We start from the raw sequence: 144,179 nt of genomic DNA, 5'->3' as shown, positions 1-144,179 counted from the left end.
TGATCCAATATTAATAACATACAGCAATTACAGTCCTCAGTATGAAAGGAACAGATAAGTTTTAAGTTTGGATTTGGATACATGTATATAATGTATTCATGTATATATTATATCCATCAACATTTTGAGAGTTATACTTATGAGATGTTGTTGTTAGGTCAGTGACCTATCCCAGTTGAAATTCAATAGTTAAGAAATATAATAAGTTGGTGACCATCTTCGTAGTGCAAATCCAAGACCCACTCAAAGTTTGAAAACGACTCACTGGTTCGTAAGATGATAATAGACTCGTTGGTCTCATTGCCACTGACGGTGGTTACAGTCACGTTGTATTCAGATCCAGCTACGGGCAGATCGCTGCATGACGCCGTGTAATGCCAATAATAGGGCCCCACGCTATCGGGAGACGCGACACCGTCGTGGCTGCAGTTAATAATAAATCTCTCGAAGATGCCTTCCGGCTCGTACCATTCGACTCTTACAGTGTCGTTGGAAGAATAACGTGCCATCAGTTCCACGGCGTTTGGTCCTGTAACAAGTTTACATCAGTGGCATGTGCTTTAGTTCATGTGGAATAAGACAGCATCTTAACTATAGTTATGTCGGGGGAAAAAGTGTTTCTTAGAATCACAGAGGGGGACTAACACTATGAAGCGCGGCTGTGTTTTAGACCGGTTCTACAACACAGCTCGAAAAATGATTTGCAGTTGTTGGCGTCCATCTGTCTCGTGAGACAATGGTATACACCCTGCATAAAAACACCAGTTTATTTCTTGCTGGAACAGTTTCTGCTACGACTATCAAAAACAGGCCAACTCTTGAGTGGCAGTCATTGCAGTAGTAAATATTCATTTACAGGTATAGATATAATTAGATCTGAAATCATGTGTAAAAATGTCAATTTACAAATGTGTCTCCACATAATAATGCATAAAAATATAAGATACATGTATTTGCGTGTTATAATGAGAGCAAGAGAAAGAAAGAAAGAGAGGGAGGGAGGCAGAGAGGGGGAATAAAGAGAGATCCTTTATGTCTTGTACATCATAACGGCGAATTATCTTGAAAAAATTATAGGGTATACAATACACGGAATTATTTTGCATGATTATTTGCCCAAAGGCAGTTTTATTTCGCTAGTCTAGTTTGAGTCTTAATGGTCTTAATGATCCATTATGGAGTATGTATCGTTTGTTACTGTACAAGCGTGTACTCTATAATTGTAGAGATAGTACTGTTTCCCAGTATACAAAATGGTACTCTCGTATGTATACATGCATACATCTTTTATGTCATAAGTTTATCTGGGGCCATCTCTGCTTATGAAGATGGTCCCTCGCATTTCCAAATTCGTATAGTATTATATATATATACATATATATATATGTATATATATGTGTGTATATATACATATATATACATATATACATATATATATATATATATATATATGTAACGGAGTATAGTATTACATATATATATATATACATATATATACATGTATGTATACATATATGTATATATATATATATATATATCTTCTGTAAAAGAAATTCGAAGTGTTCCTTTATATTGACCAGTTTACCTTCAATTTGACACTGTTCTTAATTTTTCTCCCCATACGTTTTCTTTACATACGATCGTTCCCAACAACGTGTTATTAATGCGTCATGAACAATAATTCATGACATATTGTCAAATATTGTTGTATATTGCATTGAAAATGAAATGCAGAAATAAACTGAACTGAACTGAACGGATGAAAACATTGTTTACTATGAAAACACGCGATTTTTTTTTTTTTTTGGCTAAGAACTTTGCTCAGTTGTTTCTTCTTTTCTAAATTTCACATGAAACCTCTGCCATTCTGATTGTTTGAATAACTCTGTTGTTCAGAGCGAATTCCAACCATGTTGTTGTACCGTAAATTGAACTCACGTTTAGTATTAAGAAAATACCCAGTTATGCGTACCAGATGAACGCTTTGAATATTGGAAAGATGTAACATTTACAATGTACCTGAGGTAACGATTGGGGAAAAATACATGAAACTAACTAGTGTACTATTGATTCTAAGTTACGTTCTTTTTAGTTTAACATTTTTTTTTAAATAAAACTTGATGGCTTTTTGCATGAAATAAAAAGGAGAGACACATCTAATTGGACTTTTTGTGATAAATTTGATGAATAATGGTTCATCTTTTTTTGTGATTGTGAGAGAGTTTTGCCCATCTTGCAAAAGCTCGTACATATTATAATCCATGAAATAAGATGATAAGGGCTTTCATTTATCCAATTTTAAAAACATTTTGGGATACCTGGTGACAAATTTTTAACCTTTTTACTTTTATTATATTATATTTATACATGTAAATTTAGAAATATTTCTCAAAACGTCATAGCTAAAAATAGAAGCGTTCTGTTCATTTTAAAAAAATGGAAATTTGACCTGTAACCCTTTTTGTTTTCTAGTGTATGTACTCTGTACCCGGTATTATCCCAGCTATTACATATTCTCTGCACGTGTAATGTTTTTAATGTTGTGAAACATTATCATCTCAAAACTGTTTTTTATCATGACCTTGTTGGTTATATTGCTTATGATATTGTCCCGAAGGACCACGATATTACTTGTGCCCAGCCCCCTTTTTTATTTTTAACATTGTACCCCTTTTTTTTCTTTTCTTTTTCTCTCCTTTTTTTACAGTATTATTGTGGGAATACTGTGATTTCTGATCGTATTTATTTTTGTTATGAAAATGTTATGAAAATCAATAAAGACATTAAACAAAAATAAACTCACGTGCCCACAGAGTAATGACCGTTTCACAGTAGCTAGCTTGACTACCGTGACTAACGCTCGCGACAGTCATGGTATATCTAGCACCAGCTGTTGGGCCGGTACAATTTGCCATGTACACCGTTTCAACGTCGTCAATATAGTCAATAATCTCTGGGTACGGATAGACATCACCATCCCAAGTATCATCGCTGTTGCAGCTGATCTCGAAGCTCTCCACCAGCCCATCGGGTTTACTCCAGGTAACACTCACGCCATCAACTGAAGAAGGCCCGGGTGCGAGAACAACTGTCACGTGCAGAGTTTTCAGAGAGAGAAAAAATACATAAAGAAGACATTTTGAGGGTACCATAGTCTTATACATTTTGCTGCGTTTGTGTATGTGGAAAAATGTGTGTCATTATCAACCAGACATTGCCTTCACAGACTTTATATTAATTGTACCACAAATTTTGTATACGGTGAAATCTAACATCACGACCCTCTATTTTTCGTACGTTTGACGTCCAACGTAAATAGCGAAGGAGTCAGTATTATTTTCATGAATCTTAACTCTTTTCAGCGGGCTTCGAATTCGCATATATGATATTTGTACAGTGATGATTACAATAGCAATGATAATAGGAGTCATGGGATAAAAACGCGTCGTGGATTCAACTGAACATGAACAGTACATGAAAACTGTAAATTCGATGTAGGGGAAACGACTGAAATAAAAGGACTATCGTCAGGTTGACGGTCCAAGAGACGTTGGGTCTGACCATGCTCTTTAATGATAATGATGATAATAATGATTATGATAGTAATAACAATATAATAGCATAAAAATTTACAATTTAGGCTCCGATTAGAACCGCAGGGGCACCCATGGGTCCCAAGGGGGTACCCCTGATTCTGCCATGAACGAACTTGTATCTACAGTCTACAATGTACTTAATCATGGTATTAACTTGGCTCTATCACCTCTGGTTCTAGAAGAAGAAGATTGTTAAAGATTCCTTCTTTTTTTTTTAGGGGGAATCGCCCCCCCCCCCCCCTTGAGGCATAATGCCCGTTTGAAGGAATCAAAATCCTATCTCCCTATAAGGATGCTAACCTGCCAATTAAGTTTGGTGAAAATCGGTCATGGGGTTTTCAAGAAGAAGATGAAAATGTAAAATTTAGGCTCCCAATAGGATCCCTCTCATCCCCCTCCCCAGGGTCCCAAGGGATGGGGGCACCCCTGATTCCGCCATGAACAAATTTGAAACTGCAGTCATCGATGTATATAAATCATAATCACAACTTTACTTTATCACTTCTGGTTCTAGAGAATAAACTTTTGTTAAGATGCCTTAATTTGGGGGATTTGCCCCCCCCCCCCCCCCGAGGTTCGGTATAATAATGGCAGAGGTAAAAATGGCAGAGGTAAAAAATGGCAGAGGTAAAAATGGCAGAGGTAAAAATGGTAGAGGTAAAAATGGCAGAGGTAAAAATGGCAGAGGTAAAAATGGCAGAGGTAAAAATGGCAGAGGTAAATAATTATGTCAGTGGTAAAAATGTCAGAGGTAAAGTTGTCAGTGGTCAAAATGCCAGAGATAAAAATGTCATTGATAAAAATTTAGTCGTAGAAATGCAAGAGGACGAGGTTAAAGTGACAAAGATATTTTTTTTTTCTTCATGTTTCTGACACCTTTCTCGCAACACGCGCTTTTCGTGCCTTCTCCTGAAATAAAGCACGGGGAAGACCGGGGAGAAATGGGACACGGGGAGAAATATGGGACACTCATGTAACTTGAAAAATGCTCGGCCAGTCAACAATCGAATTATATCAGTAAAAAGATGAGCCTCGGTACACCTGAAATGGACATATTAACCACTACACAGCTCTACAGGTATCTTGTCAGTAAAATATCAAACTTACTATAGATCTGGTAGGTTCTATACTATGTTAATAGGTATTTTGATAAGTGTGCAAACTTCTGAAAATAAAATTGCTTGATAACAGACATGCAGGTATGAAAAATTGGCAGGGATCTTTTACTGTTTCTGTTACCACTGGGAGAAATTTAACAGGGCAGTGTTACATTTCTCCCCGCGGCACTGATGTAAATCCTACTGTGGTCATGATGGTTATCCAATTTCTCTCCAGGTTGTCTCATTTCTCCCCGCTTTATGTCCCTTTTCCCCAAAAATTAGGGGTTGAACAAATAATTAATTACACGAAAATGTTTTATATAAGGGGTATCACTAAATACTCTACTATAAACTTCAGAACCTATACTACATAAGTATGATTATGACCTAGTTTGAAAAAAATATTTTAAAAGTTACAAGGAATCTTTCATGATGATGCTTAAATGTCCCATTTCTTCCCGGTCTCCCCCACACTTTCCTGCATTTTTTTTTTTCTCACGGATACCCTCTGTGCGTTTTAATGGAGAGGACCAAACCTCCCACCAAGCCCCCAACGTCTCTAAACTATTGCAAATGGAGCATGTACAAAAATTGTCCAGGGTGAAAACTGTATTCCTTCACGACCAGTAGGGCTTACGTACAAAATATTTCCCTCGTTTTCCTCACTTACACGTAGAATGCATATCGCCTCACCTGTCCTCTTTCTGGTTTATCCGAAACATTTTCATCGGGTTATGAGATAAGAGTGCATAATCCGTGACGTAAATGATGTACGTTATTATAAACATTAAAACGGAAAAAAAAAGTATAAAAAAGTAGGCCTATATTACCTCTCACATTTTTACCTCTGACATTATTACCTCTGACATTTTTACCTCTGACGTTCTTACCTCTGCCATTTTTACCTCTGCCATTTTTACCTCTGCCATTTTTACCTGGCACCCCCCCCCCCCCCCCCGCCCCGATAGGGCATGATGCCCATTTGAAGGAATATAATTCGAGGTATATACTTTGGATAAGCTTAATAAAAGAAAGAATAATGATACGCAGTATTGATTACTTATTTCCAGTGTAGAACGCAAAATTATCACATTGATAAACCGTTACTATATACTATTACTAATTTGTCGTGCAACATGCATTCCTGGCTCAGAATCTCCTCATCTCTTGTTTCTGAGAATCACATGCGTATTCACTGTTATTTTCCTGATAAGTTTAGAATACAAAAAAAAAAGTTATATCTGTGCTCTATCTATTAATTTTACCGGAACTTACACTTAACAGCTGGCATGTCTGTTGATACTTTCGTTTTTCCAATGCATTTTGACTAGAGTTCATTACTTCGAAGGTCCATTATTCCGACGGATCGTTCGATCAGAAAATGCTATAAGGTTCATTATCAAGGAAGTTCGTTATTCTGAAGTTCGGTGATCCAATCCGGAAAAAAAAAATCCGTTATTCCGGAGGTTCATTAATCAGGAAACGAAAAAAAAAGAAAGAAAAGAAAGGTTCGTAATTCCGAAAATTAGTAAGTACGTACTCGTTTTTCCCCATTTTCGGATAAAAGAACTTTAGGCTATTTCATCTTTAGATGAACAAATCTCCAGAATTACGAATCTTGTTTGATCTTCGGACTAACGAAATTTCGAAATAACGTTACAAAATATTCGCGGAGTTATGACCGCTATTTTATTTTCGGATTAACGAACATTATGATATACGGAATCTGTGTGTTTCGAGTGTTCCGGAATAACGAACCTTACAGTTCATTTTTGGATGAACAAAGTTCGGAACAACGAACACCACCGACATTTTCTACCGATCAATCGAAAGGGCTTGATAAATGACAGGTATTGTTTGATTTAGTTTCTGTTTTTAGTTGTATATTTCGTACTCATAAAATCACATTCCATTACATTTTGTTACATTTATGTTATCTTCATTCAGGAAATACAAAAATAACTGACCTGGCTTGAACTTTTAAACAAAAAATCATAATTGAGTATGAATTCCTTAAGTCCATAATCGTACAGAATGTAACTATGGAAATTGAATATGATATTATGCAGACGGTGAGCGAAAATGCGGTTTTCCCCACGTTTAATGATATCAAAAACATCTCTTTCCGATTGAACGACCGTCTTTATGTCTTTTTCAATGATTTTCTTTGTTCATGGATAGAGATGTGAGTAGTATGAGAAAAGATTTAAAAAAGGTCCAAAGTCCACATTCATTCGCTTTATGAGGGAACTATTTGTTATGCGTCTTTCTCATCTCTGGCGATAGCAGACGCAAGCATCAAACAAGGGCACAGGTTCCTTTTAGATGTAACATAATGGTGCAGAAAACCCACAGTCTAACTCAATTCAATTCAATTCAATTCAATCTGGTTTATTCAGAATACTGCCATGGCAGCCAAGTGGCTGAATTGCGGAGTGACATACAGCTGTGTATTGGAGGAAAAATAACATGCCAAATATGCAACAACATTGAAGCGAAAATTATGTAAGAGCAACGAAGATAAAAAGAGGGAGAAAACCATAATTCACTTGTATAAGTAGTCTACGTGTATTATTCCTTCGTCCAGAAATCCAAGGTCGAAGAACTAGAGGAGCACTCCCAGAGAGCTGAATGACCTTTGCCAATAAACCATATCGCCATTTATAGGCAGAATCTTCAATACGAATGTATCAAAGACGTCTACACAATACTTTCTTTTCCGAAATCTGATCATCCACTGTTGAGTTATTGGAAGATTAAGCATGGTTATGTTCTTTTTCACGCTTATTACCTATCACCTTTGACCTACTGACCCTAACTTGAATTGCTTCTGGTTTACTTCATCGTTAACACACCGCGAATCTGGTGAAATTGAAATAATCCGTTCTTCAGTTATTGAGACATTAAGATCATTTTATGGATTTATGATCTTATAAACTTTGACCTTTGACCTCATGACCCAAAATTAAATTGTTTTTCCTTACATCATCACCAACGACAGTCTTGCAAGTTTGGTGAAAATCCAGTCATTCGTTCTTGAGCTAGTAGAATATTACACTTATTTTGTGGTCTCTATGATCCCTATGATATTTGACCTCATGACCGCTAACAGTTTCATCTTTACTTCATTATGAACACAGTGTGCAAGTTTGGTTGAAATCTGTTATTCTTACTTAAGTTATTGGAAGATTAAGCTTATTTCTTGTCCTTTTTGACCCCTATAACCTTTCACCTTCGCCCTCATGACCTCTATATCTAATGTTCTTACTTATTTTATTATGCAGACACCATGCAAATTTGGGGAAAATCCCATCATCCGTTCTTGAATTATTGGTATAAGAAGTCGTATGTCCGTTATGATTCCTATGACCTTTGAACTTTGGTCTCGTGACATCGGAATTTATCGTTTCTTTCCAATCTTATCGTGAATACACCCAACAAAGTTTATGAAAATTCATTTGCCTGCTCTCGATTTATCTTGAACAAAGACAGACAAATATACGGAACCGAAAACATAACTTCCGACGGCCGAAGGTTTCACCTATACTGGCGGAGGTATCCCCAAACATGCAACGTGGATTCACCGAAGTGACGTACAACAATATAAAGAAATTATTCAGATAGTTAGAAAATAATAATTTTCCATATAGAATACAGTAAATGGAGCTATTATCTTACCTCCTTCAGTTTGGTAGGGAAAAAGATATTACCCCTCACATAACTATGTCGGCCAGAATTCGAGACAATGCTTACTTTCTCTTAAAAATTAAAATCATGTGATATTGTTATATTCTCTATTCATCATTTTCTAGATACATTTTGCTGTACTATGACATTATGCATTTTCACCTTCTCAGTTAATGATGGGTTTAAACATACAACTTTACAAATTCATAATTTTTGAACGGCTTGTCCAAAGTTACACTCAAGTTTCATTAAGATGCTCTATACCGATTTTTTTTTTTCTGCAATCAGTGGATACACATGATAACACGTTTGGGTTGAATTCCCTTCTAGTCATGTATATCTGTATCAACTACGTCAGCTCAACAGTATCCACGGATACATGCAAAAGGGCTCTGTAGCACAATCGGAACCGTTTAGCGTGCAAGAAGGTATGTTTATTTGCTACATTGTTGTGTTTCTTTGCTACATTATGTGGACACCGCACATGCATTTGAAAGGCAAATACCCTTTGGTTATCTTTCGTAATAGTAGACTATGGGGGTACCGAATTCATTCATTCATTCAATCATTCATTCATTCATTCATTCATTCATTCATTCATTTATTTAAGCACGGCAATATACTTCAGTCCGAAGACTGTTCTTTCGCAGGTCCGTGCCGATAAAATACAACATAGATATACAAGAAACAAAACTCATATATAAAAACAAAAACAAAAGCATAGAAAACAGAAAAACATGGTGATGAAACTACGGCACACATTTCGACAGAAACAAACATGATCAATCAGAGATAACCATGTACAATTACTATGCAAGTACATCGCCGAAGTTTAAAATGAAAGAAACGGAAACAAAGGAGAGTTCAGGAGAGAGAGAGAGACAGAGAGACAGACAGAGAGAGAGACAGAAAGAGAGAGGGAGAGAGGAGGAGATAACGAGAGAGAAGCTCATGCAAAGGGAAAAAAACTGAGAAAAGTTGTCTGTTAACATTTTCGGTCAAGTGCATTTTTAAAGCTTACAAACGTTGGTTTTTGTTTCAATTCCAATGATAACTTATTCCAATATATTGATTCAGAATATGTCAAACTTTTACGTTTGAAACAAGTCTTAATCAAAGGTAACCCAAAATTTAACGATGAATTCCTGACGTTATAGCTGAAGACTTTGAATTGAAACATATCTAACAAATATCTCGGACAAAGCTTGTGTGCTATTTTATATACAATATTTAAACTATCCTTCTTAAATAATTTCTAACAATATTCCATAACCAAATATTTCGTAAGAAAAAACATATCTCAAATAATTGATACAAAAATACAGAACTTCAGTTAAACATTAAGACAACACAAACACCTGAGCAAAGTGAGTGTTTTCAAATTAGCAATTATAGGAATTTATTTTTTTTAAAGGCATGAGTCGAAAGTAAGAGATTTGAATTTCAAATTTTGACATGTTTTCAGGTGATAAAGCATTTCATTAGTCACAACCACATACACTAATTTGAAGAGTCAATGACTTCATGAACCAATCAACTTTCCGTTTAAATAATTGAAGGTTATTCGAATAGATTTAGAGTCATTAAGAAAGAGGATTTGTGTACAATCTAATAGGATCTTTTGAGAGGAGAATCGTCACCTCTGCCAATATTTGCCTAAAACATAGACACTTTAGGTGTGCCATCATCCATTTTACACTGTATAGTGAAGTGCCACATCTTGGAGGTCATAAACCGGTGAATGAACGCAGGACTCTTACCTCGTGAATCGCACCCATGTGTCACGGTAAGATACTGTATCTGCAAGTCAATGCAAATGTCAAAATTCGAATTGAGTAATGAAAGTGACATGACTCTGACCACATAATATCTTGGGATTCTCTGTGAATGATAAAACGACACTGATAGCCATTATAAGATTCATCATGATTACATTTCATTTCATATATTTATTAAGTTTCCACTCAAATCATACTGTGTTGTGTTCACAACATCCACCCATTTCAATGTAAAAGAAACACATAGATTATAAGTCATAAGTTCAGTATGTACAAATAGCATTTACATGGTACAAAATCAATTGAATTCATTCTCAAGTACATTACATTCATGACGGATAAATAAAATTGCGTGTGGTGGGAACCTACATAGAAGCAGATGCTTGTGAGAGTAGGTTCCTCGAAAGAAAGTCAAACACAGGCTCTCACACTCACACACACACACACACACACACACACACACAAGAAGAAGAGAATGAGAAAGAAGAAGAAAAAAAAAAAACCACCAGCATATCCAAATAGACCATTATGGAAAATTATTATTTGTAAAAGCAGGTGGAAAGGCTTCTTAAGATGATACGATAGAATTAATACGAATATGATGTACATGAAATTCACGTCAAATATTAATAACCAAATATTCATAAGCATATATTGTATACAAGGTACTCATCTTGCAAACACACACACACATACTGTAAAACGAGGAATGTTCGCGTGCATTTTAATTTCGCGAATTTCGCGAGTGCCAAGATTCGCGAAATTAAAATGCACACAAAAGTTCTTGTCTACACTACATGCATTGAATGCTGGTGGCAGTTCGCGAAAATTTCATGCCGCAAAAAGGCCATCGGCACCAATTCGCGAAAAATTCATGCCGCGAATATATCATGTTTTACGGTAACGTGTACAAAATATTTAATCTGCAGGGAATCAAGGCGAATTGAAGTTTTAATGATTCGAATGATAATGATATTGATGATAACAATTATCATTAAAAATATATCGCTTGAATAATGCATTGGAAACTTTTCTTCTTCTTCTTTTTTCCGATTGCTTGAATTAACATCATGTGTATGACAACCACGGCTACTATTCATAAAATATTTATTCTTGCATGTCATAAGTACACGTTTTTCCCTGCATCAACACATATTATGTGCTTGCTCTATCATGCACGATCCTATATGGATTATACGATTCTCATGCAATTCTGTTCAAACTGCACTCGGACTTATTATATACATTTTTTTTTTCGTTTATGTACCCAATCTCATGATACATGTAGTACAATGAACCTCAGGTTGGTTTGGTTTGATCTGCCTCAATCTTTCAGGAAGGATTTTATTTCTCCATTTCCCCGAAATAAAACGCGATATTTTAAAAAAGATATTGACTTAAAAGTTTACCAACAGCACGAGGAAACACGACTATTACTCTAACTACGTGATGTGAATTCAAGCAATCAATAAAAAAAAAACACAATTCATTATTCACGATGTAATTTTAATGATCATTTGTAATGAATTCGGTTCTTATTCTTCAGAAACGTATTCTGTGATTGATAACTTTATTCCCCTTATTTAATCCCTCCGATCCATTATTTTAGCACTAGAAAATAATGAAATTCAATGATTTACATACTTTTCAATAATACATATATAATCGTCTTCCTATAATTCTTTTATTTTTTCTTTCACTGCAAACTCTGCAGTGCATTCCTATCCAACGTGTCAATCATCTGCTTATTGTCTTGAAAACCCTATAGAAACATTAAAATCCCAAAATCATTAAAACATCATGGAGCCGATATTCCATATCGTACACTTTATAATTCACTTTCACATTGTTGCTTGTTTTCCCTATACGTTTTCTTTATACAATCGTACCCCATAATCTGTACATAGGTAATGCGTTGGAACAATTCATATGATTCATAACATATCGTCAAAGTTTGTTACATAATGAAAACGGAATGCAGAAATAAATTGAATTTAACTGAACTGAACTATAAGAAAGTACTGAAATGACAAACAATAACTCCAAACAAAAAATGTATAAATATAGACTTCAGTTGACCTTGCGTTATCATGCAGGGAGCAATATAGCAGGGAACATAACAACTCAAAAGTGCAAATGGCTGCCATATTAAGCATGATGTTTTAGATGACTATTGTCTAACCTTAGATGTCTGATCGCCAACAATGTGACGTCTTACAAGATTTTAGGCAGTTTCTATTTACAGCCAATCTGACAAACTATAGTTTAGTATGCCATCATTAGAATAAACAACCCCCCCCCCAAAAAAAAAAAATACCCACAAAAATACAATATTCAAATGTTTATTTGCGATTACTTTTTTGTTGGAAATGAAATGGAAAAAGATTAAACAAAATAAGGTTCGTTATCCCTAAACACACAAATTCCATATACTATTATGTTCATTAATCCGAAAATAAAAAAACAAACAAACATTTGTGACGTTATTCAGACGGTTCGTTAATCCGAAAATGAAATAAGGTTCGTTATTCCGAAGGTTCATTAATTCGAAGTAAAATAAAACATTTCGTTATTTCGAAAGTCAGTTAATCCTAAAATGAAAAGAAGATGCGGACCTATCAGTCCTCGAAATTAGGAACCTTATTTCATTTTCGGATGAATGAACCTTCGAAATAACGAACTTTTTATTTTTATTTTCGGATTAACGAACCTTCGAAATAACGAACCTTCTGAATAACGAACTGTAACTTCTCTTTCAGAGAGGCGAAACTAACAGCAAGTGTATTGTGTCAATGTCAATCATGTCAATCGTTCATCTGTTAACAATTCTATTGCAGGCAGTATATAGGCTTCATGATGTAAATTTCTGCGATTGGTTCCATCCAGACCTTGATCCCCAAGCGACATGCATTGATTATTTAGCATGCAGGCTTATTTTCTTACTTTAGCATGAACTTAATTCTTCATTGCCCGTAACCTCGATTCTCCCAACAGCCCCTCCACTGCATGCATCGATTCGATTCGGATGTTTTTTGTGCAACCCGAGCGATTTTCGCTTCACGTAAAGCACACAGTCAGTAATTACTGTACCAAGTCAATAACCAGTATATATACAGCGGAAGATAACTACGTCGTTGTTCTTAGTTATTTCACTTACCAGGACAGTACTAACAATGATCGCTACTAGTCGCATTTTGTCCATGTCTGTAGCCCAAACTTGAAACTCTGGAGAAAACGCAGATTCCACCTGTACCATATACAGTTCTATCAACTTTGATGGAGTTTTATCCCCATTTCCCTTGTCTCGCCTGATGTAGGCCAAAAATGAAGTTCGGGGCGAGGTGTGCTCTCGAAGCAACAATGACGGGGTGTACTTACAGACAGGTACAACAATAGAGTTTCACACCTGAATAAGCAGACACTCTATAGCAACCCATAATTCATAGAAGTTAATGCAAGTCTGTCGGGGATTCCCAGGCACAACAAGCAACCGTGGTGCGTTTGTTCACAGAGGACCCTCTCTATGCCGTATCATGATTTTAAAAATCATTCATACGTGTATATTTTATCCTTTTTATTGTCGTCTGTCGTGATTGTGTGAGCGTTTTGAACCTATAGTGAATAGGCCATATATATATATATATATATATATATATATATATATATATATATATACTTGGTATTGGTTGTTATGTTATGTTATGTTATGTTATGTTATGTTATGTTATGTTATGTTATGGTATGTTATGTTATGTTATATGGTATTCAATGCGATAATACTTTCATTTTCAATAATGAAAGAAAAAAAAACAGTTTACGAAGTAAAACATTATCACTTCAGTTAAACCATTTGAAAGAAAGACAACAAGTATAACACGAACGTACGAATAATAATGCAACAAAAAAGAACAATGAATAGTCTACAATTGTGACCAAAAAATGATTTTATACTATGTTGTTACGTTGTGTTATGTTATGTTGTGTAATATGCTACAGATATGTTATGTTATGTTATGTTATGTTATGTTATGTTATGTTACTATGTTATGATATGCTTTGTTATGTTATGTTATATTATATTATGTCATGTTATGTTATGTAATGTTATGTCATGTTATGTTTGTTATGTTATTCTTTGTTTCGCTACTTTACATTATGTGATGTTGTGTATTATGTTATACTATGTTATGTTATGTTATGTTATGTTATGTTATGTTATGTTACGTTACGTTCCGTTACGTTATATTATGTTTACGTTGTTTGTCGTTTGTACATTGTATTATATTTTTGAAAACAAAGTTGCAGAAATAAATATTGAAATCAAAAAAAATAGGACAAGTTAGGTCTGTAGGGCGTTGACATCATATCGTGTGATTTACAAAAGGTACTTGTATCTATTTAATTTCTCAACGCTAGTGACAAAAGGTGGCATATCACTGTGCGACATATTGACTGCTAGAATTCGACAGGTTGCATTTCGGCTACTGAAGTCATCGATCATCGTGACACTGAGGGATACATTGAGAACAGTTGTGGCAAGTTACACTAGACCGCTGGGGGCGCTTCGCTCTCTGAGTGTTGGAGACCAGTACCGACTGAGACTGCAGTGCCGACGGCACTTAGGGACTGCATACCGTGCTGCAAAATTTTGAGGTATACAGTAGTGGCAGTTGGCAGGCATATTGCATGCAAACGCCACGAAATGTGTTTGAAATGTAAGCGATCCAAGATGCCGAAAGAGTGAATGAAATACAAAATTATTGGTTGTGTACTGTAACACGTCCCATACCGTCATTATCTCTCGTTTCGATTTCAGCAGCACGCTAATGACGATTCCGTTTTGAGAAAACAGTTTCCACAATATTGTGAAACGGAAAATTTTAAACTGAAGTAATGAATTTAGATGATTACAACGAAATTTTACATCTCTGCATTTGAAATAATGTAAAAGAGAAAATCTGTCAAATTGTTTGTAAATAACCATTCCGTATTAACTATGTAACAATATTTGGAAAGATTAGTCAGTTATAGGTCGGGGGTTTTAGCACCGAACAATAAATTAATGTCAGGACGATTCTGCTTTAAAAATAGTTCACGCGACAACACGGTCCCTAATGAAACAAGCCTTGCATAAAACAAACAAACAAATTAAATAACATACAAAGAATATGCTGAATGTTCGAAAAGGGTACTTAGAGACCTCTGCTTAGCAAATACTTCCCTCGTGTATTGAATTTGACTTCTTTATCCATGAAATTATTTTGAAACTCAATTCGCATTTCTCATTGTTTTGAAATTTTCACACATCGAGATCGTTCAAGTGCCTGGCGTCCGTCTGTTCGTAGTACATGCCCTTTAAGGGGAAGTCCAGACGATTTCCAAATTTCACAAATTGTAATGCATAGACTTGTGGGATTAATGTGGTCCTTGTGCAGAGAAAACAATAGGCCTACTCTGAAAAGCCACAACATATTACATTGAACAGGGATGATGGCACAGGAGATTCACATAAATTATTATTTCAGACACGATGTAGCAATATAAGTCCATTACAATGCGGCTTGCTTGATACCCTCGTTCCACAGAGATTTTTTTCTCTCACTCTGTCATCAGCCACTCGTGGGAAGCTGAAGTTTTGCTTCCGGCCACCCACCGAAGTGTATTGGATAACGTGTCATGAATCCTGCTTGTGTTCGTCGACTATAACAGGTCGGTATCAAACATGTTGGGCGTGTTCTGATGAGGCGAGATTGTCCGATGAAGGAACTAAGCTTAGAGCTTTAGTAACTTCAATATCGGACGTGCAAGTTAACTTGAGTCTTGGTTCTGGGATGGCCACCAATGGTCAGTGGAATGGGGCCTGAATTCAAGTTCGCCCGTGTAGAATTTATGCATGCTTTCTACTTTTATTCTGTTTCCTTGAGCCCCATCACTCATTCATTCTTAAGTTGAATCTGCCATGTCATCATCCTTGTTCATTCTGATGTGTTACAAATTTCGAAAATATTGCTATTCCTCATTGCAATCATAAATTCTAAAACGCAGTACCCATCAGCACAACCATCTTATTAATATAGGTTGTTCAAATTCATCTAAAAGTCTGAAAATCATCCGTTCTCCTACAAGCGATTTCTCGTAGTCCGCCCTCTATAGATTGTCGATCGTTACCATAATGATTGATTTGCAAAGAGCACGCACGGCAGTAATCTGGCAGTACTAACTGCGTATTCCCTTTTTTTCCATTACGTGAGAAATCGACTATTAACATTTTAGACATGACACACTTTTCTTTTTAAGCAGGATATAATGAGCTGATTTTTGTTTTGTTTTGTGGGACATCATTGGTGTAAGGAATTAATTCATAATTCATCAATATATATATATATATATATATATATATATATATATATATATATATGTATATATATGTATATATATACATGTATATATATATATATATATATATATATATATATTTATGTTTATCTTCGAATTTTCCGCGTGTTGGACTTCGAATGTTGTAATTATTAGAACAAAGAGTCTCAAGTACACCATGGATCCAACGAGAAGTTTTTTATTACAAAATTTTCGGTCTGTCTCAGACCTCCGTCTGTTATATAGTTTGGTTTTCCAAGTTCTAACCAACTATACAGCCTACCAAAGAGTTCTGCAGTTCTTGCAGATTATATACCATGCAGTAGAGCAAAGACTATCATGGTTGCATCTCGTTCCTAAACATCACCTGCAACAAACTATCAGAAGTGCAAGGTTTCTTCCATTGCATTATAAAGCAACGGATAAAACATTGCTCATATCCGTAATGATGAACGATGCCCGGTATACACGCAAGTGCATCTGGGAGGTGGAAATGAAAGTCTATAGTTTTCGAGAGAAGGTGGAAAAAGCAGCCTCCAAAACAGATATAGGCAGTATATCATTGAGTACGTATAGGCAGAATCGCAATTATTATTGTTTCCATAGTAACATGATAAGGGTGATGATTGTTGCCCTGACAAGGCTCAATATTTCAGGTTCTCATTCTCTTAAAAAGAAAATCTTTCCTCCGACTTCATATTTTGATTGATATTAGTTCACCAAAACAAAGTAAATGGGTGCTCATAAAATATTTCTTGAGATCCTCAACCACTTCCTGGTTATAGGGATGGTACAGTATTGGTGGAGATGAGAATTGGGCTTTTAACTTTTTTGCGAGATACCGAGAAAACACTTATGATATAGTACAGAGCATACCATTTTAAGAGGAATTAAAAGTTTATTTGATTAAAATTGGGTTTGGAATGACTGAAACATCCAAAAACAAAGTAAAACAAAGCGATCGTAATAAAGTGTGGGTCCCACACTTAATTAGAATCGCTCTTTTTTGTATATCTCAGCCATTTCAAAACCAATTTTCATCAAATAAACGTTAAATTCCTCATTGGATTACATGCTCTTTCATATTTCATAAGAGGTTTCTCATTATTTCACACACACACACACAAAAAATGTTAGAAACCTGAAATTAGGTTTCAACCAAAACAGTACGATCCCTTTAATGACCTTAAAAAGTGAAGGGATACATAAATATATATGATTTTATATATATATATATATATATATATATATATATATATATATAACATAGTACGATGAAGGACATGTACTATGTACAGACGCATGCTGCTGAAATCTAGCTACGCCTAATCATGAAATCATAGGTCCTATATATATAAATATAATTGTGCTATTGACATGAATAGGGAGCACGATTGGGGTGTTAAATTATATAGGCCTATATACGCCCATACAAACCAACGCGAGCACTGGGAGATGATGACGTCATCACCTTATTTTAGGCTTAGCAAGCGTGTTTGGTATTCGACTAAAAAAAACAAAAAACCGTATAGCTAGGCCTATATAAATTCCGTAACTTTCGTACTCCTTTTCCGACTCTTTTCCCATTTTGAATGTAACAGTTTACAGTTGAAATCAACATTAAACTGCAGTTTCCCCGGCGCATTATAAGTACTCTGTATTATTATTCAATTTTGTTATCATTATTATTATACGCATGTATAGAAAGGACTTCCAAGGAGTCACGCACAAAACAAGGAAATAGAAGGATGTGAAAAAAACCCAACAATTTGGAAAGGGATTCCTGCGTTCGTAAATTTCACTTACGAAGAACGACACATTTTATGAAAATATCATGATCTGGGATTCAAATTCAAACAGATGCTGACTGCCTTGCAAGTTTGGAGAAAAAGAACGTCCCTTTGAGATAATTATCGTATGAAAAAAAAAAAACAACAACAACTTTCCAGGAGTGAATCATTCTTTACGAATAAAATCATCACAAAAAGACGAAGATGACAAAATCTTGGTGTCATCTTTCATGCATGATTTCTATTAACCATACGTGGAACAGTTTGACGAGGTGTTCCAACGCAGAGTTTACCAAAGGTATGTGAAATATGCAAAGGGGATGGCACCATACTGCTTGCGTTTGTAAACGTCCACCGTGGCGGATACTCTGCGTTCCCATATCGTCCGCCGTGTCGTTCCGTGGCGGATACGGACGGGTCCAACCATTTTTGGGTCCAACCCACAACCGAACCAATGCAACTGTAGCTTACCACCACCGTTTACATTCTGTGCCTACCATCCGCAATCCGGATAGAGAGGGCAGTGGTGTTTTACATGTGCACAACATCAGTGATCCGTACACCCCCGTGGCAAGATTAGCACAACAGTCTAATAACTCTACATTCATCGCGCGGTGAAGCCGCTTCTTGTGTTTGTCACCCGAGACCTAGGATTAGATCCGACTAATGATCACATTCTATGCTCTATGATAATTTTGTCAGCAAAATCCAGTGTCACTTCTTATATAAACATTGGTGTAACTTATTTTGGCATACGATCGTTCAATCGTTTTGACAAAGCCAAGCAGGGCGTTGCTCATCTTGCTCGCCGCACACCAGCTTCACTCGCGCCTGTGGTTCCGGCGTAGATGCTTTTTCATCACCGCGTGTAAATGCGCAACAGGTGGGGCTGCCGGCTCTGATGTGGGTGTCCTTTTTTTTCGTTCTTGCCAAAAAGCGCTCACCGGTATTGTTTCTTGTTTTCTGTAACATCTCTGTAATATGAGGAATTGCTGCTTGATTTCTAGCTGAAGCTACAGTTTTATGTGATCAACTAGAAGTGTCTACATACAAAAATGGATGCTGTTGGATACAGACGGAGTACCGGTACTTTGTGTGTGTTGCTCATTGTCAGTTTGGTGAGTAGAGAGTCTAGTAAACGCCGCTAGTACTTTTCATCAATGTTTGTGTTTTGTTTCGTTATTCCAGAGGTAGAAGAAGGTTCGAAAACAGGGGCAACACTGCAATGTATGACCATGATGACAGTTCAGGTAACACTTGAAAAATAAAGCCTTTTATCAACTAAGTGGGCATGAGCTACGTTTTGAGAATTTCTGAGCAATTCTCAGCTTTGCTGACTGCTCTGGAAAGTGTCGTGTTCTTGTCATTAAAAAATGTAATATGCCTTTATCATACATATTATCAGTTTATGTAATGTGGTACAGACTCTATGTGTGTTTACCAATGCCAGTGACCCTTGCTCTTGTTCATACATCATATTTCCACTTCATGTTTTTATACAACAGTATGGCACTGTACTAGCCTGACCATAGCCCCGGAGACCCGCCGCTCTGCGGCGGGGTCCTGGCGGCTACCCCGCAGTTTCGTTCAAGTGAGAATCACGAACAACTCCCTATTGCCACATATACGGCAACTTCACAAATAAACCATGGCTAAATGTCCATCATAAACACAGTGACAATATAAAATGAAATATACACTACCCCATTGCCTTGGTCCTTCTCACCAATTTACCTGGAAACTGAATAATTTTCCACATTTTTTAGGAGTAGGTGGTCTGCCCTAGTGGAGAGCTTTGCTGCTATTTTGAACGTGTATATCCATCAGTACGCATCTACGCATGCGTAAACAATGACGTCAACGTTACGGACGCAAAAGGATATGAATAATGCATCATCGCACGGTGAATATGCATCATGTAGCGAGTAATACATCTGTCAATGCACTGCACTGAATGCATTGTGTGCGCATGTGCAAGTGATTGTGAGTTTTAGTGAGCATCGGTGAGCTGAAGATATTTGCCTTATAAGACAGCATTTTCTGCATCATAAGCAATGAAATGCATCAAACAGTCGCCGATGTGAATCATTTAGGTTTAGTCCACCCATGTAAGTATTCCCAGTAGTTTTTGTTGAAAAATTAAGGAAATACAGCGCCGGAACGGCACCCGATTGGTACAACATTAAAATATCGAGGCCAAAACGGCGCAGCCCCAACACTGTACGTTGTACGTTGGGGCTGCTGGTCGCAGTTAGCCTGACCAGACACTGTGCTCGCGACAGCGGCTGCGTGTAGTTAGGCACTGTACATGAGTACATCACATGCCAGAAACGCCAAACAGTGCGAAAATACACCAGATGGTGGGCTGCACTTACTCGGAGGAAGACGAGAAGATGTTCAAATTGTCTTTCATGAGTATAAAAAAAGAGAAAAAGAAAATTACGTGTACATTGTATGTATAGATTTTATGGAATTTTGTGTGAAATGCTTCTTTTCCCAAAGCAGTTGTGACATACAGTAGGTCTCAATCACAGATTTTCAAAACTGAAAAAAATGACACCGCTATGCCAGGGAGCAAAACGAATGAATGAGGCTACCGTCACTCACAGAGAGGAGCCATCTTTCTCTACTAGTGTACGATGTATGAATCATCTGTCTATACCTATCAGTGGAATAGTCAGCTCATATGGATTTTTGGATTGTGATGCATGTTTCACAATTTAACTTAAAAAGAAGTTAAACAGATACACACGAGTATAGAGAGTTGGCTACTGTAAAACATGATATATTCGCGGCATGAAATTTTTGCGAATTGGAGCCGATGGCCTTTTTTGCGGCATGAACTTTTCGCGAACTGCCAATGGCATTCAATGCATATAATATAGACAAGAACTTTCGCGTGCATTTTAATTTCGCGAATCTTGTTGCTCGCGAAATTCGCGAAATTAAAATGCACGCGAACGTTCCTCGTTTTACAGTATGTGATGCATTAAGCTGCAACAGCCCATTCATCTCTGCTCTGAAGCTCACTCCAACTAAATAAACCTGCCAAAGCTCGATGATCTCACTTACCGATTCATGCCGAACCCCCAATGGAAACATCTCATTTGATAGGAACACCATCACAACAGCAACACAAAAGGACCTCACAGAAAGGGTCAATTTCAAGCCCTCACTGGCATTCTGGATACCGGTACACTGGACCCACAGCAACCTAAAGATATTCTACCCCTCGGACCCTCCATCGTTTGTCAGGCCTTAATAGCACGAGCCCAACTCCTGACATCCACATACCTGCTACAAGCAAGACTCCACAAGATAAAAAAGGATGTGGACCCCACATACCTACTATGCAAAGAGGGAGACTGTTACATTTTGTTGCCACCTGCAGGTACACTTGTACACCACTGGAATCCTACATGAGTTCATCAAGTGGAACAGAAAGTGCCTACTGGACTACTGCTCTTATTCGAATGACTACATGCATTGTATTTCACCCAGACTGCATTTTAGCTTAAATTTATGCCTCACTTTTACCATATGACCCTATCCTCCCTCGGTGAATTAATGATTATATCCTGATGTACTCCCCCCTATTTTTGTCCCCGCCGAACGAGTTCGAGCAGGGGACTATGAAACGGGCTCCGTACGTGTGTGTGTCTGTGTGTCCGTGTGTCCGTGTGTCCGTGTGTCCGTCTGTCCGTCTGTCCGTCTGTCCGTGCGTCCGTGTGTGATCAAAATGTTCAAAATGCTACTCCTTCGCCATTTCTAACCCGATTTTGATTCTGTTTGCTTTGTATGATAGCACTACATGGGAGCTTTGAAACTTCTATACAGAATTTCAGTTGTGACCTTTGACCTTGACCTTTGACCTATATTGTACATTTTGCTTCAAAATGCTACTCCTTCGCCATTTCTAACCCGATTTTGATTCCGTTTGCTTTATATGATGGCACTAGGTGAGGGCTTCAAAACTTCTACACAGAATTTTGACCTTTGACTTCTTTGACCTTTGACCTTGATTTTTGACCTACATGTATATTGTACATTGCCTACAAAATGCTACTCCTTCGCCATTTCTAACCCGATTTCGATTCCGTTTGCTTTATGTGATGGCACTAGGTGAGGGCTTCAAAACTTCTACACAGAATTTTGACCTTTGACTTCTTTGACCTTTGACCTTGATTTTTGACCTATATTGTACATTGCCTACAAAATGCTACTCCTTCGCCATTTCTAACCCGATTTCGATTCCGTTTGCTTTATGTGATGGCACTAGGTGAGGGCTTCAAAACTTCTACACAGAATTTTGACCTTTGACTTCTTTGACCTTTGACCTTGATTTTTGACCTATATTGTACATTTTGCTACCAAATGCTACTCCTTCGCCATTTCTAACCCGATTTCGATTCCGTTTGCTTTATGTGATGGCACTAGGTGAGGGCTTCAAAACTTCTACACAGAATTTTGACCTTTGACCTTTGACCTTGATTTTTGACCTATATTGTACATTGGCTACAAAATGCTACCCCTTCGCCATTTCTAACCCGATTTCGATTCCGTTTGCTTTATGTGATGGCACTAGGTGAGGGCTTCAAAACTTCTACATAGAATTTTGACCCTTGACTTCTTTTACCTTTGACCTTGATCTTTTTACCTATATTGTACATTTTGCTACTTAATGCTACTTCCGGCGGGGACATATTTTACGCACCGCGTAATTTCTACTTTTCCTTGTATCTTTAAACCCAGCATTAATAACCAATTGTACTTCAATCTCTCCAAATCTGCTCCTTGAATTGATATATCACTTATCTTTAGTTAGGAAGGTTTCCAATCTTGATTGAAGACCTACAACGTATAGCTGCAACCCATGCTTGTCAATCTCTGACATAAATGGAGAGAGGAAAAGAAGAAGATCACTACAGTTTCCATTTTTGTCGAGCCCACTGGAGGTGAGGGGAGACTAAGGGATCGCCTGCGGCGTCCGTCCGTCCGTCGTCCGTCCGTCGTCCGTCCGTCCGACCGTGTGTCCGTCCGTTGTCTGTCCGTAACGCTACAAAAACTTCAATAACTCTTTACTCTGGGCTTCAACGGCAATCAAACATCGAGGGACGAGGGGTCATACAAAGTTTCACATTTTACCATATATGAAGGTCACCTCAAGGTCAAAGCTCACAGGCAGGGGTCAATGAACTTTAAGAGCCCAATGTTAAGTTTTTATGGCGCGTTTCTATTATGGGTCATAACTTTTGATCCATAACTCCGTTTGTGACTAAACTTGGATGGTAGATGTCCCTTGGGGAGTGGATGGACACCACAAGGTCAAAGGTCACAGGCAAGGGTCAACGAACTTTTAGAGCCCAATGTTAAGTTTTTTATGGCGCGTTTCTATTATGGGTCATAACTTTTGATCCATAAATCCATTTGTGACTAAACTTGGATGGTAGATGTCCCTTGGGGGGTGGATGGTCACCACAAGGTCAAAGGTCACAGGCAGGGGTCAACAAACTTTAAGGGCCCAATGTTAAATCTTTATGGCACATTTCTTTTTTGCCATAAATTTTTACCCTTTTATATCTCTCTTTATCTGTTATATCTCTTTTTTTTAATGTTATATCTCTTTTTTTAATCTATTATATCCCATTCGCGTACAAGAAATTGTACGCGAATGGGCGAGACACATTATGGCACATGCCTTGTTAATAGCAAATAATTTTTTGGTATCAAAGAGAATAACATTCCAATAGTGGCAGAGTGATCTGGGAAGACCAGAGAAAAGCAGGGTTGATGGGAAAGTACAGTAGAAGGCTGTTAATAATAATAATAGAGGAAGTGTATCATCAAGTGATGACAAATTATACTATAAATGTCAATTACTGTGGTTTGATGGTAATTCAACTGTGGTAACAGACCTTGCAATAAATCATATTGTACCAACGATCGCTCCATGCATACAGGTGTATTTGGGAAGATTCCATGTCTGAAAGTTGTAGAATAAGGCAGTCATTGCTGCAGTAGTTCACAGAATGTGTATTAAACATCACATCATTCGATGGAGCTTATCTCAGATCTACGTGTACAGGGGGTTTTGTGCCGCAAGTTTGTTGTACAAATCAAAATATGCCCAGCTACAGTGTACTTCCCAAAACCTCTCAATCATGCAACTCTGTTCCACTGTTCAAGAAAATTGCTACATCACACTGTATGTTAAGATCACACATCTGTCTAAAATGTGTGTTTCCCATACAATAATGCAATTGAAATCTTGTAATTAGACTGCCTCTGTAATATACATGTATTAAGATTTTATGCATGCTTTGTTCACAATTTTAAGTTTCCGTGAACAACCACAAAGCTTGCCTGAGCCTTGCCCTACCTAGCAACAACTATACATACTGTACATGTACAGTGTAAGCAATTCTTGCCTATGGAACGTAATGGGAGGGAGAGGTGAATGAAATGCTTCCTTTGATACTACAATGTAGGTTATTGGAAAAGAAACATCCCTAAATTGTAATAAATTATGACCGGAATGATCTTTTTTAATTTGCCTTGTATGAGAACTGTGTCATACATGTACATTGTACAGTACCTGGTCAGAAACTGTACAATGCAATCAGGTGCTGAAAGGCTTACCTTCCCACTGGACTTCGTATTTGAATTGAATTGTCAGCTGGTACATGTACATTGTAGGTGGGACAATTGCTGGGTATGTTTTACTATAGTGTGGTTTACGTTATAGATTGAATAGTTGTCTTTACAACTGTACATGGAAATCAATTGTGCTATGTCCTTTCACAGCAACAACTGCACATGAAATAATTGGATCTTAAATGCAAGTCTACTATTCATAGATATTTTTGTATACAAGTGGATTGACATTCAGCAGGTGAAAAGCAACATACTGTAAAACCAGGCATACTTTCAAATTTTTTGTACGAGAAATTGAATAGAATTCAAGCTACAGGTGTCATTAAGCATGGAGCATACAAAATATATGGGAGCACAAATGAAGGGATATATAGATGTTTGGACATTGGTGCACTGGGGATGGTCAAGGCAGGATGCTGGTCAAATTTCTGAAATTTCTGAAATCAGACTGAAATATGGGACATTCAGGGCAACATTTCATAAAGCCCTGTTAAAGGGGAATGAAACCCAAGTTCAATACTAGTAGAGCACATCAACGAAAGTCTGAGGGAATTCAGACAATTCATAGAAAAGTTATGAATTTTTAAAGTTTTGGTGCCGCCATCACTGATTAAAAAGACTGCCACAGATTGTGGCATCACATGAGGAAAACAATGTATATATGTAGAAAGGAAATATAAAAAAAATTCCACAAAATTCCATCAGTTATGAGATGTACTTCCCTTTTGACTTGTTATTGACATTATGGTATGAGAAGTTTACACCTACTTCCAGGGCTGCCTTCTGAAAGCTATTTTCCATTGTGACATCATAAACTGTAGTACTGTAAAAGTGGATATTATCTAGTGAGTAATTTTTCACGCTTGGCCAGGTAAGATGAATTTTGTGTGTTTTTAATTCCGCGGAATCAGGAGATTAACTACTGGAACAATTGGCATGCAAGAATATATGATGCATGCTTTTATCAAATGCGTTAGCTTCCGGTTGCGTGACATGCGCAAAAATTTCCTCGCTGTGAAAATTTCTTCTATTACAGTGGTCTAATCATTCAGTGATGGATGCACCAAAACTTAAAGGTGCATATAGTCCCGGTTGTGTAGAGGGCGCTGTTGATGATACTGCCGATCACCGTTAGCATTGATACAAAGATTACCGAAGTTGAGCTGTCAGAGTAAAGTGCGTAGGTGTTGCTACAATCTAAGTAACGTTGCCTTCGTTGTCTTCTCTGCGCGCCGCGCAGTCTGTAGTAATGCCAGGGTGCGTGCATATATGTGCTTGTTATTATGACATCACAAAAGAAGTTTGCTAAAGCGGTCATCCCCCTCAGCTGAATCATGAGCCGAACTGTGATCTGACCACTGACTACAGTGAATCGGACTTCTTCGAACTCGGGGAAGTGGGCCACAGCGTAAGCGCTAAAGAGGAGTCGATAGCGTACAAATGTAGGTCTCTATAGGAAACTTGCGCCGTGCACCCGCGTATGCATTTGACTAAAACACCGGGACCATGCATCTTTAAAAGATTCATTAACTTTTGAACAGATTGTCCAATTTTCCTCAAACTATTACTGATGTGTTCTACTAATACATTGTATTCCTGCATTCATGCAATATGTATCTTTGGATTTCATCCAACATGTCTAAATGATAAACAGGTTGTAGGTTGCAATGACTGCACAGTTTCTATGGCAGCAGCTATGTCGGCCTACATAAAGATAGTCCAAACAGGATATTTATACAGTGTATGTGTGTACAGTGTACAAATGTACATGTATGTGCGTGTGTGTGTGTGTGTTGTAATGGATGCCATTAAGGATGTAATCTGAACCTCAATTAATTATCAAGAAATAGTTGCCAATACTTTCAGATGTCACTTGAGACCATTAGATTCAAAAGATTCTTTTTTTTTTCTTTGCCTGTAATCATAAACTTGATGAGCACTATGTCCTTGTGTGAGAATCACATCTAGTTTCTTTCCTCTTGTTACAATGTCTTCCATTGATACATATTTGTGTGCCAGTTGTGTAAACTTAGGTATTATACAGAACAGTCATGTGATACACACAAGGTGATAGGTTCATAAGAACAGGGAGTAAAACATTGCAATAAAGATGTGTTTTTAGCTCACTTGAGCCGAAGACTCAAGTGAGCTTTTGCAATCGCTCTTCATCCGTCGTGAGTCGTACGTAAAACTTTTTACATTTCCATCTTCTTCTTAAGAACACCATGACTAATTTTCACCAAACTTGGCAGGTAGAATCCCTAGGGAAATAGGATCTCAATTTGTTCAAATGGGCACCATGCCCTACCTTGGGGGCCCAAACCCCCCAAAATTAAGGAATATTATAAAAATTTTCTTCTCTAGAACCAGAAATGATAGAGCTAATTTAATACTAAGAGTTGGTACATTGATGACTGTAGTTTCAAGTTTCTTCATGGCAGAATCAGGGGTCCCCCCCCCCCCTTGGGACCCAGGGGAGGGGGTGGGAGTGATCCTAATGAGGCCCAAATTGTACATTTTCATCTTTTTCTTGAAAATTTCAGGATGAATTTTCACCAAACTTGGCAGGTAGCATCCCTAGGGGCATATACAATCCCATGTAATCTCATCCCCATCAGTGGGGACCATGCCCCACCTTGGGGCCCCAGGGGGCCTAAATTGGGGCCAAAATTGTAAATTTTCATCTTTTTCTTGAAAATCCCATGTGATGAATTTTCACCAAACTTGGCAGGTAGAATCCCTAGGGAAATAGGATCTCAATTTGTTCAAATGGGCACCATGCCCTACCTTGGGGGCCCCCAGAGGGGCCCAAACCCCCCAAAATTAAGGAATATTATAAAAATTTTCTTCTCTAGAACCAGAAATGATAGAGCTAATTTAATACTAAGAGTTGGTACATTGATGACTGTAGTTTCAAGTTTCTTCATGGCAGAATCAGGGGTCCCCCCCCCCCCCCTTGGGACCAGGGGAGGGTGTGGGAGTGATCCTAATGAGGCCCAAATTGTACATTTTCATCTTTTTCTTGAAAATTTCAGGATGAATTTTCACCAAACTTGGCAGGTAGCATCCCTAGGGGCATATACAATCCCATGTAATCTCATCCCCATCAGTGGGGACCATGCCCCACCTTGGGGCCCCAGGGGGCCTAAATTGGGGCCAAAATTGTAAATTTTCATCTTTTTCTTGAAAATCCCATGTGATGAATTTTAACCAAACTTGGCAGGTAGCATCCCTAGGGGAATAGAATCTCAATTCCATCAAAGGGGCACCATGCCCCACCGGGGGGTCAATAAGGGGAAGAGGGTGGTTGAACCCACCCCCCCCCCCCCCCCCCAAAGATTTTCTCTAGAACCAGTTCAAGTTATTGAGCTAAGTTACATGTAATACCGGTACAACTTGTACAATGAGTCAGTGTATCGATGACTGTTGTTTCAAGTTTGTTCATGGCAGAATCAGGATTACCCCCCCCCCGCAGGGTGGGATGGGTCCAAAAGATGATGTAAATTATACATTGTACAATGTTCATAAATCGTTGAAAACCTCTTGATGAATATTAGCCAAACTATATTCTTCTCCAGAATCAAAAGTGATGTAGGCTTTAAGTAATTTTTTTTTTGCCAAACTGCATAGTCCAACTTTCTACAAAGTACAGTGTACTTGGCAGGTATTTTTACTAGTGTGATGGCATCATACAAATTGACACCATGTCCCCAGCTCTCAAAGCTACCCCCACCACAAGTTTCTAGTGTTCTCAGGTAAAAGTGTTAGAATGCATGGAAGGTGAACTTGCGACACTCAGGTGAGCGTGAGACCCCCCGGGTCTCTTGTATACTAACAGGATTATACATTGTACAGTATGTAGCTTCAAGAATAGAGTTTTTTAAAGTATAATACAAAATGTAGTTAGCCTATCATTGATAGATGAGTTGGAAAGCCAAAAACCTGAAACTAAAAAAATGGGATAACGTGAGGTGCATTGTACACACCTGTGCTATGTGACATGATAGATTACAGTGCATGTACCTCAGAAGGCTTTTTCTGTTCACGTTGCTGTGTGAGAAGCCAAACTATACTTTGTATGACGTGAAGTGGGAATATTCATTTTGCATCCCTAGTAGAGTGGGCATGAGTTGTGAAAGGTGTGGGGTTTGAGTTGCATTTTGCCTCTTTGAATGTTGAAAATTCCCAGGAGGTCTTGCAATTCAAAGCATGGTCCTGCTACTTAACTACGGTAAACCCGAGAAATGTTGCTAAGTTCACAGGTCTCCCGTGTTGTACTTACAATGTTATGTAGCTTGATGAAACTTGTATAGGAGAGACTGTGTGTGTTTTTTTGTCGGGTAGCCAGATCAACATGTAGTTTGCTTCAAGCAAACACATCATATCGAGACGACCCCAACCATCCCTGTGTATGTTTCACCCACTTGATATGGCACATCATTAGTCACTGCTGCTCAAAGAACAAATTCTGTCCTCTCCTCGTCCTAGCATATTGTTTTTTTCCCCCATTTTGTTTTTCTTGACTGATTTTAACCCTGTTCTTATTTTCAATTTTCAGACTTTCACCATCTGTCAGTCAGCTACGCTAGATGATCCAGGTAAGAACCTTTGTATACATTCATTTTGACTTTTATGGAATTTTTCAGATTTTGGCATCTCAAGTGGTAGCAAATTCTGAATGAACAAAACAGAAAATTAAACAGATGTTTATACTGTGATGTCATGCAAATATATGTATGTTCAGTAGAGTGTTAAACATCTTGTTACAGTAACTTTGAAACAGACCACAAACCATGGTAAAACTAACATGTTTTAGTGATAGATTTGATGTGGAAGTTTTGGACAACAAATCTGATAGTAGGACCTTTGAATATAAAAAAGTATTTTGTAACACTAAATGAAAAGGTATCAAAAAGAAGACAAGCTATGTGAAGTACACGTACAATGTAGATGTCATACTTGAAAAAAAAAAAGATAAAATTTGGATATAAATTACTGAACACCCCCAACCCCCCCCCCCCCGCAACAACATGAAAAGTACCCACAGAAAAACATAGAATCTTATACAACAACTAAAAAGAATGTGTAGCTATCTGATTGGTCGAGTGCTCATCACGTGACATTTAATTAACAGTTCCATCGCACGCTGTGGCTGTCAGCCATGCAACTTATTAAGCAAAAATGGATAGCGCATGGCTGACGTCACCCATTTCCTTTGACTCCCGTGTTAAACTCATGATTGACTTGAAGTTTTTATTCCATCAAACAGCTCTGATGTCACAATAAACAAACATTTGCCATGTGCACTCAACAATTACAAGCGCGTACTTTTGTCACTAATTTTTGTAAACAAATTCAACCGATCAACTTCACATACACTATCGTACGTGCGTAATGGTGACTGTGACCGTGCGGCTACTCATTCGTCTTTCACAGAAAATGGTTGCCATTTCTGTGCTAAATTCAAGAATCTGTGTGGAGCACATCTACTGACGTTTGAGGTGTTGTATTTAAAACAAATAGTGGCTGGTCTTTACCCATGCAATGGAACAAGATTTCGCACTCGGTGAAAGATGAGGCGCCCTATTCAACTCGGCTTCACCCCGTTGAACAGAGCGCCTCTATCTTTCACCTTGTGCAAAATCTTGTACCATTGCACTTGTGACCATTCACTGTTTGTATACTTGTGCTCCATGCTCTTAGATAAATAACCTTGTTTACAATAGCTAATGAAGGATATTAATTAACTAAACTTGAAGAAAAAATGCTGTCATAGCAGTTTCTGATTTCTGTTTCATAGATACTAAGTATCACTGTGTAGTACAGTCATAATAAAAACATTGCAATTGGACCTTATTTAAAGGCAGTCTTCACTCTATAGATGCAGGCTCTGGCCAGCATTATCTAATGATGTCAGTTTGCATGATTACATTTCAGGTATAGAAGAGGACTTATGGCTCATTTAATTTGATTGTTTGCAGTTATTCTCACTGATTAGTTGCCATAAGTAAAACCTGGAATATTTGCAGATAAATGATGGGTTGCCCAGCTCATTCTACAGACGGACATTGCCATTGTATTGCTTTATCACATACTTTAAAACCAGAAATTTTCTTGTCCGTGAAACTATCACAAATTTGGCAAGGAGCCAAGATTCGCAAAAGTAAAATGTGTGCTAAAGTTTTTGTGTACACAATGCACCGAATGCCAGTGCCAACTGGCGATGTTTCATGCCGCTAAAAAAAGGCTGTCGGCTCCAATTCGCAAAAGTTTCATGCTGCGAATGTTTCTGGTTTTTCAATAGTAAAACTGGTTGTTGTGTATCACCTATCATAAAGTGACATCGAGTCCAATTTTTTGGTTAGTCATAACGTATCCTTAGATGAAATGATGCTTGATGGGTACGATGTTTGATATTATGGCTCTTGGTCTTTAGCTCACCTGATCCAAAGGCTCAAGAGAACTAAACTACCATTTTGGGATCATTCATCATATGGCATCAGTCGTACGTCATGTGTCATCTGTCCTGTGAAAACTTGTTTACATTTTTAGCTTTTTTCTTGAGGAAACCCATGAGGAATGTCGCCAAATTTGGCGGGGTTACATAGAGTCTACTCTGTACAGTCTTGGGGTAAAATTTACCTTCAGGTCCTCTAGAGGTGGGAAAGGTCCACTGTGATGCATCTTAACAGACATGAGGTATAAAAACATTCACTGGGTGTTCTCTAGAGACTATCCTAAGAATATGTCCTGGTACAATGGGGTAATACTTTAGGAGAGTGATACAGAAAAAAAAAATCTTTGACAAACAATTCATCATGGGGGTTTGTATCATCTACAATGAGCACCCTCTTCCAGTGAATCACATCAATGTGCTGGGTCTCCACACACTGCAGTGTTTGTTTTTAATACTCCCAAACAAACTGTCTGCTGTGTGAAGGCACTGAGTTTGATTCCTGATAATGGTATTTAGTGGTTCATCCGGTCATATCTCGACATAGTTCCAACAGGGAATCCTAAACAAGGAAGGAAATGATGTGCTTCAGGGCTTGATATTTCATATGATCTGTTTTGACAGTGTATTCTGTCAGTGTTGTGCAGAGATTAAAGCCCATTTCTGGCATACTGAAAGTTGGATGATTCAGGAAACCCCCTTCTGTGTCACTTAATATCCATGTTCCAAACATAAACAGTGAGTTGTTCACACTTAAACCTTCAAGTTCTTCTGTACTATTAAAATGCCGGCACTTGAGCTTACTCATTTATGACTATACTGTCAAAACAGCAGAGCAGATGCCTGAATCAGTCTACAAAAATTTTGACAATAACATGACTTGCCGTATGCGACCACTCAACAACCCTGTCTATAGCGGCCTCCTATCTACAACATCCACTTTTTTTTTGTTTCTCATGGGGTGGTCACCATAGACAGGTTTGACTGTGCATGAAATTGTGATAATGCAGCAATATTAATGTAACGCATATCAGTAAAAGTTTGTGGAAAATCAGACGATTTGTTCAGAAGTTATAGATTCTTTTAAATTTCGGTGTCGCCATGCAAAGGCTGGAAGAGAAGACTACATTGTACATGTACTACAGCTTGTGATGTTACCCTGTTTGTACATGCATAGAACGATATAAAGAACACAAAATACAGACAATTCAACATATTTTCACTTTTGTGCACAATAAAAGAGCACTTGACTTGCCTCTTTCAGAAGGCAGGGGAATATATTATTTTTAACATACACAGTTTTTGTCAGTGACAAGTTGAGGGAATGTGTACTTTGAAAAAAAAAAAAAGATTTTTTTTTTTTTGAAATTCTATTTATTAGATCCCTTAAAATGTTGTTCTATGCAAGTGATGTCATAAACTGGAGTAGTCTTCTCATCCAGCAGTGACTGCAGAAATGAAAAAAAAAAACAACAACATAGAGCTCTTGAACGGATTGTCTGATTTTCCTCAAACATTCACTGATATGTTCTACTGATATTGCTGCATTTGCTCAATCCACATACGTATACATATGAAGGTACCTGTCCTTTAAAGAAAAAGTAAATCATAACGTATCTTCAAGAAACGATCAAAGGTACATGTATGCATGTATTGTATTGAAGTTGTTTTGATAGTGACAGCTGCTTCTGTGTTTGAAGTAAACATGATGTACAATATATGTCAAGTGATGTTTTGCCCCCCCCCCCTAATTGTTGACAACTCTGCATCTTCCCTCTGAAAAGAACAGAAATATCATATCCTTGTATCAACAAAGTTATCTCACTCTTAATCACTAATTCAAGTATGATTGTAGTTGCTTATCACTAGACATCAGTATCAAAAAACTTATTGTTCTCTATGAATTGTCTGTTAGATCCAATGGAGCTCACATTTATGTAGTAAATGTAAAGAGTGTGCAGAGTTTGTTTACAAACAGTTAAGGGCCATGTGAATGGCTGTTTGATACTAAATTCCAATGTTCAATGCTGGTATGTTTTGTGTAAATATTGTAAAGGGGTATTGACTTTGTGTGTTTGTAAACTTGGCCAAATTTTACAGTTTTGTGTACATCAATACACTACAGTACGTTGGTTCTATGCAAGTCCAGAAGACTACATGTACATGAAGCAATGAAATGGACATTTTGAGAGAGCCCTACCACATTACAATAGTAATAACCATTTATTAAAGCCATGTTATACATGTATGTACTCACTTTCAGACTGTCCTACTTAAAGGCATAGTTTACCATTTGCAGATAAAACAAAAACCCAGCATTATGTACTTTTTAAAATGTGAGTTAGGGATAGAAACAACCAAGCTGTAAAAATTTGAATCTGTAAAATCGATGTCAAGTATCGTTAAATATATAGTGGACAATGAAAATGTTTCCAGTCTAAACAATCTACAGTTACGGTTTATTGAGAAAAGTGCAGATACAGTGTACCTCCTTTATATTTCAGGTTTTATCGCGAAAATTTTATGATAGGATTTTTGTGGTACAACAGTGACTACACATATGCATTAAATGTCATATCTTGAAAATTTTTCAAATTACTGTTCCCTAAGGTAAACAGGACCTTTAAAGTGATATTTTTATCTCAATAAGCTTTACACAGGGGTCATTCCATGGGGTTGGGCCTGCTCTAGATTTTCATGTTGTGCAGGGAATAAAAGTCATATTCTGAAAATTTTATCAAATAATTGCTTGTGGTTTGTGGTTATTCTTGGAGAGAGATGTGTGAAGAATTATTTGATGAATAAAAAACAAGCCTGTGTACAAATTTATTTTGTCTGTGACTGTTTCATTGTTGATGTCTCATGGTTTTTTTGTGGTACCAGTTGTGACAAAAATATATGCCATTTTCATGGCAATGTAATACAGAAATACACAACCTTTCAGCATTATGCCTATCATAATTAAGAGAGGCAAGGTGACTTCTACAAAGACTATAAGGCACATAAACATGTGTCACAAAATAAGAACACCAGAGCATCTTGAAGCAACCTCATACCGATGTTACAAACGAAGTCCGCGGCGATTTTTGTTGTAACATCGGTATTGCATGGTTTTACATACACTTATAATCATAATATGATCAGAAACTTGATTTCTATAATTAGACTCATATTTTAGGAGTATTATTGTCCAAAAATTAGCATCAAAAAGCTCCAAATAAAAGAGAAAACACAGAACATATTACCGTACTTCCGTCCGAAGTCCGGCCTCTTCGTGTAACATCGGATAAGAAAGTCGCGCTCGCGACAAAAAGAAGAGCTACTAACTTCAGCAATCGTATTTACGTCACTGGCAGTACTTCCCCAACGGCGGGAAGACCACTTACAGCCCGTTCACACCTACCTGGACGGCGCAAGACCCGTTTTTCTGCTGTAGTCCGTGTTACATCGGTACGTGAATTTCGATGTTTCCGATCGGGAATTTCAATGTTTCCGATGTCAATCAGTAAGCTTGTACGCTATTTTACGAAGTAAATAACTTTTGTCACATTTTGTAAACTGTATTGGAGGAAAAAAACGATATTAAAACCACTAAACTGGCCAAATATACGGTGGACGATGATGCCGTTAACACGCTGTAGTCCCACATACTGAGATATTTGTTACTTGTTCATGTTCGTAATTGTGATCGCCAAATTTCCCCTTTTATGCCCGTCTCTGCAAAAGGAGCATGTGTTCCTCTCTTAGAAAACCGTACAAAAGTATGTCCAGTGTATCTTCACGGCAATATAACATTATTTTACCTCCCGATTCTTGTGAATTTTGGACCTTACTTATGTCATTCGTATCTACCAAGTAGATGTGCTGAACGTTGTACGGTACTATGAAGTTGGAATACGTAGACGTCCAGACTGCGTCTGAGCTAAAGAAAGAGTTTGCCCAATTTTGTTGTTGATATTTTGGGAATTAAGAGCTGTCAGATTCTTTCTCTTGAACAGATTTACAATGACAGTGTTTTCCTTTCAAGATTTCACTGACCTGTTAATAGTGTTAGATGGCTTTACGGTGCTCTGATGAAGCAGTACATGGGTTCACTGTTTCCATTCCACGTTCACCCACTGTAAAGTCTCTAAGCTAAAATGCCAGTTTCGTATTCATTTTGGGTAGGTAATTGGTAGGAAATAGTTCCATATGTACCGCAATCAAAATTGGCATAATATTGGTCTATCCTATCCTAAAAAGAGGGCAAAAATTTTGAATTTGATGGGGATTGAGTACCGTAAAAAAAAAGGGGGGGCCTAGTATTTTGTTTGAGGTCTATTTGGAATAGGACCGTAACCGTAAACCTAACCCTATCCCTAACCCTAGCCATGACACTGGGGGCAGCGCCCTGCCCTTGGCCTTGCTAGCTTACATAGATGTGAAAAAAAAAAATTAGCGTAGAATATGAAAATGATTTTTTACATGCTATATTATTATTAATATCATTAACATTAGTGCTGTACATCATTTTAAGCGTAACCCATATTTTTTTTTTTTTTTTTTGGTGGATGGTACACATGGAACTGTAGCCAACTGGTATGACAAGAGGTAGAAAGGTAAGCAAAATTGTCCAAATTATTTAATTCCATTCATATACACAGATACATCAACAGGAATATAAAGAGTACACAGACACAAATTTTCTGTTAATTCTTTCATTTTATTTCTCTTCACACCTTTTGTCCAGTTTGTCGATGAATCTGCCATGGATCCTCCTCTGCCGCCGCTACGTGATTAAACTACGTGAAAGAGTGAAAAGGGCACAGCCACAGCACTCCACAAACAGAGAGAGGAAGCTGATAAAGCAACACCAAAGAAGAGCGAACATAACAAACTAGACAAAAAGAAAACTGTACGGAGGGAAAATGGACATTGTAGAAAAGAGCAGAAATTAACTTCAAACGTAGAACATGGAGAAGACAAGAAAACTTGTATGGTTTCTCTTTATTAGTTTTCATAGTTGAGTTGACAGTTGATGAAGTTGTTAGTCAGAGTATATAAGGTCAAATTGTGTAAGGCTCGACATCATTCTTCTTATTATTATTAAGTCTACCTTCTTTCATACCAGAGTTACAAAGAATTGAAGTCTGTGTAACATAGGTATTGTTCCAAAGGTATACAGCAGGTATAATTCCAAAGAACTGTTACATTAGTGTTATTCATGGGAACATACATAAAGTCTATGTGTATAGGTTTTAACATCTGACACCACAACAAAGGAAATCAGTTGATATGTCGTAATGTACCTATGTTACAAAGACATACTGTCCGTGTAACATAGGTAGTATACTGTGGACAAGGTTGTAGTACGAAAACCCCTGATGATAACAATAAAATCATGTTTTCACTTGAATGTCCATACAACTCACTTGCTTCGACTGTAGTTTTTTAAAGAATATTGTTTTTGTGTCACTCTTGAGGAAAAAGTTAAACCTTTGTTTAAAATTGTAAATGGTTCGTAGAAAAAACATGTTAATAAAAGTGTCTTGCAGTTGATATCAGAATGGACGATCTTACTAATAATGATCTCATGTGCCTGTCAGATAACATGTTGATGTGTTATGGTGGAAAAAAACTGGGATATGTTCATTGTTATCATTTCAGAACACAAAATTATTGAGGATGTCACAAAATGAAGTCCATGTAACGTAGGTATTTGTCATACCTGTTTACCCATGCTGACTGAAAGTGTGCGAAGTAATAAACAGATTTCTAGTGGAATAAGTTGAAGAATGGGAGTAACAAATCAGGGGGAAAAAGAAAATTTCAATTTACCCAACTTGAATTTTCAACTTGTATGTCACAATTTCAGTCCCAACCCCATGGAATTACCCACAGAGCCTCTTCAAAGACATATTTGGCTAATGTGACCACAGCAATATCAGTTTTTATCAACTTACATGGACTAAAAAAATGGAGATGGTGGAAGATGTCCAAGGTGTGTCTTCAGTCAACTTTCACCTCATTATTGTAGCATCATAGGTTGATTGAGTTAGGTAATTTTTTTTTAGATGCTATAAAAAAAACCCCAGGAACTAAAGGGCTTTTCACACTTACAAATTTTTGCTTAGTCCCGTACCAACGGTGGGGCTAAGGGGGGGGGGGGGTGCCCTTAGCCCGACTGTTAGTACTGGACTATCCTTAGCCCACTTTCTGTTTACACTCGTTTTTGCCAAGTGGGCTAGCCCCACCGATAATCCCGTACTATCTGGCCCTGCAAAAAAGCAGGGTTAGCACTGTAATTGTGGTGCCAAGCAAGCAAGTGTAAACAGAATGAAAAAATAATCCGGGGCTAAGCGACGGAGACAAAGTCCGACCCCCCACTGACCAATCAGAAACGAGGTAATCAAGTGCTGCCCGGTGCGTGCATGTACTTATACAGTGCACAGCATAATCATGAATATTCGTGTGGTTTGGAAAGGACGGGACTACGAAATACAAGTGTAAAAAGGTCATTTTCTCCTTAGCCCAGGACAAGAGCTTAGTACGGGATTTATTGGCGAGTGTAAAAAGCTGAAAAAATTGGTACGGGACTAACGATAGTCCTGGGTCAGAGAAAGTACGGGGTTAAGAAACACAAGTGTAAAAAGGGCTTAATATTGTTCATGTTCTCCTACAAATTTCAGCGGATGTACTGTAATTTTAGAATACATTGTATGAAAACATTGTTTGTCAAAGTACCTACAGGTGAGGACTAGACAGAATTGCTTGAAACATGTTATACATGTATGTACATGTACATGTATTTGCCAAATGCACATGGAATCTTTTCAATGGAAATTTGATGAATATAGGTGAGTGTTGCCCTGTGTGCCTGTATCAAAATGTGGAACTTTAATGCATACAGAGAAGTAGCTTCAAGATCCTAATAGCTCTCAGCAATTTTCCAGTGTGCATTATCTTTATAGGCTTTGAGTGCCCGTGACAATATGTTTGCATACAAAGTCAATAAAAATTTTGGCTGGTGTCATGGAGGTACCCCTTGGTGTTACCAAGAAGGTTAGCCTAGGTCTCTTATCCTTATTTGGATGTACACTGTACATTTCATGTTTACAGTGAATGATACACCACAAAAGTAGGAAATTTTTTTTGAGCGTTTTCTCAAAACATTGTCTTCCAGAAAGCAGAGGCAGGGTCATGACATGACAATGACGAATGCCAACCAAATTTGAGCTCAGCCTTTGTTCCAGTGTTCACCAGTAAATGAACCCCACAACATACATGTGTTGCCATAGCAACAAGCACATTCTGTCTGATTTATACAGAGAGATGCCAAAGGTCGATGCAGATAAATGTTGAAAGTCTTGAACTGCCTGTGTCTTGGGTTATGGCATTACACAGCATTCTTCTTCTCCTTCCTGTGAATGTGATCTGCAATATTTGGTGCACTCTTTTTGCCCGGCTACTGCCCTTCCGTTTCCGTCATTTTGCACTTTGATATTTCCTGTGAGGTTTGGTTTTAGCCATTGTTGTTGTTGTAAATCTATACAATTTCCAGGATGACTTACAGTAATCAAATACCCTGGTAGAAAACCAGCAGATGTCACTACAATGTGATGGTGGGCTACTAGTAGAGAATTCACACACCTGATGTAAAAATGAAGGTGAACTACATTGCACTACCTTTTGAATATTTTCGTTGATATCGTATCCATGTTATTTTTTCCTCATTTGAAAAATACAGCCTTTGATAGATCTACAAATGTCAGCTGCAGTTTTATTTATTTTATTTTTAGTGTGTCTCACAAAGAAAATCACCATTTGAAATGCTGAGATTACAAAGGCATACCGCTTCGGATTTTCTTTTATACGATTACAAATTCTCAGAAGTAGTGCTTACAGTTGACACTCATGTCTACATCTATTTTTTAAAAAGTACACAGATAACCTGTCGCTTTAGTAGAGGCAGTGTTAAATAGATGTTTCCAGTATTTAAAAAACAGGGGGAAAAATGAGTTGCATGGTCCTACAGGACACCTGATTTGTTTATGAGAAGTACATTTGAAGCCATGGAGAAATTTGGGTCAAATCTGTGACTGATTGGGTTTACCATACTCATTATTTCCTGTATAGACAGCATTGTTAGAATAAACTAGTCAGTGAATGATGTTGTAATGTGATGATATTTGCTCAGAGATCTCTTGGTTATGGCTAATTTTTGAAAACTTTCAGAAGTGCTTTTCATGCTTCTTGGAAAACACCCATACTGTAGTGCACTTTGTTCACCATTTGGTAGGCATGCAGGATTGTTTTATTTGCCAGTTGGTACAGATGTCTCATAGCTAATTGTACAGTAGAGATGTTGTGATCCCTGTGATCCCAATTGTGTCACCACGGCCTACTTGCTGGACAGAAACACATTGCTACACCTGAGTGTTCTCGCTTTAATACTTTGCATAAAGGTCAAGTATGGATGGATTATGAAATACTCATGAAAAAGTCTGGCTAGTCACAAGAGATGTTTCCAGAAACATGTACAGGTTGTATGGACCGAGTATTAAATGCAGCAATCTTAATAGCAGAACACATCAGTGAAGCATGAGGAAAATTGGACAATCCATTAAAAGAGAACTTTTAAAGTTGTTGTTGTGTACCATCACTGAATGAGAAGACCACAAGAGTTTGTGATGTCTCAGCAGGGGAACAGTGGTTGGCCTATAAAGAATATAGAGAGAGAATTCTACAAAATATATATATATTTTTTAAATGAAAAGGACTTAATCTTTTGATTTGTTACTGATGTATGTGAAGGATAATCAGTATTCATTCCTTCTGCTTAATACTGAATTAAGTTAGTCAACTCATCTTTCATTTTACTAGAAAAAATGAAAATAGTCTTGTATAGGCCTATATGTATCTTGAATTCTGTTCATATTTTCTTTAATGTCATTGATCTGCAGTGATGTCACTACTATACAAATTGTTTATCGTAGTCTCCTCTTTCAGTGGCGGCGGTGCCAAAACTTTTAAGTTTCATAGCTTTTGAATGGATTGTCCAAATTTTCCTCATGTACACATGTTCTTCATGACGTGTTCTACTAATATTACTGCATTTTAACATTATCTTTGTGGGTTGTCATTTTTTGCCCTCATCTTCCTCCTACCTATTGCTATTTGTTCAGTGTTGAGCTGTTCAAGTGAGAACAATTATGACATTCATCTTTCGCTTCTCAGACGCTGAACACATGAAATGAAGATGTTTACTTGCTCTTTAACCTCAAGAGTGTGCAGACTATATCATCACATATGGAAATGTTACCGAAAGGCGCTCTGTGTCTTTGGCAGTGTTCATGTGGAAATGAAGATAGCGGTACTATAGTATCTTGTTAGTTCCTCTTGCATCTCAATTGATCTTGTAAAGAAAACACTAGCAAAAAAAGAAAACACAATCAACTTGATATAGTTTGTTGTTTGCACTCTGTCAAGATTTAGAGTTTGGGCACTCCAAGTTGCCCAGTGAACTTCTTGGTATCATGTGGTGGAGATAGATAAACCATATCTCTTTGATATTTTGAATTATGGTATCATTCCTCCACATGATGTTGTTCAATGACTTTTTAGATTGCTGGTGTTAAAGGGATGGTAAAGTTTTGGTTGAGATGAGGATCCAGGTTTTAACTTAGGTCCCACCTTTTATCAAGACCACTTTGTTTGACTTTGTTTTTGGATATGTCAGCCATTTCAAAACTGATCATCATCAAAAATTAGTTTAAATTCCTCTTAGAATTGTGCGCTCTTGAATATTTCATATACAAGATGTGTATCAAAGTGGTTTCTTATCATCTTACGAAAAGTTGAAACCTGAATCCCCATCTTAAACAGAGTTATACCATCCCTTTAAGACAATGTGGATGCGAGCAGGCGTTGATACAATGTACCTGCTGTACACCATTTCTGTAGGTCCATTATCATCGCAAAGTATTGCAAAATGCAAAGTTATTCATCATATGACTTACTTTTCCTTTTGCATTGCAGCAAGAAATTTTGAAGTGACAGCACTTTAAGAAAAGGGGCAAGTTCTTACCACTACAGTGCGCATGCACGAATTGGTCTTGAAGTTTTGCTGCATGCAGCTATGGCTATGGTGTATCAATTATAACCTCGGCAGCTATTATGTAGCTGCATGATTTGAGGAATTCGAAGCAATTGGAGCTCCTTGATGGAAGTCACATGACAGAGGCCACTCCGGCATGTGTTTATACACCATGCTCTCTGTTAGGGATTGACCCTGTCAGTACGTGTAATAGAAATTTATAAAATGTTTGCACAGAATGTTTGATAATATTATGAAACGCTGGTCCTAAGAGGGCTGAAAGGAGATGCATACACTCCAGCAGGGGTCACGACATGATATCTTAAAGGCAAAGTCTGAACCAGTTAAAAATTATTATGAGAAAAAAAGTAAGATTTTGCAAGCACAACAGAAAAACTTTGATCAGAATTGAATAAAACTTAAGGGAAGTTAGGAAATTTGAAACTTTGCTCATTTTCATCAAAGAGTTTAGGTGCTTTTTTTGTCGAGCCCACCGGAGGTGAGGGGAGACTAAGGGATCGCCTGCGGCGTCCGTCCGTTGTCTGTCCGTAACGCTACAAAAACTTTGATAACTCTTTACTCTGGGCTTCAATTGCAATCAAACTTCAAGGGAAGAGGGGTCATACAAAGTTTCACATTTTACCATATATATGAAGGTCACCTCAAGGTCAAAGCTCACAGGCAGGGGTCAATAAACTTCAGGGCCCAATGTTAAAGGACAAGTTCACCTTCATAGACATGTGGGTTGAGTGAATGCAGCAATATTAGTAGAACACATCAGTGAGAGTTTGAGGAAAATCGGACAATCCGTTCAAAAGTTATAAATTTTTGAAGTTTCTGCTCAGTCACGGCTGGATGAAAAGACTAGGTAAGCTTGTGATGTCACATGAGTACAACGATATAAAGAAAGAATAAAGAAAATTCAACATATTTCCATTTTTCTCGCATAACAAAAGAACACTCGACTTCTCTCTTTCAGAAGGTAGGGGAAATAATATTACCCTTAACATACGTCAGTAGCAAGACGAAGAAATGTGCACTTTATTCAAAAAGTAAAGTTTTGTGAAATTCTCTTTTTATTTTCCTTATATAGTTGTACGCATGTGACATCATACACTGTAGTAGTCTTCTCATCCAGCAGTGACTGCGCAGATACTTAAAATATTCATAACTTTTGAACGGATTGTCCGATTTTCCTCAAACTTTCACTGATGTTTCTACTGATATTGCTGCATTCTCTCAATCCTAATGTATATATATGAAGGTAGACTTGTCCTTTAAGTTTGTTGGGTGTGTTTCTATTATGGGTCATAACTTTTGATCCATAACCCCATTTGTAACCAAACTTGGATGGTAGATGTCCCTTGGGGAGTGGATGATCACCACAAGGTCAAAGGTCACAAGCAGGGGTCAACGAACTTTTAGAGCCCAATGTTAAGTTTTTATGGCGCGTTTCTATTATGGGTCATAACTTTTGATCCATAGGTCCGTTTGTGACTAAACTTGGATGGTAGATTTCCCTTGGGGAGTGGATGGTCACCACAAGGTCAATGGTCATAAGCAGGGGTCAACGAACTTACAAGTAGAGCCCAATGTTAAGTTTTTAGGGCGCATTTCTATTATGGGTCATAACTTTTGATCCATAGGTCTGTTTGTGACCAAACTTGGATGGTAGATGTCCCTTGGGGAGTTGAAGGTCACCACAAGTTCAAAAATCACAGACAGGGGTCAACAAACTTTTAGGGCCCAATGTTAAGTTTTTATAGCGCATTTCGATTATGGCTCTTAACTTTTTATCCCTTTGTCCATTTAGGACCAAACTTGGATGGTAAATGTCCCTTGGGGAGTTGAAGGTCACCACCAGGTCAATGGTCATAGGCAGGTCAATGAATTTCCGCGAATTAGATTAACATTAATTTCTTCTACGCGAATGGGCGAGACACAATTTGGCACTTGCCTTGTTTTTGTTTCTAATAGTCCACATGAAAATGCAAATAGTGGGTTGATGATGACATTGCTTCACCACAACTTGCCGTATATTTAGATATATACAATGTAAGATCGCAAAATGTGAAGTTTTTTTCTTTTTATTCAAATGCAAGTATTTCCCAGTCTCGAATTGTGATGTAGATGTTTGACTAATCATAACTGTTGAGGTATTCAGCTTGAAATGGCATTGTATTTTGCACCAGTTTATGAAGTAAAAGAATTGAATTTTTGTCATTTTTTTTTCTCCACGGGATTAATGGAAAATTGTAAGGTGATGACATTAGCAGCTAACTTAGTTGTATCTACATATTGATGTCAAGTGTGTGGGAACTGTTTTGCAAAAATTTGCAAATATTTAAAATTTCATAACTTTATTTTGATATAGTTTTTAATCCAATGTAGATAAAATTTGACATTGGAATTTTGAACTTTTACTCTTTCTTTTCCAATAAAGTTTAAACTCCAGGGTCTGGAAGAAAGAAGACTTTTGTTTAGTCTGTTTTTGCTCTCAAAACATATGACAATTTTTATATAGCATGAGTATGATCTCTGTGAACACATGTAGGCAGAAAATGGTCTCAGAATTGCAGAAATTAGGAAATACAATGTATTTGTTTATGCACAATCTTTGTCTGCGTATCATGTGTGTGTTTCAATGATCTAGATACGTATTGCTTCTATTTATTATTAATTGTTCCACTAGATTGAAAGTGGGATTGCATTGGCTCCATGCATGCATATTTCATTGTAAGTACAATGGGTGTCACACATTCATGCGCCATGGTTGCAAGTGGATGCATGCAGGGGCCGGTGAGGACATTACATCAATCGCATATTGAGTGATGCATTGTTTCAGAGTGTCAACCCAGCAGAAGATTGCAAAAAATGTTTTCTATTTGTGGAGTCAATGGGAACTGTTCAGATGAAAATAGTCATTGTATAATGCTCACTGCGGTGAGCACCTGGTGTATCTGTCATAAAGCAAAAACAAAGTCCAGTCCTTTCCCTAGTCACACCCTTTATGGACGTGTGTTTAGGGGAAAAGGCCAATGAGTTTCACAAAACACACAGGCTGTTCAAGGTGTTTTGTGTATTTTTTTTCATATCGAACCATTAAGTTTCAGTTTTAGTTGTACACAGTATTTGTGAAGGGTATCTTTTTCTTGCAAACTGCGAGTGGTAGTTCCTCACGCTGTACAATAAATGTATTACGGTACATGAGTAACCTACAATAGAATAGCCCAACATGTGGTGGATTGCCAAAGAAGATTCAAGTAAAGTCACCATGTTGCTTTATTTGAAGAGAAGGACTAATATTCTAGTTTTCACGTAGGACTACAGTTTGTGGAGAAATTCTTCCTCATTCACCACAGCTACTTGTGCACACAGCAAACTCAAGATTGTACAACTGTAGTATCTTTACACTGTACATGTATTTGTGGTGGTGAGATCAGGGAATGGTCTCTTTTATTTACACTTGTACAAGGCATGAGACCCGGAAGCACGGTATTTTTGTTTGAGTAGGACCTCCATTTTGTGTACCACGTGACTGAGGGAGTGTTAATCTCCTTTAACGAATGGGTTGTACAATGAAATGTACACCGTGAGTTCCTTCTTCATCAATATAACCTCCCATGTTCTGCACAAACATTCTGTATGAAAGCCACTGCTGTCATTCTAGTGATGAATTGCTAGTGCGATTAATGACAAAGGTGTGGTTGTTATGGTATCATTACCTTCAGTGATTTTTTTTTTCTTTTCATTATGTAAATCTAAAAAATTCTCCAAAGACCACAGCAATGCTGCCTTCAACCTTGAATAGATCCCTAAGGTTACCACATTGCAGGCCCAGTATATGGATGGAAAGAAAACAAACACTATACAACATTGCTACACTCCCTCTCTGTTGGTCATTGATATTCTGTTTTGAATAAAATAAAGGTACAAACAGAACTGTTTTTACTACACACGACTCACAATAGACAATGCCTCGTATGTTCCCACTATCAATATAGTATCATGACCATTTTTGACCATTAGTAGCTGATCCCACTAGAATTTGTGTGTATGTCTATCACAGTTTACAGCACTTTTGTAATCATGGTCTTAATCCTGGAGTAGACTTGGTTGCAAGTATAAGATCTTGAAGTCAGTAGTGGCAATCACGTTGATCGTAGAGAATTTTTGAACTGTCCAAAACTTGTCTACAATCAATGCGATTACCACAAAGGCCCTCAAGATCTCTTATCGACAACCACAACTACTACATGATTGAGATGCCAATGATTTCAAAAGTGCTGCAGATTGTGATAGACATTTGAAAAAAAAAAATTCTACAACCACCTACATTTGTACTAATGGTCAGTCGTGGCGTTCATAAGGGATCACACAATAGCGGGAAACTGGTAGCATTATAATTCATCAGTATATGCAGTGGTTCGTGTATGCTTTGGTCTTGAAATCGTAACTTCCTTAATACAGAATACATTGTATGTGCAATGAAATGTGAGGCCAATTGCCTCCTATTCTATTCATCCCTAGTTTCAAGTAGCCCTTGACGTGAATAATACTGTTACAGTATCAGTCATGTGATATTCCAGTTTTCGTTCATTATATTGTGTTGATCAAGGGCCAGTGAAACCAACCCCCTGAAAACGAGACGAAGAAAAAGGGGCCATTTTTCTTGTACAATGTTATAGAGCAGAAACTCAGTGCCACATTCAAATTAAGTTCGATTATTAGAAAATGAACTCAACAGGCAGAATAGTGAAGGCTTCTTTGACCCGTTGAAGATGAGCTGATTCTGCTATAACACATGTATTTCCCATAGACACCTGCCCGAGTATTCTCGGGAGAAGTCTTCTTCTGGCTATTAAAGATCATGGAAGTCATGGGATATTAGATTTCACATGTTTTCATTAAAAAAAATAGTGATACTGGTTACATTTATTGGGTAATGATGCCTCTGCCTTGAACACAAGTGGCCCAGTGCGATGCATGCCAGTCTTGGCTGTATTTAATTTTTGGAAAGAAATTTAGAAAAGAGAATGAACAATATTTTGCATGGAATTAATACAGAGCATTTGTAATGACCTTTTAAACAGAGTTCCATTTCCTTTGCAGAAAAAAAAAATCTATAAAAATGACTTTACCTTTTGTGTACATCTTGTAAGATTCTGACATCATCAAGTCATCTTATTTACAGGCATGATTCTGACCAGAATCAACTGATTGTGAAAAATTGTGGGAAAATCTAAAAGTCTATTATTCCAATATAAATTTTCTTAATCGTCAAGCTGTATCTATGACTATTTTTTTTTTTTTTGGGGGGGGGGGGGTGGGGGGTGGGATAGGGGATCCAGTTCAATTGAACATTCCCATTCTGTGAGCTTAAGTTTACTCCACCTTTTAAAGGGAACGCAAACCCAAAGAGCAATGTGGATTGAGTGAAAGCAGCAACATTGGTAGAACACATGAAAGTTTGAGGAAATCGGACAATCGATGCAAAAGTTATGAATTTTTAAAGTTTTGGTGTTGAAACCACTGGATGAAGAGACTACTAGAGGTTATGATGTATGAGTGGACAACAATACAAAGAAAATATAAAGGAAATTCAACAAAAATGCACTTTTCTAGCATTATAAAAGAGCACTTGACTAACCGCTTTGAGAAAGCAGGGGTAATAATTGCTACCCTTAACATATGTCAGTATCAAGTTGATGGAATTTGCAATTTTCATGAAAAATGAATTTTTGTGGAATTTCTTTATATTTTCTTTGTATTGTTAGTCCAGTCATATGTCCTTACCTCTAGTAGTCTCCTCGTCCAGCGGTTCCAGCACCAAAACTTTACAAATTCATAACTTTTGCATTGATTGTCCGATTTTCTTCAAACTTTCACTGATGTGTTCTACTAATGTTGCTGCTTTCACTCAATCCACATTGCTCTTTGGGTTTGTGTTCCCTTTAAAGGGATGGTAGAGTTTTTGGTTTAGGTGGGGCTTAAGGTTTGTAACTTTTTTGTGTGTAAATTAATGAGAATCCCCTTATGAAATATGAAAAAAAAAATAACATTCTAAGAGGAATTCACAGTTTATTTGATGTACACTGTCATTCGGTTTGAAATGGCAGAGATATCCAAAAAAAAAAAAAGTGGTTCTAATAAAAGAAGGCTCCCACCTCTTATTAGGACCACATGGTTTAACTTTATTTGTTTGTTTGTTTGTTTGTTTTTTAACATCTCAGTCATTTCAAACCTGATTTTCATCAAATAAACCATTCTTTCCTTTTAGAATTGTATGCTCTGTCATATTTCATTAGTAGTTTTTCATCTCACACACACACACACACACACATGCACTCAAGATATGAAGCCCCATTGCAACCAAAACTATAACATCTCTGTTAAAGTCAATATTTAAACATTAACCTTTTATAGAGTGTCGTCAACTCGTGCCTTCAAATAGCAGTTGGGTTTCCAGCTGATGATGTGCTGAAGAGACCCCTTCACTGATATTCTTTTTTCTTCATTATTTCTGGTTGGCGTGAAGGGAAATGGTCATGTTCCAGTCAATTTTATTTTTCTAATATAAATTGATGCAGGAATAGTCAGTCAGGTCAAGTGGCAACTATATTGAAATGGCCAACATCCAGAATAGTGCAACATTGGGTGATATTTGTTATTCCAAAGGTCCATTGACCTGAAAATGAAATAAGGCTTGTTATTCTAAATGTTCTTCGTTATTCCAAAACACACAAATTCCATATACCTACAAGTAGATGATTATTAATCCCAATTTAAATGAGTAAGGGTTCATAAATCTGAATGTTTGTGGCATTACTCTGAAGATTCATAATTCCAAGAACGATATTAGTTTCATTATTCTGAAATGTTGCTTCAGAAACTCTCTCATCTTGCCACCCAAAACTTGGTACTATTTGAATGACACTGCAAATCTTGTCTTGGGGGAAGATTTGATGAAACTTGTGGGATCCATTGAGCCTGTGCAGAATCAGAAAGAAATATAAGAAATTATTGCTTATTTGAGAGCGAAACAGGAACTCCTCCTTCAAAAAATGTGTTGCAAATCATGTAGAATCATTTGTAAGATGTAGCTGTCAGGAGGCATTTTGAAATTCTTTAACCAAAGTAAACAATTACATATGAATAGAAACATGACTCCCGTAAATGAGAAGCGTTTGCTCAGCCTCATTCAACACTGTTAGTAAATAGTTGAAAAAAAGATAAAATGAAAATGAAATACTGTGTAAGGTTCGTAATTCCAAAGGTTTTTTTTCCCAAATACATTGTATGTGCCGTCTGTTTTGGTTTACATAGGTTAGCAGACCTTGTTTCTTTTCCAGTAGATCCTCAAGAATAACAAACCTTATGTTATCTTTGGATTTAAAACAAAACTTTGTCATTACAAACAGTATTTAATTTTTGCATTATCAACAAACCTTCAGAATAATGCCCCATACGTTGTATGTTCGGATTAACAAACTTTTTTTCATTTTTGGAATAACAAACCTTTAGGTTTAGGGGATTTGCTTGTTTTGGAATAATGAACTTTCAGAGTAACAAATCTTACTTCATTTTCAGATTAGCAAACCCTCAAAATAACAAACATCAACCCCCCCCCCCCCCAACCGGGGGTTCACAAAGAATTGAAGTCAATATGAAAAATTAGGATCAAGATTATGGTGTGCTTTGTGTATCTACGGGTATAGTGGTATCTTAACTCCATATTGAATTAAAGGGAAAGTAAACCCAAAGAGCAATGTGGATTGAGTGAAATCAGTAATATCAGTAGAACACATCAGTGAAAATTTGAGGAAAATCGGGCAATCGATGCAAAAGTTATGAATTTTTAAAGTTTTGGTGTTGCAACTGCTGGGTAAGGAGACTACTAGAGGTTATGACGTATGAGTGGACTACAATATAAAGAAAATAAAAAGGGAATTCAATGAAAATTCATTTTTCATGAAAATTACACATTCCATCAACTTGATACTGACATATGTTAGGGGTAGCACTTATTCCTCCTGCTTTCTGAAAGCGGTTAGTCAAGAACTCTTTCTTTTTGCTAGAAAAGTGAATTTTTGTGGAATTCCTTTTATATTTTCTTTATATTGTGGTCCTCTCATATGTCATAACCTCTAGTAGTCTCCTCATCCAGCGGTTCCAACACCAAAACTTTAAAAATTCATAACTTTTGCATCGATTGTCCAATTTTCCTCAAACTTTCACTGATGTGTTCTACTAATGTTACTGCTTTTACTCAATCCACATTGCTCTTTGGGTTTGTGTTCCCTTTAATGACAATTTTGGAGACTTTTGCATGCAGCCATTGATAAATGAAATGAAATGAGTGACAAAGGAATTTTTCTGTAAATTTACAATTTGGAGTGGATTCTGAAAGGCTTTTAAGGTTGACTTAGTTTCCCCTAGTGGTGTAAGAGTATTGGTATACCACCAACCCTATTGAATTGTGAGAAGAATATTAAAAAGACAGTGGCAACAACATGATCAATGCAAAATGCATACAGTTCTTGTTGATATCAGTTATTCTTCAGTTTTGACCAAAAAAATAGAGTCTTGCATTAATTACATGATAATGTTTCTCAGTTTGAAAAGATGTTGTCAGTGGAAAATGACGAAAAAAAAAATACATGATATCATTTTGAAGTTTCGGTAGATGTGATGTGAACATCGAAGCTAATGAATGGAATCTGGCGCAACACTTGGAAGTGAGGTGTTAACCCATTGAGGATGAGTCCCGAGTATACTTGGGCAACATGTCAATGGGAAATGTGTGTTGTAACAGAATCAGCCCATCCTCAACGGGTTATTAAGGCAGCACTCATTGCCAAGAATATCATCGTCCCAACAAAGCTTGCATTGAAGAGTGCATGCATCCCCAATTGTAATTCCTAGTTTGAAAACTGATTTAAAACAATGTGACTCACTCGGACGCTTGTGCTTGTTATTTCAAGTGAAGAAGGAAGTGAAACAGCTACGCTTGTATTGTGCAATGTACATGTACTAGTTGGCACCACTCTTGAAAGTTGCAATAGCCCAGCCCTAAAGAGAGATACATGTACTTGAATGTGTTCATTGCAGTGTTCAGGAAAAACAACAACAAAGTGCCCTCACCGCAGAACTGTAATGAAGAAAGCTTGATTGCCTTTAAATAACAAGATGTAGAACTCTACCACTGAGTTGCTGTTTGGTGCAAGGATTTGTACACTTATTTCTTGTACCTGGACTGAACACATATTGTACAATGCTGCAAGTGTTGTAAATTGGCATTCTGTCGGGGGCTTGAGAAGATGAATACACAAGAATTCAGAAAGGGCTCGGAGAGTGCAGGTTGAAGCTAAAGCAGCTCCCACCCCCCCCCCCCCCCCCCTTGTGTCACACTATCCCTATGAATTTGACCTTTTCAGATCACCATGCCAACGATGTTGCCAGGATCCAAATCAAATTTTTTTGGTGCTGTAGATGTTGTTTTGATAACATATCATCATTTTAATGCCATGGAGCTGATTTTCATTGATTGCAAGTACCATAAACTATGTAAAAAAAATTCTGTGTGTCTTGAATTAGAACTGCAACATGGAGTTGAGTTACCCTTCAGTCCTGTATGATGTAATCATACCTTCTGCTTTCTTTCTTTTTTTCAGGGGGGGGGGGATGAGAAAAGGTTAAAAAGAGAAATCAGGAATGACAGCATGAGTCTTTGCAACACAGATTTCACATCTTCAGTAATGTCACTGGAATTACTGGGTCGCAGAGGTAATGTAGGGCAAGGTAATGTACATGTACATGTACAAGGCCAAACTAAGAATTTGCAAGTCTCATGCAGTAGTCCCACGCTCACATGCCTGACAAACTTTTACTCACTCCGTACAACAGTAACAAATAAAATCCAACAAAGGCAAACAAATATGTTGATTTCCAGCCACTTTAAAAGTTGCATTTTGGAACAAACTTTGAATTATAATTTGACCAGAATAAACCCAAGTATTGTGATTGATATGCACCAGACTGCACAATTCAAAGCTAAAAATGATAAAGCTTCTTTACTTTTAGGTGAGGGAAGAACATCCATCCCTCGCATCGCTCTCTCAGGAGATGCTGAACTTGCCGTAAAAACTTACTATAGACCTCTTTGACCTTGGTGTCTCTTCAAATTCCTCACTCAGACTCCGTACTTTAATAGTTTTTCATGGAATACCCTATTACGTCAGTCACTCGGATGATCACCATGGAGATTGAACAGCTGGGAACACCCATGAGAAATTTCTTACGTATTTGTGAGTCTGTGAGCTCCCACATGGATATTACTTGCCTACTCTTTTGCCATGCAAGTGCATGCTATGACACATGCATGATTCAATGGCCTGCAAGATGTTGTTAGTATGCTAAACCTTCACTTTTCACCAGAGAGTTTACTCAAGATGCCTTTCATGCTACAGCATCACCCTGGAATTTGAAGGGACACCCATGAGTTTACCAGGGAAGGTTCGGGGGTAAGATTTCATTGAAAGTCATCCGGAATTTTACCCAGGAGTTTACCAGCCAGGCCTTTCATGCCTACAGCATTATTAATGAGTTTCCAGAAGATCTCACAGGGGAAATTTGCTATACAAATGTACATCCTATGAAAGGGGTATTAGTTCTTCATCTTTGTTTGATGACAAAGGACAAAGTGAGGGATTATCGGGGGGGGGGGGGGGGGGGGGGGGGGGTCCAGGGAAGAGGAAAGGGAAAGTTCTTTTCATCATGAATGGCCTGCTCATCTCCTGTCAGGGGAAACCCCATTTGGCTTAGACCACGTCACAGAACTCAGATTCCTGTTTTAAAGGGATGGTATAGTATTAGTTGAGGTGAGAATTCAGCTTTCAACTTTTTTTGGCAAGGTACTTTAATAGAAACCACTTCATGAAATGTTTGATAAAAAAGCATACAATTCTAAGAGGAGTTCAAAGTTTATATGGTGAAAATGCTTTTTTTAATGGCTGAGATATCCAAAAGCAAAATAAAAGAAAGCAAATTAAAAGGAGCATCCCACCTTTTACTATGATCCCTTTGTGTTGGATATCTTAGCCATTTCAAAGTCATTTTTCACCAAATAAACTTTTAATCCCTATTAGAACTATATGATCTTTGACAGATTTCTCATTATCTCACAAAGAAGTTGGAAACCTTAAGCCCCATCTCAACCAAAACTATACCATCCCCTTGAATTGTCCCTGTACTTCAGAGCCTCTTTTCTCAGTTCACACTTTTCCAGAGTGTGATCCTTCTTTCCAATATTTAGATAGGTTAGAAGAGTCCATTTGAATTGAATAATTATTCATCATTTTAAAGCTTAGAGTCTACTCTTTTAGTATCTGCTCTACACTGAAAGTTCATTTGATCTGGCAAATTTTTGTTGGTTTTGTGATGCAGGGTCACATTTAGAATAATAGGCCTATATTGACTGGCTTTGTGAGGGATTGAGCCCCTTCAATTGTCATTCCCTATGAGTAGTCTGTCCCTTCCTTATAGCATTCTACACCAGTCATATTACCGTAGGTCTATTATGAATGAACAATTCAATTAGCTTGTCTCGTGGAGCACTGACGTTTTGTTATATTTTTTGTTCTATCGTAGCATATTACATCATTGTGAATAAACATGCGTACCACAAGGGATCAAAGGGATGCCATAAGATGGGGAAGGGGGGAAGGGGAGGGGGGGGGGGGGGGAGAAGAGAGCAATCAGGGGACAGTATTCAGTCATCCGAGCAAAAGAGGAAGTTACATAGTGCGCGTAAAATTTTGTTTGCATGCCAGATGCTGCGGCATACAGTGCACTGGAATATTTTATGGTGTTTTTTAGCTTCATATTCCCTGTGGTTGATTAGTCATGCTTTACATTCCATTCACCACCACTTGTGTGCCCAGATGATAGGCACTCCCTGACATGAAACAAGGTCTGTGTGCAGTTTTGGGAAGTGGTATACAAGATAATAGCAAAAATTGCAAAACATTGCTACAGGTATAGCGTTACAACGTGAGAGAAAAGTTGCACAGGGTGTGTGTAAGGCTGCGTTCACATAGAAGTATACGGTATTCGGTATTCGCTATTCGCTATTCGGGCACCCAGTACACACTCACCCGCACCGTCAACTCACCATCCCATGCAGTGAGGATTTCTTCCTCCTACATCCCAGCAAATCTCATTATCAATTTCTAAACTGCATCAGAATGTTGGTCTACATGCTTATTTTTGCTAAAGGGCAAATCCAGACCAAAATTGTCATTATTTCATAAACAAGAGACGGTATACGCTGCAAGAAAATCGAACAAGCTCGATTCCCACTACATGCTATCCTATTCTATGCTATTCGGTACTTTCGAATAGTGCCCTCTTATGTGAACCGGTGTTAGGAAATCCTATCGTTCGATTCAAGCTATTCGCGTGCCCTCGAAAACGAGCCCTGAATACTCGAATAGTATACTTCTATGTGAACGCAGCCTTAAAAAACAGATGCTGTGGTATAGTGCTGGCAGTGAATGTTCTATCAGAGGCATTACTTGCAGTTGCCAGAGACCAGCTGCGTTGTAAGAGTACCCTGGAGGGGGTACACTTGTAGGGGAAGGGAACAAACAGAATTGTTTTTAGTATGCTCCAACAGGCTTTGTGGGAGTAGCCATGTTCAGACATATTTCAAGTCGGAGTAAGAATTTACGGCTTGGCAATTAAAATTCAAATTAATGCATATCTTACATTCTTGTTGATGGAAATTTTGGCAAGAGCGGCAGCTTCTTCGTCGCGATCGATTAGGTTAGAATTGCACTACACGCGCACGTGTACTCGCAAAATGTCAACATTGCGATTTGACCCAGGAAGTTTTACCTAGGTCGTAAGGTGTTGTAAGTTCATAGATACTCCGAGGGCTTGTCCGCACGGGCAATTTACTCCGACCGGCTAGTCGTGGTAGCGAGATACTCCTGAGAAAACTCAGGAGTATCTCGTTCGGAGGAAGAGGTCGTGGTAAGTTCCTCCGATCGGAGGAAGTTACCACGACCTTGTTCAGACGGGCAGTACTCCGACCTATCCTCCGAAGTTACTCCGACCAAGCTTCCTCCGACCCTTCCTCCGAAGTTACTCCGACCAAAACTGTCTCCGTCTGAACACAGCTTAAATGGCACTGTAAAACCAGACATCTTCTCATGCATTTTAATTTCGCGAATTTCTCAAGATCCAAGATTTGCAAAGCTAAAATGCACACAAAAGTTCATATTCAACACTCTATACATTGAATGCCACGGGCAGTGTGCAAAAATCTTATGCCATGAAAAAGGTAGTCAGCTCCAATTCATGAAAAATTCATGAAGCTAATAAAAAGGTAGTCAGCTCCAATTCATGAAAAATTCATGAAGCTAATTATTTACAATAATTGTCAAAGATGTTAAGGTTTAAATAAACTGATAGACATGTTAATTGTGACAGGCTTATAAATCATGGACCTCATTGAGGAACAAATCAATCATGTACTTGTATAGAGCTGAAGTGGGCTATCCCCTATTACAGTTTAATTGATTGATTTAATTTGGTCTATGTTTTGATAATGCATTGTATACCGTTGAATAATGTTCTGAACTATGTGAGGTTTGATACTAGCTATTCTATGGTGTGTTTTTTTGAATTGTACTTCTTCAAAGATAGAAACAAACAATAACATACAAATAGCATTACCTATTGCATTGGGTAAATCTTCAGACCAATATTCATCCCAAGATAAAAGGAAATGAAAGGAGTGTAGTGTGTTGAGGTCATATTTCTAGTGGGGGAATGGAAATTGGTATTTGTCTCGAACAAGTCAGAGAAGCATGTGTACCAAAGGTTGTTTCTTTCAAGATGTCAGCATACTTGCCAACTAATAAGATTTTATCAGATTCAGTAAGATTTTTTTACATTAAAAATAGCAAAATAAGATTTTCTGTCAGAGAAATAAGATTTAAAAAAATATCTAGATATACCTTTCATGTGTATTTTCTGAAGATTTGACTGAAAGTAAGATTTTTAACTGCAGTTTGCATATAAAATCAGATTTTTGCAATCCACGAGTAAGATATTTCATCTTAAAATGTTGGCAGGTCTGTGTCAGGGCTATGTATTGGTATCAGAACAGGATGGTAATATAGCAGGGCTTACACTGAGCTGGGTTGTCTTCAAATCAGCTTGAAATCAAACCTAAATTGTGAAATTTGGATGTTCAATGAGCTCCAGGGATTGGCAATACATGTATTGTGAAGGCTACATTTCGCAAGTCCTATTTGGCCAGTGTGGACACAGAGGTTGTTTTTCCAAACTGGTTTTACCCCATTCTGAGTATGTACAATGTATGTGTGATCTGAAATGTTTGATCTTTAAAACATGAATGGGGAGATGAAAAGAATATTCATTGTGAGTGTAAAACTGCAAAATTCAACATTGCATATTTCATGCAACTCCCAGAACAAACATTTGATGAACAAGCTCTGATCTGAGAGACTAATCATTGACTCATGTTAGGAAATAACTTTGTTATGGATTCCACTGTAGGGTGGTACACTTCAACAATAGCCTTTATTTTGTAGTGAAAAGAGCTAGTGACCATTCAAAAGGAGCTGGGTGAAAGGGGAAATTCCCCAAATTCAGTGGTGGTGGTGGTGGTGGTGGGGGGGGGGGGGGGGGAGGGGACATATCAACTAGCCAGTTAGCTGTTCTTAGTGACTGTTTTGACCCTCGTACTATTATTGGCAACTAAATTGCATTAAGTCCACAATGATGCTTCAAAACCATAGTGTTATGATAGCCCTGGGGTTATAAAACCCATTTGATTTCTGTGAGTGATGAAATTATGAACAGGAATTAATTTCCAAGGAAGGGTTCATGAACTTCTTTCAAGAAGGAAATTTGTGTGGGATGAAGTGTGTGATTTCAAAACACCAATACACTTGTGCCCAACTGTACCATTAAACAAAGTTTCAGACTGGACAGAGAGAATTTCCACTCTACTCGTGGTACTCGAGGTCGTGGTAAGTTCCTCCGATCGGAGGAAGTTACCACGACCTTGTTCAGACGGGCAGTACTCCGACCTATCCTCCGAAGTTACTCCGACCAAAACTGTCTCCGTCTGAACACAGCTTAAATGGCACTGTAAAACCAGACATCTTCTCATGCATTTTAATTTCGCGAATTTCTCAAGATCCAAGATTTGCAAAGCTAAAATGCACACAAAAGTTCATATTCAACACTCTATACATTGAATGCCACGGGCAGTGTGCAAAAATCTTATGCCATGAAAAAGGTAGTCAGCTCCGATTCATAAAAGATTCATGAAGCTAATATTTCTGGTTTCACAATAATGTTAAGGTTTAAATAAACTGATAGACATGTTAATTGTGCCAGGCTTATAAATCATGGACCTCATGGAGGAACAAATCAATCATGTAATTGTATAGAGCTGAAGTGGGCTATCCCCTATTACAGTTTAATTGATACGTGTTGATTTAATTTGGTCTATGTTTTGATAATGCATTGTATACCTTTGAATAATGTTCTGAACTATGTGAGGTTTGATACTAGCTATTCTATGGTGTGTTTTTTTGAATTGTACTTCTTCAAAGATAGAAACAAACAATAACATACAAATAGCATTACCTATTGCATTGGGTAAATCTTCAGACCAATATTCATCCCAAGATAAAAGGAAATGAAAGGAGTGTAGTGTGTTGAGGTCATATTTCTAGTGGGGGAATGGAAATTGGTATTTGTCTCGAACAAGTCAGAGAAGCATGTATACAGTTTTGTACCAAAGGTTGTTTCTTTCAAGATGTCAGCATACTTGCCAACTAATAAGATTTTATCAGATTCAGTAAGATTTTTTTACATTAAAAATAGCAAAATAAGATTTTCTGTCAGAGAAATAAGATTTAAAAAAATATCTAGATATACCTTTCATGTGTATTTTCTGAAGATTTGACTGAAAGTAAGATTTTTAACTTCAGTTTGCATATAAAATCAGATTTTTGCAATCCACGAGTAAGATATTTCATCTTAAAATGTTGGCAGGTCTGTGTCAGGGCTATGTATTGGTATCAGAACAGGATGGTAATATAGCAGGGCTTACACTGAGCTGGGTTGTCTTCAAATCAGCTTGAAATCAAACCTAAATTGTGAAATTTGGATGTTCAATGAGCTCCAGGGATTGGCAATACATGTATTGTGAAGGCTACATTTCGCAAGTCCTATTTGGCCAGTGTGGACACAGAGGTTGTTTTTCCAAACTGGTTTTACCCCATTCTGAGTATGTACAATGTATGTGTGATCTGAAATGTTTGATCTTTAAAACATGAATGGGGAGATGAAAAGAATATTCATTGTGAGTGTAAAACTGCAAAATTCAACATTGCATATTTCATGCAACTCCCAGAACAAACATTTGATGAACAAGGTCTGATCTGAGAGACTAATCATTGACTCATGTTAGGAAATAACTTTGTTATGGATTCCACTGTAGGGTGGTACACTTCAACAATAGCCTTTATTTTGTAGTGAAAAGAGCTAGTGACCATTCAAAAGGAGCTGGGTGAAAGGGGAAATTCCCCAAATTCAGTGGTGGTGGTGGTGGTGGGGGGGGGGGGGGAGGGGACATATCAACTAGCCAGTTAGCTGTTCTTAGTGACTGTTTTGACCCTCGTACTATTATTGGCAACTAAATTGCATTAAGTCCACAATGATGCTTCAAAACCATAGTGTTATGATAGCCCTGGGGTTATAAAACCCATTTGATTTCTGTGAGTGATGAAATTATGAACAGGAATCAATTTCAAAGGAAGGGTTCATGAACTTCTTTCAAGAAGGAAATTTGTGTGGAATGAAGTGTGTGATTTCAAAACACCAATACACTTGTGCCCAACTGTACCATGTAACAAAGTTTGAGACTGGACAGAGAGAGAGAGAGAGTATAAATTTCCACTCGACTGCCTTGTGTGTTAAGATTTGGAGTGGACCTTATTCGTATAAAGTACATGTGTATGCTGAATTTATTGAGCCAAACTTTGCTATATACTGTAGCAAGGCCAATGGTATCAGCTAAATCCCTGTGTGAATGATGCCACAGAAATGTGTGTGTGTGTGTACTCATATTGCAATATTGATGTCATTGCAAAAGATTGAATACAATGTACATCGTGTACATTGTAGGGCTGAGCCTATGTTCACATTGTGTAAGGCTAGCAATGAAAATGTTTACTGGTACTCTGTTCCAATATGATGTATGAATAGCCACTGTCAAAGCAATGACCAGCATTAGGCTCAAAATCAACAATGCATCTATATTTTTTCAAAGGATCTTAAAGACCATTTGGTCATGGTCGAACTATGAAAGTTATTCTTCAAGGAAATAATAATTTCTGTTTTAAAATAGAAGTGATCTGCTGTGATTTCGCAAAGTGACAAAGTCCCATATCTTCTGTCCTATGCCATCATGTTGCTATAGATTATTTTATATCATGTTTGAACATGTCCTGTTTGTGTACTTGTCATGGACTTTCTTATCTTGTTTCCATATGAAAGTCCTAAATCAGTTCAGTATCTGATAATGGCTCTGCCTGGAGGTGTGTTCAGACAGTAGGAGAAGAGAAAGAAGGAAAAACAGAAGAAAATGAAGGAGAAAAAGAAGGAGGAGGAGGAGAAGAAGAAGAAAAAGGAGGAAGAGGAGGAGGCAAAGGATAAGAAGTTGTTAACATTTTCCACGTTCTTCTGAATCAGTACTGGTCATACGTTCTAGAAATCCATTCATCATTATTTCTGTATCATTTTCAAAGGAAGTGTCTAGAATGTAAGAGAAAAGTTAGATAATTTAAAAAAAAACTCAGAACAGCTATTTGTAACCTTATCTGTTGTAGACATGGTGAAATACAATGTAAATACTTAAACTATCTTGCTTGATATATTCCATGATTTTGTTTTTTCTGTCTCAGCCTAATGAAGGTAAAAAAAACCCAAAAAAACAAAACAAAAACAAATCCAGCCCAACACTTGAATATGTTTCAGTACTTGTGTTACAGTCATCCGATTAATTACCTGTACACTGTTGCCAGGATTACTTTTGAAATGCAAGTATGGTGATAGCAAAGTAGCATCTCTTCTGGGTACCTCCATAGCAAACATCCAAAGTCCAAGAGGCGTGTCTCTTCCTTAATACCCTAACATTGACACAATACCGGTATGTGTGTGATGTGTGCTGAGGTTACTGTCATGAGAGGAGAATGGCTCATCAATCTTGGCTTTTCTGGACTTACAAAGATGCATGTCCTTTTTTTTTTCTTTTCTTTTTTTATTTAGATTCAAAGTTTGATTATACAAAAAAAAACATCCACAGGGGTTAAAAGAAATGGAGTTTCAGACTTGTACAATTGTTGGTACATGCAGAAACAACACGGAGTGAGCTTGAATTCAGTGTGAACATAAACTGTCAAAGATAGTGGCAATCAGTTGAATAAATGCTGATTTTAATGGTATGTGTAAAAATTCTAGATAAACAACTGGTATGACAGTGGTGCTCATGAGATAACTCCAGAATTGTTTGAAGAAAGTTAATTGAACTTGGTGCTACATGTAAGATAAGCAGCACTGAATGTTAGGATTTCAGTGAATCTTAGGATTTGGGTTTAAAGGAACTCTTAAATGATTCTAGAGCAGTGAGTAATTTCCTTTCTCAAAATTTGATAGCTATTTTGGTTATTGGATATATATCTGTAACAAAATGATGAATTCTATGTAATTAAATCGCTACACAAATGACATACTATAGTAGTCATATCCCAAAATGCATAGCAAATTGCTAAGCAATTCCTGGAAAATTACTCCCTGCAAAGTAAGTTCTTGTTCTGTTCTTGTGTGTGAAATGTGATATACCATGCAGCTGTTGCTATACGTTTAAAAAAGTTTTATGGGGGGATATACAATTGTAAGAAGTAATTACTTTGTAATTCAGTAACTTTATAGGAATGAAAGAACTTCTTCCATGATGCAGCTCAGTATGACCAGGGAGGTGGCCCTTCCCACCTCCGTGGTATGACAAGGCATACCTCACGATAGTGGGCCTACAATTTGTATCATTTGTTAGAGCCAGCAGACAGAAGTTCATCTTTACCGACAAGAGTGCACCTGCTCTTTGATCTTCTAGATTTATTGATTTAACTTTGACTATTTTTTGAAGGCTTTCAAAACCCTACAATATTGTCACGATGTATAATTAATATCAAGATTTTTGTCCATCATTAAAGAAATAGTTTCCGTATGTAATGGTGTTGGGATTGTTTCGACATTAGGAGTCAAGAAATCCCCATCTGTAGCAGTCGTCAAATCAAGACTCAAGTCACATTTTTTTAAAAAATATTTAACTGTGCATTATTGACAAGCATATCAGAAGCTTTTGCAGCCCACAATATATTCACATTGATTTTGCACTGTGTAAATTGATATTATTATATATCAAATTGCTGTACAGAATGAGAGTTTTTTTCCACCCCCCCCCCCCCCCCCCCCCCTTACTAGAGGTAGTGTCACATCTATCAAAATGGAAATAAATTGTGATTGTGCTTGGGTCATTTTAGATTTCATTTCCCAGAAAGCACTATAGAGTTTGTTTTTGTTACTGTGTCTCTCCGTGCTCTTTATTAGCTATTATAATTGTACATAATAGACCCGTTGAGGTACATTCTAAATTCATGCATGTGTACACCTTTACAAATTGTTCATGAAAATCAGAAAGCGTGGTCAAAACTTGCCTTACACAGTGGCAATTGGTGTTTATATGCAAACAAAAGTATTGAAGTGTGATGAATATTTACAAACAGTATGGATGTGAAAGCTTGTTACTTTCTCCTCAGTGAGAAAGAGCCACTGAATTTAAAAACATTTGTGAACTGGCCAACTGAAAAAAAAAGGAAATGTCTGTTTTCACATTGATTTTATGTCCCAGGAAGTAGAGAATGTGGAGTTTTGCGGACTATGTATTTGACAGGCTCCTTTTACAAATTTGACAAGAATGAGTGTAATTGCAGCATATTCCTGTCTTCTTCCTGTGTAAATGCTATAAATGCATGAAATGATTGTCAACTCATGTCCCATTTATTGACACACAAATGGTCAACAACAACTGCCAGTAGATTGGGTACTTGCAATTTTATTTTCAGCCATGGGTCATTACATACACTGGAAAAATTCAAGAGCCAATTTGGCCTTCCAGTACATATTATCCTTTACATTCTAAAATCAAAACAAAAACAGTAATACATGTACACATAATACAGAGTGATGGGGCATTATTTGTTGATTGCCACCTAAGTGTTATTACCATGAAATGGGAATTGCCACAATATTTATCAGGTTAGTCATACTCTACATCTATTTCCTCTAGTGCACAAATGTGCCCTACCAAACTTTGGGTTTTTTTTCTCATTAAGATATTGTCTTAATGAAGAGAACCTATAGTCAGACATGCTACAGTGAAACATACATACAGGCTCTCAAATATCAGTGTACTTTTATCTTGAAGTAAGTGCATGACTTTGTTATTTTAATTTAAATTCTCTAACAGATTGACAAATGCTGGTATGATTATTTACTCATGTTGCTTGTATTGAATGGACAGCAGTGTGGATCAGTGTCTTAAGCCACATTCATACACAAGAGTTATCAGCCGATGCTAAAAAATCTGTTTTATTTGCCACTATTCGCATGCCCCCCCCCCCCCAAAAAAAAAAAAACCCCACAAAAACAAGCAAACAACAACAACAACATAGAAACAAGCAACAACAAACAAATCCTTGAGCTGCAACGAAGTACTTTTAATCCTCACACTGGTATGGAGAGTTGCATTATTGGATTTAAAATATTTTTAGTTTCTTTGTGTGTCATTTACACACACTGTGCAAGACAAATTATTGTGAGAGTTTCTGATTTTAAAAAAAAATCAAGCAGAATTGATTTTTGCATCACATTGGGTATCGCAGAAGTTCATGATTTTTGTTTTTGTACACACAAGAATTAACAGTTTTTACATCATGATGCAAATTTTGATTTAAAAAAACCTGACAAACTGGTTTCAGGTGTGTGGAAATTGGACCCTTTTGGTGAGATAGTTTGCTAGAATCTGTGATTGGCCCAGCTGCAACAGTCCTGTACATTGTAGATCATTTCCCGACACCAATACAACATGCCAACTATTACATTTTTTTCAGTGTTTTGTATTGTTATCACCAAAAATACTGGGTTTTTTTTCATTCATTTACAACACATGTTCATTGCAGGACAGGAAAAAGTACTGTTTTCCACAACAACAACAACAAATGTTTTTTTTTTAGCCCTTTAAATACTGCAACGTTCTTTACAAGGTTGGCATTCCTGCATGTGTAATGTACCAGTAAATGCTGTTATGGAGGGTAAATTCCTCATCTCCTGTAGTTAAAATATACAATGTTGTAGTTAAATATACAAGGTTGTAGTTGGCATATAGATGAAGCAGGCTGATTTTGCTGATTGCTTTATCTCTAAAATGCCAGAAATAACTATAAAAAAAAAATGTGTATTTCCCTTTCTTATTCGTACTTGCAGCCAACTTGATCATAAACAATGAAGGCAGTACGGACTCTCTAAATGTGACGTGGACACCCCCGAGTGGAGCAGAGTCACAAAATGTCAGCTGGTATCTTGCTGATGGTGATGGAAATGACATCATGTACATGTATTATGCTGTGTTCAATGGCTCAGAATCACAATACCTGATCGAAGATCTGACAGCAGGAGCTCTCTATATCGTGACAGTCACCGCATACAATGGCACGAACTCATCTTCGGCGGAGGAGGAGGGCCGTACATGTAAGTATTGAGATAGAAATGAAAGTCATTACATAAAAGTCCTTACATAAATATCAGAATGGCCCAAGTGGCTCTTACATATATTTAGCTGTCCCAGACTTTCAAAGAGAAGAAAAATCCCATTTCATGAACAAGTCTCTCAGAAGTATGTCTTATGAGCAAAAAGTCTCTCATAAGAGACTTTCATGACATGGACTCTGTTTTGTGAAAATCTTAACAAAGCCTTATCACTCACAAGACACACTTATATGTATGTGAGACTTTACAAAATGGATTTTGCTTCATATAGCTTCATATGAGCGACTTTGGCCATTTTGAGATTTAAATGTAAAGACTTTTACGTGATTACTTCATGAAATGGACCCCTGTTCTCCAGATGGAGGCGTACATTTGTATGCAAGCAATCATGGAGTACCTGTGTGCTGTATAAAACAGTGCAGTGTTTTTGTGTTTCTTTGTTTGATTGTATTGCTCTGAATGTATGTGTGCAGCACAATGTAGATGATTAGTCTGATATTTGTTGAGAAATTAATGGATTACAGGGCAGTTTAAATGTGGTTGTAGTGCTCTCTATACCACCTTACAAGCTGGTCCATTCATCTTGTTGTAGGATATGGTCAATTTTGGTGATATCAGTGTTTTCTGTTCTTGGAAGTTGTGGTGTTACAAGATTGGACTGTGAGCCCAATACTCATACTGTATTTATCATAAAGAGTCCCTGTAGAAAGAGGTTGGCCAAGTTTACCTTACAGACCATAAGGGGCACTAGATGTAGCAGAGTGCTGATATGTAGAATGCATTTGATGAAGGCTATCTCGATGAAAACAACTAATAATTCATTAGACTATGTAAAGCAAACACAAACGCAACACACAGCTGATGAGAAACAGGATGATATATTGCAATGCATGCATAAAGATAAAGTACATACACATAGATGCAGCATTCAAGTAAGTATGCCTCTTATTTCATGGGGAAAAGAAGAGATATTGTGTTTTTAAGGCCAACCATCAATAAAACTGGCGCCTGTTTTGCATGTATGTACAAGTGTATTTTTTTCTCTTTCTTGTGTGTTTGTTTGTGTTATGTTTGTTAATTTATGATAAGTATTTGTCCAGTACTGATGTTTCTAAGTGTGAGATTCAATAAAAGTGAATAGGTTTATGCTATATGAAGCATTTTTCATTCATTACGCATGTATAAAGGTATAAAGATCGCTGTGACAATCTCACACTGCAATAAATCTGGCAAGACTTCCTTGTTCTATGAATACATGATGTATGCATGCCATAATAAGACACATCCATATCTGGTTTGTATTGAATGATGTTTGTTTTCAGATAAGTTGACAGTCCTGAGTCCCAGACAAATTGCCCAAAGAAGTAAAGTGGTATTGCATATTTGTTCGTAAGAGATTGTCAACAGTACATGTTGTGATTGATATTGCAGTTAATGCAGGTACTTTCCCTCCTTCAAGAAACAATGCAGTCATTATCTGTGACACTGCTCACTACTGATCATGATGGCACTGCATATTGGATGAGATAGTGATTCATTCCAGTGCTTCATGACTCCCAAAACAGTTTATGCCCAGAGAATTGATATAACAGACACAATTTGGTGATCTATACAACTACATAGTGTACAATTCATCTTGCTGTATACAGGATATTCCATATCCAAGACGTTTGAAATGCTATTTAGGAATTTTCGTCAAATGATTTGTTGTCTTCCAAAATATTGTAGAATGTCAAAGTCTAAGGTTAGAACATTATTAACTGTATACTGTTATATGCCATACATTTAGTGAATCTAATTTTTCGTGAATCGGGATTTCATGACAGTATAGCGAATGGTTAAATTTGTGATTGTGGAGAACAGTAAAGGGGAGATGTACGTACACGTACACGTGCATCTGGCATTCATATCAAGGTCAGAGTTAATAATTTTGTGTGTTGTTAATTCTGTGCGAATAGCAGCTGGCTTGCAAAACTTGAGAAAATAAAAACCTTGCAAAATATGAGGACTGGCATATATTGTAAAACAAGGAGCATTCGCTTGCATTTTAATTTCATAAATTTCGAGAGAGCCAAGATTCTTGAAATTAAAATGCATGCAAAGGTTCTTGTCTACACTATATGCCTTGAATGTTAATAGAGGTAACTCGTGAAAATTTCATGCCGCGAAAAAGGCCGTAGGCTCCAATACGCGAAAATTTCATGTCGCAAAAAATATCATGTTTTACAGTACAGCATTTCTGACATCCAAAACCAGCATTAGATATGATGGCTGATGTGACCAGTGTGTGTATATCAATATGTCACAAAAGCTCTTTTGGTATTGTGCAGACTTGCGAATTTCAAAGTGGACTTTGCAGCATCAAATTTTTTATTGAAGTACACCACCTCAAGTCAGTAGGCGTTACATACATGTACAGCTTTCCAAAATTTATATACACTATCCATAGCTGCATTATGTGTTGTGTTATGTTCTGCCCATTAGCAAACATTTCAAGATAGTTGATTCATATCAAAATGTGACTGCATCTGTCCTCTGGCTGTTTGTTATTGACTAACCAGTGTATCTGAATACAATTTTGATTGATTTACAATGAGGAACTGTAGTCGATGGTTTGTGTGCAAGCCATTTGGAGTCTTCAGATCTTGGACCGCTACAGATTCATATGCAACTCACAAACTTCATATTCAGTAGCAGTCTCTGTAACATACAAGACAATCATTTCATATATATTTTTAGCAGTGGAATGCTGCAAAAGCAAATTAGACTCTGTAAGAGTGGATGTGTTTCTTGTGTGTAATTTTCTGCTCTCAGCTAGGTTAGATGAAGTTCATGTGCATTTTATTCCGTGGAATCAAATACATCGTAAAGTGTGTGATATTACAATGTACACTACATACATTGTATAACAAGCAGAAATGCGTGGTTTTATTTTTGCGCCAGTTTGATGTCGAGCGAAATGTGTGAAATGTTTTCCACACGATGAAAATTTCCCCTTTCATACTTGTACGTGTAATAATGTGGTAGTCATTAATTGCATAACTGCCACTTGCTCCCATGTGATAGGAATGTTCTTTTTTGTGTGTGCTTTTTTTTTCAAAAAGAAAAAGAGCTCTTTTAAATACTCAATCTCATGTTCCTATTTTTGTCATCGCCTGCTAATATAGATACATACATGTAGAGGGGTGGGCGAAAATTCCTATTTTGGCGTCTTTTTTTTTTTCAGTTATTTCTATTTCCTGAATTTTAGGTTTGGCAGGCATGCTAAGTATAATACATTTTTCCCCATCATATGATATGTGCATGTGTGTATCCCAGTTAATATGAAGAAGCTTCAAATATGAGTATCTTTGCAGTTTATAATGCAATTGCCTACAATAGATTAGTATTAACCCGTTGAGGACGGTTTGATTTTGCTGTAACATGCATTTCCCATAGACACCTGCCCGAGTATACTCGGACTCGTCCTCAACGGGTTAAGATACCTTTAGGTTGATGTATGAGAAATCTGTATGTCTAGTGGGTTAAGGACTGAAAATTCTTGTCAATTACTGTAGGTATTGAAGAAGGATACATTCACAGATATGTAATCATTATACCGTACATATGTGTGTGTATTGTGTGTGTATGTTTTCATTCATTCCATGGTCCTGTCATGATTTATCCTAACGTTTTTGCTTTTATTTCCACAGTACCAAACCAAGTGGTTCTCACACCAGAAATGCCTACCATAGACACTGTATCTGCAAGCTGGGATAAACCTGCTGGAGTGGTAGATCAGTACATCATCAGTTGTAGTAATGGCACTGCATCCCCAGCTATTATAGATGCAGACAATAACCATCCTGTGAGTGCATCCTGCACTGGACTCTACCAAGCTGGAGATGAATACAACATGACTGTCATCAGCATTAGTGGCAATGAGACCAATGAAGCTACCATCATACTTAGAGCATGTGAGTATATCTTTGGATCACACAAACTTGTCTGATTGAAGCATGGCCGTGCTCTGGTGCAGACAGTAGTGAATTTGCCTCCCAATCATGAGGACCCAGGTTTGATTCCTAGGTCTACAGCTAGCTGGGCAATGTTGGGTGTAATCATACCATTCCCTTTTCAATAGTAAGAGGCAAAAACTCTGTCTCTTGGCTATTACATGTACATGAAGTGGAGGTCCTGTATGTGAGATTGTCACAACTCAAGCATATAAAAGATCATGCTCCATTTATTCATCTAAGAGAGCAGGGTGCATAACCCGGTAAAGTACAATGTTAGCATTAGTGGCAATCAGACCAACCAAGCTACAATCATACTTACAGCTCGTAAGTATATAATTGGATCACAAAAAGCTGTCTGAATTTCAAAATTTTGCTACTGCTTATGTGTTCCTTTTGATCAGCTAAGAATTTCAAATATCAGCAAATTTTGCACAGTCTATGGCAATCTACTTCAGTATGTGCTTTTGTCATAATTTTGAATGAAGTTCGACATCATTCGCCGGATTCGTTTCTCACTCTTGGTTTTGTTAAAATTCACTTCTTTATCTCTTATCTCCATGTTTTTCCAACCCTCAACTTCTCCCTCCCCACCCCCATTTCTGTCTAATCTTTCTCCTACCAACAATGTCCGAGCAAACCCTCCTCCAATTTATAGAATCGTTAGAAATCTTCTCTGTCCTTTGGGACAGGGACCAATTGGGGGCCAGTTTATACATTTTTATTTTGTTCTTGAAGGTGCATGGTCTGATTTGATGCATATGTGGCAAATGTTTATGCCAGTATCATAGAATACAGAAATGGGCACCCCATGCCCCACTGGAGGTCCTCAAAGATGCCCCCTCCCCCAATAATTATCAAAGTCTTGCAACTAGAAAAGCACTAGGAGAGCACAGACTTCCACCAAGCCAACAACTCATTTCCCAAAAGGGGAGCCTTTTTTACGTCATTGCACGGCACCTTCCCCAAGCAAAACATGCGCTTCAGTGCACATATAATTATGTAAACCTCCAGTGTGCGCAGCTTGAACCCCAGGTTCGTTAATCTTATATATGCCAAAAGATGAAAAATCCATCAAATATCCATAAAAATTCCTGGATCACTACCAAAATTGAATCAGGCGTTCCTTGTATTAGTTCCAACATTTTATGCATCTTTCATGTTAATCCATACACAACTTTTTATGCCTCCCCCACGAAATGGTGCCAGAGGTATTATGTTTTCGGGTTGTCCGTCCTTCCGTCCTTCCATCCGTCCGTAATGAATTTTGTGGACAGCGTAACTAAAAAACCTTTTGAGGTGTCCTAATGAAACTTGGCATATATATATGTATGAGTAGGCGAAGTTGTACCTATCAATTTTTTGGTGCACATGCTCAAGGTCAAAGGTCAAAAGGTCTTGGTCAAATACGTAAAATTTCACTATTTCCACCATATCTATGCAATGCCTGAAGATATTTTCTTGAAACTTAGTGTATACATGTATTACCCAATTAAGCTTCTCTGGTGAAAGTTTGGGGTCATGAGGTCAAAGGTCAAAAGGTTAAGTAAAAATATTCAAACTTCACCTTTTTCTCCGTACCTTGGAAATTGTTCAAGGTATCTTCATTGAACAGAGATGTGCTGACTGGCAGTGACTGTCTGGTGATTTTGGGTTCATGGGGTCAAAGGTCAGGGGTCAAAGGTCAAGGGCAACACTTCAAAATTTTACTATTTCCATCATATTTATGCAATGCCAGCAGGATTATTTTTTTAACACTTGGTGTATGCATGTATAACTTAATAGAGATTCTCTGAAAACCTTCTTCTATTTTCTTTTCTTTTTTTGCCTCAAAGGTCAAAAGGTCAAATATCAAGGGAAAATGCTGAACTAACTTTTTCCTCCATATCTCGGAAGTAGCTCAAGTTATCTTGAAACTTACTACATATTTATGCATGTTCTGCCTGACAGTGATTACCGTATGAATTTTAGGGTCAAAGGCCAGATGAAAATGGTAACAATGTACTTTTCAATACAGAAATTGCACTTTTTATGCCTCCGCCACGAAGTGGTGCCGGAGGCATTATGTTTTCGGGTTGTCTGTCCGTCCGTCCGTCCTTCCATCCGTAATGAATTTTGTGGACAGCGTAACTAAAAAACCTTTTGAGGTATCCCAGTGAAACTTGGCAGGTATGTGTATTAGGGGGTGAAGTTATGCCTATCAACTATTGGGTGCACATGATCAAGGTCAAAGGTCAAAAGGTCAAGGTCAAATAGTAAAATTTCACTATTTCCACCATATCTATGCAATGCCTGAAGATATTTTCTTGAAACTTAGTGTATACATGTATTACCCAATTAAGATTCTCTGGTGAAAGTTTGATGTCATGAGGTGAAAGGTCAAAAGGTCAAAAGGTCAAGTAACAATATTAAAACTTCACTTTTTTCTCCGTAACTTGGAAATTGTTCAAGTTATCTTCATGGAACATAGTATATATACATGTACTGACTGGCAGTGATTATCTAGAGAATTTAGGGTTCATGGGGTCAAAGCTCAGGGGTCAAAGGTCAAGGGTAACACTTCAACATTTTACTATTTCCCTCATATTCATGCAATGCCAGCAGGATTATTATTTTTATGCCTCCGCAACGAAGTGGCCGGAGGCATTATGTTTTCGGGTCGTCCGTCCGTCCGTACGTACGTCCGTCCGTCCCGTTTTGTTTTTGTCGATATCTCAAGAACCATGTGGTGGTTTTACATCAAACTTGGTATGAGGGTATATCCTTGGGGGATAATACTTTGAGTGGATTTTAGGGTCACAGGGTCAAAGGTCAAAGGTCACAGGTTATTTTGTGAAAAAAAATTGAAATTTCGTGTTTTTCTCCATATCTCGCAAATGGTTCTAGGTATCTTCATGGAACTTAGTATATATGCTTGTACCGATGGGCAGTGATTATCTAGGGAAGTTGGGGGTCATGGGTCAAAGGTTAGGGGGTCAAAGGTCAAGGTCAACTCCTCAAAATATCACTACTTTCCTTAAAACGCAATATGCGTAAAGGTTTTTTTTTTTTTAACTTGATGTATGGCATCTATTACCCAATATATATTTTTGGGGAAGTTTCTTGCCAAAAGGTCAAAGGTCAAAAGGTAAAAGGTCAAGTGAAAGTGCTAAATTGCACTTCTTCCTCCATATCTCGAAAGTAACTCAAGGTATCATCATGAAACTTACATATTTATGCATGTTCAACCTAACAGTGATTCTCTTTGGAACTGTGAGGTCAAAGGTCAAAGGCCAGGTTTAGACAATGCTATTTTCCCATTTGATACTGAAATTATACTTTTTCTCAATACCTTGAAAATTACTCAATGCATAAACTTTTTTATATAAAAGGGTCAAAAGTGAAGTAAAAATCATCAGTTCCCTAAATACCTGCACTCTGACATTTTAATCATTCATCCAATTGAACCTAGTTCTAGGAAAGTGAACATTCAGCACATTTGTGTCAAACCTGTCATTTTAATATTTTGCCAATTGTGTGAAACTGTCATCACACATTGTCAAGACATTGTACACTACTATAGACCTATTAGGAGAACCATGCATTATGGCGGAGGCATATCAGTAGCCGTAGCGATCGCCCTATTTTTTTTACACTTGGTGTATGCATGTATAACCTAATAGAGATTCTCTGGAAACTTCTTTTTTCGTTTTTTTGTTTGCCTCAAAGGTCAAAAGGTCAAAGATCAAGGGAAAGTGCTCAACTAACTTTTTCCTCCATATCTCAGAAGTGGCTCAAGTTATCTTGAAACTTTCTACATATTTATGCATGTTCTGCCTGACAGTGATTATCCTATGAATTTTAGGGTCAAATGCCAGATGAAAATGGTAACAGTGTACTTTTTGATACAGAAATTGCACTTTTCCCCCCATACCTTGAAAATTACTCAATGCATAAACTTATGAATGGGCAAAGTCAAGTTAAAGTCCTTAAATCCCCAAATACATGCTCTCCTATTCATCCAATTAAATCTAGGTCAAGGTCGATGAACATTCAACACATTTGTGACAAACTTGTCATTTTAATATTTTGCCAATTTTGTGAAAATGTAATCACACATTGTCCACATGTATTATAGACCTATTAGGAGAATCATGCATTATGGCGGAGGCATACCAGTCGCCTTAGCGACATTTCTAGTTCTCCATACCTTGAAAATTACTCAATGCATAAACTTATGAATGGGTCAAAGTCAAGTTAAAGTCCTTAAATCCCCAAATACATGCTCTCCTATTCATCCAATTAAACCTAGGTCAAGGAAGGTGAACATTCAGCACATTTGTGATAAACTTGTCATTTTAATATTTTGCCAATATTGTGAAAATGTAATCACACATTGTCCACATGTACTATAGACCTATTAGGAGAATCGTGCATTATGGCGGAGGCATACCAGTCGCCTTTAATTTAGCAACATTTCTAGTTCTCCATACCTTGAAAATTACTCAATGCATAAACTTATGAATGGGTCAAAGTCAAGTTAAAGTCCTTAAATCCCCAAATACCATAAAGTTCCGTGTATAAGACGCACCCGTGTATAAGACGCACCCCTTATTTCGGACCTAAAAAACAAAACAAAAACAAAAACGAAAATGTCCACGCAAATATTGCGTGTGTCATACATATTATTTCAGCTCAAAATTTCCCTAGAATGCAGCATGTATTTGCTCTATTTTTCGTTTCCTTTTATATTTTCTTTTAACGGTATTCATCGGACATCAACAAAATATGGAAGACGCAAAATGCGAGACTTGTCTCGGTACTCACTTGCTATTGTTTCGCGTTTCAATCGTGGTACATGTGTCATGCATATCGTACTCATGAGTGTACAGTACGATCTTTGCTGTCATACATAGCAGAGGGTGTCTCGCATATTGACGCATGTCAGACTGGAAGGTTCATTACGAAAAATAAGAAAAACATCAACAAGTGTAGCAGAGGGATCATACGGCAAGACGTACGGTGCGTACGGTAATTACACTCATGCACTGTTACCAGTAACAAGTGTGTCTCTTGTACCATGCTTGTATGCACAGTGCTACAACTGTAGCCTTTTGCAAAAGGCAGCTCGCTATAATTTCAGCACACGCACACAGAGAGCAATGGACATGCACACACAGCGCGCAATGGGCAAGCGCGCTTCGATCCGATCGCTGTGTGCACGCGAGTCCATTGCACAAGCCTCTCTGCAGCTAGCTGCTGCCTTTGCCAAAGGCTTGCTAGCTAGCTAGCCAGCAGTGTAGCTATGCTATCCTAGCTGGCTTCGCACTCGTGAAATGAAGAGCAAACGAACGACATGGATATGCATGGATGCTTCACACATCGTTCATATTTACGGTGACATTAAACAATGCCATTAATCCCATACTACTTTCATAATTTGTTTTCATATCAGTGCCAGAAGCTGTGACTCTGAGGGAAGAAGCATCAAACACCACGGCGATAACAGCTGCATGGGAGCTGCCAGACGGTGTCTTGGATACCTTCAACATCACATGTTCTAATGGTAGTGCATCACCAAGTGAAATCACCATCTCCAGTGATAACAGGAATGGCACCTTCACAGCTTCCTGCATTGATTTGCCCACTCCTGGGGATGAATATACCATCACTGTTGTGTCTGTCAGCAGAGGCAAAGAAAGTTTGCCAAGTTCTCTTGGGATTATTGCATGTAAGTCTGATAGTTTTCTTATCATGGTCATCACTCTATTGATGGAAGTGGAGGACCTGATCAAAGTGGATACCAATTATCACATTTTTATTTCTCCTTGAAAATGCAGGGTCAGAGTTCACCACACTTGGCAGGTATTATTGCTAGTATGACTGAATATGTATCTGTGCGAATGGACACCATTGTTCACTTGGGGCCCCCAGGAGCACAATATCCTGGGACTTTGGGGGGGGGGGGTGGGTGGGAGGGACAATGCCCCATATGTATAGAATTATTACAAATCTTCTCCCCTAGAACTAGAAGGAATAAGCTAATACGTTAGTGATATGAAGAAGTACATTTGTAACTGCAGTTTCAAGTTTCTTCATGGGAAATCTGGGGTTGGGCATGGAGGGGGGGGGGGATGGGACCAAATTGGTTGAAAGAATATCTATTTACTCAAATGGGCATCATGCCCCCACCCTCTGGGGATGCTGAGGCTACCCCAGAATTTCCAAATTAGAGAATTTAAATTAAAAACAAACAAACAGACAGACAGACAAACAAACAAACAAACAAAAAAAAAAACAAACAAACAAACAAACAAACAAACAATCAAACAAACAAACAAACAAACAAACAAACAAACAAACACTTCTTTGAAATTAGAAATATCCTGAGTTAATACTTTTTTTTTCTGAAAATGCATGGTCAAAATTTTTATACATGTACATACAAGATATACCTGCCAGTGTGATAGAATGCACATATGGACACAATGCCCCCCCCCCCCAAGTTTTCTGTGTTCTGAGGAAGTAGTCTGCAAGAATGTGTGGAAAGTGATCTTGCAATACTCTGATGGGTGCAAGTCCCCCTTGTTTCTTGTTGAATATTTCACAAAGTCATCAGGTGTCAAATACAAGAATAACTCTGGACTTTGAGGTTGAACTCTCAGAAATATTCATCAGATCTCTGATGATGTCATCCCCTCACAAGTCTCCCATTGACCTACGGGCAGATTTGCACTACTGTAAAAGTGGTTTCTTTTGCGGTGATTTTATTTTCACGCTTTTCGCGCTTTGAGGTTGAACCGCAAATTTAACATCACGCGAAAATGTTTTGAACTTGCCACGTGTTACAATGCTAATTGCGCACACGCACACACAAAGATTCCGCGCATTGAGATGTATTGATGGTCAACACACACACACACAGCGATACCGCGCAATGTAGGTACAGGCATGTTATAAAGTACTCGAGAGACAGGATTTCAGGTAAGCCTGCCTTTGATTTTAATTTCTATTTAATGAATGAAAGAATAATTGGATTATAGTTTGGGTTTTCATGTGCAAAATAAAACATTAGTTTTTGCTGACTGTGAATTCACAGATTTTCCCAACCGCGAATTTAAACACACGCGAAAAAGTCGGCACCAATGGAAACAGCGAAAGTATCTGTACGCAAAAGAAACCACTGTTAGAATAAATTCTTTTTGTTTACAGTTTGTGTATGCCTCCGCCACGAAGTGTCGCCGGAGGCATTATGTTTTCGGGTTGTGTGTCCGTCCGTCTGTCCGTCCGTCTTAATCAATTTTTGTGGACAGCATAACTAAAAAACTGATTGAGGTATCCTAATTAAACTTGGCATGTGCCGAAGTTGTGCCTATCAACTTTTGGGTGCACATGCTCGAGGTCAAAGGTCAAAAGGTCAAGGTCAATTACTCAAAATTTCACTATTTCCTCCATATCTATGCAATTCCTGAAGATATTTTCTTGAAACTTAGTGTATACATGTACTGCTAAATGAGGATTCTTCAGAGAGAGTTTTGGGTCTTGAGCTCAAAGGTCACAGGTCAAATGAAAGTTTTACTTTTTTCCCCCATATCTCGCAAAGGGGTCAAGGTATCTTCATGGAACTTAGTACGTATGCATGCACTGACTGGCAGTGATTATGTAGGGAATTTTGGGTCATGGATCAAAGGTCATGGTCAACTCCCTAAAATTTCACTCTTATTTTTGCAATGCCTACAGGATTTTTCTTGAAACAGAATATATACATGTCTAACCCAATAGAGATTCTCTTGGAAGTTTCTTGCCAAAAGGTCAAGTGAAAGTGCTAAATTTCACTTCTTCCACCATATCTCGAAAGTGAGTCAAGGTATCATGAAACTTAGTAATTATCTATACATGTTTTACCTGACAGTGATTCTCTGGGGAATTTAGGGTCCTAGGGTCAAAGGTCAAGGGACATAGGCCAGGCTAAAATGCTAAAATTTTACTATTTAATACTGAAATTGTACATTTTCTCCATACTTTGAATTTACTTAATGCATAAACTTATTAAAAGGTCAAAAGTCAAGTAAAAATCCTCAAATCCGAAAATACCAAGGAAATCTAGGAAAGTGAACATTCAACACATTTGTCATAAGCCTTGTCATTTTAATATTTTGCCAATTATGCAAAACTATCATCACACATTGCCAAGACATTGTACTATTAGGAGAACCATGCATTATGGCGGAGGCATACCAGTCACCATAGCGACATTTCTAGGTTTTTTTTTAAAAGTTGTATTCTATCCCATAATTAACAGTCTTGTGATAACATAGCAATGATGGTTTTTAGGGGGAAGAGGTGCAGCTCAGTTATTTACTAAAACCATATATATATATATCTAATAATAGTCTTTATCTGAAATCAATGAGATGTGGGATGGCAACCCCAATGATTCTTTTTTGTTTGGTTATATGGTATACGAATAATTTATGAGTTGTGAGTGCATAGGGCACGAATATCGCACGAGGCGCGAGATGAGCCACTGGTCTATTCAACAAGGCGCGTAGCGCCGCGTTGAATAGACCAGTGACGAATCTCGCGCCGAGTGCGGTATTACGTGCCCCAATGCACGAACAAAATCATAAATTATTCGTTTTATACAACACCTTGTCCACAATCACAATACAAAATTAGTGACCGCCAACTCAGGAAGGCCCAAAAATAAATGTAACAATTAGGCAGAGAATTGTAAACCACCCTGTGTACTGCTTTCAAACACTCGTCATGATTCGACCACACAGTCACAGGAATCACGAACTCCGCAGGGTCTATACCCATTCTACGCTAACGTTAGATCGAGTTAGGCCTGGCTGTTAGGTCGATCTGAGATGTCGGTAGATCTAGTAGTAGGTCTAGACTTTGTCTATTTCCAAAAATGATTTTGTATAAAAACACAGAAAAATAATCAAATTACGGTTTCTCAACTTGAAATGAAGTCTTGATGTTGGGATCACTGTGGTCCACGTAGCAGATCAGAGTCAAAAGTAAAAACACAGCAGTACCGCTAGGTGTATACAGGCCGCGATACATGCAACTAGCTAGGTAAAGTAACTGCGCGTACACGTTAACGTTGCAGTACTCCGCCGCGCCTGGTCTGTGAGACTTGCCGGCAGCGCAGCGCAGCCGGCCAGCACGTACAATGTAGTTTGCTGGCGCTTTGCTACGGGTGTGAGCCACAGAACTCTGTGAGCGGCCATGCATTAGTAGCCCCCCGCGAAGCCGTGCTATAGTACCTTCGAGCCGTGCTATAGGCCCATGCCAGGGGCCTATTGTATGGCTGTCACTCTCAATGAGTTTGATAGGTATTTTCTATTGAATGTCATGTGACATGTTCTTGGCCAATCACAATTCGACATCATTCTGAGGTGTTGTATAATAACTCCTAGTATCACTACTGTATGAATATATGTGAACATTTAAAACTATATCTATCTACTTTTTATATAAGGCCTACTTTGGTCTTGAAACATTAATGAATAATGCCTTTAATGCCATACTACTTTCATAATTTGCTTTAACATCAGTGCTAGAGGCAGTGACTCTGAGAGAAGAATCATCAAAGACCACGGTGATAACAGCCTCCTGGGAGGTGCCCATTGGTGTAGTGGATACCTTCAACATCACATGTTCATGAATTAGAGTAGTAATAGACCAAATAGTATTAAATAACATGAAGATAAAAGTTACGTACCTTGTAGACAAGGTGGCATTTTGACCACTTGGTTATGAGACAAACTGATTAACCAAAGTAGGTAGAGTGTGACCTGAAAGGATGATTAGAACAAATGGCCACTAGACCAAATTGATAGTAGAGCACATGGGTTTAGTCATGTTGGTGTTCAACAATCTGGGAATTAGACCACCAGGTATTAGACCAAGTGATGTTGCTCCTACAGTGTAGTATCACTACTCTATAAAAAGCTGTGAAAATTTAAAACTCTATTAAACTACCTACATCTAGAGAAATCCACTCAGGTCTTGAAACATTATTTTATAATACCTTTGATCTTATAATGCAAATGTACTCTCATAATTTGTTTTCAACTTAGTGCCAGAGGCAGTGACTCTGGAAGAAGAATCATCAAACACCACGGCGATAACAGCCTCCTGGGAGGTGCCAGACGGTGTCTTGGATACCTTCATCATCACATGCTCTGATGGTAGTGCATCACCAAGTGAAATCTCTGTCACCGATGGTCAGAGGGGTGACACATTGACAGCTTCCTGTACTAATTTGACCACTCCTGGGGATGAATATACCATCACTGTTGTGTCTGTCAGCAATGGCAAAGAAAGTTTGCCAAGTTCTCTTGGGATCATTGCATGTAAGTCTGATTGTCTTTTTTTTCATTGCTATTGTAGTGTTGTTATGACACACTTCAGATCAGATGTAATTGCTCCTTAGTAGTTATATCCCATAGCAGTGGCAAGGAAAGTGCACCAATCAAGCACAGTTGTGCTTACTACATGTAAGTCTGATTGACTTCTTGGTAGGTGATACGCTATCTGCGTATCACCCATTGATCTGTACAGAATCTTCCTTTTTAGGTGATATGCTGAGGGTAATTATCACCCTTTGTGTTTGTATGGAATCTTCCTCTTTTTTTAATTCTTCTTACAATCTGACAAATTTTTTGAACGTATTATCGTAACAATGACATGACCAATTAACTTGAAATTTCAGTCATCGTATAACTTGTCAACATCTCGATACAGAAATCTTTTTCATAACATCAACTTATCTGTGACATCACCTAGATGCCATTTTGTGATTATGACATGTTAAATGATCGATCATATCTTCATAACTACTTGTAAATGACATATCTTTATCATTTTCAGTGGACTTAAAGTTCAAGTGTCACGTGATCTTTTCACGCAGGGCAAATCAGTCATGCTCCAATGATGCACTCGTACATACACTTCAAAAGTTTAAGATGCTCAAAATGACTTCCCAACCAGTTTTCTATATGTTTCAGAAATTTCTGCATATGCGAGTCTGTCAGCGCATTTTTGCATGTATAAGCAACATGAAAATGTACTTTTTTTCAATTGATATTGATTCCTGATAAATCCAGCAGCAGTATCCATTGATTTCCGGTCAATTTTGACCAATAACAAAGCAAAGTGCCTTCGTCAAAGCTGAAATTCCATGTGCGTGTCTATGTTCAAATATAGTGAAAAAAAACATGCCTTTCATCATTTCGCCATAGCTCTTTAAACTGCAGTGGAACCCTATGATTATATTACATATTCCAAAAGTATATTAGTTGTAAATTAATATTTTCAGTATCAATATTTCGATTAAAGGAGATGGCTAGTAACTGATCAGTGGGAATCAGTGGGAATGCTGGGGGATAATTGTTCCAATCCTTGTGGGATTCATTTAAGAGTACATTATATATCTATTGTTGTGTGAAAATTATTTGCTTCAGAATGGTCTCATATTCAAGTAATGTGCAGTTTAATGTTTCCAGGTTAGCATGCCTGTACAGTGATGGGGCGATCAGGAAACATTAAACTGCACATTACTTGAATATGAGACCATTCTGAAGCAAATAATTTTCACACAACAATTGATACGTAATGTACTCTTAAATGAATCCCTCAAGGATTGGAACAATCATCCCCCATCATTCCCACTGATTCCCACTGATTAGTTACTAGCTATCCTTTTTCAGATAGTGTGACATCATCATATTGTCATCTGAAATAAACAAAGGGGAATTTAATTTAATGACTTACTGTTTCTGACATGCATTTGCACGTGTCTTGGTCATGTTTTGCTCAATATTATCCTAAAATTGGACATATGCTTTGGACAATTGTCTTTCAAGTCAGCATCATTGTTTTGCAATATGATGATGTCATTGTACTGAAAATTATTATTAAAGGCAAAGTATCAAAATCTGCCAAGTTTACATGTAATGTCTATGGGAGGTGATTTTTTTTCCCCCAATCATGCATTGACTTGATAACATTCTGGAATTGCATCTCAGTCGACTTTGCTCCACTGAAACCTATGTGTAAGTATGTTGTAGCTGTGACAATAGACTTTAATGATTGGGCATTTTATCATTTCAAATGTCCCCCAAATGGACGACAACGAGTAAATTAAAAGAGGAAATGAGAATGGAATCCAGACAAAAATATTCTTGAATTATCTTTCACATGTATAAAGCTTATGTTCCACACATGTTCTTCGTGGAGACATATATGTCAATGGCTAAAACCTCGGTCTCTGGTGCCAGAGACGTAAGTTCAGGGACTGCAGGTTCAAACCCCAGAAGATGCAGAGCATAAAAAAAGTACTTTTTCTTTTAGTCTTTTTTTTTCTTTTTGCATTGGAAGTAATTCCGCTTTTGTCCAGAAATCGCATTGTCATGTAAACCCACACACAGGCAATTTCCCTTTGTTTTGTTTTGTGTTGTTTTTTATTGGAGGCTGCTTTGCTTCAACTGCTGCACCATTTTCCAGGCTTGTACCAATGGAACTCTCCCAATTGATTATATTGTTTAATGATGGCAAGATTTGACATACAAGTAGCTACATGTATCTTGGTTATGCAAGTAAGCGTCAAAGTTTGTGTTTGAAAAGACAAATGTTACAGTCAAGATGACACTTAAAACACTTTATTGCCATGTTTCAATGTTTCATCTTTATTGCCAAATGTTACCAAGACCTCTTGGTAAATACACTTGTTCTACCTTTTTATTGGTTTTCATGATTTAACATCAGCAGTCAAAATCATGAATCAAATATTAATCAATAAACAATTAAAATACAAACAAAAACTCTACTTTTCTTAAAACAAAGTACTTGTCATGGTGGGTAACATTCTTTACTTGGACTCTTTACCATAGATGTTTAATAGGGGACCATTTTTGATAGTAAATAACTTCTTTATGCTTCCCTTTTGCAATAATCAATTCTGTATGTTTGATGTTCCCAATAAAGGCAATAAGACCGCCTAAGCTCCAACTGAGTTTTTACATTTCTGAATACCTTTCATATAACAATACTAGATGGTTCAACAGCATTCTGTTTGGTCCTTTCCAGTATTTTATGAAGTCCAGCATTACTCTTCTCCGAGTAAAATCTGCAAACTCGACATAAAATGTCAAGCTAATTTTGTCAACAAACTCTTGTCTTAACTTAGCCACAAAACTACATTGAAAAAAAAAAGAAAAAATAAAGAAACATGTACTGGTGTTTCAATAGATGTCTGGCAAAAACTGGAATAACTCTCAGCTATTTTCACTTTATACAATCTGTCATTAGTGTACAGAATGTTGTGTAGCATTTTAAACTAAAAAAAAAAAATCGCATTTGAACTTCTGTTGAACATTGAAATGGCAACAAGTGTATTTGGGACCACTCTCCCTCTTCGACCAAAATACACAGTAAGATAGCCTGTAAAATCGACGTTACTCGTACAAGCACACTCACGCACAGAATTTCCCTTTGGTTTGCATTACAGAAACAAATTTATCTGAATTGTGTAAGCACATAGAACTCGACTTCACAAACGTATTTCAATATAACCCTTGAGTCGTTATATTACATACATTTCGTTGTTGATTACTCGTGACCAATATCTGATGACCCCCCCCCCCCCCCCCCGTATACCTAACTCGTCTTCAAGTGACGAGTTTCATATCTCTTTTTTATTCTTCTTTCTTTCTGATGAATTTTGTGAATGCAGCATCTCAACAAAGACATGACCAATTAAAATGAAACTTTTAGTTATTGTATAACATGTCAACATCTCGATAAAGAGTTCTTTTCATAATGTCAACTTGTCTGTGACATCATCTAGATGCCATTTTGTGATGTTGGCATGATGTCTAATTATCCATCATATCTTCACTAATAAATGTCATGACTTTGTCATTTTCAGTGGATGTAAAGTTCAAGTGTCACTGGATCTTTTCGCACAGGGCATATCAGTCAGGCTATCATGGTGCATGTGTCAAAATCTTGAAATGCTCACGATGACTTCCCTAACAATTTTAAAATGCTCAAAATGGCTTCCCTACCAATATTAAAATGCTCAAAATGACTTCCCTACCAGTTTTCTATATCTTTTAGACCATTTTAAGCATTTCAAAAGTTTCCGCTCGTGTGTGTCTGTCCTCGCATAATCACATTAATAGCAACATGAAAATGCACCTTTTTTGATTGATTTGGATTCCAAGATATATCCAGTAGTAATATCTATTGATTTCCAGTCCATCCTGACCAATAACAAAGCAATGCACGTGCGTCGTCAAAGTTAAAATTCCGTACATGTCTATGTGCAAATATAGTGAAAAAAACATGTCTTTGGCCATTGTTGTAGCTGAGAGAGTAAAGCTGTAGTCATCTTGCATTATATTTTTTTCAAAGGTCTAGATAAGGATGAGAATTTTTGAGTATAAAAGTGAAAATGAGAATGGAATCCGGAGGAGATGATTCATATTTTTTTTTTTTTGCAATTGAGCTAATTATGCTTTCATCCATTTTGAAATCACATTGTCAAGTATAAGGCACCCGCACGCACACACACGCAATTTCACTTTGTTTTGTATCGGAGGCTTCATTGCTTCGACTACTGCAAAATTTCGCAGACTTGTAGAGCTTACCCAACTGATCATATTAAACATGGGCATCTTGGTTATACAAATAAACGTCTAAATCATATTTGAAAATGCCGTTGTTAAAGCTGAGATGACTCTTAAAACACTTTAATGTCATGTTTATTTTGTTTGTGTCGAATACCTCTTGGTATAAAACATACAGTTAGATAGCTTGTAATATTAAAGGTATAATTTACCGTTTGCAGATGAAATGCAAACCCAGCATTAGTGCTTAAGAATAGTTCTAAAATGTCAGTTAGGGATAGAATTGATACAAATGTAAAAATTTGAATCAGTATAGTTGATATTAACTATTGTTAAAAATACAAAATGTAAACAATAGTTATACTAAAAATGTTTCCAGACTAAACCATGTACAGATATGGTTTATTGAGAGAAATAGTGATACATCTCCTTATATCTTAGGCTTTATTGCAAAAATTTTATATATTGTAGGGTGTTTTGTGATACAACTGACCTACACATACGCATCAAATGTGATGACGTGAACATTTTTTATATCTATGTTGCCAAAGGTAAACTGGACCTTTAACGTACTCAGTATGCATGCTTGCATATGCGATTTCCCTTTGGTTTGCGTGAATCAGACACAAATTGGTGAAACATATCTTGACTTACACGTATGTATGTAGGTGCATAGAACTCGACTTTATTAACTTATTTCAATACAACTTCAAGTCCGTATATCACATCCTTGTCATGAAGATGAGAGTTGAAATTGAGGTGTGCTTACTGTACATTAGGGTGCCATTACTTTTGAATTAATATCACCATACATAGTATTGCTTCCATTGCTGACTGTCCCCTTTTACCCGTTGAGGACGGTTCGATTTTGCTGCGACACGCATTTTCCATAGACACCTGCCCGAGTATACTCGGGACTCGTCCTCAACGGGTTAAGAAGTGTCATGTTTTATATCTCGTTATTGCCATTAAACTGTTATAGCACTCTTCAGACCAGAAGAAATCACATAAAATGACAAATGATCTATATTAACACAATTTATGATATAGGGTACTTTTCCTTTTCATTGTTTTAGGAACAGAAAGAACAGGATTGTTTGATACTGTAAAAGTGGATATCTTCGCGCGACTAATTTTTTGCACTTGGCCGGGTAAGACAAGTTTCGCATGTTTTTAAATCCGCGGAATCAAGGCATAACGCAGAGGAACATATGGCAGGCAAAAATATTCACATGCTTTTATTTTCGCGCTAGTTTCTGGTTGCGCGAAATGAGCAAAAATTTTAACACGGCAAAAATTTCCACTTTTACAGTAGGTGGTTTGTTTGTTTGTTTGTTTTTTGCTTTCATTTAATTGTTTTTAAACTTGTATATTTATGTTTAATGAGATCAATCATTTTGAAGTTTCAAATATTGATCCATCAAAACTTAAATTTTGTTCATAGCCAAAATCCAAACAGGACTTGAACCGTAATCAAAATTGTATCAAGAATTGTCATGTTTTGAAGAATTATTATCAACAAAAACAAAAAAGTAAGTACCCTACAGGGGAGTCATCTGTGTATTATACTGAAGTGTGTGATTCACTCTCATATAGTAATTTATATGATCAACATGTGTTTGGTTTAATCCTCTCCCACAGTACCCAATGCCGTGGTCCTAATGGAGGGTATCTCTACCACTGATTCAGTGAGTGCAAACTGGGTCAACCCCGCCGGACTGGTCTCATCCTACACCATTGAGTGCAGTAATGGCACAGCCAACCCTTCATCCATCAACTTTACAGCTGATGCTCAATACAATGCAACTTGTGAGGGATTGCCTGTACCGGGTGCCAATTACACCATGACTGTCACCTCGTTCAGCAACATGGAGACAAATATGGCTGACATAAATCTCACTGCTTGTAAGTAACACCAGATGCATGTAATGGTCCTCCTTCAATTGTATATGATCACATTTATTTATCTATTTTTTGTTGTTGAAAGTCTGTGGTGATAAGCTTCAGGTATTCTATGACTTATACATAGTATACTGAAAATGATATTTTGTAATATTTTGATGTCTGAGACTGGAAGTCCTTGTGTACTTATAACATGTGAAATTTGTATTCTTTTTTTCAGTGCCCTTGCCTCCGAACCTCCAGCCCAATGTGTCTACGGAGACATCAGTAAGTGCTGTATGGCGGCACCCTGGTGGTGTGATTGAGTTTTTTGAAGTAAAATGTAGTGACGGAGTGCCAGGTGACATCGCTGGGGGTTATTTGGGAGATCAGGACCTGTATCAGGCTTCATGTGAGAATGTGAGTACCCCCGGGGATACCTACCTGATGACAGTGACCAGCATTAGCGGTGGACAGGAGAATCCAGCGACGGTGAATCTGACTGCATGTGAGTTGACAAGAATTGTCAGACAGCTTTAAGAATAGAGCCAATCGCAATTATGTATTTAGGTCATGTGCACTTCACGACATTGGAAAGTCAGTCATACATGAAAGTACCCATGACTGTGTTGCCTGAGGTGATTACTATAGACCGATTCTGTGACGTGCTATGTGTATTTTTGGCATGGGCAGCGCCATTAATGCGGTGTCTTAGCCGACCCCCCACTCCCCTCTCCCCCATCCCCTTCCGCACACGGAATGAAAAACTGATGCATGGTCGTTTTAGCCAATAGGCGTCTCGTACTGAGTGCGCAAATGCTTGCTTAGTGCGCGAACCTTTGTTACAAGTGCGTGATAAACATGTTGCCCGGGGGTGGGGGAGAGGAGGAAGGGTCGGCTATGACACCTCAAAATGAGCTCATGGCTGCGCCTAGTGCCACAAATTGTCTGCTGCCCTCAACGAACCCGAATCGGTCTATAGCTTAATTCTCTCTTTTTGTTTGTACAAACCAAAAGTCATGTTTTTGGTAAATGAGTTTAATAACAAGTAGTCCTTTTGACCCTATAAGTCATAACTTTTGGGTTATTACAAGACTACATTAAATTTATGCAAAGGACACTTATTCTTATCTGTTTTATGTCTATAAAGGAAATAACTCAAGCAAGAAGACAGTGATGTGCCATAGGATGCAGTAGGGGCATTTTCTATGTGTTCCCTAGGGAAAAAAAAAGTTTGATTGTTCTCCAAAATTTAGAGCTAGCATTTACTGTTTAGTACTAGTGCTGTGTCAGTTTTTCACATTTTATCCAAATTACAGACAACTGTACGAAATGGTTCAGGACTTGCCAATCATTCTATCTCCTAAGCTTCTGGTGTGTAGGGATTTCAGTATTTTGCTTTCTGGAACCTTGTGAGAGATTACAAGATGTGTAGATTGATATCCAACTTGTATTATATCTCCTGTGCATACCTCCCATCATGAAGAATGCTTGTTATAGTAGCTAATTATGAAAGAAAGAAAAAAAAAAGAATCAAGACCTAAAATTTTGTCTGCTATTTGCTTTTCTGAAACAGATATTTGTCCAGATTTTATTTTTGAATATGTGACAAATTTTCTGGTGTAAAATACAAGGATAACTGTGTGACTCTCAGAAATATTCAAAGAGCTGATCTGTGATGATAACATCACGCCATAAGTCTCCCATAGACCTGTCAACAAAGCTTCACTGAATTCCATCTATTTTTGTAATAACCAATTCTACTAGACAAGTTTGTATCCTTCCTTCTTATTACAAGTGGTATTGAAGTCTTGTATTATATAACCTAGTGATGATGGCTTCTAAGAGCAAGCAGTGCAGTTGAAAAGTTTTACCTCTGCATCATATCTTTGCATGATAGTCTTATCTGAAACCAATTCGAGAGGTGTAGGGTGACGACTGCAGTGATCCATTTAAGTTGCTTCTATGGTTGCTCCTAATATCACTGTAAATTTAATGAAGTCATGTGAAGCCATAAAATCTATAACTTTCTTGCTTTAGGTCCATTCACATCTGGAGACATAGGCAAACAGCTTTGCCTGGAACCTCATATTATCATTTCTTTTTTATTTTCCAACTCAGTGCCAGAAGCAGTGACTCTGAGGGAAGAATCATCAAACACCACGGCGATAACAGCCTCCTGGGTGGTACCAGACAGTGTCTTGGATACCTTCATCATCACATGCTCTAATGGTACTGCATCACCAAGTGAAATCTCCATCACCAGTAATCAAAGGGGTGACACCTTGACAGCTTCCTGCGTTGATTTGCCCACTCCTGGAGAAGAATATACCATCACTGTTGTGTCTCTTAGCAATGGCAAGGAAAGTGCCCCAAGCTCACTTGGGATCGTTGCATGTAAGCTTGATAGTTTTCTTGTTATTGCTTTCACTGTTGCGACTATTCGGCGTATACAGTATTTTGTGATAGAGCTGACCAGATCCATATTACTGACTGTGTGAAAAGTATTTTGCTTTCTGGAACCTCATAAGAGTTATAAGATGTGTAGATTGATATCCAACTTGTATCATATCTCCCATCAAAAAGAATGATTGTTGTTGTAGCTACTTATGTTGGGGAAAAAAAGGTTGAGACATGAGTTTGTGTCTGCACAACCTCACAATTCTCCCATAGACCTATAGATAAATCTTCACTAAATTCTATCGACTGTTGTTGAATCAATTACACAAGACTAGGTTGTATCCTTCCCCCAAATTATTGAAGTCTTTGATGAGCACTGATGGCTTCACGGGGGAATGGTGTATGTAGTTAGAGATATTTACTCAAACCATTGCCTTTTTCTGATAGTCTTATCTATAACCAATTAAAGAGGTGCAGTGTTATGACCTTAGTGATATCTGTATGTTGCTTGTGTGGTTGCCCCTAGTATTTCTACTCTGTGAAAGCTTGTGAAGCTTTGAAACTCCATATTTAACTATTTTACATTTTAGGGCCATCCAGATTGTAAACCATGGCTAAACAATGCTTTTAACCTCATACAACTCTTCCAATATTTGATTTCAATTTAGTACCAGAAGTTGTGACGTTGATGGAAGAAGAATCAAACACCACGGCTATAACAGCCTCCTGGGAGATGCCAGACAGTGTCATGGATACCTTCAACATCACATGCTCTGACGGTAGTGCATCACCAAGAGAAATCTCTGTCACCAGTGATCAAAGGGGTGACACCTTGAGAGCGTCCTGCGTTGATTTGCCGACTCCTGGAGATGAATATACCATCACTGTTGTATCTCTCAGCAATGGCAGAGAAAGTTTGCCAAGTTCTCTTGGGATAATTGCATGTAAGTCTGATAGTTTTCATGTTATTGTTATCACTGTTGTAGCAACACACGTCAGACCAAAAAGGAATTGCACAAAATGACAAATGCTCTAAATCAGCACAGTTTATTAAGTAGGGTACTTTGCTAGGCTAATTTCATTAAATGTTTTACAAAACAGAAAGACAAGATTTCAACATTGACAAAATACAGATGGCAATGATGTCTAATATACAGACTACAATCATTACACAATCATTGCTGAGGTACAAACAAACTTACAAGTGATGAGGTGACTAAGTCCAATTCTGGATAACCCTGACATGTATGGTTCAGTATGGGTCCACTTGATAAGTGATCAAAAATTCTTGACAGCTGACAATCCACAGGCAGAATGGGATAAATCCTGTCGGATGAAATCCCAGGCAGAGCTTCAAATATGCTTGAAAAGATTTCAGAGTTCCAAAATTGTAAGCATCTACTGTAATATGTGTTCAGGATTTGAGAATAGCTTTGTCAAGTGCAGGAATAAGTGCAGGAATGTATCCCTGCTTTTAATTCTGACCTGTTTGGAGCTTTTAATAAAGCTGTTATCAGGCCTCCAATATCCATTGATAATTTGAAAATACAGGTATGCTGGCATCCGAGCGTACAATATCCAAGTAGCAGGAGGTGATCCACCTCTTACGAGCAAGGTCTTAAAGAGCTCTCTTGGTTTTGGAACTTAGGCCATATGAAACCCACAAAAGTTTGCAGATTAAGATTACTTGTATTGGGCCAGAATATGTCATCTGGGTTTGCAGACTCCAGTTGTATAAGTTTGTTTTATCTGGAAGAACAATCTTTTCTAAACCTACTGTCAAAATGTGGCAGCTTAAAACTAATATATTCCATTTAGCAGTTTTTCTGGACCATATGTTTTGTTTTGTTCTTGTTCTTGTTTTTTTTTGGGGGGGTGGGGTGGGGTGGGGGATGGGGACAGACCCTGCTTTCGCCATGAAATAAAGCATGGTTTTATTGACATTTCTGTTTATCATGCCTGAGTGAACCCTAATCCTGAAGTCTGTTTCTATGAAATTGTACCCCCATCTCTCTCTCTCTCTCTCCCTCTCTATCTCTTTGTACTTCAGTCACTTTTTGAATGGGTAGGATGATCCAATTTTAATAAGCTCTGTATCATTTTATAGGTCAGAGTTTACTCTTTCAAACTACATAGAAAAGTGAAATTTCACTTTGGTCTACTGTGTAGAAATACTTGGCAAAAATATAATGCTGGTTGCTCACACACAATACACACACATACAACAAAATGGATGAAGGGGGATTCTTCTTTTTGAGCGCATCATGGCTGTTTTTGGAAACAAGATTTCATGAGTGTTCTCCACAGCCTAGTGCAGTCTATTGTTTTTAACAAGAACTTCTAGAGTGTATTCCATCAACCTAGCATTGTATACAGATATACAAATAAGCCCTTGTATCTGGTAATGCTGCTCCATGTTTTCTGCCTTTTTTCATGGTCAAAAGTCATATTTTGGTGGCCATTTTCTGTGTGCCAGGCTATTGCTGTTTTTTTGTATTTTTTTATTTACTGATATTTTGGAAACTTTGTATGTACTCATGTTTATGATGATAAAATCTAGACTCCTGCTGTTTTTGTCAATGCTGCCCTCAGTGTGCCATCTTTTATAGGGTCAAAGGTATTTTGTATATTTAGGTACTGCACGCACACCATCACGTTCTGTCTTTTCACCAACCCATCCCACTCTACATGTAGCTGTGTTAGAGCAGCTACAGGGATAATTTTGTCAAGACTCAAGAGGTTGTATTTAGTTTGCTGACTTGTGATATACACTTTATACTCCGGCAATAAACTGAATACACCTGAATACATTATACATTGTACATCATGCAGAGTGAGCCCTTCCCAACACTAATAGACTACTACCAGATCACCTGTTCCCAATATGATTTAAACTCCACCAATGTGTACCCTTCAGGGCCATCTGATAGCATTGTGTGAATCTCACAGCCTCTTGGGATGACTACAGGATATCCCTCTAGTCACATACTGCTTGTCATTTTATTTGAAGTCCCAAGATTATAATTTTTACAAGATATCAGAGATGATAGTCGGGTATAGTACAATGCAGCCTAAATTTTTCAAACTGAAACATTGTTAAACCTGTTGTCAATTTTGTCTCCATAAATTTTTTTTTTCCGACTCAGTGCCGGAAGCTGTGACTCTGAGGGAAGAAGCATCAAACACCACGGCGATAACAGCTGCATGGGAGCTGCCAGACGGTGTCTTGGATACCTTCAACATCACATGCTCTAATGGTAGTGCATCACCAAGTGAAATCTCTGTCACTAGTGATGACAGGGGTGACACCTTGACAGCTTCCTGCATTGATTTGCCGACTCCTGGAGAGGAATATACCATCACTGTTGTATCTCTCAGCAATGGCAAGGAAAGTGCCCCAAGCTCACTTGGGATAATTGCATGTAAGTCTGATAGTTTTCTTGTTATTGCTATCACTGTTGTAACAACACACGTCAGACCAAAAAGGAAATGCACAAAATCAAATCGTCATTTCTTTTATTTTTTCAACTCAGTGCCAGAAGCAGTGACTTTGAGGGAAGAAGCATCAAACACCACGGCTATATCAGCCGCCTGGGAGGTACCAGACAGTGTCTTGGATACCTTCAACATCTCATGCTCTGATGGTAGTGCATCACCAAGTGAAATCTCCATCACCAGTGATCAAAGGGGTGACACCTTGACAGCTTCCTGCATTGACTTGCCAACTCCTGGAGAAGAATATACCATCACTGTTGTGTCTATTAGCAATGACAAAGAAAGTGCCCCAAGCTCACTTGGGATCATTGCATGTAAGTCTGATGCTCTTCTTGTTATTGCCTTTGCACTGTCAAACATTTTAGTATCATTGTAATAGTAGTGTTATTAACAACATTTCTAGTATTTTGTTGTTTTTATGCCTCCGCCACGAAGTGGTGCCGGAGGCATTATGTTTTCGGGTTGTCCGTCCGTCCTTCCGTCCATCCGTCCGTCCGTCCGTCCGTCCGTGCTAACGAGAGTATGCTTGTGTGGCCAGGAGAACAATAGTGCACAATAGATGGTCTTTATTCCGTCAGGCTTGTGTGGCTAAAATTTTTGCTTGTGTGTCTATTTTAACAAAAGGGAGAACAAAGGGGTAGACACACAAGTATATCACCGTAAGGTTGTACGTCCGTCCGTCCGTCCGTCCGTCCATCCTTCCGTCCGTCCGTAATGAATTTTGTGGACAGGGTAACTATCAAAACCTTTTGAGGTATCCTAATGAAACTTGGCATGTATGTGTATTGGGGGGTGAAGTTGTGCCTATCAACTTTTGGGTGCACATGCTCAAGATCAAAGGTCAAAAGGTCAAGGTCAAATACATAAAAGTTCACTATTTCCACCATATCTATGCAATGCCTGAAGATATTTTCTTGAAACGTAGTGTATACATGTATTACCCAATTAAGATTCTCTGGTGAAAGTTTGGGTCATGAGGTCAAAGGTCAAAGGTCAAAAGGTCAAGTAAAAATATTAAAACTTCACCTTTTTTCTCTGTACCTTGGAAATTGTTCAAGGTATCTTCATGGAACATAGTATATATACATGCACTGACTGGCAGTGATTATCTAGAGAATTTAGGGTTCATGGGGTCAAAGGTCAGGGGTCAAAGGTCAAGGGCAACACTTCGAAATTTTACTATTTCCCTCATGTTTATGCAATGCCAGCAGGATTATTTTTTTCTTACACTTGGTGTATGCATGTATAACCCAATAGGGATTCTCTGGAATTTTTTTTTTCTTTTGTTTTTGCCTCAAAGGTCAAAAGGTCAAAGATCAAGTGAAAGTGCTGAACTAATTTTTTCCTCCATATCTCGGAAGTGGCTCAAGTTATCTTGAAAACGTACTACATGTACATATTTATGCATGTTTTGCCTTACAGTGAATTTCAGGGTCAAAGGCCAGATGAAAATGGTAACAATTTACTATTCAATACAGAAATTGCACTTTTTCTCCATACCTTGAAAATTACTCAATGCATAAATGTATGAATGGGTCAAAGTCAAGTTAAAGTCCTTAAATCCCAAATACATGCTCTCCTATTCATCCAATTAAGCCTAGGTCAAGGAAGGTGAACATTCAACACATTTGTGACAAACTTGTCATTTTAATATTTTGCCAATTTTGTGAAAATGTAATCACACATTGTCCACATGTACTATCTAGACCTACAATTGTATTAGGAGAATCATGCATTATGGCGGAGGCATACCAGTCGCCATAGCGACATTGCTAGTTATTGTTATTGATTTCATGTGGATGCCACTAACTTCAAATACTTGTACATGACCACACTCTCTGATTGCATGTAGTCATTTGTGTGCATGATTGTTTTTTTCTCACGATCATAAACATTCATACAATGTACATGTATTTCAGTGCCAAATGGAGTGGAGCTACGTGAGGGTGACTCAACCACTACGTCTGTCAGCGCCCTGTGGGAAAAGCAGAATGGAACTGTTGATAACTACACAATATCATGTAGCGAAGGAAACGCATCCCCACCTAATATCCCAGTAACAGACGAGGATTTGGGGCCTTTCAATGCATCCTGTGTGAACCTCCCAAGGCCAGGGGCAGTCTACACCATGATTGTCTACAGTCTCAGTGGGGGAACCAGCAACAGCTCCTCCACGATCCATCTCAGAGCAGGTGTGTTCCTCCGCGCTATTGGCAGACAGAATCCTATCACAGACTCCTCCTACTCCTCCTTATTTTGGTTGTTTTTAGCTTGAGCAGCAATCAAAGCAGCCCAACTTGTTTTAGAATACAGGAGAATATCAGTCAGAGATGCTGTAAGATTGTTATTGAACCATCATGAGTATCTTTTTGATAGATTGTTGCACTATAGAAGTATACACTATTTTACACCATTGTTATTATTATTATTATTATTACTATTGTTATTATTATTATTATTATTATTATCATCGTTATTATTATTATTATTATACCCCCACCCACACATAGTGTGTAAGGGAGTATATATATTATTATTATTATTATTATTATCACCACATTACTACAATGACCTCACATAGTCCAGTGAGCAATGACGCGCTTGCTCTGGGCGGAAATGTCAAAACCAAATTATTTTAAGAAATCAATTATTGTTTTCTGATTCTGTTCTGTCCAAATTTCATTGTCTTTTAAAATACTACAGTGTTTCACTTTGTTGAAGCACATAAACCAACTTGTCTAAATTCAGTCCTGAAATTTGTGTGTGTGTATGGAGGAGGAGGTAGTCTCATATTGCATTACTCTAGAGGCCCTGAAGGAAGTGGTTTCACACATAAAAAATTGTATGTTACACATACACATAATATATGAATATATGATATATGTAGAGTGATTCATATGCAGGAGACAAGTAGCTGGCCATTTCCATTTTATGTTTTTTTCTTGATAGTGTCAGAAACAGTAACTAGTTTGATGGATACCATTAAAATGTTCACATTGATTTCTTACAGTTCCGGAGAGTGTTGAAAATGTCACCATCAGAGACTACAATACCACTGCTGTCAGTGTGGAGTGGACGTTAAAGGACTGTGATTGTGTCTATGATGAATTCAGCCTGACCTACGAACCGGACGGCACTGAGCCAATCATAGTAGAGCAGATGAAGTACTCTGCTGAAGTATCAGGACTGACGCAGGGTCGTCAGTATAATTTCACGGTGGTCACAATAAGTAGCGCTGGTGCCAGTAGCCCAAGCATTCAAACAAGCGAAGGAAAAACTGTACAACAAAGGACAAGTGAGTGAAAGAAATCAAGAAAATTGTGTAATAATGATTGTCTTTGATTATCTTCTACATGCTTGATGGTTTGCCTTATTGTTGCTGATAATCCATGATCCTGCTTACTGTAAAACATGATATTTTCGCGGCATGAATTTTTCGCGAATTGGAACCGGCAGCCTTTTTCGTGGCATGAAATTTTCGCGAAGTGCCACTGGCGTTCAATGCATAATAGCGTAAACAAGGACTTTCGCGTGCATTTTAATTTCGCGAATCTTGGCACTTGCGAAATTCGCGAAATTAAAGTGCATGCGAAAATTCTTCGTTTTACAGTATCTAGTGGTCAGTTTTTTACCAAATCTGTTTTTGTATTGGTGGTCAGGATTCCAAATGTTGTACAGTGAAAAACATCTTTGATGGTTGAATGTGAATCCTTTATGATGTCCAATTAAACTCTCAATCTAAAGAAAATTGCTCATTAAAATCCTATTGTAAAACTCGTTTATGCATATTCAGTGCTGTATTCATGTCTTCTAAATGTTATTAGAAACTACAATTTTAAACTAGCTAGTATTTTTATTTGATTTCCTGCACATGCTACAGTGAAAGTGCACTTCATGTTCATGGTGACTTCTTAGAATGAGAAAGAAAAAAGGTTGAACGGTGAAAGTTTCATAACAATCAGATTGTCCCTACCAGAAACTATTGTCCCTCTCTCTGAACATCTCTTCCTCGTTCTTGTCATGATAGTTTAAGGAGAAACTCACTAAGGATTTTCTTGGTACCTGGCCCAGAAGTGTTAGAAGAGGTGTAAATTCACTGATTAGATTTTAGGCAAAATTTCTCATGGTCAAAACTCAAAGTCCACTGAGCATTGGCTACAAATATGGCATTATATCTTGGCATAAATGTCCATTTGTAATGTAATTAGGGAGGAAGGGTATAAAACAAGTATTTTCATTATGTGCCAATGGTCAACATCAAATATCACTCAAAACACACACACACACACACACACACACACACACACACAAACATGTAAATACGATATCATTTCCAGTTCCTACTTCAGCTAGGAGTGTCTGAATATGATGTAAGTGATGACAAGTATTTACCTGAACATGAGAGTTGCAATAGGTCAAAGGTCAATGTCAAAAGCACTGTAATTTCTCCAATCCCCAGACTCCAATCTTTTGGATCACACAGCATTCATGGTTCAAGGGACACCCTTTTCCCTGATACTAGTTATTGATGTACATGTATGCCAGTCATTTCCATTAAGAAGGGGCAGGCATCCAATTCAACCAAATAACATCATTTCTTTGTTCTCCATAGTTCCTGCCACGGCCACAAACCTGGTGATCACACCAGACCAAAGACAGTTGGACCTGAAGTGGACCAGGGCAGACGGGGAGACCAGTGGCTATGACATCATGGTGGATCCCAGCGAGGGACAGGCCACATTCAACGAGAATCTGACACACCCTGGTGGAACCGTGTCAGGGTTGACTCCAGGGACGAACTATACTGTTACCGTGGTGACAGTCAGTCAAGATGAGAGGAGTGAAGGCCGAGTGGAGTCGTCCAGAACACTTACAGACAGTGAGTTCAGGGTTTCAGAGTCATTACTCTCATTTGTGCTTCAAGTACTGGCATATGAATCTTTAGATTTAATGATATACAAACAATACATGTACATTGTAAGTGAAGGCTTTAGTTAGAATTAACCACACAGGGTACATGTGCACCTTTGGAACCATCTAGCACCCTTAATAGCAGAATGTGTTTGGACTGTTCTGAAGGTAGAGCGCATCGGTAATTACACTAATGCCCAAACAAAATTATGTCCATTATTTGTTTTATAAAATGATGATACAGAATATTATCATGTAATAGATCACACTCATCTCAAAGTTCATATGGTACTAAGTCTATATCTAACATAGATCTGAGACTAGACCTTAAAATAACAAGTTGGTAAAATGCGTCTTACTCTTAAGTATTGGGTAACTTCTAAATTCTACTTCAAAACTCTGATCTACTTTTACTTGTAGATTCACATTTTCTGTAATATTTACTAACTTTATCCACCAAACCTGATACCAAACTTGTCCCAATCAACCCGAACAGTTAGTAATTACAATGAAAGATGTATTGTTGCATGCTCCATTTATGATGGAAGAAACACAGGAATTGCTGACTTTGCATTGGCCTTGTTCAGTTTTTTGGAGTTTGAGTGTTTTGTCAGAAATCAAACTTGCTCACATTGCACAATAGAATACAAAAGTAGTTGTGATGGAATGAGGATATAAAGTTTGAAACACAATTGAACGATTATCCAAACTGTGCAGGAAACTGTCATCTTATCCTACAACCACAAGCGAATTAACTGTCGTATTGTGATGATGCAAAAATTAATGAGAGAGGACTAACATGTTGTTGCAGCGATTTTTCATGTTCAAAGAGAAGCTGCATCATTTGATGATGTATATCAGGGTAGCAAAATATGCATGCCTCAAATGATGATAGTATAAATTACACCTTTATGTCATTTATACAATATGATGTGTTCCATGGCCATAATGGAAGTTAGGATCTCATAGTTGTAATTTTTTTCAAGAAAGACATAGAGAAAGTCAATAAGAAAGATGAAAAAAATAGGCCTGATTAATCCCATGAAAACAGTCCATTCATTTGAGATCTGAATAATGGGAAGTTTTGTTTGTTGATGCAGAATGACAGAAAAATTTCCTCTCCATATTTCTTGTGCTATCAACATAGTGCTGACTTTTGTCTGAACCATTCTTTGTTCTTCTCTTCCACTTGCTTTGATGACACTAGAACCGAGTCAGGTGCAGAATCCAGTGGCAGAGGCCGTTGACAAGAACACAATCCATGTGACCTGGGAGGAGCCAGCACAACCAAATGGGGAAATCACGGAGTACAGGATAGAATATGTTGGTACAAAGGAGGTATGTCAACCATTCTTGGTAGATTCATGAGAAATCTTTGAAGTTTTCCTCCTCATGATATAGTGCTTCGAAAGAAAAAAGAATTGGGTGTTTTTTGAAGCAACAGCCATATTTGTGAGAATATTACACCATGAATTCCTGATATTTGTGCAATTTTAACAATACATGAAATTTGATAGTCTGCAGTGATTAAAGCTTTGTATGAGTTATGGTCATATTTTTGTTTTCTTTTTTAGTATGTCAATGTATAGATAATATGACATTTTGAAAAAGAGTGTGCTTCAGTGTACAAGGATGCGAGACAAAGGCATTCTTTCAATGAGGGGAAAATCAAACACCATGAGAAACACCTGAAAAATTTTTCCTATTCAAGTCATGTGGCAAACAAGAACATGCCGTAGTATTGTGTATCTGCAATATTTCAGTTCACTTTTAATAGCTGTCTCATTATCATGTACTTTCATTATCATGTACTTTCATTATCATCTGCTTCTACTTTATACCACCTGAATATTATGCATGTCCTGATTATCTCTTTGTGTCTTCTTTTTTTTCCTTCAAACTTGCAGCCCAACGATGATCATATTGGAAGTGACACAACAACTTACACAACAATAGATATTTCTGATCTTAATCCAGGTTTCAGCTATACCTTTACAGTAAGCTCACAATACAGATACTTGTTGTGTACCGGTCACTCAGAGTCAATCGCATCGCATCCTTTTCTTTTACTGTAAAAGTGGAAATTTTCACACATTTCGTGCAACCAGAAACTAGCATGAAAATAAAAGCACGCGAATAGTTTTGCCTGCTCTTTGTACCACTATGTAATGTCTTGATTCCATGGAATCTAAAACATGCGAAATTTATCGTACTCAGTAGAGCACGAAAAATTACTCGTGCCAAAATATCCACTTTTACAGTATTGTCTTTCAAACGTATGTTATGTAATATGTATACCGTCTTCTCCATGGACCAATGTAGTGATAGAACATTGAGTGTCAGAGCTTAATTTTTGGACAATCAAAAAAAGTGACCAACCAAGGGGAGGCCACCATATTCAAAACCCGCTGTACTTATTGAGAATCACTAAAAAGTTTGAATCAGATATGGTAAATTATTAAGCATTTGTGATACCCTGAATATTTGAACGTTAGAGAACATGCAGAATAGCTTTACTGTGTACCTCAGTGTAAATGTTGTACAAGAGTTTTGATTCAGTTTTACTTAATGTGTGTTTCGTGCCTGAGAAGTGGTACAGAAGTGGACAGGCCAACTGAAGATATGCCCCAAATACTGCCCCAAGTGTGTGTTGTGTCAATGAAATGCTGGCAGAATCTAAACTTTTTTTATATCTAATCATTTGGAAACTTATTAATGTGAGAAAGTAGTGAAGAGGAATAGACGTAGTTCGCAGTCAGTGATGATTCAAATGACCCCAAATTTTAAACCAAAACAAAATAATCTTAAAGCTAGATAGCACACATTTATGTAATCCAACCTGCTTCTATCTAGACAAGCTCCCTTGAATGTTTCGGTATGTCCTTTCATTTGTTTTATATGCTGCAAAGAAAAAAAGCCATTCAGGTGCTGTCCATGATATTGCTCATTACTACTCTGTCTCTCATTATGTCATTTCTCTCATGATCTGTATCTGCTCTTGCATGGAATGTCATTCCGAACGAGCTTTGATTTTATTGTTAGGCAGGATGGACCCCTCTTTCTCATGCTCTTTTGTTTGTTGTGTTCTGCCCTTTTTTCTTTAAAGATAAATGCTACGAATGATGGGGGCTATACCAGTGATCCAGCATCTACAGATTCCGTTGAAACTCCTGAAGAAGGTAAAGTCCAAACACTTCACACCACAGGCCTAATTAGCAATTACATACGGGTAATCATGTTTTTGGTCAAAGCTAGATGAGATATCTTTGTCACAACATAGTTTGCATTCATAAGGTTAGGGCGAAAAATAATGTTTTTGAGTTTTTTAATGTGTGAAACTTCAAAATTCAGTATCTTTCCCAAGCCCTTCCCTCCCCCCCCCCAAAAAAAAAATAATAATAATTGTGCAAGGTATGATAAAGTGCAGATGTTTTTTGTGACTATTTTGATATGATATCAAGAATTCTGTGATGTCTACAAATATTCAAAAGCTGATACAAACTTCATTTGTTTGTAATGGGATATTTAGTGGTCGTTGCATAATTCAGGATTATCAAAAAGTGGATACCATCGATTGTCATGGATATCTGTGTACAGGCCATATTGCACATGTGCACATCAAACTGGTAGCAGTAGCATGTTTTAAAAAGTAGCCTTGAGAAATGAGGGCAGCATTGTAGCTGTTTTTCTTTCATGTTTTTTTTTAACCTCTTTTCTTGATGCCTTCTTGACACTAAATGATCAGACAGCAGAAAGAGTATTTGAAAACTCGTAAAAAAAAATAAAGAATACTAGTACATAATTGTCATTGCTTGTGAAGGGACATGATTTTTTTATTGTAAGAAGACATAGATTCAAACTAATGTACTTTGTGTAAAAATAAATCAAGTAGAATTTGAAGGACATGTAGGTGCACTGCTAATAAGTATCCGTGGATCTGTCTTGATCCCATCGTCAATATCTACCCATTGATTCAGCAATGCCTATCTTAATGTGTGGGTTATTGTTTTTGTTTTTTTCACTAGTTCCCCCTCCAGTTGATCCAGATTATGACTATGGTAGTATCACAGAGCCGACAGGTGTCTCCGAAACATCTTTCACCGTTACCCTTCCTGAGGATCTCTTCAGTCATGAGAACGGAGAACTTACTGCATTCACTGTCATCATTTCAGAAATTGGTATGCTAAGACTTTGATTTATCCACTTAACATGCTCCTCCTAAATATCTGCGTACATAGAATTGATATCAAAATTTGTTTTTACTTTGTTCACCTGACAGTTAATTGGACAATGCTTTCAATAGAATGTCACTCAAGTGCAAGGATATTTTGAGCAACAAAATTAATTTCAACAGATCAAAGGTCAAGTGAAAATGCTAAAATTTCACTTTTTTCTTCATATCTCACAATGGTTCAAGGTATATTCATGGAATTTGATAGTACATACTTGTATGCATGTACTGCCTACTGACAGCACTTCTCTTGGGAATGTTTTGGTCATGGTGTCAAAGGTCAAAGGTCAAGGTCAAATCCTCAAAATTTCACCATACGCCTGAAGGTATTTTCTTAAAACTTAGTGTATGCATGTATTACCCAATTGAGATTCTCTGGGAATTTTTCTTTTTGGCCAAAAGGTCAAATGTCAACTGAAGATACTACATTTCGCTTTTTTGTCCATATCTTGGAAATGGCTCAAGGTATCATCATGAAACTTAGTACATAATTATGCAAATAATGTGTGACAGTGATTATCTTGGGAATTTTAGGGTCAAAGGTATAAAAGGGTTAAAGGTCAAGTAAAAATCATCAAATCCCCAAATACCTGCTTTCGTACCTCAGCCAAGCATCCAATTAAACCTAGTTCAAGGAATATGAACACTCAACACATTTGTGACAAAGGTGTCATTTCAATTTTTTTGCCGATTATATGACTGTTGTCACACATTGTCAGGATGTACTATAGACCTAATGGGAGAAACATGCATTGTGACGGAGGCATATCAGTCGCCATTGAGACATTTCTAGTTGTACAATATCTTTGATAGGACACTGCTGAATATGCACACCTGACTGTAGCCATTTTGCTGTGGGACGCAGTTTGTGGGACTGCACCGCAGGATGGCATCGAACTAGTTGGTGTACGATGCTCCAGTCTCACACACTTGTTTAATATCATTGCGTGTGTGGAAGAGTCATCCTCTCTTTTGATATGCTGTGTCGCATCTACCTCTGTATCTGTCCTTAAATTGCTACAGACTTGTCCTCTTATATTGTAATTCAGATGAGAGGTTCACATGTGAAAAGGTATTGATTCTGCAAAATAGTGCTGTGTCACATCACACACCTGTAAGTGACAATATCAGTTTTACAAACCAATATATGTACACACACACACACACACACACATACAGACACTCCACACACTCACTGAAATGAGGATGAGAACTGAGAAGAGGAGTGCATTTGCATGAATCTGTGTGTCTTTTCTTGATTTCTACTTGCACATTTTTTGTTTTTATGCCTCCACCACGAAGTGGTGCCGGAGGCATTATGTTTTCGGGTTGTCCGTCCGTCCGTCCGTCCGTCCGTCCGTCTTTCCGTCCGTCCGTCCGTCCGTCCTTCCGTCCGTCCTTCCGTCCGTCTGTAATGAATTTTGTGGACAGGGTAACTACCAAATCCTTTTGAGGTATCCTAATGAAACTTGGCATGTATGTGTATTAGGGGGTGAAGTTGTGCCTACCAACTTTTGGGTGCACATGCTCAAGGTCAAAGGTCAAAAGGTCAAGGTCAAATGCTTAAAATTTTACTATTTCCCCCATATCTATGCAATGCCTGAAGATATTTTCTTGAAACTTAGTGTATACATGTACTACGTATTAAGATTCTCTGGTGAAAGTTTGGGGTCATGAGGTCAAAAGGTCAAAGGTTAAAAGGTCAAGTAAAATGTTAAAATTTCACTTTTTTCTCTGTATCTTGGAAATTGTTCAAGGTATCTTCATGGAACATAGTATATATGCATCTACTGACTGGCAGTGGTTATCTAGGGAAATTAGGGTTCATGGGGTCAAAGGTCAGGGGTCAAAGGTCAAGGGTAATACTTCAAAATTTTATTATTTTCCTTATATTTATGCAATGCCAGCAGGATTTTTTGTTTAAAACTTGATGTATGCATGTATAACCCAATAGAGATTCTCTGGGATTTTTTTTTTTTTGCCAAGAAGGTCAAAGGTCAAAAGGTCAAAGATCAAGTGAAAGTGCTGAACTTACTTCTTTCTCCATATCTCGGAAGTGGCTCAAGTTATCTTGAAACTTAGTACATGCTGAATTTATGTATGTTCTGCCTGACAGTGATTCTGTTATGAATCAAAGGCCAGATGAAAATGATAACAATTTACTGTTCAATACAGAAATTGCGCTTTTTCTCCATACCTTGAAAATTACTCAGTGCATAAACTTATGAAATGGTCAAAGTCAAGTTAAAGTTCTTAAATCCCCAAATACATGCTCTCTTATTCATCCAATTAAACATTGGTCAAGGAAGGTAAACATTCAATACATTTGTGACAAACATGTCATTTTAATATTTTGCCAATTTTGTGAAAATGTAATCACACATTGTCCACATGTACTATAGACCTATTAGGAGAACCATGCATTATGGCGGAGGCATACCAGTCGCCATAGCGACATTTCTAGTGTTAATTAGTTCATTCATTACTCTTGGTGATAGCACTGACTTGTGAGTAGTACATATTCATTGAGTAATGATGTCATACATTTTCAATTCTTCATTTCAGAACTAGATATATCGAGTGTTTCTGAAGTTAAGTACACATACAACGAGGCACGGGCCAATTCCAGCAACGGAATGTATCCTCCATACATCACGATAGAAAATCAGACTTTCCCGTATCTCCCCAACTATGGTGAGTACCATTTTTGCTGAAAAACAGTAAATCAGCTAATAATTATTAATAATAATTGTGGACTTATATTGTGCAGTTTCTATGAAGCATATATACTCAACTGCGCATAACAATAAGATGTAATAAAAAAAAATCAGATTCATAAGTAACATAATCTGATTCTTAACTGAAAATCATACAATATACAGAAAAATACCATTAAGGGACTGATAATTGCATAATCATAATTCATAAGAATATCTGATATCTGGGAACGATGTAGATAATGTACTAAACTGTAACTATGGGAAACTTTCATGAAATAGATGTGTTTTAAGGAGATTTTTGAAACTGTTGATTGATGATGTATGTCTGATTGAGGAAGGGAGATTATTCCAGAGTTTTGGTGCGGCACTAACAAAAGCACGGTCACCTGAGGTAATTTTTGTCTTGCACCGTAGATGACTGAGGAGCATGGTGTCATTTGAACTACGAAGTCTGTAAAACTGGGCTGTTTTTATTGTGAGAAGTTCGCTGAGATAGGAGGGAGCCAAGCCATGAATAACTTTGAATGTAATGAGAAGAAGCTTAAACTTAATTCTCTGGCATACTGGGAGCCAGTGCAGTTCATAAAGTAGTGGACTAACATGTGAAAATTTAGAAGAGTTGCAAATGAGTCTGGCACACGCATTTTGTACATGTTGTAACTTACTTATCTGAGATTCAGGTAACCCATACAGCAGTCAATTACAGTAATCAAGTTTAAATGTGATGAAGACATGGACCAAAAAAATCTCTGACAATGACCAACACACTTACATTGTGCGAGATATTTAGTGAAAACTATTCCTGAGTGCATTGTGAACATGAGAAAAAGGGGCAAGGAATCAGTATAGGCTGTATAGTAAAGTACATAGTTGTATTATATTTCATATACAGTAGATTGCATTTTATGTGGTGATTGACTAGCAAGCAGTGTTCTGTCTTGTATTTGCATATAAATTCTAAGTTTCTGTCACTTTTTTTTTTTTTTTTTTGCAAAAGTCATGCCATTACAATAATGTGCATTAGCTGCTGGTTATTTGAATGAAAAGACAATCATTGATTTGTCATACAATTTACATCAGAGCAAAGCTTGGTATTTTGACTACAACTTTGCTCACTACATGTCCAGCTTAACAGAAATCTATAAAAATTATGTAGATTTGAAAAAAGTTAAACTCAATGTTTTCCCAAAGCATGACTACGTTGGTGTCTCAGAATAATGCGGCACACAGGGGTTTTCACCGTCATGGCACATAAAGAGTTCAATCTGCTCAAAATCAGAAACATATCACACAATATTCCTCACTTTGGACAGAATCATCAAATGTGTAGCATATACAGTAAAGTACAAATATAAGTTTAGCAATTTAGGAGATTTTAATAATTCTCTAACTGCAATAAACAGCTGCAGTATATGACCAAAACAGCACTCAAATGAGATTTAAGTTTTTATTTTCCATATAAAGGGCAATGACGTTTAGAATGAAAAAGATGCAGCACCAAACACAAGATGTGTGGTTTCTTGAGCTTAATTGGTTTAGAAAGAAAAAAAAAATCTCCGTAGACTTCTGTATTAACAAGTGCTTATTCCATGAACATGGCACATCAACTTAGAGATCTCGGTCATCAGAGTTGGATGTGCGAGTGTGGCATGCAAAGACTTCAAGAATGACCCTGTTTTCTGAGCCGCAAGTAGGTTCTTACCCACGAAGTTATTTGACTGAGTTATAACCTACATGTTGTGTTGGCTCAGGGAGTCGCAAGAGGCGAGCAACAGTCCAACTGGACGTCGGTCAGGTGGTCGTTGGGGAGAAATCGTGCCCAACTAGTACCACCGGCTACTGCAACGGGCCATTGAGAGACAACACAGAATACTAGTAAGTCAATTGCCAAGCTCTCTGCATTTAGTATTCAGTGATTCCTTCAAATTAATGAATTCTGGCATCGAGTTGTTTTTATCACAACTGATAACAAATTAACATAATGTCAACATAAATGATGACTGAATATTCAGTGTTTTAGTAGTAGCCATGATAAAAAAAAAAAAAAAAATCATGGGCATACATACTCGGCCTGGATTTGAACCAATTTCCTGCTCTGTGGACAGTAATTCCTCCAAAGTTAACCTGGTCATTAAATCAGCAATCCCACTCAGGTATAGCAATGTTTGTGCCTCGATTCAAAAGGAAGTCCATTGTGACACGTGGGAAATTGTAGGGATTAGGTAATCTGCATTCATTGATGATTAGTTTCTGGACATCTACACCAATCTACGAATAAAAAACACTGTAGGATTAAACAGATGCCCCAGTGCCCATCTGCTATTTTCCACTTAGGCGCCTTGGCAGATTACACGCTCCAGGAAAACAGCGGCGCTCCCGCTCAGCGGTCTTCTATTGTTTCGCCGCGTTCTTTTAAATCCTCCCATTCAAAAGCCCGCTTCGCGGCGCTTTTAGCACTTGGCCCGTGCGGCGCTTTTTTCAAGGAGCCGACCATTCACAAAATCTGGGCGTCAGAGTGCGTACGTTTCGTTTTAGCAATATAGCGCCCTCTCCGTTAGGATATGAATAACACCTCGGAACAGAAAACCTGTTTAATAATCTCATGGTGTCCACCTATTCTACGACTTCAGTCCACTCTCAGTGACAACCGGGAAACTCAACAACTTTATAAAAGCAAAATATACACAAAACATACGCATTCTATCCAACATTTTCGTGACTTTTAGTTACTGTGTTGTGTCATATACAGGTTTGTACATTCTTCCCCATCATCTTGATCTATGGAGTTGCAAGTTTTTTGTGTGTGTTTGTGTGTGTGTGTGTGTGTGTGTGTGTGCCTTTTTTTTTTGGAGTGAGTCATTCCAAAAACAAAAATCTCTCCTTTTCTCCTGCAGCCTTGCAGTGAATCTATGTAGACTATGAATAGTGAAATAAATGTCGTCTTGATCCACATCGTATTTTTCCCCACCGTCATGCTTCTACATCAATAATTCTCAAGACTCCAAGCTACAGTATCATGACGCTGAAATTATTTCAATCAGTATTTCCTTTGAACAACACCAAAGTCAATCATACGCGTTTTAAAACACCCAATGTCAAAAAGCAATTTCAAGTCCATACCAGCTGTCGAACTATCATTCGACCTTGAATATCAACACGGCAGTTTAAACATCCACAGCCACATCACGCACGCATGTATTGATACACACCATAGAACGCGGTTACCTGTCGTTTTCTTTTTATCGCTCTTTTATACTGTTATATGGCAAAGCGGCTGTACTTTGTGTAAAATTATGTACGAAATCATTACAAAAGTATAAAGATATACTACTAGTGTAGAAAATGAACAACAACAACAACATACATGCATGGGACGTGATGGATGAAGACACTAATTTCACCTTGTAAACATTTACACATGGAAACCAGGTTATACTACCGGTATATAGTATATATATATATATATATATATATATATATATATATATATATATATATATATTATATATATATATTGTTTTGTTTGTTTGTTTGTTTGCTTGTTTTTGCTGCTGCATGCATGGTATCTCCTAAAATTTGAATCCGACTCTTTCGGTCAGCTAGCGAACTGATGTATATTGTGTGACTATTAAAGACTGTTAAATTGGACATGTCAAGTATTAAATAATTTATTAATCTCTTTATTTATTCATTCATTTATTCAATGTACTTATATATTTATTCATTTATTCATTCATTTATCTATTTATTTATTAAACTATTCATTAACATATTCATTTAGTTAGTTAGTCATTCAAACGTTTATCTAGGAAGAAAGAATATATTAGCAGCTGTTTTCATCGAAGTCCTATGTGAACATATTTTGGGCAGTCAGAGACTACAGCCAAAAGATAGTGATAGAGAAGTCTGCCGCCAAACGATTGGGAAAGCTCGATCCAAGAGTGCAAAGGGCTGCTGGAAAATGATCAAAAGGGCTGCGAGATTATGACTGAAAAGGCCGCAGCCAAACCCACCAAAGGGCCGCGGGAAGAGCGCCAACGGGAAGAGAATGTAATGCCAACAAAACGCCTATAGAATTCGGCGTATACAGAGTTGGTGGTACAGGGAATAGATTTCAGACACCCCGACCTGTCCATAGTGAGATCCCCGATCCCATTGTTATGTCCGGAGAAGATGGACACTTCCGCGACGGGCACCGTGAATCAATCATCACCCATTATCTTTCCCAAAACAAACCTTTGTTGTGATAGCAACGGAGGCTGAAACTGCGTGATTGGTCAGCTCCGTGGTGCATTTCCAGCAACATGCATATTAGTTCACAACCTCTATTTATTATAGAAGTAAGCTCAATAAATACCCGAAAAAAGTTTCTTCTCCTCGGAATGACGAATGACAGGTATAAACTCTAGATAGCCCCGAAGATCAAATTCGTTGCAGGTATATTTGATAATCACAGGCCTGCGAAAGGCCGGAAAATATTACGTCGCTGATGTATTAAAATGTAAAAAACAAAAAACAAAACAAACAAACAAACAAACAAACAAACAAACAAACAAACACGCATGAATTGCATGTGAAGAACACATACACCAAAATGGTCGCGGAAAGAATGACGGCAATAGAATACAAACTTTCCAAAACATCTTTCTTCCTGAGGGACAGGTGTGTGCATATGTTGCGTGTGTGTGTTTGTGTGTGTTTGTTTGTGTAAGAGCTGACTTGTTTGTCATTTATACTATTAAAAAGTAATTAGTTGAACGTCCATATGCATTGATATTGATATGCATACTGCAATCTCAATGACATCAAGCTGTTTTTGTTAAATATATACATATATATATAATATACATATATGTACCATGTGTGTGTGTGTGTGTGTGTGTGTATTTACTGGCGGTTTGTCTCTCATTAGGTATGCATTGTAGCCCTGTGTATAGTTTTGTATGATCTAAGATTCCATGATTATTTTTTTTCTCCTCCATGATCGCTCTATGACTTTTTATAATTAGTATCTCTCGAAATCTTTCCCACTGTCTAACTTTTTTATTCCCCGTCATGCTTCGATGTGATAAACTCCCAAGTTTCCAAACGACAGGTGTAATGTCGCGGAAGTGATTTCAATCAGTGTTTTCTTTAAATCCAGGAAGAAAGAATATTAGCAGCTGTTTTCATTGAAGTCATGTATGAAGTTTGGACAGTCAGAGACTGCAGCCAATAGATAGTGATCGAGAAGGCTAGAGCCAAACGATTGGGAAAGCTCGATCCAAGAGTGGAAAGGGCTGCTACAAAATGATCAAAAGGGCTGCGAGATTATGACTGAAAAGGCAGCAGCCAAACCCACCAAAAGGCCACGGGAAGAGCGCCGTGGGGTATAGAATGTAATCCCAACCAAACGCCTATAGAATTCGGCATAATACAAAGTGGGTGGTACAGGTACAATAGATTTCAGACACCCCAACCTGTCCATAGTGAGATCTCCGATCCCATTGTTATGTCCGGAGAAGATGGCTGATCTTGGAATTATGAACACAGTCATTGCATACAACTTGGAAGGAAGGTATTCCTGACATGCTCTCATACAAAGATCCCCTTTCTCTTCATTTCCACAAAGTCAAATTGGATGATATTTCCTTTATCGTGTATAAAGATGGGGGTAATAGTTATAGTTTTGTTCCTTAAAATTGATTTTGGATTGATTCACTACTTTTACACAATTATTGCGGAAGGTCCGATTGTATTTCTTTTTCTGGGGAGAGACATACGGTCGAACTTTGTTTATCTCAAGTAAGATGATATTTTAATGGCTATTCTCGAGGGTAACTGACCATCGTCTGATAGTATCATAACAGTTCAGGGAAAAACCACCCTTATCATACCATGAAGACTTCCTAGACTCTGACAGCAGAGCGCCGAAGGTTACTCTATTTTGTTTATTTTTTTCGCATGACTCAACGTATTCAATACCACTTCCATATCGAGCTACAGCCTTGTCCATTTATAAGCAAATGCCGAATTGCTCTCTATCAATTGATAGGTTTCATCGGCAGACAACATGGGTGGGGGGGGGGGGAGGGAGAACAACAGTTGAGAAGTGTTCATGGTAGATTTTATAATGGCTATAATCAATAATCAATGTACATGTATGAGTCTCATTGGTCCAGTTTTGTCTGTTTTGCTGTAATAAGCGAAAATGCAAGTGCTGCACAGTGTGCGTATTTGCTGAATTTGCTTGGAATAAGTTCGTCTTCATGTGATTGCGAGCATTTCTCCGCTTCGATTTATTTCTCATGATTATGTGTATTGTATTGTACGGGGATGGTAAAAAAAAAGAACTGTACGCATCCATATCTCCCTATGAGTGAATGAGTTTGGAAATAATTAGAAGCAAGTCGTCCAAACGTGAGATTTTAGCTTTGTATTTAACAACGGCATGGATTTGAAAGTCCACGAAAAAGACAGGCTGTACCAAGTGGTAGCACAGCAGCCTGTAACTCTGAGATTGGCGATGACATGGCGTAATGAGACGTGCATACACCATGCCATACAAGAAGCTGCTCCAGTGGAATGCAAAAAAAAAAAACACAAACAAACAAACAAATCAGGGAGGAGTCACCTCTCTGCACCGATGCATAAATGGAGATCATACACATGCACACATATTCAAGCATAAATTTATATGCGATAACCAGGTGCATGTGCTATATTAGAATATCTTACCCTATTTTACCCTTTCTATTACTTTTTCTGTGCTCATTCAGGCTTAATGCAAGAATTAAACGTTTAAAAGGAATGACACCTTAATTCATGTTTCCCACTGATAATCGCATTATCAGTACAAGCCACATGTAATCCACGGACTGATTGTCAGACGATTGAAAGTGCAAGTTCAATTTGTCTTACAAATGTGAATATTAATAATATTTACATTAGAACCGTTTGTCACTGTCCATCGCTTCCTTCGCACTTCACAGTGAGACATATAAGCCGAAGTACTTTATTTCTTTTCGTGTCATTGTTCGTACTTGCCTGTATGCATTGAGACAGCATGTTTTTGCAAACGACTGAAAGAATTAACGCTTGATGAGGTAATACATTACCTGTAATAATACAGTGAAGTCAATGAATGACGCAATGAATGGTTGTGATCTCTCAATGAATACAGTAATTAAGACCACTGGTTTTCGTTTCCAATTGAGTATGCTAAAAGTTATCTATGTCACATGTGTATATATATAATCATACATATATAGATATTTGGTGATTCTATCCTTCTATGAAGAGTGCTCGATATCCTGAAAGGAAGAGCTTTAGACATACTTATACGGATGAACCTGTTGTCAACCGAGTGAACTTGTTCCAATACTTCTATATATAAATATATATATATAGTTGAGACAATGTAGATAACAGAAGATGTCGCATGAAACCGGCAGAGTTGTGAAGCTTTCGACCGTGGTCTTCCTCAGCTTTAATATCTGCTAAGCAGACGTTTGCGTTGCCTGGATGTCTTGTGGCTGTCCTGGACATCCAGGCAACGCAAACGTCTGCTTAGCAGACATTAAAGCTGAGGAAGACCACGGTCGAAAGCTTCACAACTCTGCCGGTTTCATGCGGCATCTTCTGTTATCTACATTGTCTCAACTATAATTTCACTTAAGATGACAGAGGCGTGCGGTAGGAATATCAGCATCATCACACTAAATATATATATATAATATAATAATAATATATATATATATATATACATATATATATATATATATATATATATATATAAGTTAACGAATCAGTAGAAGAAGAACGCCGTAAAAAAAAAAAAAAAATTAATCCTAGATCTTGAAGATCTTAAAAAAGGAGCATAGCTCTCAAATACTGAAAGGCAAGGTCACACTCTTCATCAGTGCCCATGGTGTGACAAAAGATTTTAATCAAACCCGTTTCTGAAACAGACATGAAAACACGTCTGATCATGGGCAAATATATATATATATATATATATATATATATATATATATATATATATATTATAATGTGAGAAATAGTTCCCTGGGTCCCGAACGTACGCGGTGCCGCATTGTTGGATGCATATAGTTGAAAGAAATTGAACTGAGGCGGGACGTTGCTCTCATATATATATATATATATATATATGTGTGTGTGTGTGTGTGTGTGTGTGTGTGTGTGTGTGTAGGTGTAAATGACACAGAGAAAGGTGAATGTTTGAAAGTAAGAACATGTATACAATTATAGTTCGCACCATTGCGCATGAATTCTAATTCAGAAAGAAAAGCTTACTATAGTTATGCGAGATTCAACAGGGGTCGAATAAGCTAATGATATCCACTCTAACCTCGTCCAAACAAACAAACAAACAAACATATACACTGACGAGAACACACACACAGACAAAATTCTGCCTGTAATTGAAAAAAAAAAAATCTGCCTTGTTCTGTACATTGAAAGACGAACGATAATAAAACATGCATGTAGAGTTACCACTTGTAAATCATGGTACAAAATTGAAGTAGGCCTTCGAGTGGTACATCTGTACTGTATTATGTATTGCATGTAAAACTATTACAATCTTTCAGCTTAATTGGTATTTCTCCTGAAGTGCTGAAGCGCCGTATAATTACATACCGTCTTCATTTGTAATAGCCCTAATTCATTTTCACGAAGTCATGAATTGCACAATGTAGCTACAGTAGGAAAAGATTGTATGTGTTAAGTCGACGTGTCGTGTGACATGCTGTAAAGGCCGTTTTGAATACTTGTTCACGCCATCACGCGTGAACGCCTTCTCTGCTGTTTCTATTGAAAACAGATTGAAAGTAGCATTTTATCAACTTAATACGCTATCCACCACCTTGGATCTAAAATGACAACATGTAATATATTCAGGTCTACCAAAAATCAATTTCTCTTTCCCCCCCCCCCCCCTCTCTCTCTCTCTCTCTCTCTCTCTCGTCACTGTAATGATGTAATGACGAGTTCTACCAAAAAGTTGCGTGAGTGGTAATCTCGGTGCTTTCAATACATTGACACGTTTGTACCCAATTGCTTGCCATCCCGTATTGTTCCGTATCGAGACAAAAGGTAGTGATGGATGATCAGGTGCTGTTGCTGATTTGCAAGGCATGAATCAGCTATTGAATAGGCTGCACGCGTATTTTGCAAAGTTTAATAGCATACTTAGAAATCAGTGGCAGATAATAAACTGAGGCTACGCCTTTCGCAAAGATAGGAGGAAAGGCTTCAAGGAAAAAATGCCTGTATAGGGAACTGTTTCTCTGAGATCAACGACGTGCCCATAATGAACTACACAACTTCGTCAAGAAAGGAAAAATTACAAAAGCTGGGTGTCAATTATAATTATGCTTGGTTTTCAGCTGAATTCCAAACAAATGAAAGATGATATGCACAACTTGGGCAGTAACTTCTTATGTGTGAAATATGCGTCATCACTTTTTAGTCTTTGAGAACTATGTCACAAAGAAAGTACAATATACCGCGAAGTCAAGACGAAAATGTGAATTTGTAGCAAAATTTATCCAAAGTATTTGCGGCGATGGAAAGGTTAAAGAAAATCATAATGAAATGAAGGAATGTCAGGACAATACAGAAACTTTATCGAAGGCAAGTAAACATGAAACAAATTATACTTCGAGAGTGTAATGATATATCAAAGAATCACAAGCATTGAACATGTCTTAACGATTATCTTGTCAGTTTTACAGGGCCGGCGCAGCAGTGGGGGCCGTGGGGGCTCGGGCCCCCACACTTTTTGTGCACCATACAAAGGAATACATAAGGTGTCATCACTTTGTTAGCTCATGAAACCCGGAAGTGGGCCCCCACACTTTTGAAAACACTGCGCCGTTCCTGTTTTATACACCCCACATTATCACACAACCTGACACGGGCATACGAGGTTGCATTTGCCCTGAATAGAAGTGTATTCCACAAGATTCCAACGTTTTTCTTCAAGGTATTCATTCGTTCATTCCTTAATAACTGACATTGTATCGACCTCTTTCCAGGAAGAGGTGATTCTACTTCTTGTGTGTGTATGTGTGTGTGTGTGTGTGTGTGTGTGTGTGTGAGTGCGTGTGCTCTTTGTAGTTTTGCTAGCTGAGTAACAATTTTTTTTAAGTGAAGTTTCCTCAGTCCTCTGCATTTTCGTGTTCGTGACATCTTTCCCCAATTTTAATAGTCAAAACAATGGTCTTGATCAGGATGTTGATTTTTAACAACCATCATTTTCTATTAAAAATGGATAACTTTTCAATGAATTGTTCGCTTTTTCGCAAGCTCCATAAACTGGTCTGCTTTTCAACATTCACGTTAGACACACAGGGAAAAGCGCATGACGTTGCTGTCGGTAGAGGTGTAGCTATAGGTTTTTAATATCTACTTTACCCTTGCAGTAATATTAACATTACCTGTTTTATCATTTATTTTTTTTTAGTGGTTCACCTCCATACGGGCAGCTGTCTTTCCAATCCGCTTTTATAGCAAAGAGAGTTAAGAATGACACATGATGATAACGGTATGTAAAATAACAAGCATGAAACATTATCTAAACATGAAATTGTCATTCCAAATCAATATTTGATCGTGAAATTCTTTCAGTGCTTTTAGACGAAAAGAAAAGCACAATAACATACTTTTTTTTTCTTCGATTACGCATAAAAAATTCATTTTTGTTTCTTTTTTTCGACAGAACAAAACTTTCTCCTTTAAGAAAATTTAATTCATTGATACGGCGATCATTCATATCTTTCTCGATCTGTGATATCATTAGACTTTGAAAAAAAAAGTTTTAAAGAAATTGTCTCCATTTCAACGGTAAATGTAGTTTTGATCCACATTGTATTTACGATAAAACAGATACTACATTTCTCTTTCTGTCTGTCTGTGTATTTCTGTCTGTCTCTCCCTACGTCCCCCTTCCTGTCTTTAAACCTTTTATCCCCTATAAAACAATCCCGTATTATACGAACATAACCCTACGGGGAGGGGGTAGCACTACATCACGTACTCCTCATGTATTAAAACAAAAACACGTCTCGATTTCGTGCAAGAGCACTGGACTTGTAAAATCATCATACGCATCCGTTTGTATTTCGCCACTGACTCCCTTTGTTGCTCGTATTTTTTTTTAATCTCGTTTGATGTATCAGTATGGGATTAATTACTATCATACAATTATACAATCTAACAATTATATAGAGGATACATAGAAATTAAACCTCCAAATGACAGGTATAAACTCTAGGTAGTCCCGAAGATCAAATTCTTCGCAGGTATATTTGATAATCACAGGCCTACGAAACGCCGGAAGATATTACGTTTCTGATATATTAAAAAGAAAAAAGACAGAATAAACACGCATGCATTGCATGTGAAGAACACAAACACCAAAATGGTCGCGGAAAGAATGATGGGAATAGAATACAAACTTTCCAAAACATCTTTCTTCTTGAGGGACAGGTCTGTGGATATGTTGCATGTGTGTGTGCGTGTTGTGTGTGTGTTTGTGTAAGAGTTGACTTGTTTGTCATTTATACTATTAAAAAGTAATTAGTTGAACGTCCATGTGTATTGATATTGATATGCATACTGCAATCTCAATGACATCAAGCTGTTTTTGTTAAATATATAATATATATATGTATATATATATCATATGTGTGTGTGTGTGTGTGTGTGTGTGTGTGTGTGTGTTTACTGGCGGTTTGTCTCTCATTAGGTATGCATTGTAGCCCAGTGTATAGTTTTGTTTGATCTAAGATTCCGTGATTATTTTTTCTCCTTCATGATCGCTCTATGACTTTTTATAATTAGTATCTCTCGAAATCTTTCCCACTGTCTAACTTTTTTATTCCCCGTCATGCTTCGATGTGATAAACTCCCAAGTTTCCAAACTACATGTGTAATGTCGCGGAAATGATTTCAATCTGTGTTTTCTTTAAATCCAGGAAGAACGAATATATTAGCAGCTGTTTCCATCGAAGTCCTGTATGAAGTTTCGGCAGCCAGAGACTGCAGCCAAAAGATAGTGATCTAGAAGGCTAGAGCCAAACGATTGGGAAAGCTCGATCAAAGAGTGGAAAGGGCTGCTGCGAAATGACAAAAAGGGCTGCGAGATTATGACTGAAAAGGCCGCAGCCAAACCCACCAAAGGGCCGCGGGAAGAGCGCAATGGGGTATAGAATGTAATGCCAACCAAATGCCTATAGAATTCGGCATATGCAAAATAGGTGGTACAGGTACAATAGATTTCAGACACCCCGACCTGTCCATAGTAAAATCTCCGATCCCATTGTTATGTCCGGAGAAGATGGACACTTCCGCGATGGGCACCGTGAATCGATCATTAGCCATTGTCTTTCTCAAATCAAACCTTTGTTGTGATAGCAACGGAGGCTGAAGCACTGCGTGATTGGTCAGCTCCGTGGTGCATTTCCAGCAACATGCAGATTAGTTCACAACCTCTATTTAGAAGCATTAAAGCTCAATAAATACCCGAAAAAGTTTCTTCTCCTCTGTAGTTTAACATATCATCATGGATAGCAACACTTCAAGCGACAGCGATAGTTTTCATCTGCATCTCAGCGATTCTGAAGCATCTTCGGATGACGAGCAGTCGGGACTCGTTCAAGGTCGGGAACTGCATGACTCTGGATTCTGTGCAGAAGAAGACCTTTCCAGTGATGCTGACAGTTTTCCAGAAGATCGAAGCCGAAATCAAGTTGAAGACGAAGAAGATGGTCATCGAGCGACGGTGTCTTCCCTGGCTGCTGAAATCAAAGCACTCCGTCAACAAGTGGACTCACAGCAACGACTCCTCAAAGAACTTCACGCTGTAGTCATCGCAAAGTCCCGAACGGCGCAGAGAAACGTCGTAGAAGAATTGCAGGGCAACAACACGAGCGTGAGGATCGGTGATGATGAGCACGGCATTGTGGTCAACAGAAAGAGATTCCTGCATGTGCTTGCAAGAGCAAAGTGCGGTCAATCTCTTCTGTTGAAGACAATGAGCTTGGTCTACGAAGGCGATGAGTTGGCCGGTTTCAGCTTCAACGGTGATCGCACTGTTGACCCACCGCTTTCTGCCCTCATCGATGACCAGCGTTTCAGGGCTATCAGCAGCCAAGTGGCAAAGTCATATCCCAGATATGACAGTCCTCGCGAAATCCGCATTTTGCGAGACGCGGTGAACGGCAAATGTCGTAAAATCCGTCGAAAGAGGAGGATTTCAACGGCGTGAATTCGCCCTTCTCTATCGAACCCAAACGGCTCTTTTCAGAGCCATCATATGATCAAGAAAGAATAATAGTCCTATATGTAACAAGTGCAAATAGAATGCACATAGAACGCTCTCACACATGTTATGTATATATAGACGCACCCCCACGCAAAAACATATATTGATTCCATATGTATGTGTATATACATATAGTACATAGTATATATATATGTAATCATGCAACACGCAACTAAAAAAACAGCACATACTAAAACAGACAGCACATCACATAAAAAAGATAACAGAGTCTTAATAGTGAGAGAGAGTGAGAAATGGTGTATAAGGGTGCACTGTATGTATTCTGCATCTGAGTTCAATGTATATTCATTAAATTCTGATTACGAATACTCATATCACTTTGTTGGTATCAAAGGCTCTTAAGATCCACTTCGATGATCAACGTTAATCCCTTTCAGCGATCTCATCGCTAAAAACTGTGGTCATCATGTAATAAGCTGTCTAGCTATGTCTCTACTTTCTATATAACTATAATATATCAATTTATCAATCGGTCTTACTTTGTTTACTCATTCACGAGACGTTTGTTATTTGTTGTTTCATACATAGCAATTACGGTATGGAAAAGATAGTAATAAAAAAAAAAGTAGTGATAGATAGTGGTAGTAGTTGTTGTAACAGTATAGGCCTAAGCAGTATGTGTTGCATAATAATAAAAATAATAATAATAATAATAATAATAATAATAATAATAATAATTAATAATAATAATAATTATAATAATAATAATAATAATAATAATAATTATAATAATAATAATATATCAATTTAGAAAGCGCAAAACCTATAGACATATATTCTTCTGCGCTGCAAAAGCTTCTGATGTGCATGATAATAACGAGCAGTTAAATGAAAAGATGTGTTTTGAGTCGTGATTTAAAGATTGCTACTGTTGGGGATTTCCGGACTTCTAATGGTAGATCATTCCAGAGTTTGGGAGCTGCATAGGCAAATGCTCTGTCTCCCAATGTTACTTTTGTTTTACATGTTGGAATCTGTAAAAGGAGAGTGTCCTTAGAACTGAGCAAATCATGAGTATGTCGATGAGATTTAAACACTAATAATTCGGATATGTAACTGGGGGCTTGACCGATAAGTGGCTTATACACAATCAACAAGATCTTAAACAATATTCGTTTACGAATGGGAAGCCAGTGTAAATCTTTCAGAAGAGGAGTAATCCTTGAAAACCTAGGTTTGTTACAAATAAGCCTTGCACAGGAGTTTTGGACTCGCTGCAGGCTCCCAACTTGAGAATCAGGGAGTCCATATAATAATCCATTACAATAATCCATTTTACTAACAATACATGCTTGGACAATCATTTTCATACTGTTCTCATCAAAATATTTCCTGATACGTCTAAGGTTATAAATCATATGGTATGATGATTTACACACATTTGTGATGTGTGCTTCCCTGTTCAGATGCGTGTCAAAACACACTCCAAGATTCCTAACAATGGAAGATGACTTTATGACAGAACTTCTAACCCATATCCCATCAAAAGAAAGTTTGGATATTTGCTTTGTTGTGCCAATCAATGACAGTTCAGTCTTACTGTCATTTAGCATGAGTTTGTTTAGCAGCATCCATTCACGTACATAATTGACACATATTTCCATGTGAGTGACGTTTTGCTGCTGAGCATGTGCGTCAGGTGTGAACGACAAATACATATGTGTGTCATCTGCGTAGCAGCGACAAGATACACCAGGAAACTTAAAGTACAAAGTAGTCGTGAAGAAGGGATGAGAACATGTATTGCAATTTGTAGGTGTATATGACACAGAGAAAGGTGAATCGCAGCTATGAGGAATATCTTTTACGCGGTTCCTTTCCATTGATTTTCTTTGAAAGTAAGAATTACATGCATACAATTATAGTTCCCACCAATGCGCATGAATTTTAATTGAGAAAGAATAGCTAACTATAGTTTATGCGAGACTCAACAGGGGTCGAATAAGCTGATGATGTCCACTCTAACCTCGTCCAAACAAACAAACAAAAAAACATACACTGACGACAACACACAAAGAGACGAAATCCTGCCTGTAATTGAAAACAAAAGAAAAATCTGCCTTGTTCTGTACACTGAAAGACGATAAGTACTAAAACATGCATGTAAAGGTAGCACTTGTAAATGATGGTACAAATTGAAGTAGGCCTTCGAGTGGTAATATGTATTACATATAAAGGTATTACAATCTTTCAGCTTAATTGTTATTTCTCCTGAATTGCTGAAGCTCCGTATGATTACATACTGTCTTCATTTGTAATAGCCCTAATTCATTTTCACGAAGTCATGATTGGCACGACGTACAGCTATTAAAATTAGTATGAAAAGATTGTATTAGAAGCCGTGCAGTGTGACATGCTGTTCCTAAGCCGTTTTGTTCACGCCATCATGCGTGAACGCCTTCTCTGCTGTTTTATATTGAAAACAGATTGAAAGTAGCATTTTATCACCTTAATTGTTACGCTAATTTCCACCACCATGGATCTAAATGACGAGATGTGATATATTCAGTTCTACCAAAATCGATTTTTTTTCTCTCTCCCTCTCGTCACTGTAATGATGTAATGACGAGTTCTACCAAAAGGTTGCGTGAGTGGTAATCTTGGTGCTTTCAATACATTGACACTTTTGTACCCAATCGCTTGCCATGGCGTATTGTTCCGTATCGAGACAAAAGGTATTGATGGAAGATTACGTGTTGTTGCTGATTTGAAAGGCGTTGATCAGCTGTAAGGAAGTTTTCGCTACACGAAGGACAGACCGAGAGTACGCGGAAGCAATCAACTGTGAAAGTACCCGTACTCGGACTCCCGTCACCATAGCAGTTTCGCTTTCCTGTACAGGACGAGGCGTGGGGACAAGATCGCTGATTGGCTTGCTGGCTGACTGGCTCACTCATGCCCAGCGTCGGGACCGAACGCTATTTTGGCTGAATCCCGCGCACCAGTGTTCCCCACGGGACGTTTCTCGGATTTGATCATGCGCAGATGCAAATTTGCACATGGTATGCTCAAATCCCGGCCGCGTCGTGCTTGCGAAAACTCCCTATTGAATAGGCGGCACGTATCTTTGCAAAGTGTAATAGCATAGTTAGAAATCAGTAGCGGATAATGAATAGAAGGGTACGCCTTTTTCAAAGCCAGGAGAAAGGGCTTCAAGAAAAAAATTGTCTGTATTGTGGACATGTTTCTCTGAGATCAACGACGTGCCCATAATGAACTACACAACTTCGCCAAACAAGAGAAATTACGAAAGCTGGATGTCAATATAATGGTTGGTTTTCAGTTGAGTTCAAAACAAATGAAAAATAATATGCATACCATGGGCAGTATCTTCTAATGCGTCATCACTTTTTAACCGTTGAGAAATATGTCACCAAGAAAGTACAATGTACAAGTCAAGACGAAAATGTGGATTTGTAGCAAAATTTATCCTAAGTATTCACAGGATAAAAAAATGAAATGAACGAATGTCAAGACAATACAGAAACTTTAACGAATGCAAGTAAACATGAAACAAATTATACTTCGAGAGTGTAACGATATATCAAAGAATCACAAGCAATAAACACGTCATAACGATTATCTGGTCACTTAAATACACCCCACATAATCACACAATCTGACAAGGGCAGACGAGGTTGTATTTGGCCTGGGGAAGGGATTATGATAAAAGTGTAATTCATAAGATTCCAATGTTTTTCTTCAAAATATTCATTCATCCATTCCTTTGTAACTGACCTACGTTGTGTCGACCTCTTTTCAGGAAGAGGCGATTCTATTTCTTGTTTGCTTATGTTTGTTTGTGTGTGTGTGTGTGTGTGTGTGTGTGTTTGTGCGTGTGTGCGTGTGTGTGTGAGTGCATGTGCTCTTTTTCGTTTTGTTAGCAGAGTAACAAATTGTGACGTTCCCTCAATCCTCTGCCTTTTCGTGTTCGTGACATCTTTCCCCAATTGAGTCAAAACAATATTCTTGATCAGCATATTTATCTTTATGTAAACCATTATTTTCTGTTGAAAATGGATAACTTTTGAACGAATTGTTCGCTTTTTGTCAAGGTTTAAAAATGGTCTGCTTTTCTACAGTCACTGCAGTCATAGGTAACCATGGTGTCTGTAATAGCTGGAGTACAAATTTTGGAGGAACGGCTAGAATGAACTGACGGATTGACATTCCATGGGACCATATAAAAAACAAAAATTTAATGCAATTTAGCAGGTCACCAAATCAACAGCTGCAGAATGGATGAAGTTGGATATTTATGACTGGATTGAAGGCAGCAACATGAATTTACAGAACGTCATTTTCTGTTTAGAGTATAAGAATTAAAGTTATTACTTGTCTGTTTTTCTACCAGTTTGAGGTGGTCACATTTCTATTTCGTTGAGTTATTCAGGACAGTTACAAAGAAAGCTACAAATCTCTCGAGATCTAGGACAACAAATTAGAATAGGCTATTGGGATACGAAAATAATTGCGTTTTTGCCTTTGTTCTGGAGGAGCTGGAGAGGGTGTAGAGGAGAGCAATGAATTGCTTCGGCCTTTTGTGGGATGTGTGGCCGGCTTGGAAGGGGGATAAAGTCATCAGTGAGATGACTCTGCGTTTTCACCGGAGGAATGTTAGTGTTGTATTAGTTTAATAATAGTTAAAGACACTCTTGTGTAGAGGGCGTGGTAATCTATTGCAGACTGAAGGAATTGCGATTGTGTCGACTGATAAGGTATCCGGTTAGACTTTTGCACTCTAGATACTTTACAACAAGATACTTTATTACTTTAGATGTGTATGTGTGTGTGTGTGTGTGCCCGCGCGCTTGGGTAACTGCAAATTGATAAATCTTTTTTGTTTCATTATTTTGTGTGAGGTTTTCAGGGATATTGCCCCATGTGCCCCAAACACACACACACACACACACACACACACACACACGCATTGTAACAAGTTATAATGAAAAACATGTTATGTTATGTTATGTTAATAACAAGTACAGTATGATACTATTTAAAGGCAACCTATTAAAGCTCATCCAGCGTTAATTCTTTCAGTCGTTTGGATGGCGGCAGTATCAAAAATAGATTACAAACCGTAGGGCCCCCCCCCAAACAAAAAATACAAAGTCACCTTCCGCAACGATAAAAGACAGGGAATCAATCCAAATACAATATCAGGGTATGAAACTTTAACTCATTTATTGAACTTACTTCTCTATAGAGGTTGTGAACTAATCTGCGTGTTCCTGGAAATGCAACACGGAGCTGACCATCAATCACGCAGTTTCAGCCTCCGTTGCTATCACAACAAAGGTTTGTTTTTGGAAAGACAATGAACAATGATCGACTCACGGTGCCCATCGCGGAAGTGTCCATCTTCTCCGGACACAACAATGGGATCGGAGATCTCACTATGGACAGGTCGGGGTGTCTGAAATCTATTGTACCTGTACCACCTATTTTGTATATGCCGAATTCTATAGGCATTTGGTTGGCAGTACATTCTATACCCTATTACGCTCTTCCCGCGGCCCTTTGGTGGGTTTGGCTGCGGCCTTTTCAGTCATAATCTCGCAGCCCTTTTGATCATTTTGCAGCAGCCCTTTCCACTCTTTGATCGAGCTTTCCCAATCGTTTGGCTCTAGCCTTCTCTATCACTATCTTTTGGCTGCAGCCTCTGACTGCCCGAAATATCATGTTCACATAGGACTTCGATGAAAGCAACTGCTAATATTTTCTTTCTTCCTGGATTAGCGTTTGAATGAATAACTAAATAGATAGATAAATAGATAAATAAATAGATGAACAAATAGATAAGCAAACAAATAAATAAATAGATAAATAAAATAAATAAATAAGCACATAGATTCATGAATTGATAGATACTTGACATGTACATTTTAACATTCTATAATAGTCACGCTATATACATCTGTTCGTTAGCTGACCGAGAGAGTCGGATTCAAATGTCGGTAGATGCTAAGCATGCAGCATAAAATGTACAAACTGTATACCGGTATTATGACTTCGCTGAGACATGCTGGTTTAAATGTGTAAATGTTTGCAAGGCGAAATTAGTGCCTGCATCCGTCACGTCCAATGCAGGTATGTTTGATGTTGTTGTTCATTTTCTACATCCGCAGTATACTTTTATCCTCTTGTAATAATTTCGTACATACATTTCGTACACAAAATACAACCGCTTTGCCATAAAAACGATAAAAAGAAAACGACTGGTAACGCCATTCTATAGTGTGTATCCATACACACGTGCGTGACGAGGATCTATGGATGTTTAATATTAAACTGCCGTGTTGATATTCAAAGTCGAATGATAGTTCGACAGCTGGTATGGATTTGAAATTATCTTCTGACATTGGGTGTTTTAACAGCACAAGATTGACGTTTTTATTGTTGAAAGGAAATATTGATTGAAATAATTTCCGCGATATGATACTTGTAGTTTGGAGTCTTGAGAGTTTATGATAATAGAATTACGATGGTGAAAAAAGGAGTTAGACAGATTGGGAGGATTTCGAGAGATACTGATTATAAAAAGTCATAGCGCGATCATGGAGGAAAAAAATAAATCGTGGAATCTAAGATCATACAAAAACTATACACAGGGCAACAATGCCGGCATACCTAATGAGAGACAAACCGCGAGTAAATACACACACACACACACACACACACACACACACACATATATATATATATATATATATATATATGTATATATATATATATATATATATATATATATATATATATATATAATTATATATATATATATATATATATATATATATATATATATATATATATATATATATATATATATAATTATATATATATATATATATATATATATATATATATATATATATATAATATTACAAAAACAGCTGGATGTCATCAAGATAGCAGTATGCACATCAACTGCCAAGCCTCCTCAGCATCGCTATGCTGGAGAACAATAATAGAAGGACGTTCAACTGATTTGTCTTTAATAGCAAAAAATGACAGACAAGTGAACACAATACACACACAACATATCCACAGGCCTGCATGCATTTGCAATGCACATTCAATTCAATTGTATGCATCCGTTCATCAAAAAAGAAACGTCCGTATAGACATGCAAACAAAAATATGCACGCAATTATATTGAAAAAAGTATAGCAATGAAAGGTCATGGACACGTGTAAAGCAGGGTTTATATCGATGGGGTCCAGTAACAAAATTATAATTATTTTGACACAAATCGAAATCTGTATTTAATACATTTTAAACAGATTTAATAAACATGGAAAATAGACATTCGTGTAGTTTGGAAACTTCAGTTTCATTAATTGACGTGTTATTATACACCATGAATGTGCCTAATAGCAAAAAAAAAACAAAAACAAAAACAAACAAACAAAATACAAAAAAAAACAAACAAACAAACACTCTTCCCGTGCAGGCCCAAACTCCCTGACTTCTATGCGTCATTACTGTCACTACTGGTTGCATGTGTTGTCATACATAAATCACTGATAACAGCAAAAGGAATAAAAATAAAAATAAAGTAACAAACCAACACACAAACACACGCGTGCGTGCACACACACACATACACACATGTTACGACAAATTGATTAAAATTTCGACTGTCAAACCATCATAAAAAGCCCTGATTGAAATATATTCCATGTTTGTGGAAATAAAGATCGAAAATATACATCGTTATTATTTAGAAGATAAGATACACTGTACAAACATTGAAAGCATATTGTTAAATCACATGCTTTAAGTTTCATCTTCCTGATATGGGCCATTTGAACCTGCATTCAGTATGCAAATTGCAGAGGTGAGACGAACCTATGAGGTGACAGCGTTTTATCATTTTCTGTTGTGTGCTACCTACAGGGTTCAGAACTCTAAACTTCACTACTATTTTACAAACACTGTGTGTAGAGTTCTGTGCTCCAGCATACTGTTCAAAGACACTATTAGACGCTGCCACGAGAGGGCGTTGTTCTAAAAAAGTTGTTCGTCACAACAAGGAGTTTGTTATTCATAAAAGGGTTTGCAAAACCCTAGCGGCGTTTTGAAAGAAAAAGCCGGAGAGCGGGCCACTGCGGGAATACGCTTGAGTACCCCGGCGTATTAACGAGCTTTTCAAAGCGCCGCTCAAAGGACCGCTGAACGGCGGCGCCGCTGTTTTCCTGCACAATGTAATCTGCCAAGGCGCCTTAGTAGGGGATATTAGATCAGATGTTGATGTTGTACATGCATCTATGAGTGTTTGTTTGTCATTAACTTTGGTAATTTCTGGTCCACCATGTGCTAACTTCTTTCTGGAGTGTGGGGTGGCCCTGAAAAGGACTGACTCAATCTGAATGACTTGGACCTGATGTAGTTGGTCCTTTTCAGAGCTACCTCATACTCCAGAAAGACTTTGGTGCTTGGTGGACCAGAAATCACCAAAGGTATACCTCTCACCATAGAAACCTTCTGAGAATACTTGTTTGTTATTCTTTATTTTGTGGTGCTTTGAATGATCACCACAATTCTAACCGGTACACTAAGTTTTAAACGTTCTTAGATGTGCAAGTAAAATGGTCATAATCTATGCTTTCACTGGGCAAGTGTATCTTTTGTTTCTTTGGGTGTACTTTGTCAATAGGCCTAATGATTACACAACAACAATTGTTAAAACAGCTCTGGCCAGAAATGTGATGAAATGACTCTGAGAGACTTGTGAAATAAATGAAAGAAGCCATACAATGTTCTATGTTGATGTGAGAGAGTATGTTCCATGAAGTTGAATTTTACAGAATGTATAACAATCTTATAACGGTGAATATTCTTTACCAGGTGTCAAAATATGCTCTCTTTTTGAAGATACACACTTTTTTTATGGTGCCTGATAATGGTTCCTTTAAAAAGAAAAAGAAAAATGCTGCTCTGCCAGTATATAATACAGATATCCTTTGTATAACCTAATAAATTTTGTACAATGAGATTGAAACATCCAGTTAATTGTTGATGTCATTCTTTGTTTCTCCTTCACAGCTATGCCTTCAGGGCTTACAATGGTGCGGGAGCTTCCAATTCAGCGACATTTGGCCCTGTTGCAACGGGTGAGGCTCATCAGGAATGCCTTGATGATTGGAAAATGTAGTAATCTTTGTAGCCAGCAATGGTGGCACCGAGAGCTTAACAATTGATAACTTTTGAAGCGATTGTCCTGTTTTCCTTGAGTTTTCACTGGTGTCTGCTGCTGATATTGCTGCTTTCACTTGATCCACATTCATATTTGGGCTTTGGTTTCCTTTAATATGAACCACTGGGAGGCTGCAGCATTGCCAGCATCCTCTCCCTGTACTTTGTATGTATGCTATGATAATGAAGAATTCTGTTGTTTTGTGAAAAATTGAATCGTTACGTTTCTACAGCTTTCTCTAATATGATGTTTATGAAACTTTCACTGTTCCTTTTTTCTGTTTCTACTCTTTTTGATTAATGACAATGTGGCACAGATTAATGAACATGGTGTAGAGTTTTCATACCAAACTGATTTCCAACATTTTTCGCATGTCTTTCCACGTCGTTGACAGCCAAAGACAATAGCGCTACTGTGATCGGTGTCTCCGTGTCGATGTCCATCCTGGTCATCATGGCCCTCGTCGCTGCTGGGTTTCTGCTGTGGAAGAGAAGGAATGCGCCTCAGCCTGAGCGAAGGTCAGTGCGTGTTCGTTTCCTGGACTAATTGCAACATACATCTGTACAAATGTGTATATGTACCAAGTAACAGGGAATAGTAACCGTAAAGAGTTTGTATATAGATAAGTGCATAGCGTTGTATGTGGCATAAGCTCTTCAGGGGCATGAGGTACGTGCCATATACTGTATGGCAGCTGTGTAAAATAAACCTGTACTTTGCGTCATGATACAATTGCATGACTATGTTTGAACATAAGTGACAGAATGTAAATTGATGTTGTACTCTTTTTTTCCCACAAGATTCAGTTAATGTTTAAAAAACAAAAACAAAGTTAGTAACTGTCTGTGCATAAATTGTGTGTTTTTTGTTTGTGTGTGTATGTGTGTGTGGGGGGGGGGGGGAGGTAATATCAATTGAAGGTTCACATGTGCCAAGTTATTAATAGTCTTGACTTTATGTACATAACCTATTTTTGCAGTTCATGAGTGACATGTCAACTCGCTTTATAGTATGAATTTGAACTTTTATGGTGATTGACTGGAAGATGTTTTGCGCACTTTAGTACACTAAAGGAAATTCAGGAAACATTTCTCCTTTGAAAAAGCAGATTGTAGTTCTGATAATAATTTGGCTCAAGCAGTGAATTTTGTCATGCTTTGTTGCCAGTGTTAGCTCCAAATATTCGAGAAATCAGGGGGGATTACAAATCAGCCAAATTTTAGAATGAAAACTCATCAGCCAAGTAAATACTTATGTGTTGATTGGACTAAAGTACATGTACATCTAAAGTACATGTACATTCAATTGAAAAACACACAGAGGATGACAGTAAAACTATCTTGTTTGTTTACAAAATTTATTCTCTTTTTTTCACACTCATTTGCAAGAATTTTTTTTTGCACTCCCATGCTTGAAAATTAATCGCAAGTGCTTCCAGAAGCTGTGAGATAATGTTTTATTATGCCTCCGCCACGAAGTGGTGCCGGAGGCATTATGTTTTCGGGTTGTCCATCCGTCCATCCGTAATGAATTTTGTGGCAAGTATGACTAAAAAACCTTTTGAGGTGCCCTAATGAAACTTGGCAGGTATGTGTATTAGGGGGTGAAGTTGTGCCTATCAACTTTTGGGTGCACATGCTCAAGGTCAAAGGTCAAAAGGTCAAGGTCAAATACATAAAATTTCACTATTTCCACCATATATCTGCAATGCCTGAAGATATTTTCTTGAAACTTAGTGTATTCGTGTATTACCCAATTAAGATGCTTTGGTGAAAGTTTTGGGTCATGAGGTTAAAGGTCAAAGGTCAAAAGGTCAAGTAAAAATATTAAAACTTCACTTTTTTCTTCGTACCTTGGAAATTGTTCGAGATATCTTCATGGAACATACATGTACTGACTGGCAGTGATTATCTAGACAATTTAGGGTTCATGGGGTCAAGGGTCAAAGGTCAAGGGCAACACTTCAAAATTGTACTTTTTCCCTCATGTTTATGCAATGCCAGCAGGATTATTTTTTTTTACACCTAGTGTATGCATGTATAACCTAATAGAGACTCTCTGGAAAGTTTTTTTTGTTTGTTTTGTTTTTGCTTCAAAGGTCATAAGGTCAAAGATCAAGTGAAAGTGCTGAACTAAGTTTTTCCTCCATATCTCGGAAGTGGCTCAAGTTATCTTTAAACTTTCTACATATTTATGCATATTCTGCCTGACAGTGATTATCTTATGAATTTTAGGGTCAAAGGCCAGATGAAAATGGTAACAATTTACTATTCGATACAGAAATTGCACTTTTTCTCCATACCTTGGAAATTACTCAATGCATAAACGTATGAATTGGTCAAAGTCAAGTTAAAGTCCTTAAATCCCAAATCATACATGCTCTCCTATTCATCCAATTAAACCTAGGTCAAGGAAGGTGAACATTCAACACATTTGTGACAAACTTGTCATTTTAATATTTAGCCAATTTTGTGAAAATGTAATCACACATTGTCCACATGTACTATCTAGACCTATAAGGAGAATCATGCATCATGGCGGAGGCATACCAGTCGCCATAGTGACATTTCTAGTTGTATGTTGGTTTTATCATTTTGTGTACTTTGTTTATCATAAATGAAAAATGTTTTGAAAAATTTTATTCCAAGAGTCTGGTCTGTAGACTCTTATACATATCAATAGTGCTCTAAATGTGAATTCTCAACTTCTCTCATTGTCAGACTGAGTGGCGAAGACAACGATGGGTTTATTCAAAACCAGGAAGAGACTCACTTTATGGCACCCAGGATAGCTCGGAAACCTGGCAGCTCCATGCACAAGAAGAGTTATTCCAAGTAAGTTATGCCACAATCAAGTTGCAACTGTAGTCAGACATCTATTATACAGCCATTTCAGGAATGGTGCCCATCAGGGTAGGCAATTCGGCCAGATATGGGAGAAACAATGTTTATGTATGAATACAAGTACACGTAGGCTGCCAACCCAGTGGTACATCCAGCTATGAAGGTAGTGTTTGCAGCATGAGTGGTATCATTTATGCGAGCCTACATAAATCATATTCATGGAATTTAAACATTTTGCTGTGAAATTCATAATATGCATCTGTAGGGAATATCACAGGTAACTTGCATGAGCTTTGTGAGGGTTTCCTTGTTTGAAATCACTTTTTTTTTTGCCTTCACCAGTTGGAGGCGTCGGGATTTTAAAGAAGTCTGGATAATCAAGGGTCATATAATCAAGGTCGGACTGTAGTGGCACTTGTGTGCTGTTTGAAGGATGGTTCTGTTGATTGGTAGATAATAGATTTTATCAATTTGCTGGACGATTTGAGGTGCACTGTGTGTAGTAGTTCTAATGGGAAATGTCGAGCGATGCTGATGTAGTGAGATCTCAAATAAATGTGCAGAACGTTCCCATACAGATTACAGGTTGACTCTCAATGAGAAAAAAAAGGTTACTTGTTTGGCATGTTAAGCTCTCCAAGTGTTCTGTTCAGTTCTTCAGACAACACATCCTGCAAACCAGACATGCAGGGCACCATTTCAAGTTGTCAGTCTCTGACAATTGCCATGATTGTAGTAACCGTGGCAAGCTTCTCAGCCAATCAAAACCAAGGATTTTGCTGAAATTGGTAGAGACTGACAACTTGCCAGGGCTGACAACTTTCTGGAAACGGTGCCCAGGTGTGTTTAAAGGACAAGTTCACCTTCATAAACATAAGGACTGAGAAAATGCAACAATATTAGTAGAACACATCAGTGAAAGTTTGAGGAAAATTGGACAATCGATGCAGAAGTTATGAATTTTTTAAAATTTTGTGTTGGAACCGCTGGATGAGGAGACTACTACAGCTTGTGAGTCATATGCGTACAACAGTATAAAGAAAATGTAAAAGAAAATTCAACTATATTTTCACTTTTTTCGCATAGTAAAAGAGCACTTGACTTGCCTCTTTCTAAAGGCAGGGGGAATAATATTACCCATAACATTTGTCGGTAACAAATCAGGGGAATGTGTACTTTTTTCAAAAGATGGAATTTTGTGAAATTCTCTTTATGTTTTCCTTATATTGTTGTACGCATGTGACATCTAAGTTATTCATACACTGCAGTAGTATTCTCATCCAGCGGGTACTGCACAGAAACTTCAAAAATTCATAACTTTTGAATGGATTGTCTGATTTTCCTCAAACTTTCAATGATGTGTTCTACTAATATTGCTACATTCTCTCAATCCTTATGTTTATGAAGGTGAACTTGTCCTTTAACTTTGTCCACATAAGCCCAAGAGAATCGGCTTAACTGACGAAAGTTGGCCAAATTAAGTTACGTCTTGCGGTAATGATGAATCATATTCTATCCGACATTTGTCTTTGTCTTCTACCAGGCCGATTCTGCTGAATAACTTTGAGTCGCACTACAATCGGATGAAGGCTGACTCGGAGTACAGATTCACCGAAGAATACGAGGTACGAAAACCAGTCATCAACCCCATGCATCACAATCACAAAATTGCAGTGATCCCAGTATTTTGAGGCTACACTTAAAATGTAGCCATACATGACTTGTCTATAATTGTCAATATTCAAAGGCAGTCAGGCCTGCCTTTAATGGCCACTCATGCATGGAAGGCAGCCGTTGTAGGCAGATGGTCACTGTTGCCGAGCTTGCAGTCAAATTGATTTTGCTGCATGATATCAGTATTCTGTAGTATGCATCACACATATGTGTATCATCAATACATTTTCATCAAAAGATCATAGGATGATACTGATCATTGAATCTCAGAAATACATGCATACAAAACGTGATGATAATAGTAATGATAAATATTGGATTCTTTTGCTCTCAATAGCTCAGCGAACCCTGAGAAAGGCTGTAATGTCTGTGGTTGCTGTATCTAAGGCCCATGAGAGACAAATTGGGAGACTGATGGTTCTGAAATTGCTAAATTAATTCATGGTCAAACCATTTACTTTCACGATAACCTGCACTTCATAACACATCAATATGGATTATTAGGGGGGGGGGGGGGGGTGTTGCTATATCACACCCCCTTTTTTATGACTCCGCCACGAAGTGTCGCCGGAGGCATTATGTTTTCAGGTTGTCTGTCCGTCCGTCCGTCCGTCTGTCTGTCCGTCCGTCTGTCCGTCCGTCCGTAATCAATTTTGTGGACAGCGTATCTAAAAAACTGTTAGAGATATCCTCATGAAACTTGGCATGTATATGTATGAGTAGGCGAAGTTGTACCTATCAACTTTTGGGCGCACATGCTCAAGGTCAAAGGTCAAAAGGTCAAGGTCAAATGCTCAAAATTTCACTATTTCCCCTATATCTATGCAATGCCTGGAGGTATTTTCTTGAATCTTGGTGTATACATGAACTACCAAATAAAGATTCCCAGAGAGAGCCTTGGGTCATGAGGTCAAATGTCAAGGGTCAAAGGTCAAGTGAAAACGTTAAATTTTCACTTTTTTCTCCATACCTCACAAATATTTCAATGTACATCTTCATGGAATTTAGTATACATGCATGTACTGATTGGCAGTGATCATGTAGGGAATTTAGGGGACATGGGTCAAAGGTTAAGGTCAATTCATCAAAATGTCATTATTTCTATCTTCTCTATGCAATGCCTGCAGGATTTTTTTCTTGAAACTTAGTGTATGCATGTATTATCCAATACAGATTCTCTTGGAAGTTTTTGCCAAAAGGTCAAAGGTCAAGTGAAAGTGTTAAATTTCACTTCTTCTTCAAACTTATAAGAGGGTCAAAAGTTGGGTACAAATCCTCAAATCCCCAAATACTTGCCCTCGTTTAGACAGTATAGCCATTCATCCAAATAAACCTAGTTCAAGGAAAGTGACCACTCAATGCATTTGTGACAAACTTGTCATTTTAACATTTTGCCAGTTATGTGAAACTGTCATCACACATTGTCAAGACATTGTGCTATAGACCTATTCGGAGAACCATGCATTATGGCGGAGGCATGCCAGTCACCATAGCGACATTTCTAGTTTAATCATATTCTCTTATACAATGTATGTTGATTCTGGCATTTGCTCACGTCCACATAAATGCATCATTGAAGGGCATGTGATAGGGTCTATTGTACTGGTGGAAACCTTCTGTTGAATGACAAAGTTCAGACTGATGTCACAATGGACCTTATCAGGACGAAGTGATACTGTAAAACACGATATTTTCGAGGCATGAAATTTTCACGAATTGGAGCCAGCGGCCTTTTTATGCCTCCGCCACGAAGTGGTGCCGGAGTCATTATGTTTTCGGGTTGTCCGTCCGTCCGTTCGTCCGTCCGCATTCGTTTACGCGATAACTTGAGTAATATTGACTGGAATTGTACCAAACTTGGTCCAAGTATAAAGTATGATGGGGCAATTACTTGATTAGATTTTGGGTGAAATCGGCCTGCGGCCAAAGGTCAAAGGTCAAGGTCAAATCATGAAATTGTATCCGTTTACGCGATAACTCAAGACTGGATGGAGCAAATTTCACCAAACTTTGTTGGAGGATGATGTATGATGGGACAATTACTTGATTAGTTTTTCAGTGAAATCGGACAGAGGTCAAAGGTCAGAGATCAAGGTCATATCCCAAAATGTATCTGTTTACGTGATAACTCAAAACTGGATGAGGCAGCTTTCACCAAACTTGGTCCAAGGATGATGTATGATGGGACAATTAGTTGAGTAGATTTTAGTGACATTGGCAAGAGGTCAAAGGTCAAAAGGTCAAGGTCAAATGCTACAAATGTTGCAATTTCCCCCATATCTATGCAATGCCCAAAGGTATTTTTTTGAAACTTGGTGTGGACATGTACTACTGCGTAAAGATTCTCCAGAGAGAGTTTCATGTCATATGGTCAAAGGTCAAAAGGTCAAAGGTTAGGTGAAAATGTTGCAATATCACTTTTCTCGCAAATGGTTCAATGTATCTTCGTGGAACTTGGTACATACATATGTACTGACTGGCAGGGATTATCTAGGTAGTTTAGGGGTCATGGATCAATAGTCAGGGGTCAAAGTTCAAGGTCAACTCCTCAAAATTTTACTATTTCCCTCATATACTAGTATATGCAATGCTTGCATTATTAGTTTCAAAACTTAATACATGTACATGCATTACCTGATGGAGATTCTCCGGGAAATTTCGAGCCAGAAGGTCAAAGGTCAAAGGTTAAGGGTCAAAGGCCAGGTTTCAATGCCCCCCCCCCAAAAAAAAAAATAAATAAATAAAATAAAATAAAATAAAATAAAAAAAATATCTATTTTGTACCATCATTACACTCTTTCTTCATACCTTGGAAATTACTCAATGCATAAACTTATGAAAAGGTCTGTCAGAATTCAAGTAAAAATTCTCAATTCCCCAAATACAGGGGAAACTCGGTATAACGAACACTGCTATAACGTGATATCGGTTATTACGAGGAAATTTTCCCGGTCCCAAATTTCCTTCCACACAAGTCTATGTAAAATGCTACTCTTATAGCGAGATCAGCTATAACGAAATAACTGCTATAACAAGGTAAATTTTGTGATTTCCAAACAAAGAAAAACATAGCCAATCAAACCTGTTATAGCGAGGCAAAGCAAAATGTCTTCGGGTAAATCTTTACTTCGCCTGTGCTATCATGTTCCGAGATTGTAAAGCTCGATGCGCCAAAAACTGTCTTGTACACACATATTTTCTTCAGTTCACTCTACAGCTAGCACCGCATGTTGTACGTGTATAATGTATGTGTGTGTGTGTGCGCACTGATACATGCAGAAAATGTGGTGGGACATCATCATGACGTTTATAGCAAGTGTGAGGCATCTGATGCTGTGATTGGCTTTCTACGTAGGGAATTCCCCATCTTCACACACACACGCAGTCATAATGTACATACAGAATGTGTCACACACACACACACAGCATTGTGCAGACCATATTCAAGCTTTCCACACACAACACACACCCATACCATAACCACATACCAATCCACAGACGATCTTCACACAATCGCAAGCTATATAGATTTACAAATTCAAACATCTACAATTAATAAGAAAAACATTCTTGATATGGATTTCATTGGCGAAAAAACATCTTCTTACCCATAAAGGTGAGTAATTACCTCACACACATTACCAAGTTATCAGTATTGATTGAAAGAGGATGGGTAGTCCCACGTGTGCAAATTAATGTCTTTATGTTATGCTTTCTTTTATGCCTACTGATATAACGAGATATCGGCTATAACGAGGAAAACGACTCGGTCCCGACCATCTCGTTATATCGAGTTTCCACCGTATGTGTACCTGCACTCTTAGAAAATTATAACAAACCCGCAAGACATTTCTGACAAACGTGTCATTTCAATATTTTGCCAGTTATGTGAAACTGTCATGGATCACACATTGTGAAGACATTGTACTATACGCCCATTGGGAGAATCATGCATTATGGCGGAGGCATCAGTCGCCATAGCGACATTTCTAGTTTGCGGCATGAATTTTATGCAAGTTGCCTGTAACATTCAATGCATGAAGTGTAGACAAGAATATTCATGCGCATTTCAATTTTGCGAATCTTGGCTCTCGCGAAGTTCGCGAAATCAAAATGCACCTGAACATGTCTTGTTTTACAGTATACACGTGTCTGAACTACTAGAGAGTAGAGCTTGTCTCTCTGAATGCTTTTTCTCCAGGCATGTTTAGTCATTGAAGAAATCCTGTTTTCACTTCACATGTGTGCGTGGCAATTTTGATTCTCCTCACAGGAATTGCGCAATGTCGGTAAGGACCAGTCGATTGTCGCGGCGACGCAGGTGATGAACCGACCCAAGAATCGATTCACCAACATTCTTCCCTGTGAGTATGAAGCATATTTACGTTTGTGGTAATTTGATATTTCCTGGCTAGCAAACTGCTATCTGGCGGTCAAACATAAAGCTTTGTTTGATGATGTCCAAACATCGCGTGCTGACACACTTCTTTTTACATTGGATGATTATTTTCCCCACAATCTTTCCTTATTGTATTCTGTCTTCTTCTTCTTCTTCTTCTGAAGACGAACATTCTCGAGTAAAGCTGAGTGCGATTGATGACGAGCCCAGCTCGGACTACATCAACGCCAACTACATGCCCGGCTACAGCTCGCCCCGCGAGTTCATCGCGTGCCAAGGACCTCTACCGGGAACCCTGGATGACATGTGGCGCCTGGTGTGGGAGAAGAAGACAACTATCTTGGTCATGTTAACTCAGCTGGTGGAGAGAGGCAGGGTACGCTCCACTCCTCCATCCTCTCCTCCTCATCCTCATCCTCATCATCATCTTCCTCTTCCTCTTCCTCTTCCTCTTCCTCTTCCTCTTCCTCTTCCTCTTCCTCTTCCTCTTCCTCTTCCTCTTCCTCTTCCTCTTCCTCTTCCTCTTCCTCTTCCTCTTCCTCTTCCTCTTCCTCTTCCTCTTCCTCTTCCTCTTCCTCTTCCTCTTCCTCTTCCTCTTCCTCTTCCTCTTCCTCTTCCTCTTCCTCCTCCTCCTCCTCCTCCTCCTCCTCCTCCTCCTCTTCCTCCTCCTCCTCCCCCTCTTCCTCCTCTCCTCCTCCTCCACCTCCTCTTCTTCTTCCTCCTCTTCCTCCTTCTCCTCCTCGCCCTCCTCTTCCTCCTCTTCCTCATCCTCCTTCTCCTCCTCCGCTTCCTCCTCCTCCTCCTCTCCCTCCTCCTCTTCTTCATCATCCTCCTCCTTCTCTCCTTCCTCCTCCTCCTCCTTGTTCTTCAACCTTTAATCTCTGTTCTCCTTCCTCTCATATTTCCTTGTTTTCTTCGTTCTCTCACGTTTCTTCTTTCCTCTCCTTTGTTTCTTCTTTTTATTCTTCATCATTTTGTTTCTTCTTCTTTTTCATCATCTTCTTATTTTTTCTTTATCTTCTTTTTTTTTCTTCCCCTTCCTCTTCAACCTCTCCTGTTGCTTTTTTTTCCTTATATTGATCTTTTTGTTTTGTGTTTTGCAGCGCAGTTGTTGCATGAAATTTTGTATGCAGTTTAGGGGCAGCATAGGAGCTTGTTTTAGTCCACGAGCACTTCATTACTCTGAACGTGTTTACAAACATGTTTCAGAAACATGATTACAAATGTGTTCTTTGTAAGTCTGAAATCCCATACCGGTAGTATCATTTTATTTTTGTATGAAATAATGATTGGGAATTTTTCAGTGAATTTCTCACTCCCCTAGTAAAGGTGAATTATAGTCTGCAGACAGTGTTTACTTTTGTGCGTTTGTTTTGAACACTGTGCTCTGTCATGTAATGTTATAGTGACAAATATACTTTCTAACTAGTAAGTGTTTTTCAACACTCCCTGAAAAGATGAGTGAATGTACTGAACATATGTTATGTTATGTTTTCTATTTGGTGATGTGCATAAATCTTAGCATAAATCTTAGCATAGATTTTAGCATCTTACTGGTATTCAAATTCGTGCAAACTTTTGAACTGTGTTTCACTCATACTCTCTGCTCTTGTTTTTTGCAGGTAAAATGCCATCAATACTGGCCTGAAGACTACACCTCTGTCATGTATGGAACTATAGAGGTCTCACTTCAGTCGGAGCAGCATTACGAACACTGGATCGTGAGAGAGTTCACGTTACTAAAGGTCGGTAGTGCCACAGCCATACCGATAAGAATGGAAGATAGGGCGGATGAATTGTCTTAGTGCTTCGGTAATAGTTGATGCCATACAGATTATCATAATTAGACATCGTCAAAAGAGTTGAAAAATTTTAATTAACAGGTTGTGTATCATTGATGAATGCACAGACATATCTGGCAAGTTTAAAACATTAAATGCTGTGATAACTGTCTTTTATTGGCATCCAATTATAATGATGGTAATAAGTATGGTCTTCTTTTTTGTGGTAGCCTCTTCAGTGTTTCCACTGTTCTACCAGAGGGCTCTGAGCTGCTATTGATATCACCCTAGCCTTGCAAGATACTCGTTTAGACAGCTGGGTCAAGAGGGACGTTGTGGGCAAAAATATCCTGTCCAAGGATGTAGGCACTTGGTGGGATTAGAGCTAGGGACCTCAGATTGAAGGTCAAGAGTCTTGTCCATCATGCCACAGTGCCCAGAAATACTGTCCTCTAGCTCTTCCCACCTGTATTCATTTTAGTCAACTTTCTCATGGTGCAACATTTTACTTTCAAACATTCTTTCTCCCACTCATATTTCTCTCACTGAAACATACCTTCTAATGGTATTATATCCAGTATTTCATAAACATTTATTTTGTAACTGCTGTACATAGGGGTCTTAATTTTCAGCCAATCGTTAGATTGACATTTCTGAAGTTAGCATGTGCTCAGTTGATGGGTATTAATCTATGTATGTTTAGAACACTGACAGTAAATGCAAAAAAAAAGCAAAGAAAGAAAAGTAAAACAAACAAACAAACAAACTAACTAACCTGAAATGATTATTCACTATGGATCCTCTTAATATTTGTCTGTGCAGGATAGCACGAAGCGAAAAGTGACTCAATACCACTTCATGTCGTGGCCTGACCACGGCGTGCCCGACCAGACGTGGACAATGCTGGACTTTGTGCGGGTTGTAAGGGAACAAATAGAGAGGCAGGCATTTGCTGAGCCAATCATCGTCCACTGCAGGTAAGAGGTGCAGTGAGAAAATTTATAGTTTCAGTAGAGTGCCTCTTGCAATGTGTAATGTGAAGGCGGTACCTGTCCTTGCACTGCAATGCATTGTGGGAATATGCTTTCCATAACATTGCAATGCATCTTGTGAATGAAATTGTCATGACTTTGTAAGTCTTTGTAGGAATGTGCACATGCCTTGACATTGCAATGCATTGTGGGATTGCACTTAACATAACATTACAATATACAATATACTGTGGGAATGTGTATACCATGACACTGCAATGCATCCTGTGCATGAACTTGCCATGACCTTGCAATACATTGTGAGAATGTACTGTCCTTGCATCACAAAACCACCAAAAAGTCTGACACCAGACATGGATATTTAGTTAAGGACGCTATAACTCATTACAAATGGACATTCCAAACCTACATTTTGTATCTATTAAGATAATGGAAAGGTAGTACACAGTCTGGAAAAGTTGGTACTGAAGAAAGGGGCTTTGAAGTTTAGGGTTTATTCAAGTGTTTAATCTCACTGAGCTGTTCTCTGCACAGTGAATGGAACAAAAGACAGGATGCCACCATCTATAGCAACCACAGGGAAGGGATTATCAGATTAAGCTGAAAATTTGTACACTCTATCAACACATTCTATTCATGACTAGAACTAACGTTCAAAGCATTAGTAACATCCTTTCAAAAGTTGGGGGGGGGGGATTGAAAGTGAAGATTATGTAATCTTGTTTCCTTTCAGAAATGAAAACGAGCCTGTAGAGCATATTCAATCGCACTATTGTAGAGAAAAACTGCAAAAAAAAATACAATTTGCCATTGAGTTTATGATTACAAACTTCAGAATTATGTAGTAGAAGAATTGTTTTTTTGTTTTTTGTTTTCAGAAAACCTTAAAAAACTAGAATTTGACCAGGTTGGCCTATTTCATCTAGTTTGAGCTCTCACATTGAATTCAGAGGCATGCAACTTTTTGTTGGTTTTGAGATGCATGGTCACATATACAATGTTTTCATGCATCATTGGAATGTACTTGCGATAACGTTGGAATGCACTTGCCATAACGTTGGAATGCTCTTGCCATAATGTTGGATGCACTTGCCATAACGTTGGAATGCACTTGCCATAATGTTACATGCATCATGGGAATGTGCTTACCATGATACATACATACACACACACAAGATGATGTTTACTGTAATTTTGTAAATCAGAAACCACAAGGGTGTTTTTGAAATTGATATCTTTCTTTTCCTCCTGGATTTTTCTGGTATATCCAAGTGAGTTTCATTTCTGGAACAGACAATAGTATATCCAGCAAAGACACAGAGAAATAATGGAAAATCATTTTGAAAGTGTGGTAAACTTAGCATGAAATAAAAAAAATGCCTCATGGAGTGGATGCATATTATAATTGATCTTCATAGGTATTAACTTTCTGAGTATCATCACAGAATGTCTGTATACATCTAGGTACTTTTCAATTTACGAATGATCGTAATTGTAAGGAACCTAGTTTGTGAATTGCTTCTTAATCATACATTGATTGTATTGTCCACTTCAGCCAAAAAGTGAAATATTATCCATGCTGTCTCCTAGAGTTTGTCTGAATTGGTGTAGGTGGGCAGCAATCTTTGATGGATGGTTTAATGGTTTGACTCTCCATTGAAAAAGTGGGGTCTCTGAAAGTGCATTGATGATATACAGTGTTGTGTGTGCTCAGTACGTTTTCTCATGAGTAACGGTTTCCATTGTTGATGATATTGAATGTGAAGACATTTGCCACCAAGCAATGCTATGCTCACAGTCTGGTATTCTATGTCTCTCTCTCTATCTCTCTCTCTGCTCGGAATCTACCAGTGCTGGGTGTTGGTAGGACGGGAACCTACATTACGCTAGACAGGTTAATGCAGCACATGCAGGAGAACGACTTCATCGATATATTTGGCATCATCTGCGAAATGAGGATGCAGAGGAACTACATGGTTCAAACGGAGGTACGTGAGCTCTCCCACCATCTTTACCCCTGCCTGATCGCTTACGCTGTCAGCACCACTGCTCTAGCCACTCCCTTCCCCATCCCCAGCTCTGCCACCCCCAATTTCTCTCACAATTATTACATCACGCATTCATTTATGGAATTCCTCTGAAGGGGAAGAAGTTTCCACAAAATGACTGGTTTGCATTCCGGGAATGTTTGAACCAATAATGAAAATGATAATAATGAATATTAAGAAGGGGGGGGGGGGTGAGAATGAAAATGATTTGTGTATGAGGAATATGTCGCTCTGTGATTGATGATGATAATCCACAGCATTTGTATAGTGCCATAATCTGTTATAGAAACATTCAAAGGTGCAGACTCAATGTTACAGAGAAAAGATGGGAGGGAGTTCCATAGGCGAGGAGGGATAGAGGAAAATGCCCAGTCTCCGTATCCCTTGAGATGTGTAATGGGCATCTGCAGAGTAAGGCCTGATGAATTTGAATGAATTATATTGTACTTAAAATGATTTATAGTCCAATACTAATGCCTTCTTCCATTCCCTGTGTCTCTTATCACAGAAACAATACATCTTCATCCATGAGTGTGTGATGGACCTGATGCAGGATCAGCCTGCCATGGTTGCCAACGGTGACCTCAATGAAAATCTGTACGATGCGGTCATGTAGGAGCAATCCGAGATAGTTACCATCGTGTCGGATGTCATCCGTCGTCATGGTTACCACTGTAAATCTTTCGTGATCAACTCGAGGACCCAATTTTCCATGACAGTCCTTTGATGATAGTGTAGTTTACACCATGACAATAAGTGATGCAATAAGTGTCACAGTTGTATGATGATATCACATTTTTCACGTTTTGAAATGTATACCATAAATCAAATCATGCTACAGGTTTTTAAATCACACTCCTCAACCATCACCCCCTCCCCCCAACTCATTAATATCAACTCAGAGAATGAAGAGAACCAAAGTCCAATATGTCTTTCCAACTTTGGACTTCCAGAAATGTGGTATCGCATATTTTAGTTTACAAGACCACATGAAAACAAAAATTCCCGTGCTGAAATAATTTCTTGCAATGATGGTGTTGAGTTGAAGAGTAAAGAAATATCCCCAAAAGATCAGTGATGAGCTAATTAATCATGGGACAGAAATCAGCTTGTTCTTTGCTGTAATCAGTGGAATCTCTCAGTCAAAGACGCTCTGTGCCATATCTTTCAAAGTGCAGAAGTCCTAGATGCCTTTTAAACTCTGTTGTGGTGAAGTGAAATGTGATGATGCTCACACTTTTTATCTGACAATAAGGAGTCACAGTGCACTTATCTTGAAAACTTAAAATGGTGTTATCTAAAGATGGAAAAGGTGAATGAGTATACATTGTTTGTGTGTGTATTTGTATGTGTGTGTTGTGTGTGTGTGTGGTTGTGCATACACACATGTTTTACTGTATATGTTGAATGTGAAATATGTATATTGGAGGAAAATAATGTGCCAGTGTGTATGATATATTTGTATACAGCCAAAATGGTAATGTACCCAGAGCTTCACAATTCGGATTGATGTGTTGCAGTGATTCATAACTGTGTGTCTGTGCTTAAGAAGAGTTTGACAAGATATGTGTAGATATGAATGTGTGGTGAATGTTAATTGTCATCCTGTGAATACAACTCACATTTCACTGATGGTTTATGAATTTTCAGCACATATTTGATATTCTGGTTCTGTATGTGAGATTTGTGAGAAGAAAGTAAGGATTCTTTAGTTCATTTTGCACATAGGTTGCATTATTTCAACTTTGCTTTAATATCTAGCAAGCTTTAACACCGAGGGCTGTGAAGCAGCACTGTGGATATGATTGTAATATGATGTTAGATTGTAATACGAAATGACATTCCTTTTGTACTGGTTGCAAGAACAGTAAGAAGTATCAAACTGTTAAGTACTGATTTTTAGCTATACTGTGAAATGTGAAGTATTTTTCAGAGCGTTTTTTTTTTTTCTCTCAGTAAAGAAACTCAAGTATGTTTTGTTACCTCAAAAGCAGTGAGATTCCTCAGAATAATGTGTGTTGGTCATGGCATGCCAGTAATAATGAAAGCAAGTAACATTGGATACTATTACTAGGCTACGAAGTGGGGAATTATGCTGCAGATTAGTAACTAGTGCCTTGGCACCTCATCATGATTTCACTGCATATGCTGTATTTGAGAAAGATTAAATGGCGCTGGTTGAATTCATTAAATCTACACACAAAATCCCCCCCAAAAAAATGTACAAAATTTACCAATTTGAGGGGAAAAGCAAAAATTTTAATCTTTTGAAATGATTATGCTGCCAATTTATGAACTAGTTATAAATTAAGCAATCATAGAGGTTTTCGTAAATACTTCAGTGAAATGCTATAATATGAATGAGGTCAAATAATGTAAATTCTTCTGTAAACCTACCAACCGAAACAAACACACAGGGGAAAAAAAAATGTTGGAAATCATGATAAAAAGATATAAAATATATAAAAAAGGTATATTGTTTCCTCTAACCTGACAAGTGAGCAGACAAGTCAAAAGGGATAAGGTGTGGGGGAGGGGTACTTAAGCAGGACTCCACAGTCAGCCGTGTAAATGAGGAGATTCTGTAAAAGGGAGATGATATAACACTGACAGATCTAGTTTTTTTTTCTTTGTATTTCCTTGTTATTATTATCAGGATTAAGAGAGAGAGAGTGTGTGTCTGTGTGTGTGTGTGTCTTTGTCTGTGTGTTTACTCCCTTTATTGAGTTTTTGAAATGCACAGTGAAGTATGCCTGTCGCATAGTTTCCTGAAAAGGATGACAACTCAGTATTGAGGGTGCTGGCCTCCAGATGAAAGAAAAATCAGTACTGAATTGTCTTTGTATACATATCTGCATCACACTCAATTATTTTATATTATCTTTATGGAATGACTTATGATGTAATTTCTGGACTGTGATTATTGTATGACAGTGCGGGGCACTGTGATCACTGTTGATATCAATGAAGATGTGATTTTGGAATGTCTAATTTAGTATTATTATTGTTTCTTTAATACAAATGATGACATCGTGCCTTGATCAAAGTGAATATACATGTAGAGTTACATAATGTGTATACTGTGTATTTTGTATATTTGTACGCATACCAAATGATGCCAAGTACTCACTTTTGTAGTGTATGTTGTGAATGATATCGCGAACACATTGTTCTGAGTGGTATTAGTGCTATGATAAAAGTGACTAAAATTTAAGAAATATGAGTCTTTCATTTTGTCATGCCTAATATCAACAATTTCAGACTGGCGACCAGTATGAGAATCGCTGTGTGAGAAAGAAGTGGCCTTTTGACTCAAAGTGTATTGGTGATTGCATTATTTTTATATTGTTCTGTTGATGTAGACTCAAGAAACAAATGTTTATAGATATGATGAGAATGATTTACTAGAGTATCCCCACATGTATGTAATTCAGATGGAGAAAAAAAAAAGGATGTAAGATGCACAAACTCACACCATTGCGCCCCAGGTAGTGTGGCCTTAAAAACTCTGAACTTGATGAATCAGATACGCCTTGAAGAACAGTGTGCCAAGTGGTATTCAAGAAGAGCAGGGACTCGTACATGTACTTACTATAACTTGCAGGCACTGAAATAATTTTGTCTTGATTGGATAGTAAGCCTTGAACTTGACTTTCATATTTAATTTCATTGCACGCTTTTTCACCGTATTTAAATACAGAAAGAAATGGTACTAGAGTTTGTACATACACTGTATGTGTCATTAGTGAAATATGTGAAATTTAATTGCAATATCCTTCAAACTAATGTTTGGCAACTGAGTAATGCATCTTTCACCTTTGAAGAATCAATGATAAAAAAAGTCAGGATGAATGTACTATTATGTGTGTTGGAGAGTCTGGGGTAATGTTATTCCTTATCTCCTTTTTTGGGGTTAACTTTGGATTTAATGAGCGTGCACTTTCAGTGGTGATAGTTGAAAGGGGCATAATGTTTTTGATAATACATGTAAGCCTTTCAAGAATTACTTATTAACACTTAACCTTGTAAGTCTGACACAAACCATCCAGGCTCATATTGTAAGGTCACCTGATCATGTTATGCAAAATGCAACTTTGTTTCTTGTACCATTACAACATTATTCTTTTGTTTGTTTGTTGTTTACTTACGATATATGGCACTCTCTGAGGCCTACTTAGGTGTGTATATTTCTGTTTTCTTTGTGAAGTCACTTTAATGGCTGGAATACAGATTTGATATTTCAGGACAAGCAGTTCATTTCTGTAAGAACATGAATGCCATAGTGATGGAGTATGGTTGCACTCATTGTTTCCATTTTGTTTTCTAACAACAAGTCAGAACAAAGTTTTGGATTTTAGCCGAATGGTCTGATCCGATGGCAGTTGTACTGTTGGATGAGTCTCAGTTTGTGCCCATGCATGTCTGTTTTTTTTTTTGCAAGAGTGTGTTTGTCTGTACTTGTCCATAGCAGTATGTAATCAAATTGAAACGTTTCATATTCACTTAGCCAGCTGTCCAGGTAGTGCCTTGTCATACTTGTATGGAGCCCGCAGCATTCTTGTCTTGAAATTTACATCATGGTCACGCTGACGAATTTGTCATCACAATCTGATGGCGCGCAAAGTTTGTTGTTAAATATTTATATATCGTATGCATCTAGACGTCACAGTAATTTGTACGAATCGTGTCTTGATTCGTGTCTGTACATTCCATGTCCCAGTTGAGAAACCATTTTAGGTTCACTGTAGCCTAGTGGTGCAGCTTTAAAAGTAAACAGATTCCACACTCTGAATTTGTGTTTTTACACTGACGTGACTGCATCTCTTCACCGCTCAGCAAAAGTTGGCAGTGTCATCGAAAAATAGGATGACATACGTATGAAGATTTTGGAGACGTTCGAGAAATAGAATTGTGGAAAGGTATCTCATTTCACACTGCTGAGTGTGAGGGATAGTCTGGTTTTATATCACCTAATGTAGATTTGAAGTGATTAGGGACACTCTTTTTCTATTTCATGCCCTCATGATCAGATCTTTGAGAAACTATGAAAGTACTAGTTTACTGGATTATTGTGTACCACTACTGTATGCTCCTTCCAGTTCAGAGCCAAAGTGTGGAAAGTTCTGTCAAATCTCATCTTGACAATTCTAAAGCCTTGATACCGGTTTGAGAAAAAGGAATAATTATCAGAAAGAAAATCATTTGCTTTCTTCTTGATCATAGAAGATACATTGTATCACATAATCTGTGTATGTAGTATGTTTTACAAGAAGTAGTTTTAAAGACCAAATTTGGCAGTGTAAAATGGAGATGCTGATATGTAGTCTCCCTGGAATGAAAACTGAATTGAACTCACTGCATATAGTTGTAGAACTTACAATATCTGTATTGCTACCTATTAGCACACATATTCCTCAACGCAGTAAAATTGTTCTATTATGTAGTACCTTGACCTAAGGATTTTGGGTCTGTACACAGAAGTAGGTGTCCATGTCAAATGATATATTGGCGGTGACGACGTAAGTTAAACTTTTGAGGACTCTTTGTATCTTTGTCACAGGTGTAGTTTTCCAACACATTTTAGATTCAGCTACTTTTCTCACTCGGTGAATATCTTTGCATGACACAGCATGGGAAGGCATGAGACCAATTTACGTGATCATAATTATGGTTTGGGATGCTGTATAATTACAATGTCCTGATGTATTGATTGGTGTATGGGAAAATACAGGACTTGTCACATCACACTGCGTACAGTGAATAATTTACACTTTTATGTAATACTGGAGTTGACTATGGTGGCTTTACACATTGAATGTGAAGAAATTGAGCAGAGTTTTCTTGCGTTAAGGAAAAAAAAGATTGGCTACACGATCGCTGCACACACAAACACACCCCAAAAAACAACAATGTAAAAGTGATTTGTTTACCCATTCCACTTTAAACTATTACAGAATGCTTACACATTCTTATAACTTTCACTGAGTTCTGATTCTGTAGCTTACATTACATTTGTTGTAGAAATGTATTTATTCAAGATGTTATGCACAGTTGGATATATGTAGTTCTTTTGTGTGTTTTTTTTATACTAAGAATGCATTATGTTAATATGGTTTTCTGATGCCCATCTATTATACAGCTGTATTACTTAGAACTCGATATCTAATCGTTACATGTTTTTGTT

General features: G+C 37.8%; 1 protein-coding gene across 1 annotated transcript; it reads left to right on the top strand.

Moving 5' to 3' along the window:
- The first annotated feature begins 59,141 nt into the window (after window positions 1-59,141).
- Window positions 59,142-138,861, top strand: LOC139728337 (receptor-type tyrosine-protein phosphatase eta-like). Its single transcript, XM_071639282.1, has 29 exons — window positions 59,142-59,157; window positions 63,164-63,427; window positions 67,138-67,401; window positions 72,863-73,150; window positions 77,514-77,660; window positions 83,694-83,972; window positions 84,190-84,456; window positions 86,070-86,345; window positions 89,495-89,770; window positions 89,882-90,157; window positions 91,763-92,035; window positions 92,854-93,138; window positions 94,456-94,722; window positions 95,962-96,092; window positions 96,662-96,751; window positions 97,861-97,933; window positions 98,780-98,932; window positions 101,551-101,679; window positions 103,457-103,580; window positions 124,108-124,175; window positions 124,653-124,776; window positions 126,979-127,092; window positions 128,645-128,726; window positions 133,049-133,139; window positions 133,339-133,550; window positions 134,797-134,919; window positions 135,778-135,931; window positions 137,799-137,935; window positions 138,504-138,861. Exons 1-29 carry the CDS (start codon window positions 59,142-59,144, stop codon window positions 138,609-138,611), a joined length of 5,091 nt encoding a protein of 1,696 aa, XP_071495383.1. The 3' UTR covers window positions 138,612-138,861.
- Window positions 138,862-144,179: the final 5,318 nt, after the last annotated feature.

Source organism: Diadema antillarum, unplaced genomic scaffold (assembly GCF_040938485.1).
Source record: "Diadema antillarum isolate AM-2024a unplaced genomic scaffold, OU_Dant_1.0 seq00000173_RagTag, whole genome shotgun sequence".
Lineage (NCBI taxonomy): Eukaryota > Metazoa > Echinodermata > Echinoidea > Diadematoida > Diadematidae > Diadema > Diadema antillarum.
Note: the sequence above shows the minus strand (reverse complement) of the source record. Positions and strands in the feature narration are given on the sequence as shown.

Coding starts and splice junctions, on each gene's coding strand:
- LOC139728337 (XM_071639282.1), top strand. Junction 83,973..84,189: donor TGACATAAATCTCACTGCTT/GTAAGTAACACC, acceptor TCTTTTTTTCAG/TGCCCTTGCCTCCGAACCTC. Junction 133,551..134,796: donor AGCTGGTGGAGAGAGGCAGG/GTACGCTCCACT, acceptor TGTTTTTTGCAG/GTAAAATGCCATCAATACTG.